General features: G+C 40.7%; 1 protein-coding gene across 13 annotated transcripts; it reads right to left on the bottom strand.

Moving 5' to 3' along the window:
* Nucleotides 1–24,376: 24,376 nt before the first annotated feature.
* ZNF644 (zinc finger protein 644) lies at nt 24,377–103,778 on the bottom strand. Of its 13 annotated transcripts, XM_086753001.1 has the most exons (9): nt 76,469–76,677; nt 53,984–54,035; nt 41,850–41,922; nt 38,442–40,488; nt 37,445–38,000; nt 36,646–37,251; nt 33,979–34,101; nt 26,575–26,677; nt 24,377–26,077 (listed from the first exon to the last, which is right to left on the bottom strand). In XM_086753001.1, the coding sequence occupies exons 4-9, from the start codon at nt 40,455–40,457 to the stop codon at nt 25,885–25,887; spliced, it is 3,597 nt and encodes a 1,198-aa protein (XP_086609127.1). In that variant the 5' UTR covers nt 40,458–40,488; nt 41,850–41,922; nt 53,984–54,035; nt 76,469–76,677; the 3' UTR covers nt 24,377–25,884. The 13 variants fall into 13 exon arrangements, 9 of the variants coding, with proteins under 9 accessions (XP_086609127.1, XP_086609121.1, XP_086609123.1 ...); XM_086752995.1 differs by lacking the exon at nt 33,979–34,101 and adding an exon at nt 60,636–60,731 and having other exon boundaries at nt 37,445–40,488; nt 76,469–76,678; XM_086752997.1 differs by lacking the exons at nt 33,979–34,101; nt 76,469–76,677 and adding an exon at nt 103,742–103,778 and having other exon boundaries at nt 37,445–40,488.
* Between the last annotated feature and the right edge of the window lie 437 nt (nt 103,779–104,215).

Genomic DNA, 104,215 nt, shown 5'->3' with positions numbered 1-104,215 from the left:
ACCCGAGCGGCGCGAAGGACCCGTCTATTCGTATTTTAAACCAGCTATCTTTTCCAGGGGGACAGTTGTTTGCTCCTGACCCATCGATAGCCTATTAATACAATTTAATTCTGCAGTTGTTTCTGTTTAAAGAGTGTTTGGAGCGAACTGTTTCTTTTGTTTACGATCAAACAAACGAGCTCTGGTAATCTTATGTTTTATCTCCCTAACATATGGAAAAGCTATTTATCCCAGCCAATCACAATAAAGTGAAGAAAACCCCATTTTATGGAAAGGTATATATCACAAGTTTGTTCATCATTAAAGATATGATTACCGGTGAAAACCCTCCGAAAGTGGCACATTTATGATTCCAGGAACAGATGGGGACATCCATTTTCCTTGCAAATACTTTTGAAATTGCTCTACTGGTAGCAGTATAAAAATGATATACAGATGCCAGTGCCAACGAAGCCGGGACAAGGGCTCCAGATTTACACAGTAAAAGCTTCACATGCACTCTGTCAGCTTTGATTGATCTGCGCTATACCTCAGAAACTTGTTGACTGGGGAAGGAAACGGCGCAAATAATTCACCGCAACAAGGCAGATAATTCACCGCGCCGCCCGCCCCGCTCCTCCGGGCGGTGACACGCGAGTCCGCCCGCCGCACAAAGGAGCATCACTCTCCAGCCGTCGGTGTCGGGGGTGGGGAGGGGGAAAGGAGAGAGAGGGAGAAAGAGTGAGGGAAAGGTGGGAGCAGCGCGCACAAAAGGCGAGGCGAGAGGGGGAGGAGTTGGTTTCGGGCAAGGGGCACCGCCACCTACCTCCTCCACGCGGAGCCCAGGCCGAGCCGTTCAGCCCCAATTGTCATTATCATATTGATGAAGTTCATCAGAGAGCAATTTTAGGTTTAACGCTGGCGGATTGGGAGAGGGAGCAAAGAATTATCTAAGAAAAGCACAACATTCTTACCGCGGGGACGTTTCCCTGTTCCAGTTCATTGAGGGAGTTGATTAAGTTTAAATGAAGCAGACACTGGATAAAAGTAAGGGTATTGACCACTGGGCAGCGCGGTCTGCGCTTGAAAAGGCCTGATACATGCAGAAAAGCAAGATTTGCTAAATGCTCTAATCTTCAATCAAATCTTACATCAATACAGACAAAGTTTGGTAATGAGAGATTCAATGAAGCATGCGGGAGAAAGAATTAATCCTCTTGGTCTAAACTGGGTTCAACTTTGAAGCCTGCTCGGAAGGAAAGACAGTTATCTAAATGCTAAATAAGAAACTTATTGTACTTTTCATGGCATGCTAATCTTTTGTCTATTTCATCTCCGTTATTTGTACGCTCATAGGCGGCAGTTGTCATGGTGATTATATCAAACCGCTTCTGTGCGGAAACCAGGGCCTCCCTCCGGCCCTCCGCCAGGGCCAGCCCGGCCCTCCTGCCCGCACCCGGCCCCGCACCTCACCCGGTCCCGCACCCGCCGCTCCCCCCGCGGGGACACGGGCCGGGCAGAAACCGCCTCCCCCGCACCGGCGGCCTTTCGACAACCCCCGCCCTCTCCCCTTTCCCCTTATCCCCCGCACCACCCAAACCGCAGCGATTTCCCTCCATGAGAGGTGATTCCCCCCTGCTTCTTTTTCCCTCTCTCTTTTTTTTTTTTAATTTTTCTTTCTTTCTTTCTTTCTTTTTTTTTTTTGTGAGCTTGCCTTGATAAGCTTTTGATGTCACAAATCAAACACTCGCCAGGAGGTAGATAATGGGGAGTCTGATCTCCTCTATTGGTACACAGACAGCGCTCTTGCACCGGCGCTGCCTCGAACCGGTGTCAAACTCCCCGGGCTCTCTCGGACCCTGCCCGCCGCCCCCCGGCCCGGGGGGCCCGGCACGGCGGGAGTGGGCCGCCCCGCTCCCCGCCCGGGCTCGGGGAGCCCCTGACAAGGGGAATTAAAATTCATCGTGTGCAAACGGCGAGGTGAACGCGGAGACTCCAATGGCGAAAGGTTTGGAGGAAAAGAAGAAAGCGGGGCGGGGCGGGAAAAGAGTGCAGGGGTCGGGTTTGGGGTTTGTTGTGGGTTTTTTTTTGTTTGTTTTTTTGTTGTTGTTGGGGTTTTTTTTTGTTGTTGTTGTTGTTTTGTTTTTTTTTTTTTGTAACTGCCCGTTGCTAACGCTCTCGCAGTGCAGCCGCCGGTAGCAGTCACCGGGCTGCGGCCCACGGGCAGAGCTGCGGGGCCCGGCAGCCCCCGCCCAGCCGAGCCGGGCAGAGCCACCGGGGGAGAGGGTGGAAATTCCCAGACTATCGATCAGACATCCTAATTTATCCTCCGGTGCCCGGGATTAACTAACGGGGGTTCCTCCTCTGCGCGGCCCCGGAGGGGAGGCAGCCGGCACGAATAGGTGGGTGCAGGAGGGCCCCCCCCGGCTTGTTCCCTGCGGTGTAATCATCCGAGCGCACAGGGGTGGCACCCGAGCTTTTATGTCTTTTACAAAAGTTGCCAAATTAAGGCCGGATTAGGGCTCCCTTCAGGATCTGTGGACTCTTCAGAGGCTGGGAGCCGCCCGTATAGCCCGCCAGTGCTTATGAAAAGCTTAAAAAGTAATAAAAGGGGGGGGGGTGATCCCGAGAGAAAGTAACATGTATAACTCTTATTAAAGGAGCAGCGAGCGGGGCTGTGAACTTGAATAACTGTTTGAACTTTAATTTGTTCATTAACAGGATTTGCCCCTGACTGTGAATGTTATTACTTCTCCTAAAAGCGAGGTGCAAACGCAAAGCCATAATGAAAGAGCCTGGCAAAAAGTTAAACGCCTCGTCATTACACCAGCCTCACCGGAAACTCAAAGGAACAGAAAAGTGAAGAAAGGGGGAGCCGGGCTGACACCCCCCGACGCCCCAGCTTCGAAGGGCGGCAGCGAGCTCCGGGCCCCAGCTCCCGTATAACACACCTTTAAAAGATTTTTTAAATTATTAATAATAATAATAATAATAATAATGTTTTCCTTGTCCTCAGTGGGGGAAGCCTGGTTTACTCTTCTCAACTACTTTAACTCCGGAGTGAAACACGGTGTCTGGAGTCTGAGGCAATCTGCATGTTTGTATCCCAAACAGGGCACACGAGCTCCCCGCTCCCCCATCACGCCGACAGTAGGTAAAACTCGGGAGAACCGCAATAAAACAAACCGCCGCGCCTCTCGGAAGGTGCGTGACTTTGTACCGATGCGTTTGCCACTCAGCTCCGCGCTGACTGTCGTTTCATCTGCCAGTTATCCCTTTCCCGGGTTTGTCAACGGTGTTTGCAGAGATTCGTGTGTCATCTGCATCCTTCCTCAACAGGAACACGCAGCCGGGTCGCAATTAAACACACAGATACACGCGCTGTTAGCAAGATTTCACCCTCCCCTCCGCAGCCGAGCCGGGGAGATGATCGCCCTGTCACTTCTTTAGACTGAAAACGCCTGAAAACTGCCCGGCGTAGCGCCGCGCCTGCTAGCCGGGGCCCGGCTTTTGTCGTCCCGTCCCGTCCCGTCCCGTCCCGTCCCCCCGGCTGCTTGGAAGCGTGAACCTCCTCGCTGCATCCCGCACCGCACCGCGCATCCCGCACCGCCGGGACCGGGACCCCCCTCCAGGACGGGGCAGCGCGGCCCCAATAAAGGGTTTGGCGGGTCCTGGGGGGCTCCCCGCGCCGGGGGGACACACCAACACCGAACCCCGGGAGATGCGGCCGGGCCCCGGGCAGGCCCGGGCCCCGTCGGTGGCAGCGGCCGTTATCTCCGCCGTCCGGCTGCGCTTCCCAGCGCAGGGGGGAACGGGGGCCCCGGCGGGGCAGGGCTGGCAGTCGTGTGCCAGGCCAGAGGAAAGGCACGACGGCATAAAGGGAGCGGAAGGAAAAACCTCTCCACTAGCTTAAAATGCTCTCCTACCCTTACAGCTGCCTACACACAAGGAGATGATGCTATCTTAACACTAACAAGCTGAATCGCTTCGATTACACCGCTATAAATATATACCCTATTTTATAGATCTAATTATTTACTTACTACTTTTTTCTTCAGCACCATTAAACTAATCAGGAAAAAAAAAAGACAAAAACCAAAACCCAGACTATTTAATCAAATCGGTACCCAGGGGAAAAAAAAAATCGTATTACTCACAAAGTAAACAAATTTCTGCAACTCTATTTGTCCATCCCAGAGTGGACAGTTGGCACTATCATCCAAGGGAAGGTCTGCAAGACCCAGCTAGCAGCTGAGAAGACACAAACACAGCCTCGTCTGCACCAAGAAGCCATCAGGCAGGAAGGGGTTACAATTTTCTGCACTTTAACGCACCAGAATTTCATACCAACTTGGAAATGGAAAGAAACTTTCTAAAATAACCAGGTCCCAAAACAGCAGCATCTTAGCCAAAAAATACCTTCCCCTGCACCTGGGGAGGAAGAAGCAACCCAGGCAGGACACGAAGCACAGGTGGAGCAGGTTTCCTGTGAGAAACAGGACAGACTCCCACAGCTGCATCCAGTGCCACAGCCCAGCGGCCTTCAGCACCCCTCACCCTGCCACCACATCAGGGTGGTTCAGGGCAGGAACTGCTGCTGTGCTGTGAGGGTCCCCCCACTTCTAACTTCTGCTTTAGATTTGAAGATAATTTGATGTTGTGCAGATAAATAACATCCAGGGCTTCATCAGGCACTGATTAAATTGTTCAGCTCCACCAAATGGACTTGATTAACTGAAAACCTGGAGCTGGATGTCACCTCCATAGTGGCACTGCAAGCCGGCCCTCACCTGCATGCTGGCAGGAGGGTGACAGAATGGAGCCTGCCAGAGCCAGCCCCCGGAGATTGCTTGGGTGCAGAGGCCACGGAGGCTGCTCAGAAAACAACCAGTTATGGAAAAGCAACGCCCTTGGCAGCTCGTAGGCCCCCGAGGATGTGTCACCTGGGGGTCAAGAGCCCATCAAAGTACAAAAAAAAAAAATCTTAAAAAAAAAAAAAAAGTAGGCATCTATCTGGTTCGCAGGAGGTGTTTTTCAGTTTTAGCAGGGCAGGGTGCTTACCGCTCCTAGTGAGGGCTCGGCTGGGGACTGCGTACGCTAGGCCGCAGGAGTTTGTTAGCAGGACATAGGAGGGCTTTGCCATAGCTTCTCCAGGCTGGGTTTGGTTGTCAGATGTGCATTTCAGTTTCTGCTCCGGTACATCCCCGGCACCCTCACCTTTGAAGACAGCATGAATTTTGCCTTAAATATGCACTGGCAGATCAATCCTCTACGTATTTCTGATCATATAATGCATGTAATTCGACCTGCAAGATATATGGATTGTAACACTTTTATAAATCAGCATTTTACACAGCACATCCTGCTCCTGTGAGCTAACCCTGTCTTCAGACCTGACAACTCCCAGCATCATCGCTTTGAAGCACCGAAGCAGTGAGATGGCAGTCTCTGAAAACAAGAATATAAAGACTGTACAGTGCATCTGAAGTTGATTTATGAAATACTCAGAAGTTAAAATCTTGCTATATTAGCAAAAATAACGAGACCTTTAAAGCCAAGAAGCCCTTAGGCTGTAGTGAAAATCATTGATTTAGGAAAAGCATATGTATTTCGATGACGGTGCAGTCACACACAGGGAAAAAAAAGAAAACCATAAAACTGTTTTTCCATTCCCGCAGACAAAAAATAAAAGCGATTTTGCACCAGCTGCATGAAATGTTTCCGAGGGAAGCGTTTGCGTTTTAACTTTCGGTTCTTAGCGGTTCAACTTCATATTTGCCTGGTTCTTCACAGAGAAAATAACAACAACAAGAAGCAGCAGCAAGTCCCTGTCCGGCAGTTGCGAGAGCGGCTCTCCCCGGGCGGCTCGGGGGAGCCGCTGCAGCGGGAGCTCTGCCCGTCCGGCTCGGCCCGCGGTACCGGTTTACCCGGCCAGGTGGCGGGGGGGGGTCGCGTCCCGCGGAGGGGGACCGGCGCGGAGGGGAGGGGGGCAGGAGAAGGGAGCGGAGCTCTTGGCCCGGGGCTGCTTCAAAGCGTCTCCCCCCGTCTTCTTTCCAGGAACCGCGGGGAGAGAGCCAGGGTGCGCGCCTTTCCCGAAGCGAGGGTCGGTGCGCTTTGCCCCTGGAGCGCGGGGGTGCCACCCTGGCCCGCTCCCACCGGCGCGGGCACGCCGTCCTCCGCCGCGGGAGCACCCGCCGGGCGGCACGGTGCGGGCACCCACTGCACCGCCACGCTTTACCCCAGCGCCCTCCCCGCAGAAAGCCTTAAAAAAAAATACTAATGCGCTTGGTTGTAGCATTGAAAATAAAACATCCCTAACAGGAAAAGACTGTCTGGGAGTAAAACCGGCAGGTGACGGCAGCAGCGCGGCGGCACCCGCGAGCAGCGCCAGCACCGCCCGCTCCAGCGCCGCGGCTGCGGGAGGCACCGGGGCCGAGTCCGCGGCCATTTCAGTCCCCGCTCCAGCTCAAACACAGATATGCGCATGTATATAAATACGTAAAATCAGCAAACCTCGCCGGCGGGTTGCGGGGGCACGGAGAGCAGCGCAGGGCGCCGATCCCCGCCTCAGCGCCGAGCGGAGGGGCAGACGCACCGCCGGGAAGGGCAGGGCGGGCCGGGCGCGGGTACCGGTACTTACGGTGCCGCAGCCGCCCCGGCCGAGGGACGCGGAGCCGCCGCTGCGGCCGCGCGGGAGCGGCGCCCCCTGGCGGCCGCGGAAGGGAGTGAGGACGGGGACGGGCGGCCGGGCGCGCCGCGGTAGCCCCTCGATGGCCGAAGCCGTCGCTTAGCGCCGCGGGGCCCAGCACCTCTCACCGGGACGTTCCGCCTTCCCGCCCGCAGCTCCCGCGCCCACCCGGCTCCGGCACCCCGCACCAGGAGCGGCCGCCTCCCCCGGCGCGGCTTTGACGTCGCCCCCCCCATCTAGAATCCGCAATCAAGAGCCCAATTTTGTCATTTGGAGACACTAATTATCTAATCACGCCACGCTGCAGAGCGTACTTGTCTGCCCAATTAGCTAGGACAATTATTAAAATTCGGAGGCCTAATTACGTCTCAATTTAACGCTGGCAGAGCCGCGCGCAGAGCGGTAATTAAAATCCTCTCCTCGCCTGCGGGGCGGCGGCTGACGCGGAGCTGTCGGGGCTGCCCGCGCCCGGCCCGCCGAGCGGGTGGTGCCGCACGGCCCCGCGTTGCTCAGTGTGTCAACATATTAACCCCAGCTCCCCTCCGCCCCCGGATCCGCGCTTGTAGGAGGGAGAACGGGGGCAAAAACATGAAGCATTTTATTAAAAAAACATAAATTCTTTTTAATTAATGCTGCGAGAGATCTGAGGCGGTTTCAGCTACCAAATGCTGCGAGTCATGCACGGCTGGTGCTTCTAATTACCGGTAAAGGAAGGTTTGCTCTTCTCTGCTAAAAAGACTTCCCTCTCCTCTCGTTTAAAGAAAATGATCTTTCTTTTGGGTAGTGTATTTTTTAAAAGCCAGCTAGTTGGCTTCCAGTGATGAAGTTGATTACCAGTTTTTTGTTTGATGATGGAACACAAGTGAATATTGACTTCTGCGAGAATCAAACAGAGGACCGGAGGCGTAAATAAAACGGTCAGGATTTAACACTTGAAAGAAGTTAATAAAGTTGAAAATTAAAAATCATAATATTGGGATAATTCCTAAATATTTATTTTTGCTCAGCTCTGAAGTTTGATAGGAAGTCAGTGTTAAAGCCAGACCTGAATTGGTGTTCACCCCGTGGGCCGCGTGCCGTCCAGCTGTGGCACCATCTCCTCATGGGCGAGGACCCCCAAGCCCAGCATCCCCCTGCAATGCAGAAAGAGGACCTTTTGCTTGTCACCGTCCCTTCCTGGCCAGAAGAGCACAGCACTGAGGAAGGTGGTTCCTTTGCCTCCAGCTAGTGGGTTCTCCTGGTTTTGGAAAGCCAGCCTTGGCTCCGCGGGCAGGCAAGACCAGCCTGCTGTGCGGGAGGGAAGGAGGGAGGGGACCACTTCTCCCTCTGCGCGTGCCCTACATCTTGGAAATGGCCCCGCTCCCAGCTTGCTCGGATGGCAAACCAAAGTGCAAACCTGTGTTCTGGCTTGTTCCAGCGGCTGTCAGCCTGTTTTCCTCTTGTCAGCAGCAATTGACTGGCCAGGTTCACCCTTGTACAGCAATTGTAACAGCTCATTGACAGACCAGTGACCCAGCCGGACCCGATAATGGAAAACTATTGATTCCGTGGGCTCAGCAGATCTAAAATGAATGCCTGGTATAATGTCATCAGCTGTCTTGGACTCCAATAAAGAGACGAAGTATCAAAGATGTGCTACCTGTCCTGACAATTTACTTGCAAAAAAAATACTGGATGCAAACAAACAACGAGTGGCCATTCTCAGTTTTTCCCCTAATGAGCAACAAGCAATCAATGCCCAAGTAAATGCTGAAGAACCACAGCCCAGATGTGGTGGAGACTCCAACTGCCCTTTTAGGCCCAAGATAGCCCAGCTAGGTTTTAAACACTTCCCACAGAAGAAAAGCGTGCAGGTGAGTGATGCCACACTCCATGCCCATCACCAGCCATAGGAGAGGGACTAAGGTGGAAAGGCTGCCAGGAGGTGTAACCCAACAGGGGCCAGGGTTAACTCCTACCAACAAGAAAGCCAAAAAAGCTTGACACCTGAGCTAATCGCATAGCCCTCCTGTGTCGCAACAGCTGCTCTGGGCTTGGCAGGATGTCAGGTAATCATGATGAATCCTGGTTAATGAAAATCCCATAACACAACGTGAAATTTGAAATTTGCACTGAGCAGCCCTCATACAGTGGAGGTGCTCATGGATAAAAAAGTACTGAAAGTCCAATTGAAATTTTGGGAAGGGGGAGATCAATATTTGAGGATTTGCAGAACTGTATGGGCTGTTTGCTGTAAGCAATTCCGTATGTAAGTTTGAACTGGAAACAACACTGGTATGCCAGGGCAACCCTCTTGGAAAATGTTTAACTTGGGGGACAAATACTATAATGCCAAGATTGACTTTTTTTTGGTCTCAGAGAACCAAACCATGGGCTGTCCTTCCCGAGTAGATCATTCCACCTGGATTAAAGCAGCCGTCGCTTCCGCATCCCTGTGGCTGACTGGCGGAGCTCAGACTTCCCCGACACTTAGGCCCATCAGCAGGTCAGTGGGACATTTGCCAGCGCAAGTCTGTGGGAATCGGGATCAGGCAGATGCTGGTTTCCTGTGGGATACTGAGTGCTTGCAGGAGATGTTTCTCTGTACCCCAAACCCCTTCTGTAGGGCTTGGAGCCTTCCAGAGCTTAACTCCTTCCAGATTAACCAAGTTTCCTATAAGGGTTGGGAGGGAAAAACAGAGATACGTACCCTTGCAGATGCCAGCACACATTTAATTCAGGATCTAATACCAGTGGAGATCAGAACAGCTTTGTGATCCCGGCAAAAAAATTCAAGTGACCTTGGGGAAACATTTCTTTTAATTATGAACAACTGATCAGTTTTATCACAAAAATACCAGCCCTTCTGGAATGTATTTTCATCTTTTGTAGCCTTCTGCTCAGTGGCTTCTCCCCATACGTGCCTCGTACCCCTCGCATCGTTGTTCTGTCCATGACACGCACACATGTACGTATTGCCGTTACCTTCCCCTGACAGCAGGCCCGGCTCTGTGATGCACTACATACACTCGTCAAGAGGAGATGACTGCACGGATTACGTTAACATGACTGCAGCTGAATACGCTTCAGTTTCTACGTACTTCCATTTTCTACACGCTTCCCGCTGTGTAGCCTTGGCTCCCTCTCCTGCTCCCGAGCCCACCCACCTCCACTCGAGCTTTTACCTTGTGTTCAATTTCCGTATGTTGCTTTCAGGCATTTCTCTTCTTGGTGTTCCCGCAGGGCCTGATCCTGTGAGAGTAAGCATGCCGCACCTGAGAAGTATTAAGCAAGGCTGTGCGAATTGCTGACTACGCTTTGGGTTTTGCTCTTTTAATGATAATTTTGAATTAAACGAAATGTAAACTCGTGCGACTTTTTGTTTTATTTATCCAAAACAAAACCCCTGAATGTTTTCCATTAGCTAGAATGAGGAGCTGAAACCCCTCCTATCCACCTCGCAAGAGAGTTTTCCAGAGCACCAGAACCTCGTGGGTGATACTTAAACCCAGGTGCCCTGTCCCTGAAGAGGCAGTTCTCAGCTCCTCTCCTGCCCTTTTCTCAGAACCCCAAATCTCGTGTTAAGCCAAGCGGCGCTAACCTCTCCACACTGCTCCCTCCCTAAGCACAATGAACATGTTCAGGCCTTTGGATAGCAAGCTCCTAAGGCAGGCATTATGCTCTGTAGTATTACTGTTGTCATATTTTCCCTGTTGTAATGTTCCATGTACATTTATGTCACTTATAAAATACAGTTAACAGACATATTGGAACCCACAATGGCCCAAAGAAGGGAATAATAGAAGTAGAGTAACCATGTACTTTTGCTTCCTACAACTATGCTGGCTGTGGTAACCCACTCCCAACTAGCAGATGAGTGGTAAAAATTAACCACAATCCTGAATATTTTAAAAATATGGCAAAGCTGTCCACATTTCTCTTTCATTTAGCAGAGACTTCACAATAGGGCTCAGCTTCTCTACCTGAAGACGTTGATCTCCTCTGTCCTCACACCACATCTCATCTCCTCCCAGCAAGCACCAATAACTAAGGCTTGGTACTGTTACAACCTGCTGGCTCGTCCGGCCACAGAGAATGCATCCAAACAGAGCCATCCAAAATGAGCCACTGGAAGGCTTGTACAAGGTTGTTATCCTTCCCCGAGAAAGATCATTCCGACTTGTACCTCCCTGCCCTTCTCAAAGATGCTCACTCTGGGACAAGCTGCCCCTTGTTTTCAATGAAAGGCATAAATGGAATATAGACTGACAATTTTTTACTAAGGTTTCTAAAACAATGCAAATATATATTTTATAGTGTTCAACATTTCAATAGTCCATGTACATACCTGTCTACTCTCAGGTCTGAGCCTATCGTACCACCTCAGTGAGCTCTGCTACCCTGGGGGTTACTGCCACTGGGAAGATCTCAGCTTGCCAGTATGGGCTGAGATTTTGCAGGCAACTGTCCTCTGACAAAGACCAAATTGTGGTTTTTAACATTTACAAATATGTTTGTGCAAATAAGTGTTTCTGCTGTAAAGCAACTGAATTAAACTAAAATGAAAAAAAAATTCACATTCAGATCAACCTGAAATATTTTCCAGTTTTCTTTGCTGAAACAAAACAAATCCCGTTAATTTTGCAGCGAGGAAAGTGCTTTCAGCCAAAATGTTTCATTTTGGACACTTGCAACAGAAAGAAAAAAAGTCCACAAAAGAAATAAGAGGTTGGATTCACCACAGCTGCTGTCATTCCCTTTTTATCCACTAACCCAGTAATTAGGGCAGTGACCCGGGATGTGGGAGATCCATGTTCAATCCCTTCTCTGCCTGGAGGGATTTGAACCTCCATCTCTCATCTCCGAGGAGAGTGTCAGAGCTGCACTGCCGGAGGCGGCCCTTCTCTGCTGTCTCCTTTTGGCTGGGTCCCTCCTGGATGGGTGCTTCATGTTGGCTGGGCACCGCATGGGGCTCGAGTGCCCTGTCTCACCCAGGGACAGCCCAATTTCCAGCACCCAGTGCTATTCCTCTACCTCTGTCCTGCAGCTTGGTGAGTGCAGAGGTGCTCTGTGCCAGGTCGAGGAGATTCAGCAGGTTAGATGACTCTCAGATACACTGCACCAAAATGTTCAAGGTATGTCCATAACCAGACCACCGAGGTGGTCCCAGATCTGAGTATCTATCCTCTAAGGCAGGGTGTGAGTCCTCCTCGCTAGATACCTATCATAATGTTAGGCCTTTTTCCCAGTAAATAAGCAAGATGCTAAAAAAAAAAAAAAAAAAAAAAAAAAAAAAAAAGTCTAGTTCAGATAAATACCATATTTCTCTAAACCTAAATATCTTCCCACTTTTCTAACTACCCTTTGCTATTATTTTCAATTCCTCCTGTAGTCAACTTTTGTCTATTATTGTAAATTGTCTGTGATGTTAAGATAGGTTTCCTAATATGAACTTACTACCTTCTTGTTATCTTTTAACCATAATTAGCTTCATAAGCAGCTTACAATAGCCCAGGAATTAGTTGTACGATGTTGAGAATAGAACTGGCCGTGTCAGACGTCCAGCCTTACACATAGCTGTGCGGGGAAGCTTTGCACAGAGCGGTTTATGTGCATCGTTTTTGTATCACCAGTGAGATCAGCTGAAGTCCTTTTTTTAGTTAGGAAGATTTGGCACCTCTATGCTACATTTTGCCAGATTTTAAATTATCTTCATCATTTTAATAATGCTATCTAAAACTATTTTCTACCACATATTTCTATTGAAAAGAATGTTTTTCTTTATTTGATTTTTGCTCTATTGTTTCTGGAAGGTAAGCAACTGGTGCCTGGCACTTCTTATGAGCAGACCTCGATTACCAATAAGTCCATCATTTCTCGCTATTTGATAACCCTTTATTAGGGCTGACCTCTGGGGACTCTCCAGACAAGTGGCCACACGAAGTCACAGTCAGAGAAGGGGATTCACCCATCCAACTGCGAGAAGGACTCCTTTGTAATGAACATTTAAAAAAAAACCCTCTACTTTCATCTTGCTTTAAGAGCCTCTAGCACAGCATATTTACGGAATAATAAAACAGGGCTTCAGGCTTTTTCTCCTCATACATCAGTAACAGGATTCTCATACCACGCTTATGTGCTCTGTACCCTATGTAATTTACTGTATCTCGCTTCTCACAGCTAATAGTCTCAAATACACCAAATTAAATAAATCTTCTGATACTGTTCTCACATGAGAATTAAATCATGGCACAAAACCGTCTGAGAATACCCCTGTGACAATTTCTGTCCCCTCCTCCCCGCGGGTAACTGTTAACCAGTCTCAGCCTGGCACGCCGTTTGTGGTGCTCATTTACTGTTCCAAGTACAAACCATCACTCCGATTATTATTTATTTGTGTGACCAAGAAGAAACTTCAAATGAAATCCCTAATATCAAAAGCTATGCAGATACAAAATTAAGATGCTTCCCTTCTCAAAGAGCTGATACTCTGAAGAGATGGCACAGGCAGGGGGTGGGAGGAAGGAGCAGAGTGTTTGCCAGCACAGTCATCACAGAGCTGGCCGCGTGCAGACAAAGGGGAAACACTGCTTCCAGAATTAACTTTGTCTCTCTCCTTTGCACTGGTTTAGAAAGGATAAAAACAACTGCGGAGTTACTATAGAGTTAGAATTGAAAACAGTGAATGAATGGCTTGTTCTGGGGAATAACATGGATCACAATCCATCAAGCTAACCTTAGACTGTCATCTCCGAAGTAATAAACTTCTGGGATTTTTATACCCACTTAATTCAGTGGGAAAATGCTACTGTAGATTGCCTGCATTTCATCTGCGTGTGTGAATGGGTGTGTAAGTGTGTGTATATATATGCTCACTGTTTCATTTAATTTTTGTATCAAAAATATATTAAATGGTAGAGAAAAAATAACAGCCTTTCTTCTCATAGTATTTTAATCTGAAATTGTGCAAGAGATGGAAAAAACAAAGGTCTCACGTTATTTTGAATAATAAGAAGGTTGTTTTATTTGGGTTTTTTTGGGTTTGTTTTTTTGTTGTTTTTTTTTTGCTAATGAAGGTTTACAGCATTTGCAAACACTAGAGGAAGCCACACCAGCTCAGGTGCCCTCATGCCCAGAGCTGCAGCCCCAGCCCACAGACACCTAAAGCCCAGCACAAGGAGGGTGCATGCCCAGCTGCAGGCACAGAGCCTGCGGCCCCGGCACGGCCGTCCTCTCTAGTCTGCAACGCTAAAACCGCCACAAACCTACATCTGTTCCTCATGACGCCTCTTCAGTAAGGAGACAACGTGGATGCCGTGGAGTCACAGCACAGATTTACTGATGTCCTGCTGCCCTCACCAGCCTGTGCCTGTCCTTGGCCCAGGGACCAGCCAGCACCGCTCTTGCAGCAGGGCTGGTGCTGTGCTACAAGCTGCTATCCTGAACAGACCCAGAAAGGAAGGAAAACCCCGCTCGTCCCGCTCCCTTACATCCCCAGCAGTTACCCCAAATGGAGTTTTGACATGATTGAGGATCATGGCCCAGGATCCCACCCACAGAATCACGGGCAGTGCGTTAGTGTGATTCTACCAGCATCCCTTGAAGTGAAGTGTAAAACGTCAACACTTTTGTCGGCTAGTGACAATCCCTGCTAAAAACTCCCCTATTCCTAACCCCACATGTGGCTAATTTAGTCTCCCTTGGAGCACCAGATGCTCTAATTACATCATCCCAATCTTCTATAAGGTGTATTAGATGGACAAATGCTACATCTGTAACAGTGACAAGTATTATTTTCAATCGCGTCCACGATGGTTTCATTTCAAGGTTCAAGAATCCTCTCCAGCAGGCCCATTTTGTGTTTTTACAAGACCCAAGAGCATCAGTGAGGAATTCCTGAGACACATTCCCTTGTATCTGTTTACAAAAAGTTGCAGGCACATAAGGCCATGAACATTTCTTGCCCATCTGCTCCATAAATTTTTCTGTAAGGCTTATTGCAGAGCACACAAAATGAGTTACAGACGGTCAGCTGTTGCTTTCCAGTTTTGCTGCGGTTGTTGCTCAGTATGTTGCAGATAGAGCCCATACCTGCATCAGCCCGCTTCATACAATCGCTGTCCCAACAGAACTGTTAGATCCAGCATCTGAATTACTGGATCTGCATCAGCTCTTAATGATTCATTGCCCCACTCATATACAGGTAGCTAGAAAGGACCTGGAGGTCTGTAAGTTATTAAATTGTAATATTGCAGAAAAGAGATGGCACAAGGGAACACCTTCACGGCCATTGACCATGTCTGACCAATTCACTTCCCAAATTTCTTCATAATCAGGATATCATTTGTGACCAAGACTCCCTGCCTTCAGGAATTTCACCTGGTGAAAGCTTTTTCTGCCTCAGCCTAAGTGGGGCAGGAAATACATTTTATTCTTTCTGCCTCATTTGTGCCGAGAACAAGCAAACAGAAGATGACACAAGTCAAATATTTGGCTAGAATAACTGTTCTTGGTACTGAGTGTTCACAGAAGAGCTGAGATGATCTTTCTAGAGAGCTCCAGCATGAGCTGGCACCTGCTTTACTGAGGTGCTTGGGCACTCCTCTCTGTTCAGCTGAAGTGTAAGATTTCTGCAGCTCCAGTATCTCATTTGCCTTTAAACTGTGCCTTTCGCCCCTGTAGTTCTTCCTTTATGTGGGAACGTTTAGTAGATGGCACAGGAAGTTTAGAAGTGGAAGCAAATAAATCATCTCCCATTAGTCACACATTGACTAGAAGAAGCCAGACAATTACAAAAAAAGAAATAGAGTTAAAATACGGATAATAGGAAAACTGGTGCCTTTTTTAAAGGGCTTAAAGGCAGAAGCAGTCTGCCAAAAGGAAGCTACGGAGAAAGCAAGCTGTGCTCCTGTGCCTTTCCCATCACTGGGCTTTTGGAACAGTGGGTGCATGTTACAGATTTACCAAATTTTTTGAGTAAGAGTGCAACGCTTCCCTGCAGCCCACACTGCTCAGCACGTACCTTACCCACTGCGCTTGCAAGCAATAAAAGTACGAGAAGGAGATTTACAGGCATGTATCCAAAATGCACTATATCTTTGGTTTTAATCTCTTCTAAATGACATACTCCCACACGAGGTAAAATTAGGGCCATATTCAAGCTTTTGTTATGGGAAGAAACTGTGCCTATGTTAAAGCAAATTCGGTGCGTCCCACCGGGTTACGCGTCCCTTGCCGCACCGCGCTCCCGCGGCCTGAGCCAGATGGCGAGTGCAGGAGCCTCTTGCAGGAATACATCTCTATAGCGGAGGATGTCACACCGTACCGGGCGACCAGGCGGCCATGAATGCAACTCCGTCACGGTATTTAAATCACATTAGAGCTTTCCTTTATTATGTACTCCCTTGTGATTTTGCCTGGCTATATTCTAATTACCAGCCTTGCTGCAGCGCACGTGGGTTCCACTGCTTGCTCCCCCTCTTATTTTATGGGAAATGACTTGTTTTGCACAATCCTGATGACAATACTGCAGCGAGATAACTCTTTCCTTTTAACATTGCATTTCGCATTCTATTGCATAAACTGTTTTTTTGTGTGTGTGTGTGGAAGTGAGACAACAAAATATCAGGTTTACATGCATTTTTAGAAACAGCAGATACACCTGTTAAGGCTCCCCAAAGTACTTCAATCACTTTTGCTATTTTCTTACATAATACCTGATCTTGAAGAATCAGATGTCAGCTACACTTGTTTTTCAGAAATACTACATTTTGCATTTCTTGTTCTCCGTTATTAACTTCTCAGATAGAACATCTTAAAGGAGATGCATCTCACTGGCCCAGCGCACCGCCACTGCCCTTGGCCATGGCTTTGCCATTTGCCATTTTCCAGTTACAGCACTAATCACACTTAATTGACAGGATGATTTCAAACCACCTGGCTGCTTTCATAGCTTTCCTGTTGAGTAAGTTCAAAACCATTTTGACTTTTAACCAAGGCAAAACACCCATGCGGTGAAAGACTACACTTGCAATTATTATTTCATTTGATTTCATTCCTAGGCTCAGATCTGGGGATGGGCCCCGTTAACCCATGCAGGCAGAGACCACCTTCAGCTGGGAAAGTAGTTCAGATCTGCAGAGAAACGAGGGGGTCAGAAATCTCCCCTTTACAAGTCTTCTAGAATTAACACAGACTTTTAACAAGAACCTTTCCAGTTAAAAAAGACACAGCTAACACTCTCCTGGGGGCAGAGGAAAGAGAAGGAGAGAGAAAAAACATGCAGGGAAAGTTAAAAAAAAAGTAGGGAAAATGCTCAGACTTTCCCTGACCATAAACGAGCTGACCACACCAGCAGTGAAAACCAGTGCTGGCTGTGGGCAGCGCGTGCTGCCATTCACTGGCAGACGGAATAGGAGGCAGCTGAAGCTCTGAATACACTTGGCTCAATTTTCAGTAGCTGCTCAATTTTTAGCTTGATTTGAAACCAGTCAGAGCTTTTCCTCTGTGCATGGTAACAATGGCAACAGCAGAACAGCGTTTCCAGCTTTGGTCAAGTTCCTCAGAAACAGAAAGCTGAAGTAAAGCACCTGAATTCAACATCAGCCTCGACTGCTCCAGGATGGGGAGCTCTCACCAGCTGTTCCGGGATCTCTCCGAGACCAGGACACTAGCTAAGTGCCTAGCACTAGATATCCAGGATTGCCATTTTCAGTCAGTTAAGGTAGGGAAGTTGTCTGAAATCTGGAAGTCGGTCAAGAGCGAGATAAGCACATACTGCTTCAAAAAAGAAAAAAATAAAAGGTCTGTTCACTGTAAAGCTGAACGCTGCAGTAGCAGGTATCACGTACATCTAAACTGTAGATACTCTTGTGTAACTTACCTGCTGCTTTCAGTTTCTAAGGTAACACGATGAAAACATAGCCTGGACCATCACACAACTTCCACAGCCCAGCACACGATGCACATTACAGCAGAAGCAACTGGAAAGCAGGGTTTCCCTCTCTTCTCCCTACCTTTTATGAAGGGTGCTGAAGCTGTGCCAGCTACTGCTTATTGTGGGAAATCACCAAAACCTGCAGGTTGCTGATTCTGTTTGCTGCTGGGTGTGGTGAAGGGGCTGCTCAGGTACTCTTGGTGCATTTCCACTTACAAATCTGAAATCACAGTTTAATTTCCTAAGAATTTCATGCTAGCTATCTCATTCATCATTTACTAGTAAATGGTCTGAGAGCCTTATCTCCAATATGTTTTTACCAGTTTTTAATAGATATCCTTGTTTCCCTTTGCTCAAAGAAGCTAACCAGCTGCTTGTTCACAAAAATCGTTCAAGCAAACCCTCCACTTTCTAAATAGAATCATAGAATCATTTAGGTTGGAAAAGACCTTTAAGATCACAGGGTCCAACCATTAACCTAGCACTGCCAAGTCCACCACTAAACCATGTCCATAAGTGCCACATCTACGCATCTTTATTTAAAAAGAAGTCACCCTCCAGGGTAGGTGACTCAATTACTTCCCTGTTCCAGTGCTTGACAACCCTTTAAGTGAAGAAATTTTTCCTAACATCCAATCTAAACCTCCCCTGGTGCAACTTGAGGCCATTTCCTCATCCTATCACTTGTTACTTGGGAGAAGAGACCAACACGCACCTCACTACAACCTCCTTTCAGGCAGCTGTAGAGAGTGATGAGGTCTCCCCTCAGCCTCCTTTTCCCCAGGCTAAACCACCCCAGTTCCCTCAGCCGTCCCTCACAAGACTTCTGCTCTAGACCCTTCACCAGCTTCATTATTCTTTTTTGGAAGTGCAAATGCTTTTGTGGTTTCAGAAAGGCTGGCAGGGAAGAAAAAAAAAAAAAAGAAGAAAGGAAAAAAAAAACCCAGCAACCGACCTTTATGCAGACAAACCAGAAAGATGGTAGAAGATGCTCACTTTCCCAGATGGGTTCTTGCTATGTAAGGCAACCCACGAGGCAAGAGTTCAGCTCCCAACAGTGGAGTCAGCTCCAGGCTCCTGGGTTGGTACTGACTGTGTAACTGGGGATTTTTGTTCTGTGTAATTCCTCTTCCAAAGTCACTCCAAAATCTAAACATCTCCTCTCCCCACCACTTAGGTACAGACAGCTACTCTCTCCATACAAAATAAATCAGAAATGAGGCCTTTAGCTATGCTTTTAAGAATACTAAGCAATACTCTATCAGTGTTCACAGTGATATAGCTTACAGGGCTTTCCCAGAAAACCTTCATCACTGGTAGCCAGTGACAAAATAGAGTCCTAAAGAACCAGGAGATGAAAAATGAAGAAGAAAAAGCAAATGTGGATATAAGCAAAAACTGAGGAAAGGGAAAACAAACCAAGCTAGGAATGAAGATAATGAAAATGGTCAGGTTAGCAGCCCAGTGAGACGCAGCTAAGTGCCATCCCCAGATGGGAACCTGGGCCTGAGGGCAAAGAAATGAGTTTGGGATCCTGGAAGAACATTCACATTCCGGGTCAGGGTCTTCAGTTGTTTATTAGCACTCATGGCCAGCTGCAGTCAGAGAACACTGAGTTTAGTAATGGAGGTTATTTCAATGAGAAGAGAATGTTATTGTGAGGAGGAGAGGTGTTTTTTTGAGGTAGTGAATGGTAACCCCTACATGAACAGACCTGGAAAATTCAGATTTCAGCACCAAATTTGTGACTGAGGGAAATGCAGTGCATGCTCCTTCATGACAGGACCAAGTTGTCTATGGAGTTATAGGCAGCACTTAAAAAGCATGAGTACACATATTCCAGATGGCAAAGGGAATGGGAACAGTTGATTTTCAACACAAATTGGATTTTTAAACTCTTTTCCCTGTCACTGCCTATTTCTTTAATAGTTTGGAGTTAAAACTTATTCCTTAGCTGTTCAGCTAAGGACAATATTTGCCCTCATCTCCTCTCTGCCACGAACCCAGATGTACCCCTGAAGATTTGGAGGCACAGCAAATGTAGCCATCAGCTGGACTTCAGAGACGACAAAACAAGTATCAACCTCAGGCTTACACTGTCTGCCCCTGTTTGCAGTTTCTGGGCCTTTGTTTGTTTTCAATTTTTTTTTTTCCCCCTGCTTCTTCATCCAAATAAGGCTATTTTTTTTTCCTCATACTTTCACACAATTGGTTTTTTTTCAGGGAAAAGACAGATGAAAGAATTATTTCTTGTCAGCAAGACCTTTACCTGGGTGACACGCAATTCCTTATTTGGTGAAAACCCAGGTTAACAGTGTTAGCTTGCATTCTGCTTTATCAGTCACTTCTTTGCTGCAGCTGTTTCAAAGAGCACAATGGGATTCAGAGTTTCAGCATTTGTTGCTACAGCAGTGAGGATGGAATCAGATGAGTTTCACAGAGAGCTACAAACATGATTCACAACTGCTCTGGCTTAAAGATACATAATCAAATGTTTAAATATGTGAAGTTTGCGGAGTTTCCAATAAATAGATTTTTTTTTTCTAAGAAGTGGTAGATTTAGGAACACTCACCATAAATGTCATGTAAGCGTGTTTCACGTTGCACATCTCTAACACAAAAGCAGAGGGATCTTCATCATCAATTGGTATGTAAACCTCAGCCATTATGTGTTAAAAGTGTACTTCTAAGTGGAAAAATAGGATAGAAAGCCCAACAGTGTTCTGATTTATACCATATGTATAGTACAAACACTTCGGAAGCTGTAAGAAGGCTCCAGGGCTCCCTTCATTCCCTCACTGGACAGTAAGAGTTGTAATTTCGAGGTCTCCAGGCTCAGTTACCAAGGACGCTATTTGCTTGGGTTTTAATTGTAGTAAAAAAAGTGCAGAGCCTGCACAAGAAAGGTCTTCTGGGACATTTATAACAAACGTTGCTTCTGCCCAGAGAAGAGCATCCCTACAGGGATGCATTTATTCCGTTTTTATTTCCAGTCAACATAACATCACATCAGTCTTCAGGCAACATATGCAAACCATCTTCATAACCAGCAACGCACCGCACAGACCCCTGCACCTCCCATTCTGGCGTGCTGGAGCCACCCGCGCTGGAGCCCAGGCAGCCAGAATCGCTTCCCAAAGGGAAAGCACTGCAGCCACACCGCTGCTGCCAGCCCCCAGCTACGCGGACCACAGGGTCTTTCTACCCGACGCACTTCAGTATTACTACAAAGTTCTACAAAAAGGCTGTTAGGTGACTTATGTCCAAATCTTAATAGGGGAAAAGGGCACTACCATTAGAGGAATTCCTTGTTTTGCTTTTTTAAATACAAGTTTATCAGCCTACAGTGCAACTAGAAATGAGTGAGCAGTGCCAGAGCATCAACTCTAGCACGACACTGCGGAGGGAGCCCCCACTCCAGCCTTTGTTTAAAACAAATAAAAGCCCCAACACTCTTCTAGGCTACATTTGATCAACTTTGGCATTTTTGTTCTTATACTGGGTGTGTGTGAATGGTTGTGGTAAGGTAATGAATCCCTTCACGCTGCAGCAGGAGACTGGGAACTGCAGAGTGCCCGGTGGAATAGGTTTTTCAGAGTACTCAGGGTCCAGGTTCACGTGGAAGCCACTGCACAGGTACTGCTGGAGGGAAAAACCACTTCTAACTGGGAAAGGCGGCATCAGCAAAACTAGATTGTGCAGAGTGAGGAGTGGGACAATAGGTGCAGATGAGAGCCGTTGTTATTTGTGATTTGGCTTCAGATTTGGGCCCCTGGCTGCAGTGATGAACCCTCCACCACCAAGCTTCATTCTTGGTCTCCAGTACTAGAATGTAAATATCCTCTCCCTGCCTCATGTCTGAATTTTTAGAAGGCTACAGCAAAACTGCTCTCTTTGCCTTGCCATGCAACTATTCATGTCAGGGTGGAAGTCCTTGGTTTAAGTGACGCATGCCGCACAACTTGCCTCCGAACAACGGGAAGAACACACAGAAGCTTGTGATGTTAAAAAGGAACGTTTTATTGCAAGAGATTACAGACCTGGCACTATGGCCAGAATGTTTCCATTACATCAAAATCGCCACCCATGCATCAGGCAACAGCGCCTACAAAGCACGGTGGATTGAAATATCTCAAACCATAATGCAGTCAGATTTTTAAAATAAGTACCATCTTAAAAAGATTTTAAAAAAGTCAAAACTATATAAATATTTTTGAAAATATGAAACTGGTGTTTAAGTAACCAGGCCATTAACTACTGTGATAAAAAGTGGAAAAGTCTGTTAACCATAGTGCTCAACTAAACAGGCTTCTTTCACAGCCCTGACCATTTAGTTAAAAGCAAGTACTTGTTATTCACTGTTAACTTTTCCACATTTGCTCAGACATTTTTCTTCTGTAGGTTTTCAGAATCAGGTAGAAGATGAATGAGTAACCCCTTTAAATCACTACTGACATGCAGGATAATTTAGAGCCACAATTGGCCCAGAAAAAGCACTGGTGCTAAAATAGCTCTGCAGGAAGAGATCTCCCCGTCTCAGTCCCATGACGCTGACCTTTCGAAACTTTGGACGGATGCACATCTCTGAGCCCCAGTCCATGACTCGCGCTCCTCCTGTGATCCACTTACCTCAAAGACCTTGGCGATTTCCCTGAGCACGGCTGAAAAGGCAGGACTTTGAACAGACACATAGCTCAAACACAGGAAGCCTAGCCCAGGACACGAACTCCAACTGTTACAACCCCCACTTTGGCACATTAGGTTCTCGCTCTCCCTTCCCACAGCTAGCACTGGCTATTGTTTGGTCTGTGCTTTTCCTCCCGTCAGAGAAGAGTCAGCAGTTCATTTTCTGACACCACTGGCTAGGCAAGGCAAGCCCTGAGGATCTGCAGGCAGAGCTGGACCACCTCAGCTTGGGTGCTGTCCACCCAAGCCAATTCACACGATCCAGATGAAGCAGTACATGGGCAAACAGGAATAAATGCCCAGGGATCTCTGTAAGCTAACATTTGTTAGCCACTTGCCTCCATCTCCCATTTTCCATGCATAGAGCCTGCACACGCTACCACTTGGCACCAGCTACCATAGTCACTTTAAAATTTTCCTTTTTCAAGGTCCTGTAGAACCCTCTTTTCAAGAAATGCAAACAATGTTCAATTTTTTAAATTATCTAAGCATTCTGAAAATTCCTTTGTAATCTGCTACTTAAGAGACCTTTATCAGAAACTAGGGTAACTCCAGAAACACATAAGATTGTGAAAACAACCCAAAAATAAACTAAACACGTATCACTATGCCACTGCAGCCTCTAGCCTGAAGCAATCTAGCCAAAGTGAACAGACTCACACTCTCGTGTTCATATGTGCAATTCTGGAAGTCTAGCTCTTTAGCACAGACTGCCATAAAGCCTCTCAAGCTATACAACTCCAAACATGAAATTCATATAATAAAGTGACTTAGTTAATTAAAACTCTCTTCTTATTTAGAATCTCTTTAACTCTGAAAGGGGGATTTTATATCTCCTTGTACAGAATTTGTATCTCCTAGTGACAGAAGATCTGTATTTCCAAACAACAGAGACCAAGAAAACATTTGAGCCCCACTTGAGGACCAGAGGCTAAAGAAAGCTTAAGGGTACTCTTTTTTTTTTTTTTTTAAAGACAATTTGGTCTGTATAAATCATATATGCAATTAATTTAATAATCAGAAGAGTTCTAGAACTTCTGTATGTACTTCAAACTATACTGTCAAGGATCCGAAGCAAGCAGGGCACACAGCTCCAGTGCACCCGCTCACAAATCCTGCCTCTGAAAACTGCTGCTCCTCATCAAAAGAATTTCATTTTGTAAACCAATCAGGCCTAGAGCTCCCTGCTCTTCAGACTTAACCTTGCATTTTAGTGTTACACAAAGCAGCTCACTATTGGGGTTTAATTAATTAAATAGAATTAATTATTTTTTAATTATTATAAACCTAGTAGAGTTTTCTGCTACTGCTAGATTCTGCACAGTATGGCTTCACCTTACAAGCATTCTTAACGATACTAGATAAATATCATTTGCACTTAATTGATTTTTTTCATCTGTTAAAGAGCCACAAACCAGGGTGCTCTCACAAGCACCTTTTTTTTTGGTGAGAAGGGTAAACAAGCACTCTATTAAAGCATTACAAAATATTCAAGGTGATTTGATCACTTCCCTCTCTGTTTCAACACATCTTCCATTTTCACAGCATATCAAAAAAATCCCACAATCATCCACAAATTCAGAAGTTTGTTAGTCTGCATACAGATTTGTCTGCAATACACTTCAACATCCCAGTTATCTTTCCTAAAAATCTCTAAAGTATTCTTCTCCAGCCTTTCAATGTACCGACGCAGATTTTCCAGTTAAAAAAAAAAAAAGTAAAAAGGGAGTAAATGTTGCCAATATAGCTAAAGTTATCTGTAGCAACTTGTACAGTAAAGGGCCCAATAGCACTAATTTAATTATAGCCCTGACAGAGCTAGGACAGCCTTGTCTCAGGGCTCTGCACATCTGTGTATTTCCAGCCCATCCATTTTACCAGAATGTTAACAAGCCTCGTGTGTTACCTCTGAACGGCACACATACAGGAACACAGACATTTACTCATATTTTCCACCAATCAAATGTAATGCGTCTGTGAACAGTCAGTTTATTGCAAGTAAATGTACTTTTACTTAAGATCATGAGGAGATTCTAATCTCAAGCAAGACAAATCACTTTCACAAACTTAATTCACACAATGCAAATAAATGCTTCACATTATAGACATTTAGATTTTCTTCAAACCTTTTTATTTAGAGATTTTTTCTGGTAAGGAGATATACCATAGGAAAGCAATTTCACTGGCAGTGAGGTATGTATATACTCTACCAAAATACTCCTCTTGTTTTAACTGCTTTTAACTTTATTTACATATAAAGAAAATATCAATGCATATCCTTGGCTTAACTACAGTATCTGTTACCCTATATGAGTAAAATGAAATGTTACTTGCATACAAAATTGATTTGTAGAGGAACCTGACTTGATTTAAACAAAAATCATATTCTGAAGACAGTTTAAATGAACAAACACAATTCATCATGACCAAGACACCTGCACCATATTTCCATCCTCACAGCACATTTATTTCAGTAATTCTGTAAGTAGGTCCTTAGCATGAGCATAGTGTTACAGTTTTCATACATATAATCACATCCAAAACAAACTCTAAAATTTAAGTTGTAAACATTCTCTTCATATGTAGAAACATTTCAATCTGTGTTCGAATTTTCTAAAATGATCAACCTTTTAAACAGAATTATAAATGAGAAGTCTACTCTAACCGTGTAGTGAGCAATGCTTATTAGTACATTTCTACAGTGTTAAATAAAATAGTAAAGAGGCAAACTTCTGTAAGCAAGTCAGACTTTAAGGAAATAATCATAAAGAAACAAACTTGTTAACAAAAAGATGATTTGTAATAACGAAAGTTGGACTGAATCTACTATGATACAAAAACATAAGGGTAAATACCATCTTTGTTGACAAGTAGGAGGTAGCATGGATGCACCACTTTATTGTCAGTGAGAAATGCAACTGAAGTAAAGAATATTTCCTTACCACAAATTTCCAGTATTATGTACATATTTCTCTTAGAAATTTGTTTAAACAAGTTTCCCTCCACTTTTTAGTACAAAAAGCCTCATGTGATTTAAAAAAAACCACTTACACACCTAGATAGAATAGTACTAACTGCCCTATTTGAATGAAACAGTCTTTTGAACTATGAAGTACATGATATTTAATGCCCTAAGTTGAGTAAATTGTATTAGCAGTTCTTGGTATTATACAAAACACTACATACATACAAACAAAATATAATAATATCTTATTTTACTATGTAATTCTTTTTGGAATAAACAGAGCCTCGATTTGAGTAACACTGAAGAGAGAACATGGTTTCTTTGTTTTAATAAAATCTGTCTTTTAAGTACCCATGTGCAACAATTTAAAAATGGCTGCCATACATGTAATGGTCTGTTATTGATAGTGAACACAGTAACTGACAAAAACATAATAAACCTTAAAAACACATCTTCCACCCTATATAAAATATAAAGACTACTTACTGTGACTGTTAAGTATTCAATTTATTTTGATGTTACTGTAATTCACTTCATCTATTTTTCTGCCTTTAGCATTTATAAACATAATTTAGTGTAGCAATTTATTTAATAAAAATGACAAAGTATTTCAAATTTACATCCAATTAAAATTTAAAATGTTTCCTTGTTCTATGATGCTGCTTCTGCCATCAGTAAAGAAAATGAAGTTTCAGTAATTGAAGTAGGCTTTTTAAGTAGTGATGTGACTTCAACCATGCCAGCTCCAGTCCGTGGAAGATTTGCGTTGACAATGTGTCGCTGCAAGTGCTTTATCCAGTCTTCTTGAACAGACAAAGGTCCTCGAAAGACCAGACCACAAAACCTACGCAAACAGTAAAATTAGTCCATCAAGATATATCTAGCTCTACTGAAAAGTTATAAAATAAAGACACGAAGTGGAAAGTCTTAATTTTCTTGAAGTTTCTTTTTACATATTTTAGCTGAAAATCTTAGTAATTGAGTTCGTTTACAGTAACTGTGAGCACACAAAAAATTGCAGTTCATACAACTTACCCTTTTACATTTCAACACTAGCAATAACAATCTGTTGTTCTTACATAAGGTTTCTTTTGAAGAACAGAATATTACTCAGACATGACCAACGAGATTTTAGCTAGAGAAACAGCTGGCAACCTAATACCCAAGTATGACTGATTCAAGTCCTCTTGTTCAAATTAATGAACATAGGCAACTGCTTCCCTGTGTTATTATTCATTTTAATCACAAATATATTTACAGGATACAATCTTAAATCTTCTTATGAATAAAATTAGCAAGCTCTTAAGAATGTGTTCTTTCAATTAAAATAACCTTATGTACCTGCATCTGAGTATGTAAACTTCATCAGCACTATGAGGTAACGGCAGCATTTTTTTCTTGCTTCCAGATCTTGACCTTGACTTCTTTTGCTTACAGTCTAAAGCTAAGAAGAGAGAAATTTCCGTATGTGAAAGCAGTACTTCAATGAATATTAACCAGAGATATTTAGTAAGCATCTCCTATAGCAGTAGTGAAGAGACATCTACTTCCTTGTTGTTCCACATTTAATTACAATGTAAATCCAAAACAATTACAGTGTGCTCTAAGAAATTTAATGGAAAACACATGAAGCTATTTTTTAGTTTAGCACAGTGCTTGCTCTTTAAAAGACTACATAATTGACATTCAGTATTAAACTGCTTGTTTAGTATCAGCAAGCATCTACTAACCTATTGCAGAATTATACAGAAGCAAAGCACCATTGGAAATTCCCTTTCATGCATGAAACACTGTCAAAATCTTGGAACTTGTCTTGCAGTTCAAGTACCATTGTAAGACCACTCATATTCAACCAGTGAAGTTAAAACTTCAAAGTTGTAGCTTTCAGTTAATACAATCAAGAACTTCTGGTTTGAATAAAACACCTGCCATTTGTTTTCAACAAGGGAAAAGTTTGTCCTTTTATTCTAAGAATTTCAAATGAAGCTTCCTCCTCACTCCTGTCTGAATTCTACTGCATCTTACAAAAACTGTATTAATCTTTGGCAGTGGGAACCGGTGTTAGGACAATCAACAGGGATGGCAAGGATACTTTTAAAATTCAGCTTAAGTATTTGAAACTATGTATGAAAATAATGTGTTTGAACAGGAAACGCATAGCAAATGAGTTCAGTTAGTATTGAGGTCTGTACCTCCCATATATAGATGTAATAGGAATCTGTAGCAAAACATGAAGAGTCTAAGAAGCAGCAAAAGTTGGGGGATGAAAGGATTAAACTGAGTTAATATTGTTATGATGCAAACAGTTGATAAAGCTCAAGAAAAAAAAAAAACAAAACAAATTTGGGACTGCTTGAACTGAGAAGTGTATTTCACTACACTCCATTCCAAAACACAGGACCCCAATGCTAGAATTCCATAGCAACCTGGAAGACAGTAACAAGTAGCATTCTTGATACTAAAATGCATAATGCTATGCTACTGAAGCATCTTAACAGTAAATTAAAAAAAAAAGTTATACTTGTGTAAGTTTTGACTCCTGTAATATAAAACTGAAGAATAAACCTCTTAGTATTTTGAAGCATAAGACATCATCTGGTGAGGCAAAGCATGCTGATTTAAAGAACACACAGTCTTGATTGCATCCTTCATTTTTCTTACATCCTTCAAATGAGCACCTCTCAAACTTTTACCCTGGAGTCAAACTTTTAACTTGTAAATACACCAGACATTTTCCAATTCCATCTCCAGATTTAAAAATTGTTAGAGTATCTAGAAAAATTAGAATTATTTTTGAGGTTTGAAGGTAACAGAGAACTAACCAAACAAGTAGAAAGCAGATACCAACCAAAACAGACTTCCTTCAGACTCTGGGTCAAGCCATCATTAGGAAGATGTGGCTCAACGGCTTTTTTTTTTTTTTTTGTAGTAACAATGAAAGCAGTTTGGATATAAAGGCAGTACCCCAAAGTTGAGGGGGTGGAGCAAGAAAGACAGAAAGGGCCAAGATAATTTCCGGAAAAATGAATAGGTAAGGGGTTCTTAATGCTTTATGCTCTCATCAAAAGTATACTCTCCATATAATTAGGAAGAAAAAAAGCTAACTATCTTTCAGGCTGTAGGAACTACCAAGTAGAATAAATATTTTACATACTCCAACATCAGTAACACCACCACCAGAAATGTAAGCAGATAAAATACTGAAATCCAGACACCTATTCTCTGAAGAGAACTGCTGGCACAAGGGGTGACTTATCTGAAGCAGTTACTACAACAAAAGCTTTGACATTGCCGATTTTGCAGAAGTCAATACTGTCTGAATGCAAACACATCCATGATTTGCATCTGATGTCAGTTAGTTGATGTCAGTTGATATGAGTGAAAAAAAAAAGGGCAGTAGACAGCAGGCTCCTTCTAGAGAAGCCTACATGCATTTGAAACAAGAACTACCTTACTTCCTTCATGTTGGCAAACTTAGGACATTAATTCCCATCAAGAAATTTGATTCTACTCACATACACTCAAAGCATTTCAGAGAGCTTTTGCTTTCTTACTATACCTGAATTGTTCTTCTGCAACAGAGTTGCAGAAATCTAGTGGTTTTGTATGTATGTTTAATCGAAGAAAAAAAACCACTTTGAACTACTGTGCAATCAAACAGACAGCAACACAGACAAACAGAAACTGCCATAGATGTACCAGGAGAGGTAGTTTCTACTTTCTTGAAAGGTACCTTTTCCAAGAACAATGAGAGCACAAGGAAAATAAAAGAACGGGCCTCTTCTCTGAGCCACTTACAGCAGAGGCTCTAGACAGAGAAATTACAAAACAAAGAACAGAAAATACCACAGTAAAAGACATCAAGAAAAATAAATTCAGATCACTCAACGCATTCTCAGAGTAACTTAGCTAAGATTGGAAGTAGATTTGCCCAAGCAAGAAGCTGTTACAAAAGACAGAAAATACTAAGAATACTAAACCTGTGTTCAGCAAGGGCTATTTTTTGTTCCCTTTGTCTTTTGACTTAGGAAACGCATTCCTTTACATTTTAGGAGGCACCAAGCAGCACAAGTACATTTTTAAGTTACTCCAATGAAGCAGGAAAGTAACTGGAGAAAGAGTAAAATGTGGGTAAAGCTGATTAAAAACCTTAGTTCCAACACCAGTTATCAGAGATGTGTACCAGTAACTACCACATCAATTTCATTTTTGTCTATCCAGAGAGTAACAAGTTAAAATGAAGTCACATGCACTCACTGAAGTAGTCTGTTGATATGATGCTTACAAGTGCTTGCAAACATCAAGTCAGTCACACCATTGCCTCACCCACAATAAAGCACAGCCATGTTCTGACCAAAACTCAGTTACTGTTCTTCCAATGCCTTTACTGCAAGAAAACATGACCGCCTCAGAAAGTATGTTTTTAGGACTGTCAGGAAGAGACCAAGGATAATTTAGCTCTAGTAAGCTGCATGGAAATTGCAGCAAATTGCCAGAGACAGGCAGAAATAACCTAACATTAATGCCTACTTTGTGGCTCTTACAGCTCCCAGACTATCATCCTTCATTCTCCATAAAGGCCCAATTCTTTTTGGAAGAAACCTCCTTCCTTCAAGTTTGGCCACTTGGTGTTTCATAATTGCTATTCCAAAAACCCGCTGTTAACAACCAGTTACACCACTTCATCAAACCTCTGATACAGCACGACAGATAAACAATACGCTTAAAACAAAAGACGAACTTTGGAGGAATCTCCTTAAGGCACTGAAGTTCAACTTCAGAGAACACTATTTAGAAAAATATATGCTACAGAAAAAGGCTGCATATTAAAAAACCTTCTTTACCTCTGTGACCGCTTATTGAGAAAGACTACAAGCAGATGGAGATAGGAGGCTAAAACGGGTATGCCTAATACAACATTAATTAGAAAAGTCACAATTAGAGGTCCTTCATGCCATGACATTTGGTCTAAGGTTCAAAACTGACATGCACCTATGCTAATTTGCATGCTCTGCTTCTCGATGTCCCCCAACATGGAACACTTCTCATTTCAGGAAGATTGAAGCCGGGTCTTTATTCAGACTTCATTACTTTTATCGCACTGTATGTAAGGTAACACAAGTTGAATAATTGCATGCATAAATGGATCTAATTAACCATTTACAAACACTGCCAATTAAAAAGCAAAAAATAATGAATTATCTCTCTTGTATATTTATTTACTATTTTTTCAAATTCAATCACTTGCTATCTATCTTCATAATTTCTGCACCGTAAAACGTATTAAAAAATCCCTCCAGGAATTTGTTCCCTGAAGGATTTTATAGGATACTAAAAATTAACTCACTGTGCTAGTTGATCAGTTACAACTGTAGCAGCACAAAATAAAGACATGCAAAAGCCAGTGGATCTCAGACTGCTGCTGTAGCTGCATATGCTTCCACAGTAAACTTTCCAAAGGTACAATTTTGACAAAGCAATATTAGAAATTATTTGAAAGCATAGTGGCTGCACGAACTGCTACCTCAGTGAGACCGTTGGCTCAAAGGCCAGACTCCTCGTTCTGTATTTTTTTGTTCTTTTCCAAACTTATGAAAATGTAGTCTCCATCTACAAAAGCAAAGACCAAAGAGGAGAGTGATGATTCCCAGAAGATGCCAGCTGGTAAGAAGAGACTGAGTATGTGAAAGAGAGTCAACAAAGAGAAGATGTAAAAAGCCAGGGTGCAAGGGAAAAAATCAAGAGACTTTGAAAGGGAAGGGCAGCCTAGAGAGAAGAAAAGGAAGGAAGCTAGATAGACAACAGTACCAAGAAGAGTGAGAGGCATTTTGAAAATTTTGTGTAGGTCTGTCCAATGCTCTAAAGATAATCAGAAGAAAGAAGCAAGTTTGCCACATGCTCTGAGAAACACTAATGTGTTGCTATTGATCAAAACAGGTATAAAAGGAAATTAATATCTACTCAAGATGAGCGATTAAATCATTACATTGTTCAAAACTGGACTGCATAACAAAAAAGAAAAATTTAATGTTCCAGTTCGACATCTGAAGACCATCATGCAAGCACTAACACAAAAGCAAGTAACTATCCAAATGAACCCTGACAGGCATCTGCTATACAGTGGATCCATATTACATAACTATAGGCACAAATTAAGTTTAATAAACAATAACCTTGAACAGCCAACAGCCTAAAGTTCCACTTCTAGGATGTTTTTCTTGAGTCCATTCTCAAAATTAACCATTATGCTTAACTATGTCTATTATACTGCTAAAACTGTCAAGTTGCATTTGAAAAAAAGAAAAAGTGATCAAATGTGATCAAATTACTGACTCTGAAGCAGGGCATCTGCTAGAAAAGCAATACGATAATAGTCACTATCAAAAACATATGCAGACAAACTGAAAAACTGAGCTGAAGACTAGCATGTAAGCTAACACAGCACTAGGAAAGGTCTCACTTTGGTGACGTGCAGACATTACTGTATTTATCTTACTGAATAGTAATGCCTAGATAGCTCCCGTAACAACTGCCAAATAAAAGAATTACAACATTTTTCTTGACACACAATTATTTAATTACAGCAAGAAACTGAGACAAATAGTCAACCAACATGACTTCTTTTTGGCAGTTATGCTTACTTTAGAAGATATAAGAAAGACATCATCAAAACAGAAGGAGGAACCTGTATGAACATATCCTTACAGTCTCCATACAGGTTCCAGGCTGAAGCCAAACTGAAAACATCTCGAAACTGCTCTCAATTGCAACCATTTTTTAACAAGAAAAACTGAGATCTCCCCAAGTGTAACAAACTAGCGTGTGCTAGTGAAATCTTGCATTAAAATAAAAAAATTTAAAAATATAAAGTGGAATATCCAATAAAACCACTGTTTAAAAGCGTATTTTCTGGTCTGCAAGCCTTGCATTAAGCCCACTTGAATGAAAAGTCAACGAGGAAAGTCTACAAACTTCACAGAGTTACAACAATTTTAATGGTAATGACTAAGTTAATACAAATATACATTGGTTGCATAATGTTACAGCTAGAACTTAAGCCTCTCTAAGTCACAGTTTTCACTGAAAGGCCATTATCCACATAGTACAGGCTATTTATCTGGCTCAGCTCCAGCTTCTGACATAAAATGATATTTTTTTTTTTTTAATTTTGTTTCTAACTTTTTTTAAAGCTCTGTTTCTAACCTAATTTTAAACAAACTTCTAGGTCCAATAATACAAGACTCAGGAGTTTTCTTCCAGTTCTCTTAAAGAAAGTGCAACTGTTCTGATTGAGTATGCTACAATTTTGCTAGCAAAACACATTTCTTAAAGAAAAAAAAAAAATATCCCTGAAAGCATCTAACAAGCTACTTTCACTTTTCCCATTTAGCAAAAGGGAAGCTGAGGTACAAAGAGTTTGTCCAAGACCCAATCTCTGTAATATCCTGTTTGCCACAGTGTCTCCTCCAATTAATTATTGTTAGGATTTCAATGTGCAATTTAAATATATAGCTATTGAAAAATATTTCATCAGTAGGTATATAAGAAAAGTAACTTACCACAGGGCTAATATCAAAACCACAGCAGTGGCAAATGAAGTTCACTGTCAATTTTTCTACCAAGTAAAAATGAAAACTTTCAGAATCACTACCTAAAGGCATACACTCCTACACATTGGATATTACTGCCTGCCATATGCTGACTTCCTTCTAAACCCACTTTGTTATAGCATCAACTTAGTATAACATAAGACCTGGCAGCCTCAGGCCCAGTTCGTAAAAGTATTTTTTTAGCCTTCTGCAGAGAAAGCCTGAAACTCAGTTTATTTGCAATTCTTAGCCTAATGAATTATATCTGCAGATTAAAAAAAAAAAAAAATTATGCATTTTTCCAAAGCTTTATGTAAAACTTTGCTTGCGAACACAGAAAACTGATGGTTGCCCTCCTTAATGACTGAATATTCCAGACTTCTTATCTCCAAATTTTCCTCACTGTATTCTATCTCTGCTTCCCAAATTGCTGTCGATCATACAAAGACCCACTAATCTCGGCAATAATCCAAGTAAACTCTGATATTGCCTACAGCCAAGCAAAGTGCAGGTCTTTGGAAATGAGTCAAAATATGGAATATTAAAGGTATTTCAAAATGAAGTGTGTTTTAATAAAAAACATTAATAGCAGTGCCAAATGCTGTATTACACTCACTCCATGTCAGATCAAGTAGTTCTTGGGTTGTGAGCCAAATAAGAAATGAAACCAACTACATACAGTATGTTTTTAGAAATACACAAACTGTAAAATTACTTGCTCTTCCTATTTTAGCTACCGTATTCTTAGTAACTATATGTACTAGATCGTAAAAATTACTTATTGGCTTGTTGTGGATTTTAATTTTTTTTTTTTTCTCTTTCATTTTTTGGTACTTTTAAACACTTCATTAGAAGGTCAACTAGCTGGTTTTGAAGCTGTGGTATTATAAGAGAATGAATTTAAGCAACCATCTCTTAGTTTTGCTTACATACCTTAAGTGTTGGATCCAAAATAAATGAGTCAGAATGAAAATCAGACATGAGAGTAGACAACAGCAACATACCTTTTCTTACAAGTTGCTGAAGTTCTATGGCAAATAAATTGTCTACCAGCAGAAGCTTCAAAATTATTTTGAATTAACATATGCTTTTGTCCAGTCTGATGAGGAAAATGTATCATAGACAGACTTGCTTTTACATCTGTAACAAAACATACCTGTCCCAGTCAAAAGTCCAGCACTCTTCTTTCGTGCATAAGCGCGTAAGTGGTTGGACAGGCTAACAGCACTTGTAAACGTCGTATTGCAATGCACACACGTTCTAAGCTTCACAGGCATACCTATCATTCAAAAGAAAACTATAATCCAGTTCTCTCTTCAAAAATGAAATTCTCAAAGCGTTGTAAAAAGTTTTCTGCAATAAAGATGGTTTAAAATATATTCACTGCATTGACGCAATTTTTTAGTATATTAGAAGGATCCAAGTTAACCGTTATTAGTTTTCCATGTAGTGCTTTAAGCCAAACCATGTTATTTGAAAAAGAACAGAAAGGAGGCAACTTGAACCCATTAGGCTACTCTGCATTCAATACCTACTATCAAGTTCCTACAGATTTCCACATTATGAAGCTCTAATTCCAAAATAAAATCCTGCAATTTGAATAGCACAATTCTGCTGAGAAATTTCAGAGCTTGCAACATTTTTTAAAGTCTAGTCGACAAAGTGGTAATTAAAAGTGTTTTACCCATATCACTGAAGAGCTCAATACTAAATTAGGCTGCTGTTGAAGGCTTGGAGAAAAAGGTGGTAAAACACACCACTGAACAGTTGTTAGGCAAAACATTTTGTTCAGTGCATTTTCTGTTCATTACTTTATATGTGCAACCGACAATGAAAGTTAATGATTTGAAGTTTTTTTTTTTCTAAAATCTTTGTGCTAAATAAATGATCAACAAAGCAACATGCTATTTATCACAGGAAAACAGTGAAACAATACTGAACTCCTCACTTACCAGACAAAGAAACAATTATAACTTATTCCCTGCTCAACTTCACCATAATGTTTCTCCCTTCATTTTACCAAAGATATATTGTTTAGGTTAACTAATATTTCAAGTTCTCTACTAATAAATTATTAGAAGAATAAATAAAAAAAACTAAAGCAACTCAGCTGGAAAGCCTGTTTGCAGGAAAGAAAGAATCCTATTCTCCAGCAGATCACAGAAGACATGCTATATTTTCAGGCAAGTTACAGAAGAACATGTAGTTGCTAAAAACCTTTTTAAAAACTAAACCCAGAATTAGAAACATTTGCCTTTTTAGGAAAAACAGAAGAATTTCAACTTGATGTTAAATATTTTCTTATTAACTCAACTGGCACAGTGCGTTAGTTGTCAAATTCTGTTACCTCAGCCACAGATAATTACAGGGCCCCATTCATAACTGTTAGTACTCTGCAAGCATACGTTTATTTTTACCTGGTTGTTCATCACAACCAAACAGGTGCTACCTAGTATTCAGCCGTAAATATTAAACAGAAAGCAATACAGTATCAAGTTTGGCAAGCTCTTCCTTTAGCATTGTTTTTCAAATCATTAAGCCTGTCAAAGATACACTTCCTTTACTAAGCAACCTCCTGTTTTAAAGGACAACGACAGATGTCCAGAAGACATTAAATGTAATTCTGTTCCACCTCTACTCTGTCATTTTAGAAAGCCACTTTTGTTAAGAAATTGATTGCCACGCTTTTGTAGTCCCCTAAAAGAACTCATGAGCACATCAGATCGTTGTTGTTGTTGTTACTTGTTTACAGGAAGATAAGAATATAGGTGAAAAAGTACGAGGCACTGCCAGTTTTACTAACCTCCACTGCGTAGTAACAAGAGAACCAAAAGAACCAAAAAAGTCAAGGGTATAAAAATAAGATCCCTCTCCTCAGTTTGAAGAATCCTGCAGTATTATAGGGTGGTGTCCAAACAAGAAACAGGTAAAATGCAAGCTCTACATACACATTAAAAAGGATGTTGTAAGAATTCCCCAAGACTGGAAATAACTCTTATGTGACAAGTAAGTTAAAAACATCATCTCAAAACCTGTTCTATTAGTATACAGAGTACCTAGGAAGTTGATTATAGAATTGTTTCATTAGCACAATTCTCAGTGGAGGGGCAATCTCTGTCCACATCGGTCAGGGGCTGCACATTAGAAACCTGCTAGCTACAACTGTATTCCAGCAAAGCTTGAACCAGCACAGGATAGACAGGCCCTAAGCAAGCATCAGTTTCTCACAGCAGCCACAATTTTGAAAAAAACAAGAGTTAATCTATGTTGTAAGAGTATGTTTGCCTAAACCCATCAAAATTAGTTGACAGTGACCAATTTGGAATATTATGCATTTATAACGGTATCAACAGTTCTGTCAGTTCAAGCAAATGCTGCTTTGCACAAACTTCAAAGATTTAAATTAAGTAGTTCCCAAACCAGTTGTTTTAATGCCCAGAAACAGGGTTACAAGCCCAAACATTTCAGAACTGTTAGTCTACCAAATACGCATGGACACTTCAACTTGTTATTGCAGGATGTGTCGTCTTCTTTACTGAGGCTCATTTTGTGTCCACTTTGAATTTGTATGCCCAGACATATGCAGACCAGGGACTACGTTCCATGCAAGAACCTCTCAGTGCTGCTGAGGGGCTTTTTTTCACTTTAGGAAAAACATGTCAGAAAAATTTGCTGTGCTACCTCTCGCAGTCAGTGTCCTCTGGAAATGAAACAAGAATTAAATGAACAGAATCCCAGATAAAATACTCTGCACTTGTACATTTTCTATGAATTAAAGGATTCTTTGGAAATGTTGTCAAGACAGCTAGAAACATCTTCTTACCTGACTGCATAGTCAAGTCCATTTTTTGTGGCTGATACATCAATGGACTGTCTTCATTTAATGGAAGAACACATTTCTGAACAAACCTCTTTCTTGCGGTTTGATGATGAATCTTTTGAGGAGAAATACCAGGATTCCTTTCTTCTCCAAACCTCTTATTTTTCAGGAGTTCTATCAATGTAAGTGACTGATTTTTTTTTCCATCGCGTAGTACTGCTCTTGCTTCATCGCATTCATTTAGGAAACTCAGCCCTTCTTCCTCCGATACAGACACAGATGTATCTTCAGTCTTTAGGCCATTATGGTATGCTTCAAGAGGTATAACATTCTGAGATAAAAAGTCATCATTTGATGCAAATTTCTGAGCAACAAATGGTCTGGGAATAATGCGGCGACTGTTCAAAGCCTTTAAGATTTTTTCATACTTCTCTTCGTTTTGCATCATCTCATTCAGAACACAGATTGGAGACTTGTGTGCGTCCCACTTGGTTTTGCCAAGCCTCTTCAGGTGTCCTCGCACATGATTAGACAATCCAATTTTAGTATCAAACCAGCCTCCACAAAGCTGACACGTATGCTCAGAGGAAGTTTCAGATTTCTCAATCGCTACAAAGAAAATAATGTTCATGTTTTTGATAATTATATACAGTTAAATATTACAATAGCAAATCACAAGGACTAGAGGCTTTACAAGATCTTGTTTAGTGCTCAATAAATACCTTTGTCCCCTTTACTTCATACCCAAATTAAAAAAAAAACAAACTACAAAAAAAAACCCACAAAACAAAAACCAACTTACCTTTCCTAACACGTTTAACAGGAGTTCCTGTTCCAGTTCTTTTAAAATGTTGCATTTTGTCACTTGTTGCTATCTGTTCTGGTGAAACAACATGACGGGCTTCATAGCTTAATCCAGCTCTGTGAAGATGTCCTCTGACATGATTGGACAATCCAACACCTGTTTCAAAGGTTGCTGGACAGTATGGGCAAGACTTCTTTTCAAGCGACAAATCAGTCCAATGAAAAACAGAATTATGCTTTGGCAATGCTGATCCTACATTTTCTAAATTCTGAGGATCATGCAAATCATGCAAGAAGTTACTACCCTCAGCATCTTCATAATACTCAAAATAAAAGCCATCATTCTGTTCGTAACTAAGTGAAGACTTATCACCAGCTTCATGATCTTCCATTTTACCTTTGAATATGGGGAATAGGTTTACATGCTCCTGAGTAATATCACTGTAAGATTCATCCTCCACAGACTGTGTAGTGTAATCACATAGTTCAACATTATCCCATGAACTTTCATCCTCCGTTTCATAGCTGTCTTTTTTTTCAGCAGAGTTAAGTTTCTGTAAAACAACAACAGTCATTTTATGCAGAAAATCTGGATAGCAATCCAAATCATCTCCTTTAACAGAGCCTTCCCTCTTGGAATCTTTAACCACTCTTTTTACAGCTACATGCCTATGGTCTTTACAGCCTTCTGCCCTTTTGCAATCAAGATTATTTGAATCCATGACAAAACAATTATTAGGGGGACTACTTGATGAACAAAATAAATGTAAAGAACCAACAGAGCTGGACTCTTCCTTTTTTAAATGCAAAGGATAAGAGTCACTAGATTTTTTAAACATCCTGTAGTTTTCACATTTCTGTCTATATAAATAATTACAGCTTGTTTTGACACTAGCTTTCTGCTTTGCTGTTTGATGAAAACATTTACATTTCTGTTTAATGCTATTTCTAATCAAAAAGGTCTTGTTTGTAGAATTTAGATTGCACACACTTACAGATGACTGTGAAACACTCTTCCGAGCCTTCTGTATCCTGTAGGGTCTCTTGTGAAGCTTTGTGAAGTTACTGGACTGTGAAGTAGAGCCAAACGATTTTTTTACATCCTGTTTTAAAACAGAGTTCTTTGGAAAAGTAGAAGATTGTTTGATCAACTGTTTTGTCCTGCTACCAAAATCTAAAGATTCTTCTATTATGCTGCCTTTTCTTTTTTCTAGTCTAAGATGGCTACCAAAGGGATCAACGCATGATGTTGGATGCAAATATTCCATATGTTTTTTTAAAATGCTTCTAGCTGAAGTAGTAAATGGACACATCTTGCACATATACGTCGATGACTTTTTTGAGGATCCTAAATATGGATCTTTCAAAGATGTCTTTTTCTGTGTTTTCCTCTGGGATATGTCACTACCGATAACTGAACATTTGACTACTGCTCCATGAGCGATCCCTCGATGGCATTCCAGTTCATTTTCTGTCACAGCCATGAAATTGCATTCCTCACAGCAATAATACCTTTTATCTTTTTCATGGGTCTTTGCATGCTGCACAAAAGTTTTGGGGCAATTGGTACCAAATACACACTGGGGGCACTGTAACCGTGCACTCCTACCCTCGTCCTGAAGTTCTTTGAGCTCACGGATTTCTTCCATCAGTTTCTGCCTTCTTTCCTGGTGAATTATCATATGTTTAAGAAGTGAATTACGATCTCGAAATGTCCTTCCACATTCCCTACATGCATAGGGCCTAGGGACATTGAGATGCCGGAAATGACTGTTCCCATCTAAATGGTACATCATATGCCTATGCAGATGTTTCTTCTCCCTAAAATTCACATTGCACTTTGTACAGGGATAAAATGATGGTTCATCAGTACTGAAAGTAGATGGCGATTCAGAATCATTCTGTTCACATTTATTTTTTAAAGTATTGGAAAGAAAAGTGCTAGTGTGAACAGGAGAAGCATCTTCTGCGCAGTTACTAGCGGGACTATAAATGAGCTGCTGGATAGCATCAACAGCTTCCAGCTCTTCATCTGTGGATTCAGGTTTTACTTTACTCAATGAATATTTCTGTGGTTCTACTATTTGTAGATCTTCATTCTGCTCCAAGAAGTCAACATTTAATAGTTTTGATTTACTAGGAATACAACTGGTATCACCAAAACAGTCTTCAGTATAGCGTGTTATTTTACTAACATCCATTTTCCTTTTTCTCTTTTTTTCTAAGCCTACTTTACAGTGAATGGGAGACTTCTCTGTTGTTTCTTCATTCGTCATAAGAAACTGTATAAACTCTTTTTGTGGATCCCAGCTGGGATCACATCCCGATCTGAAGCCACCTGTACCTGAGGAAATGCCTGTTAATGTATCAACACAATCATCTTTCACTAGTAAATTTTTATCATCCTCACAAACTTCTACTTGGCCTACTAAAGTGCTATCTACACTATTTCCTACTGATTTCTGTGAATCACAACCAACTGAAGCAGAGGTAGGTAGATTTTTAATGGAATGAGTCAGGTTCTTCGCATGTGCTACATCAGGTAACAAAAATAAAACTTGGTGCTGATTTGATTTCTGTGTTGTACTCTTTGCAGGCAGCTGAAGATCATGAACCACTGCCAAAGCTGAACAGGAATCTGTGTGATGACCTACAGGCTGTCCAGTGGTTAATGAAACACTGCCTTTACTCATAATGGAAGTCTTAGTTGAGGTGGAGTGTGAAACTGGTCCATTAACAGCAGTTCCTCTGGACAAGATAAAGTTTTCACTAGAAACAGTAGGAGCACCAGTGTGTATAAATAGAGAAGTCTGGCCTCCGCTTAAGGCTCTTTCAGATCTGTCCCTTGACAGCTCCTCAGGCAGAGTCAACGTATTGTTCTTCTGAAATGACGTGTCGCTCTCTTGTGATTTAGGAATGCCACCTTCTTCCTCAGATATGAAATTATCACACAGGATTTCTTCTTCTTCTTTAGCACCAGTGACTTCAGTATTTATCTCTAAGTCATCCATATTGCTGGTCTGTCCATTAAGTACATTTATACTAAAAAAAAAAACAAACCAACAAAAAAAAAAAATCAGGCAATCACAGAAATAAATAATGGCAACTTTAATTTACAGCTTTCTTCAGAATTACCCTTCTTCACATTGTAATCTAAAAATACATTTTCAACTTGTTAAAAATGTATTATTTATGATATTCAAGACACTTAAAATTAATCAATGAAGCAATTTTAAAAAATTATACTTTTTTTTGCTATGCCATATTAATAACCATACAGCAAACGAGTCATGGCCCAGTATTCCAGTCCAAAAAAGCCTGAATACCTACATGCAGGATGGGGGAAATGAGATTTTAAAAAACTGTGCAAATGCATTTGGCATGTACATTAACATAAACACAGAGTTTATATTTAGTTCTTTTCTAGAAGTAAAACAAATTAAGAGTAAAGGCTACCCAGGTATCTGCTACTCATTTTAGTGGATTTTTGTTGTTTGGGTTTTTTCTCTTGTTTGGTTGTTGTTGTTTTTTTTTTTTTTTTAAAGAAAATGTACTTCCCTTTAGCATGTAGGAAACTAAAATAACCTTTATGTATATCAAGGTATCACTTTTTTTTCCAAAGTGCTTGTATAGAACTGACTTGATGCTACACAGAAGTCTGCAGAAATGTTCACTTTGGTATTAAAGGAGAAACACAACTAATCTGATTTTGAACATCTGACTACTGATAGAGACACAACAAATGATCAAACTCTCAGAATTAAATGTCTTCCCATTCCCTTCTTACAAAGGAATTCTACTTGCTTTGAAATAAATAAATCAGATCCTGCTTATATTACAAAGCCATTTTAAATAAGTAAATAAAATAGCATCTTCTTAAAGGTGGCAAAAATGTCACAATTAGAAAGCAGTATTTAATTAGGATTTACCTAGCAGAGGAAATAATCATGCTGAATCCAGAGCATGACAATAATAGCATCTATTAGTGTAGAGAACTACTACATATTAATTCCCTGGCTTGGTGTACACAAATAGGTCTTTCTACAAGTGACTTTTTAATACACAAAATCTTTTACTTAATACTTAGTGAGCACAAAGGACTTGCCTACACATGAAAATCAGTGTGTAATAAACAGGAGTGTGACCTTGAGCCTACTCTGGCATTACCTCTTATATGGGTCCTCAGAACACAGTAAGCATAAAGCATTAAAACACTGATCTAGTAGCTGGAAACATCTATCTATATTTTATAGAAATAACATAATTTACCCTTAAAGAGTACTATTTGCTTTGATCTTTTGGGGGGATTCCTGCCATCACATACTTAGTTTCAGTTACTAATTAACATTTTGAGTAGAGCTCAGTTAACTGGAGTCACCACCTAGAGTATTTGCATTACTCACAACTAATATCCATGGCTCCCTGCAATGGTCCTTCATCAAAACCAAGCAAGACCACACTTGATATCCTTTTTTCCTGAGGAGAGAAAACAACCTGGTTAAGTGATACCACTTTCATCTTTGTACTTCACACTCAAAATGAGTCCAGCATTTCTACTGGTTTTTTTTTTTCAATTAAACATTATGATAGCTATCCACACAATTCAAAGCTAGCTATGGCCTTGTGGAAATTCTGTTATTGTGCTTGTTTTGTTTCAAATCGACAAAAGGACAAAAAAAACCAAAAACAACTTCAATCTCCCTTAAGTTTGTAAAAAGAAAACCTTAATGTAATAAGTCTTATTTACTATTTTGAAGATAAAAGTAACTGCATTTGTAGTAGAAAGATAATGAAAAAAAATTGCCATTAGAAAAACATTTCCTTTGCTACTCAACCACTGAACTAGCCAATTTAGAAATGCAGCAATGCTCATGTCAGACTTTCCTGCTTAAAGTGCAGGAAATATTTTATTGTATTATTTATCAACATACCTTTATGAAAATGTTCCACTAGACTCCCCAGTTTATCATGTTCCCATTTCTTAGATTTTTAAATTTCTTTGCTGTTTTTAGATAGGTCATTTTCTATCACAATAAAGACTTCCAATAAGATCACATTCAAAGCTGCCACCCTAAAATGGTGATAATGCACCACCCAGCAGGAGCCTTTACATCACATACACAAGTTAGAGAGGCGCAGTGCAAACATGCACCAAGAATCAGTAATGCAAAAGTCAATTAGAAGTAAAACCTCCAAGGATGCACACGAGCTCCAACAATTTTACAACTGAATAGTCTAAGCTTCATACAGTATCAGGCAGCAGTCTAAAAATGTTCATTAAAAGTTTAGAAGAAATTTAGTAAGCCAATTTTGCCTGAAAGATGTGTGTTTTCCCCATTTTATTACTGCAGAGGTTGACAAACGTATGCTCAGTCAATCTGAGAGCCTATATTATCTTTTCTCAACAGGAAGCAACACTGCTAACGAAGTGGTAAATTCAGTGTTAATGAGTGGCTTCACTGTTACCACCTCTGAGGTAAAACCTTCCATGTTCCAGGTTCCATCCATCTGTTCTGGTGTGAGGGGTTCAGAAGAAGAACAGACGCTTCCCATTTAAAGCAACTTCACTGGTAACCCCTAAACAGCGGGGAGGCAAACTGAGAATATCGTGCCTGCTTGCAGATTGCAACCCTCATTATCAGAATGGCTCCGGAAAACTTTTCACAGGTTTACGCGATGAAGACAAAACCATGTTGCTCTACATACACAACCATACTGATGCTAAATATTGGTGTTAAAGCTTAAGTTGAAAAGGTGGCTAGGGCACCATATGATCACCTTTAAACTGAGGCTCTCTTCAGAATTATTATGAGCATAACATCTAAAACATTAGACTGTGCTATCTTGTAAGAGACTTCTTTCCATATTGTGTATTTATGGGGATTGTGAACTATTCCGTATGGATCTGACTAGAAGTATTCTATGGTAATACAGTCGTCTCTACAGATTTCAGTCTTTGAATCAAGCCTGGAATGCCTAGTGTATCAATAATATCACTGATACATTTTAATAATTTTCTGATAATTATAACATTTTTTCCAGCTATCAGGGTGGTACAATTCAGTATTTTACATGCAGGACAACAACAAAGTTAGTAGTTTTAACAGCATGGGATTAAAGAAAACATATAAAATATATTTTTAAATTGCAGTAAGTTAGAGTCTTGTGATGACACTGAGTCAAGACGCAATACTTTGTTTCACACTGTCTACTCCACATGTAGAAATTTATGCAGTATAAATGACAGGTATAACTAGACACATGTAAAAAAACACTCCACAAAATGCCATCATTTTTGGAGAAATGTTATCATCTAACTCGTACTATTCAGGAAGCACAACACCCAAACTGAAACACTACCTAATCTGAACACCCCGGAAAAAGAAAGATCAAGCATTGTAACAACTAAGATGTAAGTAAGGATATACAGTATTCTTTGTGTATTTCCTTCACAGTTTAAAAATTATATTCTCTATATCATATCAGAAATACACAAACTAATTCTGTCACAATATATAGTAATTATTCCTTACTTAAGTGTTTTTGAAAAATTAGATGTTGAGATCAAACTTTAAATTTGCTGCAAATAGTGCCTGTTATATCCTCTAGCAGTGCAAGCACTATGCAGTTGAGGTAATTTTTATTTAAGCATATAGTGCGATATAACTAAGATGAAACCTAAGTGTAAAAATGGCAATGCTTGAAAAGTCTACACAAGCATACAGAATTCATACTTTTGAAATGCACTTCATCTAAAAGGCCAGGTCAAACTCTATTTATTTTTTTCAGTTAAGCCTAGAATGACTCCAGTGCAGTTAACAGTGTTACTCCTGGTTTACAGGATACACTGTTTACTACATAGGAATTATTTAATATTCAAAAGTAGAAAACAACCAATTATTTAGCCAACTAAGCCACATTCCATCCATATTTAATTAAGCACTTTGAAATTTACATATTTTTAATATTGTTTTTCTTCATAAAATATCAGTTTTTAAAATTGCAATGAGTTCTGCAGATATGACTGCCTGTGGCCAGACAGTCTAAGCATTAAAAAAGTGTAAGGTCAGATCTATCTTCAAGCTGACAGATCATCATTTAAATGCCTTAAGCTAATCTTATTGTCTCAGGAATCTTGAACATCAGTATTTTTGCAAACTATCAGCACTTGCTATAACACCCTTACTACACTACATCTTGAGGTTACTACAGAAAAAATGAGGTGATAATTGCATATTAACATAATTATTCAGTAATCCCTCTAGGCAAGCTTCCTAGGTCACTCAGTAATTCAGGTTAGACACAACCTTCCTGTCATCAGATCTATGCTGTCCACTTTCTGTTCATTAATAATTCTTTTTGATAGGAATGTACTTAATTCCATTGTTCTATGTACATTATTAATTGTATTTATTACCAGTAGGCTTATGACACTTCCAAGTCCTTATTTCATAACGACAAGCTTCGCTACATAATAGGGTCACACACTAAATTAAGAGTATTGCTTTCATACAATACTAGTTCATTAGAAGTTACACTCCAGTGCTAAGGGTACTATGCTGTTGCCTACTAGTAGCTGTAGTTAGAGATCTGTCAGTTTCTGTTACAAAACCCTCTTTATTTTACAAGGATTTAGAATATATCTGAAAGCACACTGGAGCTGAAAAATTAAGATGGAAGAATTTAGTTAGGTTTGTGAAAAGCATTAAATGCTTTTATGTGTTTTGATAGCAAAACTTGCTTTTGATAGCAAGTCTGGAGAAGAGAAGGCTCTGGAGAGACCTTACTGTGGCCTTCCAGTACCTAAAAGGGGGCCACTTAATAGTCACACTGTGCTTCTAGCTCATTTGCTTATATTTATGAGTTTAATGAGAAACTTGCTATCAAAAAGACAGGGAGAAACTCTTTAGCGGGGCCTGTTGTGACAGGACGAGGAGTAATGGTTTTAAACTAGAAGGCGGTAGATTCAGACTAAATAGAATGAAAACTTTTTTTACAATGAGGGTGGTGAAACACTGAAACAGGTTGCCCAGAGAAGTGGCAGATGCCCCATGCCTGCAAATGTTCAAGGCCAGGTTGGATGGGGCTCTGAGCAACCTGATCTGGTTGGAGATGTCCCTGCTCCTTGCAGAGGGGTTGGACTGGATGACCTTTAAACGTCCCTTCCAACCCTAACTATTCTATGACTATGTCAATCTCACATGCTCACACCATTTTTCTCTCCAAGAGAAAAATGTTTAGTTTCTTTCTACAGGAATTTAGTTTCTTTCTCTAAATAAACTAAATGTTTGAGAAAATACTCCTAGTCTCTTTCATCTGTGTTTTTCAGTCAAATGTGTTCTTAAGCCTCAAGTATGGTACCAAAAAGTTCTTTTATTTAGACACAGTACAATGAATTGTTTATTTTATTAACCATCACCATTACAAAACAGGAACATTTTTCCTCATTTCAGTCTATAAATAAAAGCCCTGCTCACATCCTTGCTGCGAGACAATATTTTATCAGGCTGCCAAAAAATTAAGGGTTGTCATCAGTGGTACAAACTGTAGCTGGTGGTCAGTAACTGGTGCTGTATCCTGGGATCAATACCGGGTCCAACATCGTTCAACATCTTCATTAATGACCTGGATGATGGGGCACAAGGTACCCTCAGCAAGTTTGCTGCTGATACAAGATTGAATGGAGTGGCTGATACACCAGCCGGTTTTACTGCCATTCAGATGAACCGCAACGGCTGGACAGATAGGCTGACGTAATTCTCATGAAGTTCAACAAAGCAAAGTATGAAGTCTGGCACCATGAATAAGCCCACGCACCGGTACATGCTGGAAAGCAGCTTTGCAGCAAAGTACTCGGGGGTCCTGTTGGACAGCAAGCTGAGCGCAAGCCAGCAACGTACCCTTGTGGCAAAGAACCAACAGTATCCCAGTCTACATTAGCAGTGTTGCCAGGACACTGAGGGAAATGATCCTTTCCCTCTCCTCAGCACGGGTAAGATTATATCTGGAGTAGTGTGTCCAGTTCTGGGCTGCCCAGTCCAAGAGAAATATGGAGCTATTGGAAAGAGTTCAAAGAGCTACTAAGACAACTAAGAGACTGGAACATCTCATATGAGAAAAGCTTGACGGGGTTAGGACTGTCCATCCTGGAGGAGAGGAGACGGCTCAGCAGGATCTCACTAACGTGTACAAATATTTGAAGGGAGGGTACAAAAAGACTAAGTCAGACTCTTTCCAGTGATGTCAGTGATACAACAATAAGCAAACGGTACAAACTAAAATACACGAGTAATACCTGAAAACCTGGAAAACTTTTTTTACTGTGAGAGTGACTGGCACAGGTTGCTCAGAGAGTTTATGGAGCCTCCATCCTTGGAGACATTCAAAAGCTGCCCAGACATGGTCCTGGGTAGCTGCTCTAGGTGACCCTGCTTAAGGCAGAGCATTGGACAGAACTTCACAGGTTCCTTCCAACCTCAACTATGCTGTGATTCTGTTTTAGAACACTTTGCCACACAGTCAATTTGCACTTAGTTTACTCCTCTTCAGAATGCTCCATATGCTCAGGCTTATCCACTTTTTTCTTTCATTTAAAAATATCAGCAAAGCAGGCACAAGAGCATTTTAATTAAAAAAAAGTTTCCAACCACTAACTTCAGATTTATAATTCTGATAGCTTAATAAAATAACACAAAAATAGTCAGGTATACAGCAAAAGTGCATTCTCTCTATTCCAAGTTACGTAGAACATATTCACAGCAAATCTGTAATTTGACATATTTCTCCCTTCTATCTCTCTTCCAGTGTTCCTGTCTTCCAGAGTTCTCTCAGTAAATAAAATAATATTATCACTCGCTAAGTATCAGACTTAAATTTATAAACATGCATTTCTCAAGTCCCATCTCATTTTCTATTAGTATTTCCACAATTCAGGACTTCCCACAGGAGGAACCCCTCCCCCTTCTATGTCACAATTTACTTAGATGACTTCCTGATATGTCTCCTCAGAGGGGCCTAAGGATGCCAGATTATCAGTGTCAGCTTTTCAGGCAATACTATAAAAATACTTCCTCCTCATAGAACCCACTCCCACCAGCAAAGCTGTTGTAAGTCCAGCCACAGGGAGAGACACAAAGAGCACGTGTTTAAGAAAATACCTGCATTCTTCCAGGCTCTAGTCTCACCACTACAGTCCTTACACGGAGGATAATACTAAAATGAAAGACTTGCCGACTTTGCAAAAGATTTTGTCTTGCAGAGAAGAGGAAGTAGTCTCAACATGGAACCATATGCTGTCAAATTACTGTGCTACACATTGGAACTTCGGAACTTTGCTTTGCTTTTCTTTGCAGCAAAGCCAATTTAAGTAACTCCTGTCCTCCTCCACTCCCCCACAGTCCTTTCACACTTGATCAACAACTTCATTATCCAGTTTAAAAGGCTGAGACCCACACACTGCTGAATCAGCACAATCAAGAGGCAACAACTATGAGTAAGAGCACAAAACTTTACTAACTTTGTTGACAAAAAAATCTACTGAGGAATCTTTTCATAAAACTTCCACGAATAAATAAAAAACTGAAAATGCAAAGAAATTTCAGAAGGCAGAAAAGAAGCTTTGGTAGTTCTCTATTTAACTACAAGAGACAACATTATGAAGAACATTACCACGAAGCTAATTTTATGTTCTCAGATTACTTGAAATACACTCACCAATCGAAGTAAAATGCTAGAAGTAAATGCTGAAATAATCCAATTGGGGAACATTAAATAAATCTTCTGAGAATACTACTAACACAAGAAATACTGTTAAATTACATTAGACATGATAGTTAGATTTTCCATAGAGACATATGAATGCAAATCCTTCCAGTAGATTAAATAAAAAGTATTTTTATTTCTAAAACACATCACTAACTTCTATGAATTTTAAAACAAATCTATCCCCCCTTAACATATAGTTTTACAGAATCAAAGTCACTTTATCTGCTCAGAACCAAGTCCTTTAGAAGCCAGGTACTGCCACCAAGTGGTGGTGAAATTCTGCATGCAAATCTAATTATTCCCCACCCAACTTAAAACGTTCCCCTAGCTGCCAAATATAAGCAGTGGTGTACTAACAAAAAGCTATTTAAAATTAATCAAAGCAGAAACTACAACATTTTCATATCCAAATCTAAAACTGACTTTCAATTTAAAACAAAGCTTTTTCTTACAACTTGTTCTTTTTGTTCAGACATCTTCTGTGAGCAGTTGGGTAAAGAACCCTTTCTTCCAATACAAATTCAATATATATCATCTGACTAATAATTAGCTGTCTTCCATAACTCTATATAAATCCCCAATTACATGGCTACAGAAGTCTTATTTTCATCATAACCTCAAATTTCAGAGAAAGGTGAATTCAGCAACTAAAGCAAAAGACCTCTTAAGGTATAAACATCCAGCTTGTTATTTAGATAAGCTATTCAATATACTTCTGTTAGTGTGTAAAGATCACAACCAGACTGGGAAGGATTTTTAGAAGTCAGGCATATTTGACTAGTTCTACAGGAATATTTCTTAAGTTCATTAAATTATACTGTTAGTTACCTGGATGAACCAGTCCTGAACTATCAGTCCTACAGATCACAGATGAAAACTTGCATGACAACAATATGATGCTGCATAATGCACTTACAGTATAATTTTTAAAAGATTACGTTAAAAACAGTTTAAATTTTATTGAGACAGATCTTTGAACATGACACACCTTTCAACTCTGGAAAAATTCTGACCTTATTTCCTATTATATTAAACAGAAGTTGTAATTATTTTTATCCAGTATGATCTGAAACACATCTAGCAATTTCTCATGCTTTTTGCTTTTTTTGGCTGATAACTATTTGCTGTACATATTTTATTAGTATCATAAATTTTAAGATTGTCTCTCCTGCTAATGTAGAGATTTAATGTCTCAAGCATGCTATCTGGACCAATTATAAAAGACTCTCTGAAAGGAAAACTCTGCTTTTATGTATTTAATTTAGAACCTTAGTGTAACGGATTACATTAGGGATATTCACTCATCCTTAACAGCAAACTGGCTCTCATCATCCTCTATATTCTTTCAGTGATCCATGGTTAAAAAGCTAGTAAGATTGTAAATAATAGTTGCAGGTAAGGTCAAAAGATCATCTTCTACATTTTTAGATTAAGTACAAAAAATTCTGTCAACTTGGAGAAAGTTATCATCCTTACTGATGAAAACATGAAACAAAGGATTTTTAAGACTCAAAGCTATATAATGCTGTACATGACTAGATGAACAGATAAAACTCGTAACTCCAAGTGAGAAGAAAAGATAACATCACTCCCCTAATAACTGGAGGTTTTTTGTTTGGGTTTGCTTTTTTTTTTTTTTTTTAAAGTCATCACCATAAGTGATTTAATGGTAGAAAACTCAGCTTAATGTTACCAGGATAACATCAACAAGATGAAAACTGTATGAGATTCCTGTCCAAGTCAAAGAAACCAAAATCCTACATATTCATTTATCCTGTGCAGAATTCTGTATATAACCTATCCTTCTTCAATATCTGTGGTGCCATTATTAATTTATTACATCCTCTACTTTTAGGTAAAGCAATACTAAATACATTCAAGACAGTTTCTGGAAGCAAGTGTGGTCTTGCCGATATCTGAAATGCTGAAAATCTGACCTTACTCTACACACTGTTACAGGGAAATTCAGCACAAGCATCTACCTTCTGTAACATCTGCTGTTATACAGAAATGTGACCCGTTATACTGTTAACACACTGACACCCAGATTGTTTTTTTCCCGGACTTTCCCCTCTATTTAAAACAAGAGAAGTCCTCCTATGGAGCTCCAAAGATGCAGTCTGGATATCAGAAAATCTAAGGACAAAGACTACAGTTATCCCAATAAAGTACATTCACTGTTTGTAAACAGTATCTTAACACCTGTGTCTTTTTAACTGGCAATAGATTTTTTTTCATTTCCAAAAGTCAGGATATCATACCTTTTATATTTCCATTAGGAAAGTGAATGATTTGAAATTACAAGAACAAAAGCCTCAAATCCTTTACTCAAATAAAACCTACAAAGAGAGCACACTATCAGAGTGACTAGGAAATGCATTTTGGTTAAGAGTACAAGAAAAACACTTGAGCAAATCATTAAATCATATTTTCAGCTATTGCTTTAAATGACATAAGCTTACACAAAAGGACAGGTCTGCACTGAGCTGTGGGAGTTAAGTTCACTGTTCAGAAGTCTACAAGATGCTGCGGCCACTACACTCATGAGTGGAGACAGAAGACAGAGGCGGTTGAGAAACGCAGATTGCTCTTTAAAATGAAGTCTTTCAGTCATCCTTGCTGCCCTTCTCTGAACCTTCTTCAGCTCTGCTATGTTGTTTTTCAGTCCCAGGACTAGACTAGTAGTCAAATAGCAATACACATTGCAATGCAATGCATCTATGGTACACCACAGATTTGTATAACCGGATCTGCTCCCCCCCCGCCCCAGTTTTTGCTTTGTTCCCTGATAATGCACAATATTTTCATTGATTTACTGACTATTCAGTTGTCATTTTCACAGAACTGTTCAGAACCTCAAGATCTCCTCCAAGCAATAACAATACTGATCAAACGTCACTACACTGTTTCCATGTATTCTTTCACACATTCTTCTGTCCTCTTCTTATGTATGCAAGAGTACAGGCTTTCTCCTCAGACCGGCTTTTCTTCCATTATACAAAGCTAACCATCATTAAGATGAAAGGTCTTCGGAGTTTCATTCAGAAGATTTCATACTTAAAGAACACACTAAGTCATTTATATATTAGACTTAAGTAATTTTCTGTATTTAAACCAGTAATGAAATAATACATAAATTAAGACGAGAAAGAACATAAACTGTAAATATTAAGCACTTAAAGCATTAGAAGGCATAGGGAACCATCTAAAACTTAGCATGAATTCAAGTCCCCTCCCTAGTTATGATTCTTGTTTTACACTCATCCTCAGATAAAGAAAAGTATTTTCTTTTGCTGAGTTATATTTATCCCTTTTCGTCATGGTTTAGCTCCAGCCGGCAGCTAAGTACCACACAGTCGCTCGCTCACCCTTCCCCCACCCCAGAGGGAACAAGAGAGAGAAAATATAATGAAAAGTTTGTGGGTAGAGATAAGGACAGGGACAGACGATTTAGCAATTACCACCACAGGCAAAACAGACTTGACTTTGGGGAAATCAACTTAATTTTATTAACAATCAAATCAGAGTAGGACAATGAGAAATAAACTTAAATCTTAAGAACACTTCCCCTCACCCCTCCCTTCTTCCCAGACTTAACTTTATACCTGGAATTGTCTACCTTTTCCCCTTCAGCAGCTCAGGGGGACAGTGAATGGGGGTTGCAATCAGTGCATCACACGTTGTTTTTGCTGCTCCTTACTCCTCAGGGAGAGGAGGCATTACATTCTTCCCCTGGTCCAGAGTGGGGTCCCTCCCATGGGACACAGTCCTCCATAAACTGCTCCAGCATGGGTCCTCAGGTCCTGCCACGAGCCTACTCCAGCACAGGCTTCCTACAGGGCCACAGCCTCCGTCAGGCATCTGCCTGCTCCAGCATGGAGTCCTCCCTGGGCTGCATGTGGGTATCTGCTCCACTGCGGACCTCCATGGGCTGCAGGGGGATTGCCTGCTTCATGGTCTTCACCATGGGCTCCCAGGGGAATCTGTGCTCCAGCACCTGGAGCACCTCCTCCCCCACCTTCTTCACTGACCTTGGTGTCTGCAGAGTTCTTCCTCTCACACATCCTCAGTCGTCTCTCCCCTGCTGTTTTTTTCCCCCCTTCTTAAGAGTGTTATCACTGTTGCTGGTTGGCTTGGCCTTGGCCAGCGGCAGATCTGTCTTGGAGTCAGCTGGCATTGGCTCTATTGGATACAGGGGAAGCTTCTGGCAGCTTCTCACAAAAGCCACCCCTGTAGCCCCTCCACTACCAAAACCTTGCCATGCAAATCCAATACGTTTTTCTCAAAGCTGTAAATTCTAGAAACTTGTGAAGTCAGGCTAAGGCAGTAAACATCCTCTATACATAAGTACATGTATACTACAGAAGTATAGCTTACTTTTAATTGCTCATAGTTCAGAAGACAATTCATAATAAAAGTCCTGAATCAGTTATACATTACACAAAGGAACAACACTGAACAGAAGTTATTTTAAATTCCTCATAAAGCATTCTGCTATAATCTATAATATTTTAAAGTTGACATCACTAGTTCTAAAAAAGTCTTAGCAGAGAAGATACAAACAAAGCAAGTCATCTCTATTTTAAAATGCACATATAGATTTTTAAAGTTACATTAAGCCTACACATTTATCAGAGATTAGAAATCAAGAACAAGCTAATTTGAGCAAACAGGATCTCCCTCTCACCTCTTCAAAATATCAAGTCACCACAAGTGGCTGTACTCTGAGATGGCCTATTAGTCAAACAGCAAGCAGGAAACTTGAGAAGCCAGCTTTTGCTTGTTATGGAAGCATATGTACATGAGACCATCATGTCTTGTCTCCACAGCAAAGAACTTACCAAACTGTGGGGCCCTACCTAAAGATACTCTTGAAAGACTCAAGCTAAAACAGATTAAAGCAAATTGCTCTTTGTTAAGTGTTTCACATAATTCAATGGAGAAGAGATTAATTTTATAGTTCAAAGTATTTCTGAAGTAGAATATCAAGTAACTTGAAGAGAAACAAAATCTGTGCTTACTTAAATTATTTTTCACAAGAAAAAAAGAGACAAGGGAACAGCGAGGGGAGGAGGAGAAATGCCAAAGTTACAGAAAATTTTTCCTAGATGGGCACTTTGAAATTTCTAATGGACACTTAATTTCTATAGCTCACGAGTACCAGCAGTAAATCATAGAATCGTTAGGGTTGGAAGGAACCTTCAGAGGTCATCTAGTCCACATCTTCATATACTTTGTTTTTCAAATAGCTCCCAAAAGGGTTCCTGAGAACAGGAAAGGGAAAAGACCCAAATCCAACAGAATTTCATTATTAAAAATATGAAATTCTATTCTGGTGGCTGGCCAAATTTTCCACACAGTTATTTATTAATAGAATAAGTGCAATTTTAACAGGCTGCTTTGAAAATGCAAAGTATGCTTTCAGTACTTTAAAATCAGGTGGATAATACACAGAGGATTAAATTCATTTGAAGCACTCATAATTTTGGCTCTCAAAAGCTACCAGAATGCCTTGACAGCTTTTTTACTATAGTAGCTTATGGAAAAACCCCATTAATTATAATAAACATTAAGGGTGTGTGTGTTTTATTCCTATTTTGGTATCATAGAAGTAATACAATGTTCACAAATTACAGTAATCAAGATACAAGTTTCAATACAATTTTCACTGACCACTTTTTTTTTCCTGAGTGTTTAGCAGTATATGCTACTGCATCCAAGGAATTTGAAAAAAAGCCAAAACAAAAAAAAAACCCACAAAACTTCTACTTACCTTTGTTTGATTTGTGTTAAGATGTGAGATCCACTTCCACATTAAAACAAACCTGCAAGATAAAAAAAGAATTTATTGTACAGCTGTCATTGTTTTCTGCTTGTGTTCTTGACTATCATGAGACAGGCAAAGCACAGAGATTAAAAATCCACAGCTACAAACATATTCTATCAGTTTTGTCTCAGAGTAGAAATATCAAAATTTCAGTGGTCTTCTCTCAAATACACGTTAGATGTTAGTACTTTAAAAAAATACACCAAGAAATCCTACCAAATATACACATGATATTAAACTAAGTGGACAGAACAGGCAAAAAAAAAAAAAAAAAAAAAAAATTGTGTGGCAAGAAAACTTCTGCTGCATTTTCTGCTAGTGCCTTCAAAGTCAGCTATCTTAACTTCCCTGAACGGTGAATGAAGCACAGAAAGGAAATGGTTACAAATAAAAGCTGGTTGGTGTTTTTTTGGTTTTTTTTTTTGTTGTTTTTTTTTTTTAACAGTTTTAGCAAAACTGACCAACATATCTGAGATTAAGTGCTGGATGGTTTTAAACCTAGGGCTCACTAATTCCTCATCTTTCCCAGGACAAAGTTGTGTTTATGACTTTAAGGCTAGTTGGTCCATTTTAAAATTATAACTTACTTTCCCTTCATGAAGGCTGATTAATGTCAGATTAAATGCTCCAGTAAGTTTTGCTAATGGATCTTCAGCAGAACTGCCTATGCAAGGAAATTTTTCACTTCCTAGTTGGAGATATCAGGCTATATAACACTTGGAAGAGACTCTGAAAGCAACTGAAGTTGCACAAAACCAAGAATGGATTTGTGTACAGCATCTCAGAACTGGGTCCACTTCTAATGAAGACAAAACTAGCACACGGCTTTACAGAGAGGATTACTATCTAGACTAAACTAATGCATCTATCACCAAATATAACTCTGAAAGAGACACTTATCCTCACAACATATTGCCTAAGATTCCTTTCATCAATTTGTTCCCACACAGCTTTTTGATTCTGAGTTCCCCAGTCAGCCTGTAACTGTCTCAAAGCCGTCTGCCTAAACTAGAGAAAGTAAGGAAAGACAGATCTTTCAACAAAGTCTTCCATTGCTTTATATTGCCCAGCAAGACAAGTCTCCAAGCTCCTTTCCCTAGCCCCAGGATAATTTCCTAACTATCACATTAAACTGTAGCCTTTATGCCTTAATGTTATTCAAAAGATATGCTCCTTTCTCAGCAAGTTGTATTACAGAAAAATTTCAAATTCTTTAGTCAGGTTTTAGAGTAATATTAATGTGTCTAGAGAAGTAAAAGTGTTATTTTCAAACAGCAGTGGAGGCCTATGCCTATTGTATGCTACAGAATGTGAATGTAAAGGTACAGTTAAAAATGCCCACAGAATATATCCTGCATGTATGAAGAGCCAAAACACCTTTCAAAAAACAGGAAAGGTCTATGTAGGCTTTACATCATCAAACACTAAGATCAGCACAAAACCAGACATGTCTGTAAATCTGTGCACTTTGGCTGGGCAGAGTCAATCCCAATCTAACACTTCTCTCACTGGAGGCAAGAACTGCATCAATGATTCTGCCTCCATGCAAAACGATCCCAACACACCATTGCAGCAATTCTCACATCTTCTGCACACTGCAATTAGCTAAACATTAGCAATAACTGTTCTTAACATAGATTTCATGATTTGTGATTCAAGTGCAGACAGAATCTTTTCATCAAAGGACTGAGCCCAGAAACTGTAGATCACTGTGATAATACAGCAGGCTGTCATACAACCCGTTACTCACTGTGACATCTTTTTCATGGAAATACATGACTTCAGACCAACCAATTTACTCTGTTGACACAAAACGGGAAGTCTTACCCTACACTGCCTATCTGGAGAACACGTACTCTTGTACTCAATGAATGTGCTCTTTGGAGAAAACTTAAATGCAAGTACTCTTGAATGTAAGCATTCTTTGGTTCACAGGGAGCTCACAGACCACACTGGGGATAAATTTGGAGTTACTCTATATCGATGTCTGGCACAGAGGGAAAGAGAAGGTAATAGAGAAGATGAGCCATCACAATTTGGATATTGTGCAGCTGAAGGAAAGGTGACAAGTTTCACAGAGAGATCATCAGCAAGCAAGCTGCTGAAGGACCAAAGGTCTGGTCACTGCAGCCCTGTGTTACAAACTTCAAGGTGTCCTGCAGAATTAATGCTCCTTTTTGTGATTTCAAACGCACTGGTGTTCAAAGCTCCACCCTATGGGAGACAGTTCATGCAGTGACATGCAAACATCCTGATGAAGGCAATGCAATCCGCACCAAGATACCAGATTTTAGCCCAAACTACTGATCGCATTGAAACTCTCACTGTTTAAAGTGACCCAATCTACAGTTCTTAACGAATACTCACCTGCAAACATCTTTCTGCTGTCAAGGAAGATTCCCTTCACTACAGCACAAACAACCAAACTCTAACACCTCATTTCTAGAGTGTTGACATTTGGAATAACTGAGCACCTGAAATTCTTTACCAGCCAACCCAAGAGAGGTAGCTCTCCAAGACTCCTTCAGCAAAGGCAAAGATTTCAAAATCACAAATGCTTTGGCTCTGATTTTCCTCTCTTAATTCTCATTATCATGATAGGAAGTGAGAATGAAAGCCACTCTCCCGCACCAGGTAATAAAGACAGCATCAAAAGGGACTCAAAAGCAGGTAAGAAACGTAGTTACAGAGCATTCACCTTTTGAGGCCTTGCCATTCAAAGAGTGAAAAGTGGCCCAGAGCAGGTACAAGGACTGCTGTGAAATGGTTAGGCTTCTGACCACCAATAAGCAGTTTCCTGTTCTGATAAGGGCAGAGAACAGGAAGTGGAAGAAAACTGCAATGGTGGAGTTGAGCACTCTCTCATATGTACCCCTAGTGATACTAAAGAAACAAAAATGTACTGAAAGTGCTTAAAAGCACAAGCATTTCTCACTGATTGGTAAATGTAAACTTAGACTGTGCTAGCAATGATTACCTTGCCCCGTGACAAAACAAAAAGCAGCATACCAATGACACTTTTCATGCAACACACAAAAGAGGCCAACGTAGGCATAAGAAGTTCTCCAGTCTGTATTAAAAGAAAAAGTCACATCTGTGGGTATTGCTCTCAAGTGTATCTGATCTACAGAGAGACAGTGAAATAAAAACAGCGAATGGGATAAAAGGAGACAGGAAGTTCTAAAAGCAACAGTGATTAAGAAAATAAGGAAAAAATACAAGATAGCATTATTGAACTGAAAGACAGACATAGAAATTTTGAAAAGCAAGTGCACTAATGAAAACAAGATTTAATTAAAAATTAAACACAGCAAAATAAAGGCAGGGAATGGGACAGAAGCAGGTGGAAAATTTTAAAAGCAATGAGAATGAGGGAGATAAGGAAAAAAATTAAAATTACTGCCTGCAATCGCACATCATGACAATGTGTGACATGGCCTGCCATTGTGTACCATGAAAAAGATATTCCTCAAATAAATGCTTTTTGAGTAACCTATAAGACTGTATATACAGGCTGCATAATAATTGTTACAGCTAATCACACCAGACTAGTTAAAGTTTTCAGTCTTTCTGGCTAGCTGGAGAACAGCTACAAAAGCTTCCATAATACTGCTTTTCCAAATAAACAACAGTTACAGTTGCTACTTCAAAATTTAGGTTCATAAAAAAATAACTAAGATAACTACTTTTACATCTATAAGGATTTTATCCAGGACACTTGCATCAAGCTCCTAACCATTCACAATACAAGGTTATATAAAGACAACTAATCTGAGTTCAAATGTAAGTTACTACAGAAAACTTGCTTAACTGCTCCTCTTGTCATTAGAGTTGGACCTTATGTCAAGACTGAATTTACTTTTATTCACTATTTATGTTACTAGGACCATGTTTGCTATAATGAAGTATCTCCTGTAACATGCTCCTTTTTGGGGAAAAAGTCTGAGAAACAGTAGAATGCAAAGGTGTACAATGAGTAAATAAAATTTGCAGTAATCCTGACAAGAGTTTCGATCTATTTATCTACTATTTAGCCCTTATTTGCTAACAGATCTGTAATAAATTACATTTCTACACCTATCAGGGAAAAACACTTAGCCACCTTTAACCACCACCCTCTCCAGGAATGGTTGCAGTCAGGAATGTAATTAATAGAGAAGCTTTTTGGTGGGCTTTTTTGTTTGTTTGTTTTAAATAGAGTTATAATGTAATAAAAAACTAGCTTTTGCACCCATAGCTGACTATGCTTGTGGGGGAAGGAAGGAAGGAAGAAGAAACAAAGGCTACAATAAACTACACTACACTAACTACTTTTGTTGGTGTAAGTTGTGGCTAAACAGCCCATTTCACCAGCTTAACACAAAAACATAGCAAAAGGCTTGCAACCATAATCTTGACTTCAAGTACTTTCTGACACTAATAAAATGTGATCAGTGGGTTGAGAGTGGTATTTACATTTATTAGGATACTGCTCTCCCAGCATTAAAATCTGCTACATTCAACAGCTGGGACAGGGCGGTGGGTGGGGGCAGCAGCATTTCATTCTAGTTTCTAATAATCCTAGGAATAAATGCAAGAAAAAACAGCCAGTAGAAAACAGATTACTCTACGAAAAGGCTATTACAAGAAGCCTTGAAGAAGCTCCAGCTAAAATGGTACACATAACTACCAAGGATAAAGTAATTTCAGAAGCAGACCGAAAAAGCAAAAACTTAGCTGACAATAGTCTCCTAAATAGTAATAGTCTTCTAAATGAGTTAATATAGCTGAAACGCTCTTTAAATACAATCCTATACTGCCCTTTTTCCAAAAAGTAGTCAACGACCTTGTCTGTACAAAATATACTTTCCTGCTTTCTGTTTGCACAAGGAGCTTTGATTTCTATCAAAAAGTATAAAAATAACTTAATATACATTCAGTACCCATAAATACCTAGAACTAACATTCAGAGTAGATTAAATAATCACTCAAATTTAAAGACGAGTTTTTTCAAAAATCACAAAATTAATTCATTTTGAGAATTTGTAAAGTTTCTTTCAATCTCTGCTATTCCAATCTTAGTTGAATCAACTCAATTATGTCACAATCAAATTTATTGAAATTAAATTTCCAAAGGAAAAATAACAATCACTCTTCTTAAAATAGTTAATGCAAAGCCATATCTAAGTGCAGGTGCCCTACTGAAACCTGAATTATCCAGAAGTCAAATTGAGCACAAACTTAACGCTTCATAACACAAAGAGACAAAATTTAAGTCCTTTCACTGAAGATGCTTCTGACTTCAAAGAATCTGCAGTGCCTGAACAAGACTGAGCAAGCAAGGGACTGCAAGAGAGAAGACTGCCTCCTGTATTTTGAATCTCCTGCTAGATTTTGAGAGTTATCTGAAAAACAGTTCAAAGATGTTACAGTTCTTCCTTTTGTCTATTCATCACAGTAAAAGCTACATGCACAGTTCCCAAAGCTGTGTTGAAGTATCTCATTTTTCTACTTAGAGAAAGTTTTGCTTTTTGACAACACCCCATATGGGACAGCGAAGCACTTCAAGGAAAAGTATGACAGCACAGGAAATGAATACAACTGATCATACCTCAGAGTGTGAAGCTGTTTCAGTCCAAACAAGAACATTACAAGCAGATGAATGCAACATTAATAGGAGTATCACAGTAGGGATATTCTCAGAGTGAATAGCTTGTATGGAAAAAAAGAACTTGTGGTTTTACCATCAGATAAAACAACAGATTTAATTATTTCAAAAATCTGTATTAAGTAAATTAAAAAATGGAAAAGGGAAAAATATTCTAGGTAGACTGGGATTTGAACTAACAAAACATATACTGGTTGAAAAGGTTACTTTTTCTCTCCATCACTAAACAAATAAAGAAGCAAGCATTTAAAGATGTACACAATAGGCACACAATGCTATCCCAAAATAGAGGTATCAGGTGATGGAGTGATCTATAATCAGTCCCCGAGATGTCATTCTTGCTGTACAGTGGAGGTGGATTAAAAGCATTCGTAGCTGAACTCAACAGGCTGCCCAGAGAGGTGGTGGATGCCCCATCCCTGGAAACATTCAAGGCCAGGCTGGACGGGGCTCTGAGCAACCTGATCCGGTTGAAGATGTCCCTGCTTCTTCCAGGGGGGCTGGACTAGATTACCTTTGAAGGTCCCTTCCAACCCAAACCGTTCTGTGATTCTGTGAATAAAGACTGAAAGATGTCTACAGAAAAGCAAGGGGAAACGAACATAAGAGCTGTTTACTTTGAGCACACATTATCCAGTAACCAAATACGTAACAATCAACATAAAAATGAAAGCACCATAAAAGCACTAAACTGAAAGATCAGTTTAAAGATGGGAGTTCTGAAAACATTTAGAACTTCAAGCCCTTAAGAGACAATATTAATATATTGTTTCTGAAGGTTACTTATCAATGCAGTTTCCCCCTCCGCTAAGATTAGTTGTAACACTCTAAGTATTGCTGATATTTTATAAATAAGTTTACAGTCCATCAAGTCAAGAAGTCACCTTCTTTCTTTAACACTTCTCTACCAGTTTAAGCTACAGATCAACATACCACTTGCATAATAAATACCTGGAGATTTTCAGTCACCCTTCAGTCTATTTATCTTGATCACATGAACTAGCTCTTCATTTGCTGCATTCATATACCTTAAGTATAATGCCTTCTCTGAAACAGGAAAAGCTTAAAGCACAGAATGACATCATCTCTCTATTCCACTCCAAACTACTAATGGCACTGTACATAACCTTGGCATCACACTTGACATTGAATACTTCTCCTTTCATCATGCTGTCCGCAAAATCTCATCAATACATTACCTGTGCATTAACTGCCTCTACCCTTCAGCTGTGGAATCACTCTCTCCTCCAGTTTGAATTATTACATATTCCTTCACCATACCATCATATAAGCTTTACATCCAGCACCCCAAAATACAGTGACATACCCTCTAAGTACTGCACAAATGCACTCCAGGAAACAGTTACATGAGATCTTGCCTACCTCCTAGAAATTATGTTTTCTTACAGATTTCTAGTCCAAGTTTGCACACCCGGTTTCTCACCTAAGCTAAGCGATCAGAAATCCAAAACAGAAAGTTTCTTCATTGAAGTGCTTTTCTAATGACCCAACAGCCTCAATTAAGAAATATGCACTTTGTGTCTTAAAAAAAAAAAAAGTATATATATTTTAGAAGCACCTGAAGCAAAACCTTCCATGTGCTTGTTTTAAGAAAAGCCTGTTACATTTCAAGGTTAATTTTTAAAATACCAAACTGTACAGTGGTGTTAGACATTTGTAGTGTCATCCTCTCCTTTCTACAAAACCACAGAATTTTAATAAAAACACAAAGGAGGCAAAGCTAAGCATAAGAATAAAAAAGTTCAAATTAAGGCTGTATACATCAAATTAGTGCATCCCCTTTTGTGTACCACCAGGCAACAACACTCTATTGTCCAAATGACTACCTTCACATACTGTGCATTTTTCCACAACTTAAAAGTTGCATTTTATGCATTTGGCACATAGGCCTGTAAATTAGGCAAGATTCCTCTGAAATCAGTCAGAATACTGTTTCATACAAGATACTGAAGAAAGGTGTGAAATAAGACTGTACAATAAAAATAAGACATATGTACAATCAAAGTAAATAAAGCACGCATGCTACTTGAGAAATGCCAAGTTTAAGTACAGATACTTGCATTCCAAATAATAGGCAGCCACATATTTTAGATGCATACTTTAAGTAAAGGCCTTCTCAATTTTTACCAATGACCACTGAAAAAAAAAAATCTTTCTTAATTCCCCGAATAGTTTACCAGCTCCATCTCCACTGAATGAATCCAGTGCCTTTTTGGTTGGGAAGTCTGAGAGAGAACATCATCAACTGCCCCCTAAAACCAAAAGAACTATAGAAAAATGTGATCTGGTGTAGGTATATAGGGATCTGCTACAGGACACATCACACATACAGGGCTTTGATGAAGGGCAAACAATTTACTGTCAGTCCATACTTGCCATCAAGTCTGCCACTTGTGGAATCCTGACACACACAGAAATGCATCACTTAATCTACACACATTGACTGCACTTCACATATCCCTGATGTACTTCATTACACACCTCTGAAATTCTTCAACATAACTGCACTCTTCCCCATTAATAAAAAAACCTGCGAAAAGTTTACTCCACAATACATATAGTTACATCCTTACAAAATAAAATACAATGCAGATCCCCGAGTAGACTCCAGTCTAGAATCTGAACCTTATTTATAATCTTCAAACAGGATTTAGGCTGGCCATATTTTTTTCTTTTGAACTCAAAATAGAAAAACATCTTAAAAAGCAGCTTTGCTGCATAAAAAAAAAACCCCAAACATTAAGGGCTTAATTTCTGAAAGCTAGAGTTCTGTTACCAGATACTACATACTTTGTGAAATAGTATCAGGGCTTAAAAAAAAAAAAAAAAAGAAAAAATTACCAAAAAGAGATCAATACTCTGTACTGTTTTTTTTTTTTCCTGCAAGTTGCTTTATAAGGACATTATATTTATTAATAAAATTTAAAACAATTAAGCAATTTTTGGGGCAGAAAAAGCAGTAATTAGGGTCTAGAAAATATTTACTAGAAATTTGTTTTTCCCATTAATAGATTAGTATTCTAAAACAAGAAGCTTGATCACAGCCATTAATATCTAAATAGATTTAAATCTCTGTTCTCATTAAGGATACTTTTACCTAAAAGCACAACATTTCTAACAGTAGTTAAAGTAGCACATTAATAGCCAAGTCATGTTGTTACTGTAGCAACAATGATTTCTAGTAGCCATTTTCTTTTCAGCTTTAAGACTGTTCTGAAGCCAACAGTCCTTATTGCAATCTCTCTTCAAACCCAGAGGCGGCAAACTGCTCAGCAGTTTTCTCTCTGACTACATACTTCAGATAACTCCCTCTAGACTGTCTTCCTCAGTTTAACGTACTTACCTATTCTCTAATGCTGGACTCAATACAATTTCAGTTCAAACTAATAAAAAACATAACAGTATAGCAGTATAGCAGTCCACTTAAAAAACAAAAAAACAAAAAAACAAACCAACAAACAAAAAAACCCCAACAAAACCTACATTTAGGAGACTAAATAGTTTGCAGGACACCGTAAGAGAAGAACAGCAATATGATTCATTATTTTAACCTGCAGGTTCCAAGAACACAGCCTGCTCTAAGAACACAGCCCAGGACAAGACAACCAGTTAGGAGGCTTATAGGCTTGGTCATTACACTGACAGCAGCCACAGAGAACCCCTTCTCGGATCACAAATTACAAAATCAAAGCAGATGCTGTAGTCAAAAGCAATTTCTTAGTAGATTGACACATCTCTGATTTTTCTGTATTTAGAAAATGGTTTTAGGACAAAACTAGCATATACATCTATTTCCAACTCCTCCTCTACATTTTTACAGTCTTAAAAACGACAACACCTGAAACACTTTCCTAGCTTTCTTAAGACTTCAAGTTTTTACAGAAAATTGAACTTAAAATTCTACAGCTGAAAATTAGTGATAAATGACATTATTTTCACCTACTTATTTTTTTAAAAAAAATCTTCCTGTCTTGTATCCTGACAGTTTGAAAGAAAGCAATAATGGGAGGGCACTAACAAAGTGAAATATATAACCATTTGTAACAGCAATGGGAGGAAACAGCGAACTGGCATTAGCGCAGGAGTACCCCCAACAAAACGAGATCCTAAGTCCAACTTCAGTTTCTCACAAGTTTGTTCCAGTTGAATGGGTAGCTATGCTGGGATCACGAGCTCTAATATCTGCTGTTGTCTGTCTGGACAGTGTTACTGACACTTCCCGTACACCACGGCAGGAAAAGGAAACTCCTGTTCATAGCCTCAGAGGAAGTGTATTTTCTGTGTATGTGAAAATGTAAAATCTAACAAAAATTTCCTAGAGATTTCATGAGCACTTAGGTTTCCATAAGTATTTGTGAACCTCTACTTATAAACTAGTAATAAATATCTCATGTTAGGGCTCAAGCTTAAAATTAAGGTAGATTTAAACTGAATTCTGAATTAGTGTGGCTGAGACATTTTATTCCGATACCCCTATGACAGTAACCTCCAGCAGAGGACAGAATAGATACTCCGGAGTACTGGCATCTTTAAACACCACTGCTAACTCCCAGAGAGCCTGCTTGCTTACCACAGGGACTAACCTGTCACTACAATGAATGCTCCATGTATGAAGAAAACCACCATATAAAATAATTACCTAAAAATATAAATTCCAGTACCGGCATTCTTCCTGCAATAGTTTTGTCCAAATAAAATATACATTTTTTACAATAGCATTCAACCACTGTTTACGAGATTTCAGGTGAAGCGAAGCTACAAAATACTTTACTTCCTAATTGGCTTCATGTACATGCTATTAGTCACAACCTACGAAAGATCACTTTGGGGAGTCACATATACACAACTAGTAATGTAGGAGGAGCCTGCTTTTTCATTACAAAGGATTGGTTTTGAGGATGGAATAAAGTTAGAACACACTGTCAACACAGTCACCTTAAAAGCTCTTGAAAATGGTTTTTAAGATAAGTAAAAACCCATTCCTCACTGAGCTACTCAATGTTCACTCTTGGTCTGGTAGCACTTTAAGCTTCCAATATTGTCCATCACCTGCATAAATAGGAAAACAATTATTTCCTACTTTAGCTAAGCTGCAGCAGCAGTGTGACATACTTAAATCAATCGTGGTTTATTTTTACATCTTTATGCTAGACACATGCATTAGGATTGTTTTTTGTTTTTGTTTTTTAACAGGAACAACCCAGGTTACACCACACCTGGCAAGAAAAGTAGGGCAAACGCCTCCATATATCTCTTTGAAATACAGTTCAAGACCACTAGTCACCATTTGGAAAACTTCATCGTACAAGCCACACATCACCAGTACTGTAATCACTGATGAGCTCTGACACAACATTCATGTCTCATTAGTAAGCTCCTCTTCATGACCCCTCTGTTTAATCAGTGTTCACAAGTTTTATTACCAACATACTTAATTCATCACCATACAGGACTCTTTCCTATAGCATAATTTCCAAGTGTTTTGTAAAGTTACTGAACTTTTGCTCAAAAACTATTCTATGAAAAGCATTTTGCTATGAAGTAGATATTATCAAGATCCATCCCAAGGTCTCTCTCTCTACCCAAGTCATGCAGTATCTTGAGGTCTACTTTCTACACTGTTTAATAAACTTCTGTGGAGTCTCCACGTCAGATTGCAAGACAGTGTAGGAGTTCTAGGCAGGCTTCACTTCAAGGTTAGCACTTCATTAATCTCTCTTCAAACATGAACCCTTTAAATGCTTGTGGACTGTGTGTTCCAGCATTTTCCACTTCCTTTTGCTTAGCCATCAATCAGGCAAAAGCTTTCTATCTTTGATTCTTTTACTATGTGAACTAACTCTTCCAAACATACGACAGCCAACGGACAAATTCAGTCCTTCCAACATGTATTTTTTTAGTAATAAGGTATCTGGGATTTGAGGTGCAAGCGTGCAGCATTTCATGCAGAGACTTACCTCTGTTCATTTGCATACACATAGTAAAGTATACCGGTTTCTACTGCCTTGTCACACCTGCAAATACATGTCTTCTGGCCTAGTATCCACTATCTAGCTATAGTGATACAGAATCAATAAACTGAGGCAGGGCATACAGGTTCTAACAAATATATTTAAGGGTCACAACATACCTGCCACATCACAAAACAGAAAATCCATTACATCGCATGTGTTTGGCTTCTCTATTGCCACCATTTTCGTCATGTGACATACAATGCTACTCATGAAATATCAATCTTGAAAGTATTGATGTCTCCATCCTACAATGAATTACAGCAGTGAATACCCTTGTTCTGGCTACAGGAAAGTATCCTTCCTGTATGCCCCCAAAGAAGTTGTAAGACTTTCAGAAAACACAACAGCAAAAAGCATGCCATATTGGTTATCCTCACCCATGCATATCCAGCCCATTAGGTGTCCTTAGGCATCTAATCTGGTTGGAACTAAAAAAATACATATACACTTGATTTGTCAGTTTTCCTGACCATAACAGATTTCCCAAACAAACTTTCAAAAGTAACTCAAGAAAGACGAGGCAAGACGTATACTCCAAGTTTCATATGCTTTACATAGGATTACAGGGATAGTGCAAAAGAACCGGATCTGCATGGGCTAAGGCAGTATAAAATCAAGAGTATAAAATGAACACACACACAGTTTGCACAAGCCATTCACATAATGACTCAGTTTCAGAATACAGACACAAATGACAGTTTTTTAACTGAGGCAAAGAAACCTGTATGTTTCCTATGCCTCCCTTGCACCTTAAAAAGCACATAACCCTGAGACAGAAATATTTTCTTCAAGCAAGTAAATAGCTTATGTTATTTGCGCTAATAAAGCTTCTTAAAACAAATGAAAGTCAGCACCTCAGATAACTTCGCCATTGTCTTGACATCCACAGTTAAAATAAAATGACCATCAGAATATCTCCTGCAAAGGCTTCATAAATTCACATAAATACTGACTAGTGTATCCCCAAAACTCAGTCACCTATGTCAACAGAGGTTATGTGCCTACCTTCAGGCTCATAAATACGGTGACTATTTGCCCCTTGACTGCCCCCAGAGCTACTATCTTCCCTACGGGGAATTTTGTAAACATACAAGTTACATTTTCAGGGTCAGGTTCAGTATTTCGTGTTTGTTTTCAGCTGGAACATTGAAGAAACTATGATCAACACTAAACACTTAGAGAATAGCTACGAATGTGAAATCTTCTGGTTTAAGTGGATTAAAGGAGAGAGACGAACTTTTCCGTAAGTTCATGGACAACATATAGAAGCATACTTAATTAGAGCAATTCTGATAAACATGCTCAGAACTTACCCAATTCCTACTTAATCAACTTTAAACAGCTTCAGAGAAAATAAGAGCCACGTACTACTCTCCAGAACTCTGTTAAAAGTACAGAAATACATAAGGTACTACTACAAATTTAAGAATTATCCCCAAATTCACAAAACTAAAGAAAATTCAGAGAACAGAAAACAAAGGAAGTTACAGCACAGAGCAGGTCAACTCCAAAATTAGACTTCAGAATACCCTAACCAAGAGTATTCCTTCCCTATATTTAAGCCTATCAGAAGATTGCTGAGAATGTACAGTATTTAGAGAAAAACAATGTGATATTTGTGTCTTCAATTTTTATGAGGTATAGGCAGTCATAAAACACTCAGATTTGTACTGAAGGTAAGACTAAAGAAAAGGCAAGTGGGGGCTGGAGTGGTTTTTTGGTTGTTTTCTGTTTTGAGGCAGAGGTTGTTTGGTTGGGTTTTTTTTACGCTAACAGGCTTGTCCTATTAAAAACAAAGTGTGAATTCTGAATATAGAGGTATTGGTAACAAAAGGTAACACTAATATATTTGTATTCTTTCAAATAAACTGTTGATTAACATCATACAGCTTTGCTTTTCATTTCTGAACGCTAAAATCTCCTTTAAGGTGAGGAAGAAATGCTAATGAATCTACAGTGACAGAAAACACAAAGAAAAATGACAACCTCAAGAATGTAGAAAACAGTGCCCTTTCTCCTGCTGAAAATGGCATTCTAGAAGATGACTTTAAACACTGAAATAAAAGTTAAGGTAAAACTGTTTGACGGAATGAAAGTGAAGTCACAGAGAGATTACTTTGAAGAAAACCACCCTGGGTTCTAGTATTAATATTACTGAGTTAGAAGAAGATTTGTTTTAAGAAGATCACGAAAACCACAACACAAGGGATCACTAATTAATCCTCCCTCCTTTGTATTTACATCCTTCAAAAACAGTATGCATCAGCATGCCTCAGGGCCAGCTTACTAGATGGACCTAAAGCCAAGTTATTTGAAATATATTAAACCAAACTTCATTTAAAACTGCACCAAACATCCTAAACATCAAAATTAACACCTTGCAGAAGTCAAACAAATCCACTTTTTATCTAAATGGCTTAACAGACAAAAAAACCCAACTCACCATTAATGCTCCAAATGACATGAAGAAATGTTCTGCTGGGATACCCCAGTACTTTCTATGCAAAAGTATAAACCCATCTCTCTAATTCCCTAATGGACATTGTCAGACTTCTGAAGAGACTTCAGAACCTATATGCCTTCACAATTTTACTAAATGCCAATACATTACCCTAAACACAGCCTTAATGTAGAACTTTGTATCTTGTTCCATAACATAATACTCTTACACTGGAAAACGAGAAAGATTTTATAAACATTTATATATAGACAAACAATTAAAGATCTATCTGGATAGACAGGCAAACACAAATAAACTGTGCACATACAAAGTATTTGCAATGAGTACCAAAAAAACCCCAGCCCTCCCACTATAACATGACAAATGTTTTGCTTGTTTTTGACAGAAATCTTTGCTAGACTACCTGTTGCACATGATATCCTCTGCTCACCTCTTGCTAGAACTTCACTGAACTAAGAAATGGAAGACAAATTCTCAAGTTTTTAGTGTCTAAAAGACACTTCTAAAAATGAATTATCACACTACTTGCATAGTATTTTTAGAGATAGTATGATAGTTCAGTTATACAGGAACCTGAATGATTCCTCCCAAGTATCATTTCTATTTTTGGTTCTCTCCCATGTGCAGAAATACCTTATGCCTGTTAACGCACATTACTGCTGGTAAAATTGTGAAAAGCAACAGCAGTCTTACAATGGCTCTAGAGGTAGGCCTGGGTAACAATTTTTCTTCTGGACAAGCTGTTCCTCTTCCTCTCCAACCCTCACACATGCCAGGAAAAGAAACTGGACCTCTCTCATCCACCAGCACTTCCTGCCACATCTACAGCGGTGAGAACCAGAGTGAACTCAGCCAGTAACTCTTACCACCTAGAAAGACTGGGAACAGGGGCTTGTCATTTACAGGAATATGGCACAAAATACCAGTGATTTACCCATCTTACCTCAAAATACTAACAAAAGGAAAGGTCTGTGAGAATCCCTGCTAAAGCAGCTTGTAGCAAGTCTCCAAACTTTTTAATCGCAGCTTACCTAGGTTAATTCTCACTTGCAGCCCAGAAAGCCAACTGCATCCCGGGCTGCATCGGAAGCAGTGTGGCCAGCAGGTCAAGGGAGGTGATTCTGCCCCTCTACTATGCTCTCATGAGACCCCACCTGAGTACTGTGCTTAGCTCTGGAGCCTCCAACATAAGGGGACATTCAAGCATGTGAACTTGTTGGAGCAAGTCCAGGGGAGGCCACAAAGATGATCAGAGGGCTGGAGCACCTCATCTATGAGGACAAGCTGAGAGAGTTGGGGTTGTTCAGTCTGAAGAAGAGAAGGCTCTGGAGAGCCCTTATAGCAGCCTTCCACTTCCTAAAGGGGGCTTGTTAAAAAAATGGAGACAAACTTTTTAGCAAGGCCTACTCTGATAGGACAAGGGGTAATGGTTTTAAACTAAAAGGGCACAGACTTAGATTAGACATAAGGAAGAAGGGATTTTTTTTTTTTTGTTGGTGGTGGTTTTTGTTTGTTTGCTTGTTTTTTTTTTTTTCACAATGAGGGTGGTGGAACACTGGAACAGCCTGCCCAGAGAGGTGGTTGATGCCCCATCCCTGGGGTTCAAGGATTCAAGGCCAGGTTGGAGGAGGCTCTCAGCAATCTGATCTGGTTGGAGATGTCCCTGGTCTTGCAGGGGGGTTGGACTAGATGACCTTTGAAGGTCCTTTCCAACCCAAACTATTCTATGATTCTAATTCACCGTCACATGTTCCCCCCACTTATCTTCCCCTTTTCCCCCTGAAAAAACCTGCCACAATATAATGTATTATTTTTGTTCGTAAGTACCTGAGTAGGAAGCACTAATGGGTATTTTGCTCTCAACTTCCCAGAAAATGAAAAACTGTTTTTAAAGTAACTTCCAAGTTCTAACATCCTTTATAATTTGTGTACAATGCAGTAATTTTCATTACATGCCACAGGTTCTCAGTTTTAAAGTGTTGTTCAAGAATAGAAAAGATTAGGTGATTTCACTGATGTTAATACATATATATATTAAAAAAAAAAAAAAAAGTAGAAGGGGACAGAGTACCCACTTCACTGTGGGAGAGAGCTGGGAGAAGCCAGCTGCAGAACTGTCACTTCCCACTCCCTGTGATAGCACATACAATCAATATTTTCTCACTCATAACAATTATGGTATTAAAACAACAAAAAGTAGCAATTCTACGTGAAGAAATTAAGTTAGTTATATGGAATTTTTCAGACAAAGATTGCCCTCTGTTGAAAATACAATTTCTAATACCAAGCCAACTTATAGTAATAACAGAAAAAAGCTTTTGGAAAAAATACTCGACTTCTCTCTCCTCCCCACCAATTATCATAAGAGAACACAGAATCTAGGGTCCTTGGTGAAGGCTCCTAAGAACATGCATAATAACATGGTTTCTTTGCAAACAAAATAATAGTAAATACAATAAACAATTCAATAACCTACCACCACTGTTTTGGTGGTTGGGAACCAAATTTTAGGATATAAATTCTACAAAGTTCCTACCTCTTCTGACTGAAAAAGATAAATTTGAAAAATTAAATTAATATTAGAGACAGTTTCTGAAACTCTACAGCCACAGAACTGTTGTATGTGCTTACATTCAAAGATGAATAAAGATATTAGCAAAAAACATTATAAACATTAAGGGCGTTTTCAAAAACTAGTCATCAATAATTATTCTACATACGTAGTGCTCCTAGGAGAGCTGAGCGGCATCAGAAGCAAACAGCAGAAATATTCAGAGGACAGGCACTCAAGACAAAAACTGAAGTTAAAAGAAAAACAAAGCAACCTACCAACCAGAACGCTCCATGAAAAGAAGCAAAGCAAAACAAAAAACCCCAAACCATAAGCACCACCCATCACCCCATTGACTGCAGCCAGACAAGAAACAAGACACCTACCACTTCCTACCAGCAAAAGCAATGAGCAGCTTCAGAGCTGCCATGCTTTAGAAGCAGATGTAAGTAACAGTTTTCCAAAAGCAGTCCCCTGACCTCCCGTTGTATGCTTTTTCCAGAAAGAAATTTTCGGTTGAAAACCCATCCCTGTTCCCACAGGGGGACAATGGAAGAAAGCCACACTGGGAAAGTAGATGTGATAGAGCACAACTCATGCTATCAAAGCACCAAATTATTATTCTGTGAAGAGGCAGGAGGGATTAATTATTACTTTTCAATATTACAATGATTATATTTGTTAAGGAACTAATTTCATTCAAACTAAAAAAAGCACACATCAGGTAAAATCCCGTAAATAAAGGTAAATTACACAAGACATATACCTTGCACCTTATCTTGCTTGTGTTCCATCACTTTGCTGTGGAAAGTATTTTTACAAAGGAGTGCTAACAGTTGGCCAGAAAACAGGAAAGTTACAATGATCTTGATCCCTGTCTTAAGCTACAATTGGACAAATCAATAAGGCACCTGTAATTCCTTCCATCCTGCTTACCAAGATGCATCCTTTCCCCAACCCCAGCTCTTTTGCAAAGAACGTAACATTATCAAGTACTCATTTAAGGCAAGCAAAAAATATAATCTTTCAAATACTCAGAAAATAATGTGCCTTCATTAAAAAAAAATCTGATTGCAAATATCTCAGACTGCAACTTCTACCTTTTTTATTTTCACTCAGAAAAGAATAAGATTGCACTCCAGTCTCCAAAACTCCAAAGCTTTTATAAGTACGGTGAGTATCCAGCTTGCAACATTAAGCATACTGAAAATAGTTACTGCACACTAACAATAGGTCTAAAATACTCCAAAGCCCAACAATTTGACCTTTATTTTGATTTGAGCATGAACTTCACATCCTCTGGATTAAGTCTCAAGAAATACTGAATTACTAACTATCCCATCATCCTTCAACTAGTCGATTAATTGTAAGATTAAGCACTCAGTATCCATCAATAAATGTCAACTAAAGATGCACCATATCCAGTAGCTGGATTTAGTCACATCTGAAACCAACATTTCCCATACCAAGAGTATCGCAATTCCATCTACTGGAGCGAGAGAGAGGTCTCTGTATTACCAAGTTTGCTCAGAAATATTAAGTCAGTTAATATTTAGCATAACCAATATAAAAAATGCATACTCACTGTTAAGCCACTGCCTTCCCCCTCTTTAACCTCATTGGCAACGTAAGGTCATTGCTGCAACATTTTTTCAACACAACAGCTGCTATGTACAGCCGAACAGTGACAAAAATGCAGCACAACTGGATACTCATTTTTATTTGGATTATTTCCTTACTTTAAATTTTAAAAAGTTTGCTCTCCTTCAGTGAAGCAACACCACTTATGAGTAAATACCATAGAATTCTGCATAGACTTTGTACCAAGATGAAATATTTGTTACAGGACACTGCATTGCATACTAGGCAACATGACTGATCCCATGACTATCATGCTCTTTTCAATTTTTTTTTTAAAATGCACAGTAGATGTTTATGCAAACTCATTACACAGTCTTCCTTGATAGACAGCTATGATTTGAGCATCAAATTAAATCTCGTAGTATTACAGTATTACTATAGCGTACAGATGTGCTGTATGTGTGTCCCTTTTTATGTAACCAGGTGAGTGAGAGTGATGATTTCACACCCTTGCCTACCAAAGGGAAGCCATTCTACAGTACTGTGAACAACATGGGCATGTCTTTTTCTACTGTGAATAGTACCTATTACTCACACAAGTTTTGATTTAAGGGGTTTAATGTATACATGCATGAAAGTGTATGTGCTTTTCCTTACGGAAAATTAAGCACGAAAACAGTCTTTTTTTTTTCCATACTACAAACTACATGACAACCTTTAACCCAGATAGCCCAGTAGCATCTTTATGCATATCAGCCAGAATGACCAACATCCACAATTTCCTTGGGTAACTGAAGCTCTTTTTCTAGTAGCTGTATGAAGTTTGCACGTATATCAGGAAAAAAAAAAAAAGCAGCCAGGAAAAAAAATCTTAATTATAAAAAAAACCAGCTTATATTTAGAGCGCTTAAACAAATAAATTAACATATTTTTAAAGAAAATATACTTTTTTTTTTTTTTTTGCTTTATTTCACCAAGAATTTCTTTACGCTCTGAAGTTGGGTGGACACTAGTTTCATCTGAAGGAATTGGGCTCTGGAGGCTATGCCAACTTAAATTGACTTTGAAACTAGTTTAAGTGAGTGTAACATTGTTCAGATATAACCTAATATTATTTTTTTTTCCTCCCAATCTCTGCATACATAATACAGTATAGTGACAAGCCCAAGCACTCAGGGAACTAATTCAATTTGGCTTAAAATAACAGTAACTTTAGAGTAGTGCATTTGGTATTAAAATAACAGAGGGAATAAAACAAGTACCTTAAGGCAGTCCTCTAACAGCTGCATCACTTGAACTTTTTTGAAGACAAAAACTTGTTTGAAAATGTAAAAAGAATAAGGAAAGTGAGTTATCGAATACCCATACAAATGCAGCCAACCAGCAACTGTTCAAAGACCTTTAATTCAAATCAACTTCAGATGAAATTACACAGCAAGTGACAGAACTATTCCGTATTTTCTCCAGTTTTAAGTTCTCAGACCTTTTGCAAGTTGGTAAAAAATCTGAAAGTGTTTGAAATTAATAACTGTGTGTGAGCACGTGTGTTTTATTACTACAAGAATTTCATTCCCTTTTCAGTTCAATTTTCTCCAGAAGTGACTTCAAAAGGCTTGAATTATAAAAAAAGTATACATGCTAGTAAGTTCTGCTAATGTTCACAAATATAGGCACAAATTATTCCACAAGAAATTCCACTGACAACCCTTGAAATCAGTGTCCATATTGAAATTCAGTCTACACTGTTATTTTAAAGTGGAAGGCATCACTACTGTTGTTCAACATCCTATTTATTCAATTGCTGATGCTCCTATTTCAATCAATTGCTGCTCCACTAAATAACTAAATAAAGAAGGATGCTTTGAGTGATGAGTGTCTTTTTCTCCTACTAGCCAGGTCATCTGTTGAGATTTCAAGACAGTAGTGCTCCCTTCTAGCACTCACTTCAGAAATTTCATACGCATTTGCCTAGGCATATTCCTCCTAGTGCTACTCAGTATAAGCCAGATCCTGGACTTCATGAAACTTCAAAAAAGTCTGATTACTACACCTCTGCTTCGATTTTGTTACAATGATATTTGCCAAGGATTTTTAGAATATTAAAAATACCATAGAGATTACAGATATTTTTCTTTTGTTTTCTTTAAAAACAAAAGTTTCTTTGGTGATATTCAACTTTTTTTTTCCCCTCTGCAAAACTCCTGTTCCTTGGGTAATTTTTTTTTTTTAATTTAAAAAAAACAAAACCAAAAACAATTTGAATGCATGCTAGACTTCAGAAGAAACTATTTTAAGACAGTATTTTGAGGATTAATTTCAATTGTCATTGTAATTCTTGTATAACTCCGCAGCACATCCCTCTGCACTTATATTGGACAGGTTTGCAACATCAGCTGTGATTATAAGTCAATGTAACAGGATTGTCACACTGCATTGCTCCTCCATGCACTCTACTTAAACTCCTCTCCAATAAGAAAATTGCTGCATTTTCTCTGCATCTAAGTGACCCACTAAAAGCTTCTCCAGATCTATTTTCCATTGTCTAATCAGTCCACTTATTCTGCCCTCAAATCACCTGCTTTACACAAGTCAGACAGTGAAAAATTCTACACAGAATAATCACATTAAGTTACCAAAAATCTGAAACACTTCACTCTCAACTCTGAAGAATTCTCTCTTTAGAGATTTGTTTTACAATTTGAATGAAAAATTATTTTGCAACTTGTACAAAAAAAATAACGTATTGCACAAACTTTGCAGTAAAAGGTACAGTTGTGTGGTGGAATTCCAGAAATTCTTATCAGCCTCTTCAGAATGTTTGCCCCACGTGTTAATTCATTAATGTATACAACATGAAATGGCGTCTTACTATAAAATCTGGTGCACATTCATTCCCCATATGCATCTGAAAGTTCCATGACACAATCTTTATAATTAAATTATGTGCTGGGGGGGGAGAGGGGGGGGAAGGACAGGAATCAGAATATCACCGCAAATGAGGTTTTGCTTAAACGGCCAACACTACACTGCACAACACTAATGGAAACCTATTTTGATACAGCAGGCTTGTTTTTCACTACCACCATGACTTGTCAGTTTATAGTCCACACTACCCCAACACAACTAGTTCCAATAGACTAAAGGTTACATATAAACCCTAAGAAGAAAGAAAACGTTCCACATTTTAGGTAAGTTACATCGGTCAAGATGATGCTCATTACTGCAACCTGATGTAAAACAAACTTTGTCAGAGAAATCGCCAGACCCTGAAGCAGCTGGGAGTCCAAACACACGACTTTGACACCTGAACTGTTAACTTTTCCTTCGCTGCTGTAAACCACCCCGGCTCCGGGAGCCCCCAGTACACAGGGCACACCGGCCAGTCCCACGGCGGGCCAGGAACCTGCCAGCCCTCTGTAACAACACCGTGCGTTTCAGAGCGGCCCTGCTTCACGCCAAGAAGGAAGGGAACGAAAGGGAGGCACGGCACCGTACGTTACCCCTGCCCCAGCACAGCAGCAGGTAGCCTTTCCCGGGCGGATCGTGAGCCGGGGTGGGCAGCATGTGCGGCGACCCGCACTAGGGCGACGACAGGCAGCGAAGTGGCGAGCAGCAAAGCGCAGGTCCGCCCAACAGGACCCACCGCGCCGCCCTGGCACGCCGGGGAAGGCTGCGGGCGGGGACCGACGCCAGCCGGAGCTCCCCAGGATGACCCCGGCCGCCCTCCGAGCGACTGCATCCTCCGGGCCCGGCCGCGGTGGCGCCGCGCAGGGCATTACCTGGCTCCCCGCGGTGCTGGCGGCCCGGCCCCGGGCGGCTATCCCCGCGCTCTAGGCCCCGCCGCGGCGGCACCCGGCTGCCCAGCTCCTCCGAGCCTGGCAATGGCGGCGGCCCCACTTCCCCCTCCCAGCTCCGCGCTCACTGGCTGCGCCGCTTCATGTGACCGAACAAAACCCTCCTCGGCACGGCCCTTTGTGTCCGGCCCGGCCGGGGCACCGGGGAGGCCGTTCGCCGGCTCGGGGAGGGGGCGAGAGGCGACGGCGAGGACGGAGGGAGGCGATGAGGTGGGGCCGGGGAAAGGAGCGCCTCGTCCGCCCGCCCGCCCCACCTTTCTCCGCTGCGCGACCGCAGCCGCCGCCTCGGCCCGGCCACTTACCGCGGCGCGGGCGGCTGCGGCCGAGTCGCGGTGCCGCACCAGGTCGGAGGCGGCCGCCATGTTCCCCGATGCGGCAGGATGAAGGCAGGGCCGCCCTCCCCGCCAACCGCCGCTAGGGCGGCCGGCTCGCCGCGCCTGCCTCAGCCCGCGCCGCCCCCGCCCCACGCGGCGCCGCGCGGAGCGGCGCGCGCCCCCTCCCGCCCCCTCCCGGCTGCGGGCGGGGGGAGGGCATTTGGAAGAGGAGAAGGGGGGGGGGGGAGGAAGAGAGAGAGAGCGAGAGAGGGGGGGGGAGGGAAAAAAAAAAAAAAAAAAGCATAACGGGAAACTCACGGGCTCGCCGAGCTGTGCGTCACGCCGGGGTTACGTCCTGCGCGCAGCGTCGTTATGACGTCATCGCGCAAACTTCCCCGCCACCTCGCGCGCGGCTACACACACGGGCGCGCGCGCCCGTTCTGGGGGGGTGAGCGGAGCGCGCATGCGCACTTCCTTCCCGCGCCGGCGCTCCCCACCCCCTCCCGCAGCGAGCTGCTCGGCCGACGGGGGCGCGCGCCGGCCTTCCCGCCGGTGTCAGGTGTGCGGCCGCTACCGCGGGGCGAGGCCTCCCTTGGGCAGGCAGCAGCCCCGGCCCCGCACGCCAGCCCTCGGCGGGCCGCTCCCGGCAGGGCTCTGAGGACAAGGCGCGGGGACGATGTCCTTACAGACCCTTCCTCCGCGGGCGGAGCGCCAGCGCGGGCGCCCCTCGCCTCCGCCGCGCGGCGGGCGGGGGAGCGGGAAGCCGGAGCGGCAGCTGCGTGGCGGTGCCTTTCCCGCAGAAAGTGGAAAACTGGGTCAAGTGCCGCGGGAGCCGGGCAGGGGCGCTCGCCGCGCCAGGGAGAAAGGCTGGCTCCTGCGGCTAACGGCGGCTGGCCAGCCGTGTGAGAGGGGAGCAGGGAGGCGACCCGGGGACTGTCCCTCCAGCCCGGGGGGGTGGGGAGCGATGAAGTGACCCGAGAAAGTAGAACCATTCGGTGCCATTTTTTTCTTCGGAGTAATGCTTCTGATGGCAAACCGCGATTCAAAAGGGCAGGGAGTCAGGGGAGAATAGTAAATGCGTAAAGTAAAGACTGTTTTAATTTTTTTTTTTTTTCTCAGATTTGCTAGGCCTGGAGGATTTCACGCTAGAGTGAGAAGCTGATTAAGGCAACGTTAGAGGTGTGAGCAGTTGTCACTGAGAGCTCAGGAAGACAACTGAGATTTCAGGAGAGAGGAAAAGGAAAAACAGCACATGCAATTCAGAAGAGGGGAACAGGTAGAGCCAAGAACTGTCCATCATTCCAGCTTCTGTTCCCAGAAAAGTATCGAAGCAAATAATCACACATCCTTAAATACATGGTAGCTAATGAAGTGATAAGTTACAGCCAACATGCATTTGTCCAGAAAATCATATCAAGTCAAACTGCTGTGACAGTATAACGGGCCTTGGATGGAGTAGTGGTAGATCTGTTATGGCTTGACTTAAGTAAGGCTTTTGACACCATCTCAGAGAACTCTGAATTGAGCAAGAAAAAGACATATCATAATGAAATGACTCTGCAGTGGTGCAAAACTATATCAGCAATGCCGCACTGTGAAAAATAGCAGGATATACGAAACATGGTTCCTTGGAGGTGGGTACATCCTGAGTTTGATACCAAGTCTAATTATGTGAATGATCGTTTACATTAATTGGATTTGCCAACAATGTCAAACTGGCAGACCTGGAAGCATATTGCAGGACAAGACAAGAATTCAAAACAGATTCAAAAGGATGAGCTACTGACGTCATCTACCTGGACTTCTGCAAGGCATCTGACACTGTCCCGCACGACATCCTTCTCTCTAAACTGAAGAGGCAGGGATTTGATGGACGAACCACTCGGTGGATAAGGAATTGGCTGGATGGCTGCACTTGGAGAGTGGTGGTCAACGGCTCAATGTCCAGGTGGAGACCAGTAACAAGTGGCGTTCCTCAGGGCTCAGTATTGGGCCCAGCCCTGTTCAACATCTTTGTCGGTGACATGGACAGTGGGATAGAGTGCACCCTCAGCAAGTTCGACAATGACACCAAGCTCTGTGGTGCCATCAACACGCTGGAGGGGAGAGATGCCATCCAGAGGGACCTTGACAGGCAGGCCCATGCAAATCTCATTAATTCAACAAGGCCAAGAGCAAGGTCCCGCACGTGGGTTGGGGCAGTTCCAGGCATGAATACAGGCTGGTGGAGAATAGGTTGAGAGCAGCCCTGAGGAGAAGGACTTGGGAATGATGGTGGATGAGAAGCTTGACATGAGCTGGCAATGCACCCTTACAGCCCAGAAAGCCAACCGCATCCTGGGCTACATCAAGAGAAGCGTGGCCAGCAGGTCGAGGGAGGTGATTCTGCCCCTCTGCTCCGCTCCAGTGAGACCTCACCTGGAATACTGCATCCAGTTCTGAACCAAGTCCAGAGGAGGGCCACGAAGATGATCAGAGGGCTGGAACACCTCTCCTATGAGGACAGGCTGAGAGAGTTGGGGCTGTTCAGCCTGGAGAAGAAGAGGCTCCAGGGAGACCTGATAGCGGCCTTCCAGTACCTAAAGGGGGGCCTACAGGAAAGACAGGGAAAAACTCTTCAGTAGGGCCTGCTGTGACAGGACAAGGGGTAATGGTTTTAAAATAGAGGGAGGTAGATTTAGATTAGATATTAGGAAAAAAATTTTTACAATGAGCACTGGCACAGGTTGCCCAGAGCGGTGGTGGATACCCCATCCCTGGAAACATTCAAGGCCAGGTTGGACGGAGCTCTGAGCAACCTGACCTGGTTGGAGATGTCCCTGCTCCTTGCAGGGGGGTTGGACTAGATCCCTTCCAACCCTAACGATTCTATGATTCCAAGTTCTTGACAAACTGGTTGCAGAAATAAGATGCAATTGAATAAATACAAGTGCCAATTTCAGCATTTAAGTAGGAAAACAATTGCACAATTACAAGACTGGGAACAGATGAATAAACACCAGGTCTTCAGAAAAGAGGTTGGGGATCAAGAGTAGGTTACAAACCAAACGCGTCAACAATGTCACACCGTTGTGAAAAAAGCTGCAGTACAAAGAAATGTGTAAACAGAACTGTCATATCTAGGACATATGAAGAAATTCTCCTCATTTAATACTGGTAAAGCCTCAGCTGTAATACTGTGTTCAAATTTGGGCTCTGCATTTAAAGAAAAATTTATTTCAAAAAAGTCCAATAGAAAGGAGTGCAGGGAAGGGGCGGGGGGAGAGAGAAAAATTTTAAAAGACATGACCCTAATTGAAAATAGGAATGCTTGAAATTTTCAGTCTAGAGAAAAAAACACTATGGAGAGAAAAATACATTGTTCACTAAATCCACTGCAGACAGGGCAAAAATTAACAGTTTCAAACTGTACTGAAAGAAATTCAGGTTATACACTAGGAATAGTTTTACTATGATACAGATAAATGAAACTGGCATATATTCTCTAGAGGGTTCTAGAAACTTCATTAATATTTTTAAGACTAAGTTAAATATCCATAAGAAAAGACTAGAAGCATTGGACTTTGCTGTGAAGTAATGGAGGCAGACTAGGCAATCATTGTTTTCAGCATCATTTTCTCTAGCAGCAGTTACTATCCAGATATCTGTTCTGATGCTGTTTGTTTTTTTTTCTGATAAAAGTTAATCCCAGAGATATTTAAACATTTAATGTGTTGGTGTGAACTTACGCACAGGTGTAGATATCCCCTTTGGGAGTCTTTGTCATGTTACATTCTGTATAGCTGTGTGGCAACATATGTCACACGCTCAGCTAATTTGCTAATTTTTTAACTTTATATATCACTATAAATTCCACATTTAAGAATAATGTGTTTGTTAGTGCTGATGTAACTGATGTGAACCAAGGCTTTTGCTTTTCTTTGTTTTTTTTTATGGTACCAGAGATTACTTTTCCCTAGAATCCATTAAATTTGGGGGTTTCTCTGGAGCTTGCCAGTTACAAGAAGGCAGTGTGAATGGTTTATGTTACGGGACTGAGACCTACCAAACTCGTCTCATTAGAGATGACTAAAAGGCCATTAAATAGGCCAATTTTTAATCTCCACAGAGTTAGACTGAATTCAAACTGATAGCCCACAGGCAAAAGGCTATGAATTTCATTAACACTACCCTAAAGCACTCAGTACTCTAATGAGTGCTAATGTTATTCTTCTGAGAATTAAGCTTGTTTTCTGAAAAGATACATTTATAAAGTCAAGTTCTGATATTTTGGAGCATGTATAGACAGTTTTCCACTGCTCTTAAACACAAGAAACATTATCATCTCATGCAATCCACAGATTTCTTCTAAGATTCTTGGTCTTATGTGCTCCCTGCTAACCAAAATACAAATAATAAACATATGAAAAGCAAATATTAATACTACCCCTATGCTTCTTGCTGAATAGCATATATTGTACCCAATTATTTTAAGGTCATCACACTTACATATATTTTGTCCACTGGCAGATAATATTTAAGCAACAGCAATTCTTGCTTCAATTCTGCAATTAATAGTTGAAGGAAAACACCCAAATCTATATAAGCATTAACTTACAGAAGAAAATGCAGTGTTTTATTATATTTCACATCTATTTGTGAACAAGTAAAATGGTTAGCATAAGGAAATCTGAACTTTAGTTCTAATGCTGCCAAATCCTTAAGAGTTTAAAGGTATCTAGGAGTTCAATGCCTCAACTTACTACCTGAGCTAAAAGACCCAATTCCATAAGCAGCAGTGGACTCTCTAAAACATGCTTATGATCCACACAATCTGTGGATCCAAAGAAAAATCCACATTTGGCATGAATTAATGAAGCACATAACTGCAACATTTCATCAAAATAGCAGCGCAGTAAAAAGATTGTGTCCAGTTGTGTCAGAACTCTTGTTTAGATTTCTAATTTCACCAGCTTTGCCACTTGTAATATGTGAAAAGTAGCAGACAATCCTAAAGATTGCATGTTGTATTAAGAAAACTTGAGCAACACACAACATGATGCAAAATTGGGATTGTATGTGTGCATGAAATACAAATTTTAGGACCAGCCTCCAATGAGGCACTCTAAGGAAGAGAACAGATGTGGCCAGTAAAGGATGGTACGATACCATTCTTGAAAATTAAGCCAGATATTGCACAGCTGGCATTTTGTTTCCAGGAATTCTGTGTCCTGTATTATCGCAGACAAGGCCTAATAACGGTTAAAACTGCATTTGAAAACCTCTTGAGAGAAGGCTGGTACCTGGTTCCTCCTGGTCTTCAAAATGGTTATAAAAAGCATAAACCAAGGCAGGCTCTTTCATCTTGTCACCAAAATATGACTAACCGAAACCAATTTAGAAACTGTTTCTTCATATAAACATTTTTGTAGCTGAAGCTGCAGAGGGAGAGTTGAAGCAGGTCTAACCTGAAGCATTTTGAATGAAAGAAGATTGCAAATGCCTCCTTGTAACACACACAGCAAAATCCCAAATGCCTGCAGGGAAAAACTTTTTAATGATAATTTCTTACATTTATATAGCACCTTTTATTCCCTAGGACCTCAAGTACTTCATTAACTCTATGCAAAACGCTTCACCATGGAAATATAGCCACTATATGCATCATTCTTTGAAAATTCCATTTTCAGTTGACACGTTTCTTTCAGTAACAAAATATTCTGCTTATCCTGTGTATGGCAATCAAAACAACAACAGATAAAAGATTAAATTATATAGTTTTGAGTTGTAGAACAATTTAAGCCTGTAGGATTTTCAAAATAGTAATGCACTCATGTAATGGATACATTGCATTTATCCCATCCATTTCCCCTCTCCATTTACTACTTTGATGTCATGTTTGTACTGTTGCTTTGTTAAAATATTTTGTCTTCCATAACATTTTCAAAATTGAAATGATCTTTGATATCTGAATTTCAGACAAAAATGGGCCTTATAGGAAAAAGTAGCATATTTTATTAAATCCACTACTATAAATTGAAAAAGTAAGGAAGTTTTTGAGTACCCAAGACATAATGCTTTTTTTCAGCTAAGATGGTTGTTTTAAGAAAATACCTTAACCTTTACCTATAAAGTTTGTCTTGTCTTTGCCCTTAGACCCTCATAACTACAAAAACAAGGCCCCAGAAACATGATATGAAAAATATCTGTGTTATTGCTCAGCTCGCCACAGAGTTTTTATTTTCATCCTACAGAGGTGTTTTCAATTTCTTGGCCTTTCTTACAAAGATACAGTACTAATTTCACCAACATAAACAGATTTAGGAACTCAATGTACTGATAATTTCAACAAGCAGTAATTAACATTATTTTCATTGAAATTTTAAAGAAACTAATACGAGCAGTTTGATTTATTTCAACATTGTAAAAATTGAAAGAGGAAAAATGACTTTTCTTAACTTTTTGTTGTTGTTTGAGCTGTTGATTCATGTTTTGTTGACTCCTTGTTTCACAGGCTCTTTTGAAATACAGTTGTCAATGTTAATTAAAGAGGAGTGTCAAGTCTTGTCTATTTTTCAGACAGAACAAAAAAAAAGTATTTTATTTATAATATAAATTTAGTCTCTGCTATAAATCAAGATATTCTAGTAATCTTTGTCAGTATCAATTAAACTTTTAGAATTGCCAGTAAAACAGTAAGAGGGCAGGAAGAATGTTTAGGTAAAATTAAAACCATTAGCCATTAAAACCTATGGCTCTCTTAGCAGTGATCCCAAGTTAAAGTTAGTCCTGAAATTAAATATTTTGCAATGGAAGGCTATTTAGAAACTCTGCCTAGGGAACTATTACTGCTTGCCACTGTTCATTGCCTTTAGTACTGTTGTACTGTTACAAGTGTTTTAAATCTCCCAGCTAGAAAACAGTTTCCCACATTACAAAATAAAAACAACTGGCTCTCTCTTTTCCCATTGCTAGGCTTCTGTCCATAGGCACCAGTACGAAAATACCGTGTCTGTTGCTTAGACCTGCTCCTCTTGGCTAGGCCTGCGCCAGCAGTTACAAAACAGCTTTTGTCAGGAGGGCAGCAGCTCCATACCCAGCCTCCCACAGTTGCCTCCTGTTTTCAGTCTCACCACTAAGGAGTGTTACTGTCATCTGCCACTGGTCAGAGAGGAGCAGCTGCTGGGGCAGCACTGTCTGCCTGGCACACGAGGCTCCATTCTTAGCTGCTCCTCAGGTAGCACCATAATAAATGTTATTAATTAACAAATCCTGGATTAATGATCAATAGTAATTAATTAACCTTGGTCTTTCTGTTGCTTTTCTTTTATCTTGTGTTATTCTAATTTATCCCACATTAAAAAGATGATAGTTAATCCTACATCTATGTTCACTTCAGGAGGATCTGACATCTCTCATGTCTGAGTTACTGAGCTCAAGTCTCACAGAATTCAAAGATCACAAGAAAGCAGATTAGTGTAGGAAACTACCACCATATATTATAGCACTGACCTTCTTAAAAACAACAGTGTATTGCCTTGGAGGTTTGCCATTTACATTGCACGCAGGAAGTATTAATATATGAAAATACGCTATGAGCAACAAAAACATAACAAATTTCTTCCTGAGTCTGCTGATGAATTACAATTTAGTGGGAGAGGAAGAAAGCTGTGGCAATAAACTGGCCTTCAATAAATGATGGAAAGGGCCTAGTTATAAATTTTCATAGCTCTGCTTATCCCAGTCTGATGATTCTGCTCACATTATAGTGCCAAAATCACAAACAGAGAGAAGACAGAGATACTAATTTCTAATTTCAAATTCCCTGTTTCCGGTGTCACACTGGTAACCTTAATGCATCCCTGCAAAGGACAGGACATAAACGAGTTCAGCTCGAACTACTATTGACTGCAAGCCTGACCTTCACCATGACTGTCCTATGCTGGCAGAGCATTACTGATGAGAAGGAAATTGCACCAGACCTGTGGAGTGCCATATTCTGGTCTCCTAATTGTGTCACACCCTACTTCTCCCTACACCCACCTCTGTGACTAGCATGAGGGTCACACCCACGTCTACAGCATATGTTAGAGACCTCAGCAACGTTATTGTGGGGAAACAGTGACAATAATCATTTCAAGCACAGACCATCTCCAAATTTGTGACTTCTACGTGTCCCAGTGAGGGACACAGGTAGCACAACACGGGGAAAGTCACCTCCCTCAGCTGAACACCCTCACAAAAAGGAAAAGGTTTTGGCGGCCAACCCTCCCCATTTCCGTATTTCAAAGTCATCTGGGCAGATGGAAGTCAGGACAAAGGTCCAAATGAAGACATCTTCATCAAAGACCTTTGCCTTCAGAAGCAAATGCCGTATGTTTTAGCAGCACTTGAAAAATGAACAGCATCTCTCAGTTGTCAATGTCATTGGCAGTGTATTAGTATAACTACATGCCAGGCAGGATTTCAACTGTCTTCTTTTCCCCACAGCTTCCTGCTGTTCTGCCCAGCAGGCAATTGCCACATCAGCAATTGTGATTTCTTTCATTATGTTGGATGGACATACACCCTTTTGTCCTTATGCTTCACACAAACAATTATGTAAATCTTAATTATTGTTTGTTTGTAAAGCACCAGAGGTTTGTGTATGGGAAGGTATAAATAATCATATTTAAAGAAGAAGTAAAGAAAGCAAAAAAGCACTTTATTACTATTAATGTGGAAGTACTGAGGAGCTTATCTTGTGTTTAGGTAAGATCACAGCAGCAGAAAGTCTGTTTGATATGCCGTACCTTCTGTTTGTTTCTTAATTGTAAGGAGTTTGGTTTTGATCAAGACAATTAATTATGAATATAGCTGAGTTTTCTAACATCAGAGATAAGCTTAAAAAAACTACAACAGCTTTTTTAGAGTACATTGTACTGTATAGATAAGTATATATCTTCAGGGCATGAAAACAGACATCTTTGTAATTGAATCCTGGAAAGCAAGGGGAAAAAATATGTAAAACTGTGATAGTTTTACACAGTCTTAAGAGTTAACACACAATTTTGAAAACTTATTTATCAGATTCTGTGGTTGTACAGAATCAGTATATGGCATGGTAGGCTGACAAAAACAAAAAGAGAACTTAAAATCCAGAATTATTACAATACAAGTTTTGATACCCAGTAACTGTTTTCTTTCCAACCTCCCTGTCGGTCCCTCTCTATGCCAACAGAGGAGAAGCATCTCCTAGCTCCTTAGCTCGGCCACATCCATTACCACTAATCTGCCAAAAAGTATGTTCAGTGCAATGACCACAGCTATATTAAAACTTTTGGTTATTTCTTGTTCACCCAGTATTTCCAGATCACATCCCACCTAAACTCTCAGATAAATTATTTTGAACAGCAGTTCATTCGCAATTATCCTGTTCAGGAAATACCATCTTAGGTTTGGGATTTGCAGGCAGATCTTGTATTATAATACTACTGCTTTTAGTGCGAAGCTCATAGGAACATAAAATGTTTCTTATAAGCTCAGTGAAATAGCTGCAAAGACTTTAATGAGCTTTCAACCAGGCTCAAAGAAAGAAAAATCTAGCACTAATTTTCCTAGTAATAGAAATCTATGTATTTAAAATAACTGTAAAATAGTTATTTCAGTATCCTAAAATGCATACTGAGTAGAGGTTTCTCAGATGAAAGAAAGAATGAAGAAACTTAGAAGAAGAGTCATGTTCACTTTTAAAATTTGTCCCAGTTTCACAGCCCTTGGCTCTGGTTTCCAACAATGTCTTCACAGGTCAGTGTGTGGAAAGGGACTCAAGGTACAGCTTTGGAAGTGTATTTTTAGTAAGACCATGCAGATAATTCATAGAGTAAAAAATGGGATATCTATAAAGCCGAAATAGTCCACAGAGTAGTTTCACTTTGGGAATTTCAGCAAAAGAAGCTATGTCTGAACAGTCGGGGAGCATTCAAATCTATCTACTAGTGTATCAGATGTGTCTCTCTAATTCTATCCCAAGTAAATTAACATTCCTTTACAAGAAGTTAGGTGTGCATTGCCATTCAAATACTGGCTTTGAGTTACAACGTTTATATTCTGCTTTAAAACAGCAGAACAGTTTTTACTTACTCTGTGCAAAAGAGAATCTTGATTTTGAATCTTAACAGGAGCCAGATAATGATGGTTGAATATTTCATGTAAATGTCTTAATCAGCAAGTCATTTAACCCAATCAATGTAAGGCTGAGAGTACTTTTAAAAGTATCTCGTTTACGAATAAGCAGTAACCATGTTTTTATCACATTTTATCAATTATGCTTTCTAAAAGAGGAGGGTGTCATTACATTGTTATAGTACATTAGGAAGTACAGCTTTTCACAATGACTGTTAAAATGGCACACGCTGGGGAAAACAGTGATTATTAGGATTAATTTAAGACAATGGGTACTCACTAAGCATCAATTGTATACAATGACTTCCATCATTAATGCATTATAGTTTATCTCATCCTTTAAAAAGAAGCAGTTATATATTGAGAATTCTTTTTTTTTTCCTTGACAGAGCTGATAGAATTTAAATCCCAGGCCCAAGGAAGGAGAGCCGTGGCTTGAGGCATGTAGCATTCCTGTGCTGCAGCAGGACAGTGCAGCAGGCAGTTCAGGCCAGCAAGGGCTATGAGGAACAGCGACAGCCCATCCTTTCAGGAGTTTCGAGTAGTAGGCTGTGGAAAATTAATGATGCCCAACTGTCAAAGCTTGTGTTGATCAAACAGCTCTCCAGCACGCTGAGAGGAGAGAGGCTGAAAACACCATCTGAGAGGACATACTGCTTTTGCTGTGTAGGACCCACCAATGGGAGATCATAGTGCTTGATGGCAGTTCAGGGGGCTGATACCTGATGTTAGCAAGAGGGCAGGGCTGGAAATGGCGGTGAACCTACAGGACACAGAGCCACCATTTCTAACTCCAGCCATATGTTAACCTTGGCCCTTTAAAATTCCTCCTGCTAGAAAGGGTCACTGTAAGGTACAGGTTGGGGGAAACAGCCAGTGAAGAGCCCTTGAATCCAGAGATGCTAGGAATCAAGATACATGCATGCCATGTTAGGTCTCCAGGTCTCTTAGGTGCATCTGCATGGCACAGCAAATGAGGCACATCTACTCCACAACATCAGCAGAATACCATGTGAGGCCTTTCCAGTACTCATGTGACATGAGCACATTTGTACCACATACAACCTGCAACCTGCACACCCCTACCTTTATGTAAAAAGCTCCACATATCACCACCCCTCTGATCTTCCTGCAGCAGCCGGTTGATCCCTTCCCTCGGACCAGCACCTCTCTGATCTCCCAGTCCGTTCTGGGATGACCCACTCAGGCCTTCAGAAACACTCTGTAGTACTCTCCTTTTGCTTTGGAGACAATATGGAGGAGGGTGTCACTCTTCCTTCTGGCAGGGAACATGGCTGCTCCACCTCTGGGTTAATAGAACCAAGAAAGGATTGGCTTGTAGCTGTGGCCTTACAAGTGGAGAGGAAGACTGGCTGTGAGAAGGCCAAAGTGCTTGCAGATGGCAGCCCAGGGCCAGGTGGAGGAGGCTGGGCTGGGGGACCATGAGGGCATGTCACAGTAAACCTGAGGGCTGCATGGCCAGATGGTGCTGAACAGGTCTGGGCAGGTATGGCATGCATACAGGTGCAGAGCTGAGTGTAAGGGCCAAGCCATATGGCTCTGTTGGACAGGTATGGGGGTGCTCCAAGGAAAAGCAGTGAGAAGTAGAGATGCTCCAGACTATATGAAAGGGGGCAGGAAACAGAGAAGGTTTCTGAGGAATTTCCCTCCAGATTCCTAGCAGGGCTACTCCCAGGAAGCCCCAGAGGGTCCATGATGCTCAGGCAATACAGCCTTAACGGTAGCACAGGAGCACTTCTACTGGACAGAAAGACAAAGCTTGCTGGCCTCCCTACATTTGGCAGTTCTTTTGTTCTGAGTGGGATGAGGGTATTTTACTTGCAGGGAGGCTGACTGAACAAATCTCATTTCCCAGTAGGAGCAGGAAAATTAAATGGCTTGGGGAGTTCCCCACTGCTTGTTTGGAAATGCCATGTGAGTGATTACCTCTGCATCTGAAAGGAAAAATAACCTAATATAAAATGTAGTATGTATCAATGTCAACTGCAATGCATCCTAACCATGGGATCCTTTCTTCCAAAGGTTATATGATTTTCAAAAAATATGCCCTTGAGGCACTGAATGAAAAAATCAAGTCCTGTGTTTCATTTAATTTAAAAATGACAATTTTCTTTTTTCTTTTTTTTTTTTTTTCCACTGGGCTGGCTTTGAAAAGAGACTATGGATTGTAGAAGAATCCAGAATTTCTCCTTATTTTTTATTTTACTTCAATGGAACTATAAGTGTAAGAGTGCTGGCTTGGTTTGGATTTAATAATTCTCTTCTAGAGCCTGAGAGACTTGCAGAAGCAGACCCTGTGTTTTACATTCTGCTTTATGGGAATATTATTTCAATTTTAATTTTACTACTATTTAAAAGCACTAGAAGTTCCTGCAGCTGTTTGGTCACATAATAACAGACAGACTCTAATTTCTCATGCATGGCACCCAGCATGGTGTATCAGAAAAAAGGCCCCAAACCTGCTCTTGCATTCTAATAAGTGTTTGTGTCACTTTGTAGGAGATCAGAATCCTGTCCAAATTCTGCAAAGTCTAATAGAACAACAGTTGCCAAATGACAAAACCTATCAGAAGAAACAGAGTAAAAAGGCACATCTTTGTTTCTGATCTTCACAGCTTCAGTACTGACAAGAGAAATGTCAAGGTTTCCAAAACAAAGCCAGTTAACCACTGTAACTGCTACTAAATATAAACAAGGACATAAAAATAGAGACGATGGAAGCCAGGATATGAACATTTGAAACAGTAGCTATGTATACAATTTTGTTAACATCATCTGCTCCCAGGGCTGTGCAGCTCCACTGGCTGCATCTGTGCTGGGAACAGAGGCATAGACCTCTGGGGCCTATACCATCTAACCAGCAATGGGGAATCCCAAAAGCAAAATCGTTGTGCATTCATGCTGCGGTGTGGTGGGAGGAGAAAAGGGACTGCAGAGAGGTGCAGATTCTTCCCCTTGACTGTCATACAGGACACCCATTACACAACGAAGCAGCAAGAGTACCTTCACTGTCCTTCTCCCCAGAAATTCTCCTCATCTTAGTAAAGGCAAGCAAGCTAAATTAATGACAGCAGCTAGTTGTTTGAAAGGCTCATAGCCAGAAAAGAATGGATTGGATCTATCCTGCCACTCTGGGAATAAGACAACATGCACTGGCATCCTAAATCAGGTAAAATAACTTGGAAGATAATATAAAACAGAGAGCTTCATGGGCATTAGTTTGTTACAAATATCACCATTTTTCCTGCATGGACACAGCTGTTGAATAAATGCACAGCTCAGCACTGATCATCCACATGACATGGTAAATGAAGATGGCATATTCCTAAGTAAGAATTATGGTCTCGTCTGTACACAAAAACTGCATCCATTTAATTTAATCAGTAAAGAAATGGATGCAGCACAGCCAACATGTAGACAAAATGCAGGGGGTAAAATGATATTGTAGGCATCTATTCAAGCCTTACAATTTTAGCAGCCTTGATTTCTGCAGGTATAATACTGGCACTTTTTGTCTGAGTACAACATATAATGATCAAGATTCTGGATGTGAGGAAGAAGAGGGACAGGACTGTGATCCATGACCTGCTGGAGTCCATGCTGGTCTTTCAGGAGGCTGCTAAAAGAAGCCAAACAGGATTGTTCATCTGCAGAATTGCACCGAACTGCTATCCAAGATGTGGCCATTATTGGACTATTCCTGGTGCTTCAGTTATACAAAAGAAATACACTAAAATAATTAATTGATGTCATTAAACTACTGTGGTGTTGAACATATATTGCATTTGAACATAATGAATGTTGACAATTAATTATTTCAGGTTTTATGACAATACCTCTGTGATAAATATTTCTACAAATTCTAAAAGTCAGATACAGGAAGAAGTCTGCACACTATAAACTGCCACAAAACTGAAGACTTGTCAAAATAAAATGAGCTATAAAAACAATAATATTCAGGCAACATCACTCTCATTAAACACCTAATGATGCCACAGGCATATTAGTGAGGAATACTCATGAGGATCATGAGGAATTAGGAGGAAAAAAGAAAAAAAATAAATAAAAACCCTGCCCCTAAAACTGCTTGCGAAGCTGTTTGTACATTCTGCCACAGGCAGTTTCTTGAAAAAGATAGAGACGTGAATGGAGACAGTCAGTGACTATTAGATGCTGATGATGGTGAGGACAAGCAGAAGAACTGATGCTAGAGATTAAGGGCCACATTTTGCTTTCAGTTATGTCTCACATGTCTCAATGTTTCATAGTATTTAAATGAATCTGTTACATAAGGCATTTCTCCTGTCTGTGCTGCTCAGCAGCCATATTCTCCTTTCTGGTATGGATTGTCTCGGGAAACTTGCCAAGCTGTGACAGAGCACTGCATAAAAGGAAATCATGCTCATAAGCTGGGGGTGGGGAGAGCTGCAGGTGAACAGATTCAGTGCAGCAACATATATACAGTCTCAAAAACACAGGGTTTATATGAAATGGGAGCCAGAATATTTATTTTTAAAAGTGCTTAGGGCTGTTAGAGACCCCAAACCATCTCATTCATTTGCTCCAGGGAGGGGATGAGCACAGTGCAGTAGAATTGCCCAACACTCGGCTGCTGCTCTAGCAGACTGGAAGAACAAACAAGTATTTCCTCTTAAGATGCTAGAAAAGCCCCAAACAGTTTTGAAGCCCATTCCTGCCAGATGCTGAACACTCCCTTTACTCTTAGGAAGGATCTGGACCTTTTAATTAAAGACAGTGAGAAACGAACCCAGCCTCTTGTAGGAGTAAGCTATTACCTGCCTGTTAGGACCTGCCCAAAAGGTTTGGCATTTCCTATAGAATTCAGTGAATGTACTCATTGTTGTTAATATTCATTTTATTTAATAATAGCCAAGCTCTCAGGTAGTCATTGGCTTTTCATCTCTAGACCTCAAAGTGCTTTACAAAGGAGATCATTATCAACAAAGGAACACAGACACCTACATTTGGGCTTTGGCACATAAAAAGCATCTCAGTTCACCTGCAAAGTAGGTTTGCCAGTAGAACTTCACTCTGGCCACCTGCCCTGGAAACAATCTCCAAATCTTAAATCACTGGGGACAGGGAGAGGGATTTTCAACTGAATTTCAGTAACAAACATCTACAGGGGATTAGGCAAGTCTGCACAATACTGTGCCTGGCTGGAAGATTTGGAGGTCAAGGAGACTCAGCCTAAAGTCTGTGACGCTGGAGCAACCTTCAGGCATTTCCAGATCAGACCAGGATTCATTACTACGAGGTACTCCTGTGGATTACAGCACTGAGCACTTTTAATTGCTCCATCCCTGAAGACAACATTTACTGTCATTTCGCCATCTTCAGTTGTTATAATAAAAGACAGGTGAAGAAATGTGCTTGGGCTGATAAATTTTTTGGCAGTTTTGCACTGCACACAGACTAGGATTTTTCATCTTAATGACCTGCAGCTGAAACACGTTTTGCTTTAGTATTTTAAAGCACTTCACAAAACTTAACACTAATTTATTCTTTCACAGTGCAGGAAAAAAAAAAAGATGTTTGATATCATTACTCGCATAACAGAACAATGTGAAAAATGGAAACAGATGTTTCTCATTTAAGCATGAATAAGGAGGAAGTGAAAGAAAAAAGATGATGTAGTAGTAGTGATTAAGAGAAATATGATGGCTTGGTTAAGTCAAGGCAATTTCTTATGGATCTCCAGTCAGTCCTGAAAGATCTTTCTAATAACTTGGTCCCTGATTCAGCAAAGCATGTGGAAGTACTTAACTCCAGCTGTGGAGGTTGTCTCATGTGCTTCATTTATATTTTTAAAAGCTGTATAGCCAAATGAATGCTTTACACTTAGGAGCTGAGGGATGAATGGCACTGTTCCTGTAGACAGTAAAGCACTGACTGTTTTTACAAACTACAGACATGTAAATGGGCATATCAGAATAGAAATTTGAATATCAGAATTCAAACTGAAAAGACATTTGTTTTCTCAAACACGAAGAAGTGCTTTGATTTTACTACAGCACAGACAGAGCATTGTGAGACCCAGAAGCAGCAACCAGGGACCCATTACCTCCTCCCTCCCTGAGAGCCCCAGCTTCCCCCGAGGGGTGCGGCACCTGGCAGAAGGGACCTGCTCCACTTTGGCAACCGCCTCTCACCTCTCCCTGTCCTGGCAGAAGGAAAGGTCTGACTTTAGCTGCAGGCCCTTTCCCAGTAAAAATCTGTCAGAAACCTCCAGTGATGCAGGTTTCACTCAGGGAAAGACAACCCTTTACCAATCCACCACCGAGAACAAAATTACTTGCTAGGGGGTGAACTGAACCTGGGGAAGGGGTGTATGTAACGTGCCCCAATATTTCTGGTCTGGTGGGATTTGGGTGCAGACCAAAGAGCTCATCTTTCATTGTGGGCACTACTTTTTGTCTTAAGCCTGCCTTGCAAGGTGAAGGATCCAAGCAGGCCAGTGCAGACCATCAGGCTTAGACAAGATTGTGCCCCTTCTTCCTTCTCTCCCTTCCTCCTTCTAGAGTAAATCCTAGGCCAGGAGATGTGCCCCTGCTCCAGAGCCACTCCCCACAGCTTCCACAGGCCTCCAACGTGCCCTAGGGCTCACCTCTGTGAAAGGCAGGACAGCCCTACCCTTCCAACACTCAAAGGCGGGAGAGAGATGCAGAGATTTTCCCCACCACAGAAGAACCATCCTGGCCATTCCATTTCACCAAGTGCCTGCTCGGTTTTCACTCTTTGTTATCCCTGAGAAAATGATGCTCTCTCCAGCCTCACTGAATTATTTTTGGTCCATCTACACCAATACATTCTGCCCTTTCCAGGGCAACCTAGCCAAACTGGTAGAAGTGTTGCTACTCCTGATGTTCTCAACAAGAAGGAAAGGCAAAAGAAATGTTCAGATTCCCCATGGATTACAGCACTGTTAAAAAAAAAACAAAACCACAAAAACAACGCTTTGTTTCTAGACTGTACTAATATATTAGGAACTATTGGGCAGAAATATGGAGCAGTATAAAATTCCTTTTACAGAGGAACTCTTAAAAGGAAAAATTGAAAACTAAGCTTCAAATCATCTTGTTGGAGTTTTAAGGATAACACTTCAGTTCTAGGGAACTGTCACTTTCCACTTAGCATTTTTAATATGAAACTAATGTTTCTGAAATTGTCACTGATTTCAGCACAGTTGCTGAGAGAGATTTGGCCCTGTATGCAGTCCACAGACTGTGCATGTAGAATTAATAATCTTGTTAACATTACTATATGCAAATGCTCCCAGGATGCGATGAGAGATTTGTATTTCAGATTAATATTTCATGGGAATTTTGTGTGTACATGATAAATGAATAAATGGAGGGACACAAGGGGACATGCAGAACATGTGCATCATGTGTGAGAACTGCATTAATTCTTAAATGTTTGCAATGGCCACAAGATGGTTGAGGAACAAAAAGATTTATTATTATAATTATACAGGAGGAGAGAATAAGAGAAGAAAAATGAGAGATCAAGGGAGCCATTTCATTTTACAATTTCTCCAGCTGCAGAGCTGGCTTGAGAGGTTGTCCAAACCCTCCTGCCCCCATCCTTTCCACCCTATGTGCCTTCTCCGGGCTGCAGATTACTATCGCTTTAATTCTGCCAATTCAACCATTTGCATGTTCAAGCTTTAAACCAGCTCTTAATTACAACATGGAATCATATCCTTAGTCTGCTTGGTCTCGTTCATTTTCAGCTGCTATATAAGAAGGGGCAATACTGTATAAAATCTCAGCCTTAATGCAGTGCTCTGGATGCGAAAAAAAGAGACACGGCAGGGAGACTGAGAACAGGTCTCAGAATCCAGGGGTTAAAAAGGAGAGTTATTTGTAGAGAACCATCACTGGCTCCCCACTGTTTCGGCTTCTGGGTCACCCCCTTCCCCACCTCTCCAGTTGTCCTTATTCCATTGAAGTTTTATTGCTACTCTGGAATGACATGAAGCTCTCTCACGCTTTAACTATAAGAAATGTAATATTGCATTTGTCCAAAAACCTACATGAGTAAAAGAAGATCCCTGAGGGGATATTATTAACTGCTTACTACTTATCATTGATGGTTATTCTCTGAGACAACTCTCTCGTTTAATCTTTATGCTCTCGACAATAACCCTTCTCTCTTTTTGATCAAGTGTTTAATTTTCTTGAAAGATTTTCTCCGACTTTAGTTATTATTGAAGAGGATTTTAATTTTATTCCAACTCTTTAATGGCTAAATCTTGCATATCCACTATTTCAAATAGGGGTATTTCAGTTACTCTAAGTAAATATCTCAAGGATTTGGTCTTGATAGGTAGCTGGAAAATTTCAAATCAAAACAAAATTGAAATTGCAGTTTCTTTTCCACTTCAGAGTTTTTAGTCTCCCTGAGTGACCTGTCAGTGTATTGGAATAAAAAATGGATACTGCTAGACGGCTACAGAGCATACTCTCATGTCAGCAGAGTTTCATCAGCATGAGTGGCAGCCCTGTATGTGAAATCAGTTAGCTGGTTATTTCATCTGCAGCTGATCAGAGATAAACAAGATAAAAAAGACAAACAAAGGAAAGTGGTGATGTAGAATGTATTCTTACTTTCCTAGTCTCCACAGGCAATATTATTGCTAGATTTCCTCTAATTGTTTATAGTAGAACTTTAAAGCATAACAGGAGAGAAAAATAAAGAAAAAAACAGTAAAGGTTCAGCAGAGAGCAAAGCCCAGAAGCCCTTGAAACCTGCTTGATTTCCCTTCTCACAAGCATCTTCAATCCTTCCCCACTGTCACTGTATCTCCACAGCCCAGTATACATCCAGATCATGGTAAATATCTAACAATATGTTACACTTAGGGCAGCGCATAGAGCACAGAAAGGCTCTATAGGACTGAGAGGTCTTTTGGGGAGGCTTATTTTATTTCGTCATACTGAGCACTCCCATTTCCAGTGACCTTGTTGTCCATGATAATTACAACAGTTTACAACAGTCCCCTGTTCCTGGAACCAATACATTATTAGACTGGGCCCATGATTTTGCAGCTCTAGTCTGTATTCCCAGTATTGACTTATTGTCTTTGCTTGTCCGATCTGAACATGAGTGGAAGCACTGAACCTTGGTCTGCTCCCTCCCGTGCACCACTCTCCTTTCCTGGTTCTCAGGTTCAAAATGGGAGCTTGGCATATCTTTCTTAGAGCCTGTAGCAAGACAGTTATTCACTCATCTTCCTCACTTCTTTTCCACAATAACCCATCCTCATGGCTATCCTCCCTCCCAGCATGGACTTGCTCACAGGATGCAATCAGAGAGGTGCCAGAAGGTGCGTACGACACAGCTACTCCATGACCAGGAATTCAGGTAAGGAAAAGACTTGAGTGAAAGTAAGCAGGGCTAAATGCCTAGTTAGCAGACACTAGAATATGCAGACTAAACCTATACATCTGAGCCTTAACTGAAATACTTCCCTATTTCTGAAGAAAGTTACTAGGGTTAATAAATTATGTAATGCTTACATAACATCACATTGTCAGAAAAATCTTTTCCCTAAATCAACATGTTTTCAAATATTTCAGTTGATGACAAAAATCAATTTTACAGACAAATACCGCACAGACTATAAATGGTTGCTAATAACCTCAAGATGATACCCTTAAGATTAATCTAATATTGCAAAATCTTTCAGAGTATTTATTTCCCCTGTTCCTCTTCTGTTGAGGCAGTTGGACTCAGCAGCCCCATTTGCCTTCTCAGCATCTGATGCCAGAGTACACAAGCAGTATGGGTGGAAAGAACACAGCAAGAGAGAGATATAATCACCAAAGCAATGGAGCAACAGATTTAAAAAGAGCATGATTCTCACAGCAGGTCAGCCGAAGTGGCAGCTGTGCATTTCTGGGCTAGTACCAAGTGTCCACTATGACCTTACAAGAGCCTTGTGGCTTTAGATTTTATCCTTGCTGACTGAAATACATAAATATTTTCTAACAGTACCATTGCTTTTCAGAAAAGTACTGGTTCAGCCCTAGCATAGGATAAACTTTCTCCAAGACTTCATTTTTCTAATCTCCCAAGACTCAAACAAGAGATGTGTGGAGAATCTTTGTGTGCTGCCCTTCACACTTGCATTCAGATCTTCCCTGCTTAATGAGACACGGGCTGTTGCTCTGAAACAGGACATCAGCAGTTCATAAAAAATAAACCCCTGCAGATTAATCACCTGGCTTCTTCGTGGGCCCAATTCCAATCAGCAAACAGTGTGAAAGCAGAATATCTCCATATACACTGCCTGACTGATAAGCATATTAGCGGATCGCTACACTTGGCTTCGACAAGCATACAGCATATGAGTCTTATTTCATTGTTTATTTTAAATGAATACCAGAGGTCTCCAAATGTCACTATATTCACAGAAACTAACAACTGTGCAGCCATTACATGACTCTCTTAGCATTCCCCCCTCCTCTGGGCCAGTGAAATAATATCTACGTAATGCTTCTTTATTTTTAAAGTGAATGTTCTATTGCTTTCTGAAGAGCACTTAACTGCTACGTATCACTTCTGAGTCCACCATGCAAAGACAAGAATCTCAATTCATCTTGAGAACTACACTTTGCTAGAAACTAGCCACTGACTAATGGTATTCCTGCTCCTTGGTAAACCGCTAATCGCTTTTTTGTTACTTAGCCTGAATGCTCTGTTTTAGAACAGGAGGGACAGTATGAAAAGGAACAAGGATTAAGTTTTGGCCAAAAGGATAGCAAATGCATCAAAAGCCCTTTCCCAAACCTTGAACATAGCACAGGCAGGACACAGTGCTTAATTTTCTGGAAACACAGAGAAAGGAATAACCAAATAACCAGCCCGATTTCCCCCATCCCACAGCAAAGTAAGCTCAGAAAAGACAAATGGGATATGGCATTAAACAGTTAAACAGATCTGAACTGCTCCAATTTATGTAATGACAATACCCTCCCATCACCATAACCCATGGTGGACCCCTGTCCACCTCACATCTCCATGTTTCGGGAGACTTTTTGAACAGAGTGATTCTAGCATAACATGAAGGAAACACTAACTCTATCTTCTGATCATTTCCTATTAATCTCCTTTCTCTTGCTGGGTCAAATCTCAGTCCCACTGAACTCCTGATTTAGCCTATTAGCAGGGAACAGTAAACCCCCATCCTCATTTCTTTCCTTCACATATTTACAAGCTTGTTCCCTTAGAGACTACAGGAGTGTGCTGCTTTGATTGCCTTTACCTTATCTTTCCTATGCAGGTCAGTGGCATACCTGGAATAAACTGGGACTGTTATTTCAACCATCAGTCATGCTTCAGCTGGAAGGCAGAGTCCTGTTAGCAGGAAGATTGTAGTGGTGCAGAGCAAAGCAGAGGACAGTAGTGTCTTTGATGGCAACTGTGTGCTTCAGCTCCCACCTGTTAACAGGTACCCATGGGCACTGCTGTTCCCCTGGCTTTGTTTCCCTTTGATCATGTTGTGTTGCTATTGGAGCATTTCAGTAAACAGGGCCCAGAGCAGCATGTACGTGCCCCTGTGACCAGGCACAACAGGCTAGATCCTCCACAGATTAAAAGTAAAAAAAAAGCTGTGGTATTTTCCTGAGTTGAGGATTTGGCCCTATATTCTTAACGTTCCTCTGCTACCAAGCAGAGCCTCGTCAGGCAAGGTGCTGAGCAGTGTTGGATTAAGACCAGTGTGAATGGAGGACACACGGCACCACAGATTCCCCAGAAATGGTCCTTTACAAAGAACCACCTGAATGCTACAAAATGAGCCACATGCTGAGACCCCATAAATACAATGGCACTTCAAACTGGATGTCTTTGTAGACCTTCAGCCTGTGCTGGGGTCATAAGCCTTGGATTTGGATACCTTAATTCATCACTTCTTCAAAGAGGCAAAGACACTGCTGAGAGGGATGCAAACACATTTGCTTTATGATGATGCATAAAGACTCTGCCTGGAGTCTCCCAAATAAGCCTTCCCTTCCCTTTAGTGGCATGTGAACAGTGCACGCTACATGCTTTAAATGAGATTCAAGTCACTTTTTTCATTGCTACTAGAGCAGGTACTGCTGGAGATAAAAGCAACTGTCTCTGAAGAGCAGGTATGACATCTGGTACATAGCACCAAAAATAAATCTTTAACTTCCTCTCATACCTGCCAAACTTGCTCTGAGAAAATAAATCTGGGAAACATTACAAATGCACACTTCTCTCTGATTTCAAAGGAAGAACTGACCTATTTTTTCTTTGCCCATTTTAAACATTTCCTATGACAAGATCAGTTTGCTAAAACAATGGGCTATGTTTGGAATAACCACAATCATAAAAGAAAATTGCATGCATACAAAAAAGGCAAGTGCCCTCATGTTTGCATTGGAGGCAATTCAGGCTAATACTGCTATTTATAGTGCAGCAGCACCTTAGGGACCCAGTCATGCTCAGCACACCTACTTGGTAAGCACTATACAAACATGAAATCTGATCGTCTGTCCTCTGTAGTGCGCTCATACTTGTGATTTATGGAAACTGGTTGTATAATGCCATATAATTTGGGAGTGGCTCTTTGTTAAATTATTTTTTCTGGGCATACTTGTTAGTAAGTATTTTCCGTATCCTTTCAATAGCTGGCCTGGCTTACAAGAAGATAAGAGATTTGTGTATTGGCGAAGATGACCTACTTAAATCAGGAACAATTAAGACCTAGTTCCCATTTACAAGCTTGACTAAGGAACCACACACACACACACACAAAATCAACTTGAAAAAGCCAAGAAATGTTTCTCAGTGGTACAATTCTGGTTGTATAGGAGGATCTATGAGAGGGATCAAAAAAAGAAGTGCTTGTGATTCATTATTAGCAATGTAAATAGGACACATTTGGAGGCTGTCACCATCCTGATCGCTCATCTGCTTTTATTAGTCCTCATTCTTTATTCTTATTGTCTTGGTTTTCTGTGCTTGTCATTAAAGTTAGTTATGTTATAGGCATCTGTTTAGCATATTCTATATGAAAATGCAAACAGAGATGAAAAACAGTAAAATAAATATATGCAGCTTCCATATAATGTATATATTTGACTGTAGCATGACAAATACAAAAGAATTGTTTATGACTTTGAAAGTCTGCTTATTCATTACATACATTACTTTTTTACCAGCAGATGGCAGTTTACTATTATTTTAAATAGGATCCTTTGTTAAAATCAGACGTTTTAAGGTTCTAAGTGGTTGGCAAAAAGCCTTGAGCTCATTTCAGAGTTAATTTTTAATTCAATTTCCTTCTGCATCATCCCTTCTAGAAGACGTAATCAGGACTGAGCTATTTGTTTCAGTTTACAGCGCTGCTGTTGACCGAGGCTAAACATTATCTATAGAGAGTTACCTGACAGCAAGTTTATCCAGCACCAGTGGGTATTATCCAGCCTCAAACATTCACTGCTGCTACCAGCCCCCTGAGGCACACTTTACACTCCCTAATTCCCAGTCTGTGTTTGGGGAGTTGCACACAACATTATTAACACTAGTAGCAGGGCCAACATGAAGGATGCAACTCTGTACAAAAGGGACAGTGGTTTTTTTTACTGCTGTGTTGCTTGCACACTGTCTGAATTTTAGGTAACAAAGGGTTAAAACTACCATCCGGGCAATGCTACACTGGGAGGAGGACCAAAGGCACAGGCAGTCTGTGCCAGGAGATGCAGCCTGCAGGGTGCTTTCAGAAATCCTGCTGCTAACCCAAGAGCATCCTTTAACCCAGTTAGAGGTACAACTACAAGACCATCTCCCCTGGCCTAACACAGGGCTGAGCATGAGAGCTTTCCCAGCAAAAAACTCCAGCAGGGAGCACAAGCAAAATGAAGGGATGTGTCTGTCAGTCCAATGCTGCTTTAATGCCCAGGCACAGATTTACCCTGGACATTACCTGACATGTGCAGCTCTCACTGGTGCAGCAGTGCCATCCACATCCTAAAAGCAGGCACAGGGGAGAGACTCATGCACCAAAAGTCTCACTCTCACTGACCCTGAGGTGACACTGCTCAGTCTGCGCGAGCCCATCTTCCCTTCCTGCCCCAACAACTCCCTCCCTCCTTTGTGTCAATGCTGGCATTCAGGCCAACCCAATGAGGCAATGTGGTAACTTGCAGCTGAATTTGTTCCCTCATCCAACTCTGCCACCCGCCACAGCACACACATGCTCCTTTTGGTAGCATCAGCCACAGATATTTTTGCTGGCTTAAAGCAGTCATGTGACTCTCGGCTTCTCGCAGGAGCAGCACCAAAACGGCAACAAAGAACAGAACTCCTCTCACCTTACACCACAGGCATGCCTGCTCGGCCTTTCACTATGTGGCAGTATTTCAGGCAGACATCCATTTCTGCCAGCTCTCCAGCCACTGACCACAATGGTGGGTTGAAACACACTGTACAGAAAGCGGGAAAGAAGAAAGGGCTTCCCCTCACTTGCCCACAGGCTGAGGACAGACTGGTTTTGTGGCTGGGATGGGATTTGGTTAATTTGGTTTTTTTTCTTTGCTTACATGGCAAACTGCCCTTTCCCTAGAGCTAACAGCTCCTTTCAGGTCCTGCAACTTTTGAATTTGTGTTCCTTGTATTTTCACAGTGAAGTGACAACCAAGAGATCCAGAGATCATTTTGCATCTGTTAAAGAACTAGAGAAAGCTAAAAATAAAACGAAAAGTACTGACACACACCAGTGTGTAACCTATCTTGGGAATGCAGCGTTTTATTTTACAAGCAGTCCGACATAGCCTTTTTTAAATGATCTGCAGAGAGACTGAGAAATTCACCAGTGGTATTAAATTAGTAACTGAAAACAACAGAAGGAGCAGATGCATTACACAAATGGGCAAAGAGAGAAGAAAAACACAGGAAAGGGAAAGGAAATGTGACAACATTTGGGAAAAACAGGAGAGCATTTCAGTGTGGGGCAGAATAGAATGCATGTATACATGGTATCAGGTGCAGATTGACCAGGGGAGATCAAAAATGTGCCAAGGGGAACACTTCAGTGGTAGCAGGGAGAGACTAACAGGTCTTTTCTCTCAAATGCTGAAGATTCCTGAAGATGTGGGATGCTGGGTATCCATCATTGTGAAGTCCTCACGGACAGAGCTATGCTTATAAAATAACACTGATACAGTTCCAACAGACTTTTGTTGTAACAAGGAGCAAATGGAAGTACTTATGAATCACATAATGACTTTTTAGCCTTTGATAGTTCCCAAACAATCATATAGCCAGAAAATACATGCTGATCAACCTCTCTTCCTCATGTGGGAAACTACATAAGCAAAGCAGATGTTCAAGTGAACCTGACACCATCCTATCAGCTTTTGTTTCCATCTGAGAAGTACTTTAAATAACATTTAGATTAGGTTTAACATCAGTTATTACTCTGATTACTGCATTCCTAAGATAATGGATTTCAAAATTGTATTTTCCAGCTGACGATTAAAGAGCTACTTCTAGTCTTCCTACTTTCTTTAATAAACTAAGATTCAATCTAGTCTCAAAAGCTGAACATTAATATAGAGGAGATTTGCTGTCATCTTAGTAAATGTTAGCAGCAATCATTTAGCATTCCTACTACTTTTCCACCCAAACTTCACCTACTCAGGTTGAGAAGCAAACTGGATTTCTTATACCCACACATCACCTTCATCTTGCAGGTACTCAGGGATACCTACCACTGTTGGATGCCAGCTTTTCTGCTCTGTTTCACATGGTGAAAGCAAGTTTGTGCCTCAGGGCAAAAAGAGGGCAGCTTTTCTTGCCTGTGATGCACAGGTACCTCCCTGACCTTCTGAGCAGCCTGCTGCCCCTCCAGGGAGGTTGCTGCAAACAGGAGAATGCTCCTGGCTCACCGCACGCCCAATGTGCAAATAGGATCTAGCCACGTTTGATGCTGTGACATATACTTGGCATTGAAAAGCAACACACGTTCCTTCAGAGTGCAAGGCAAGAAGACAACCTTTTAATTGTCAGATCATGCGCATCAGCAAGCAGTGAAGTCCATTTAGCTATCCCTGCGTTTCTTGTATACGCATTTTCAGCTTTATATTGCAGGCACAGGGCCCCAGCACTTGCCTATGACTACAGCATATACCCCCAGAAACAGGGGTGAAGGGAAGAAGGAAGAGACATCTCTCTTGGCCCTCTCGATCTCACCTTGCAGAGCCAAGAACGGATTAGCTCCTGGCCCTGCTGCTGGAGAAAACAGAAGGAAAATCCCACATCCTGATGAGAGTCTGGAGCAAAACTATGACCCATGGATTCTGAGATATAGCATTGCCTAAGTCAGGTCTAACTGCCACACAATACAGGATGGAGAATCTCTTAATTCCCCCAGAATCTGTCCCAAAAGCTGAGCACTCAGCCATTTCATAATCTTCTGCACTGAGTCATATTTAAAGTTAAATCAGCAGCAGGATTCAGCCTAGGTTTGCCACTCTATCAATGTGCACTGTGTTGGGAGGAGTTGCAATCCGAACCTAAAAGTCAGGGTGTGCATTTCCCCCAACGTTTTTGCCAAAAGCAGAGTAGCCACCAGGTGACTTATCTTCTGTCAACAGCTTCTATTTTTCTAAATTTCCTACTAGGCACAGAGAAGCTGTGATGCTGAAGAACTACATTATCTCACTTTCCACCAGTTTTTCCACCTCCCCCTGTGACTTATCATGCCAAAATCTTTGTCATTTGAGTGACATGGAAAGCAAGAGATGAAGGCTCAAAATTTTTAATTTTGTCTAGAATACGTAGCAAATGCCTAACTAGAAATTAATATTTTTGAGCTATGTTCCTCTACTATAATTTGTTCTGCCCCAAAGTATCACTATGGTGTCACTTAGAAAATACAGAAGGTTGAGGTGAAGTCTCTTAATAAAGAAGCATAGCAGAGCACCATGTGGAGAGCAGACGCAGGCTGGAGGCTGACAGTACTTGGCTCTACAGAGACGCCGGCCTGCAGGACGGGGACAGAGGAGCCCATGGACAGGAGAGCTTCAAGACATTAAATACCTGGTGGCTGAGAGCTGATGCAGCTGCAGGAACCAAGAAGGGTTTGTCTTCATCTGCTGAGCAGGGCTGTGGCCTCCTTCCCGGTGGAGGCGGACGTGGGTCAGTCACGTGCTGCTGTGTCCCTGGAGTCGAGCTTCCTGCAGCACGCTCTGCAGAGGGCAGCAGCTCAGTCAGCGCAGAAACAGAAGCCAGTGAAAAAAACCCGCCTGTCTCATAACACACCTTACTGTAAGGATGTCCTTGAGCAACATCTCTGCCTTTGCCTGTTGGTTTCTGGGTAGAACTAAGTCCCAGAAATGAGTCTCGAACCTGGCACCACAAAACGGAGCTTCCAAATAACTGGATGCTTAAAAAAAACCTGCACTGTACTGTGTATAACAAAGTTGGGAATTAAACATACCACAGAAATTCAGGATTTGTCTGTGTGTGTAAAGGAGGCCAGGTCCCATCAGAAGCCAACCTATGATTAAAACT

This window comes from Chlamydotis macqueenii, chromosome 8, assembly GCF_036417535.1.
Source record: "Chlamydotis macqueenii isolate bChlMac1 chromosome 8, bChlMac1.mat, whole genome shotgun sequence".
NCBI lineage: Eukaryota > Metazoa > Chordata > Aves > Otidiformes > Otididae > Chlamydotis > Chlamydotis macqueenii.
Note: the sequence above shows the minus strand (reverse complement) of the source record. Positions and strands in the feature narration are given on the sequence as shown.

Coding starts and splice junctions, on each gene's coding strand:
- ZNF644 (XM_086752997.1), bottom strand. CDS start 40,457: ATGGATGACTTAGAGATAAATACTGAAGTCACTGGTGCTAAAGAAGAA. Junction 26,678..36,645: donor GGACTTGACTATGCAGTCAG/GTAAGAAGATGT, acceptor CTCTCTTCTTAG/CTTTAGACTGTAAGCAAAAG. Junction 26,078..26,574: donor GTTTACATACTCAGATGCAG/GTACATAAGGTT, acceptor CTGTTTGCGTAG/GTTTTGTGGTCTGGTCTTTC.